Source organism: Phyllostomus discolor, chromosome X, assembly GCF_004126475.2.
Source record: "Phyllostomus discolor isolate MPI-MPIP mPhyDis1 chromosome X, mPhyDis1.pri.v3, whole genome shotgun sequence".
Taxonomy (NCBI): Eukaryota; Metazoa; Chordata; class Mammalia; order Chiroptera; family Phyllostomidae; genus Phyllostomus; species Phyllostomus discolor.
In genome coordinates this window covers 98,399,760-98,543,938 of record NC_050198.1, presented here as the reverse complement: position 1 = coordinate 98,543,938, position 144,179 = coordinate 98,399,760, and the positions used below count along the sequence as shown (strand labels likewise).

General features: G+C 38.3%; 1 protein-coding gene, 1 long non-coding RNA gene, 1 other non-coding gene and 1 pseudogene across 3 annotated transcripts; 2 read left to right on the top strand and 2 right to left on the bottom strand.

Annotated features, from left to right (window-relative positions):
- Nucleotides 1-51,864: 51,864 nt before the first annotated feature.
- Nucleotides 51,865-53,411, bottom strand: LOC114504522 (annotated as a pseudogene).
- Nucleotides 53,412-59,109: 5,698 nt separating this feature from the next.
- Nucleotides 59,110-59,216, top strand: LOC114505795. Its single transcript, XR_003685266.1, has one exon. It is a non-coding gene; the product is annotated as a U6 spliceosomal RNA (small nuclear RNA).
- A 17,427-nt stretch (nt 59,217-76,643) lies between these two features.
- Nucleotides 76,644-141,795, bottom strand: EDA2R (ectodysplasin A2 receptor). Its single transcript, XM_028523206.2, has 7 exons — nt 141,713-141,795; nt 135,528-135,574; nt 120,534-120,630; nt 84,438-84,616; nt 83,796-83,881; nt 81,469-81,630; nt 76,644-78,743 (listed from the first exon to the last, which is right to left on the bottom strand). The coding sequence occupies exons 3-7, from the start codon at nt 120,618-120,620 to the stop codon at nt 78,361-78,363; spliced, it is 897 nt and encodes a 298-aa protein (XP_028379007.1). The 5' UTR covers nt 120,621-120,630; nt 135,528-135,574; nt 141,713-141,795; the 3' UTR covers nt 76,644-78,360.
- LOC118498474 lies at nt 103,103-127,675 on the top strand. Its single transcript, XR_004900960.1, has 4 exons — nt 103,103-103,112; nt 108,710-108,714; nt 110,511-110,515; nt 127,393-127,675. It is a non-coding gene; the product is annotated as an uncharacterized LOC118498474 (long non-coding RNA).
- Nucleotides 141,796-144,179: the final 2,384 nt, after the last annotated feature.

Here is a 144,179-nt window from a genome sequence, read left to right as displayed (position 1 = left end):
TCACAATGATGGGGGAACTCAAGAATCAGAAAATTTTAGTTTAAGTTAATAATAAGCCTAGTAGCTAATGAATGTGAAAAGCTATTGTTTCAGGAACTGCAGGTATCGACCACCCTGACTGTAGGAGAGACCACAAATGACTGACCTTCTTGCTCCAGAAGAGACCATAAGCAATCAGGGTGGTATTTGAGCCATTGTGTTCCAGGGCTCACAGTCCACCACCCAGACACAGATAGAGAAAACCACCCAGGACACAGGACAAAGGACTTAGAAAATCACTGGTCAACTGATGAAAGGATGTTAGGGAAATTGCTGGACTGCAGCTTTTATCTGATTAACCTCTTTCCTGAGTTCCAAATCCCTTACCTACACTTTTTCCCCTTGAATTCCAAATCCCTTACCTACACTTTTGCCCCCTTGTACAAAAAAGCTGGCTTGAAAGGAAATGAAAGATCATCTGTTAGGGTGTGAACCTGCTGTCTTGGATCGCTAGCCATCTGAATAAAGCACCCATAAAGATTCAATCCCTGTCTCTGCTTACTGGGTCTGGTAGGTGACAGGCAACACGAACACCAGCTTTTCTGGTTTCAACAATAACTCTATGAGGTAGATTCAGTTATTATCTCTACAGGTAAGGGGATAATATCACAGAGAGTTTAGGTGAATTGTGTAAAATCACACAGCTATGAAATACTAGGGCCAAAATTAAAACATGGCCTACTTTATGAGCCTACACTCTAAGTTAAAAACAACAACAAAAAACACTATATATAACTGTGTCACCATCCAAACCTTGCCCATGAATGCAGCACAATGACTGATGACAAAATAAAACCTTGTACCTCTCAGGTGTGAGGAGAGAGTAGTTTAGGTAGGTGAACTTCCTAGCAGGCTTAGGTAATCAAGAAACCTAATTCCATACCTCTAAATCTCATGTAGCCCCTGGGGATTCTATCCCCTTGATTCCTGCCTCTTGTAGAACTGAATACCCACCTCGGTGGAAGAAAGTATTTAGCCTCCAATGCTCTGTCTTAAATATAGACAAAAAACACGTCACTTATTTTTTTTTTTCAAACGTGGTGGAGCTAGACTGGCATTTTCAATTTTTTTTTTTTACCAGATTCTAAAGGTAAACAGAACAAAAATAAACAAAACTATTGCAGGAAACTTTCAAATTTCATTCTCTCAATCTCATGACATAGGTAAGTATCCCCATTTCATAGATAAAGATAATAGAACCAGAGAGGCACAAGTTGTTCAGGGTCACACCACTAATAAGCAGAATAGCTGAGTTTTGACTTTACAGCATGAGGACGTGGTTTCTGACTACAACAATATATGCTCTCCATTTCTTACTTTTAAATCTGTTTTAGTCTTTTGCTTACTATCTTTTACTCTTGGAGTGGTACAGCCATTGAAACTAATAACAGATATTTTAGTGGCTTATGTTGAGTTTAACTGTTTCTGACTCACCTATCAATTTTCTACAACTACCAAACTTTCATTCATCCCTACAGGTCAAAGTCAAATCCCATGCCTTCTGCATGAAGTTTTATCAATCAAGGCCACCAATTCATTGGTTCATTAAACAATTGTTTCCCTTTCCTTTTCAAAAATTTTATTATTTTTATTCTGACAACATACAGATAACATAAAATATACCTTTAATCACATTTAGGACATTCAAAATGTTATGTGAGCATTACCACTCTCTACTTTCAGAACAATTTCATTACCCCTAAAGAAAACCTCATATCCATTAAATAATCACTCCTATGACTCATTTTCCACAACCACTAATCTACTTTTTGTCTCTATAGATTTACTTATTCTAGATATTTCTTATAAATAAAATTGTATAACATGCAGGCTTTTGCATTTGGCTCCAAGGTCCATGACGTATCACTATTTCATTCTTTTTTTATGATCGTATAACATTTCATTGTTATAGATACCATACAGCCTTTTCCAGTTTATCACCTGATGAACATTAGGACTGTTTCCACATCTTGGCTATTGTGAATGGTGCTGCTATAAACATAAATGTGTATTCATTATTTTTACATCTGTTTTCAATTATTTTGTGTTTATGCCTAATAGTGGAATAGCTAGGTCATATGGTAATTTTGTTTCATGTATTGAGAAAACATAAATTGTTTTTTGCACAGTGACTATGCCACTTTACAACCCCACCAGCAATGTAAGGGGGCTCCAGTTTCTCTGCAGTCTCACCAATATCTGTTATTTTCCTTCAAAGAAAACTTATGATCATAATAGTAGGTGTGCTATAATATCTCCTGATTTTCATTTGAATTTCCCTAAAGACTAAGTGTACTGAACATCTCTTTAAGTGCTTGTTGGTCATTTCTACATTATTTCTTGAGAAATCTATTCAACTCCTTTGATCATTTTCGATTAGGTCATGTGTCTTTTTGCTGTTGTTTAGTGGTATGAGTTATTTATATATTCTAGATACTAGATCCTTATGAGATCTATGATTTGCAAATATATGCTTTATTTTGTGGATGGTCTTTTCTACTTATTTTTTAAAGATTTTATTTATTTATTTTTAGAGAGAGGGGCAGGATGGGAAAGAGAAACATCAATGTGAGTGAGATACACAAATCGGTTGCCTCTCCCATTCCCCCAGCTGGGGACTTGGCCTGCAACCCAGGCCTGTGCCTTGATTAGGAATTAAACTGGCAACCCTTTGTTTGCAGGCCGGCACTCAATCCACTGAGCAACACTAGCCAGAACACCCTTGTATTTTTCTTAATTTAGGCATAAAACCTTCAGTCTTTGTCACTGAGTGTGACATTAGTTGTGGGTGTTTCATAATTATTAAAATCAGGAAAAATGTGAGGACATTACTAAGTTTCACAGAAGTAAAAAGGATTACATTATGTATAATTGTACACCAAAAAATTGTAAATCCTACTTGCAATGAACAAAGTCCAAAAAACCCACAAAATGTGTAATACCTAACTGAAGAAGAAATAGAAAATCTGAATAGACTTCTAATAGTACAGTGATTGAATCCATAATCAAAAACCTCCCCAAAAAGCAAAGACCAGAATCAAAAGTCTTCAGTGGTGTATTCTACCAAAGATTTAAAAAAAATAACAGCAATTATTCTCAAATTCTGTCAAAATATTGCTGAGGTAGGAACATTACCCAGCTCCTTCTATGATGCCAGTATTACAATTACACTGATAACAAAACCAAATGAAGACACACACAAAAAATAAAACTACAGAGCAATATTTTTATGTATTTTGATACAGAAATTTTCAAAAAAAGATACAGAAAACCAAATTCAGCAGCATATTAAAAGGATTATGCACTGCAACCATCTGAGACATTTGTGGAATGCAGCATCATTCAACACATGAAAATCAATCAATGTAATATACCATATTAACAGAATTAAAAATAAAAAATATCATTTCAGTTGAAACAAATAAAACATCTGAATATATTTCACACCATTTCATGATGAAAATGCTCAATAAACTAGGAAGAGAAGAAATTTTCTGAACACAATAAAGGTAATATACAAAGACCCCACAACTACCATCATACTCAATGGTCATAATCTAAAAGCTTTTCCCATAAGATCAGGGAAAGGACAAGTATGCACACTTTTACCATTTCTATTCAGCACAGTATTGAAAGTTATAGCCAGAGCAATTAAGCAAGAGAAAAAAAAAAAGATATCCAAATTCTAAAGGAAAAAGTAAAATACCTTTTTTCATAGCTGATGTGATCATATATGTAGAAAACCATAAGTAGGCCACACATACAACACACACAGACAAATCTATTAGAACTAATAAGTGACTTCAGCAAAATTGTAAGATACAAAAATCAACACACCAAAATCATGTGTGGTTTTATATTCTAACAATGGGCAATCAGAAAATAAATTATAAAAAGCAATTCCATTCACAATAGTATTAAAATTAATAAATTATTTTGGAATAAGTTTCACCAAGGAAGCAGAAGAATTGTACACTAAAAGCAACAAATCATTACTGAGGAAAAATTAAAGGCAAAATATATAAATAAAAAAATCCATGTGTGTAGACTGAAAGTCTTAAGGTTAAGATGACTTATCACTCAAAACAATCTACAGATACAATATAATTCCTGTCAAAATTCTAATGGCATTTTTTCAGAAATGGAAAAGCCCATCCTAAATTTTCCATGGAATCTTGAGAGCATGAATGGCCAAAACTATTTTTAGGGGAAAAGAAGGACAGTTGGAGGATTCACACTTCCTGATTCTAAACTTTACAACAAAACTACAGTAATCAAGGTGTGAAGTACTGGCATGAGAGTATACATATAGATCACTGAAATAGAAAGCCCAGGAATAAATTCTTGTATATATGATCAATTAATTTTCAATGAGGGCACCAACACAACTCAATAAGGAAAGGATACTTTTCAACAAATGATACTGGGAAAACTTGTTATCTAGAAGCAAAAGAATAAAATTAGACCCTTATATTACACTTTATACAAAAATTTAGTTAAAACAGATGAAAACGTCAATGAAAAGATTGAAATTATAAAATGTTTAGAAGAAACAGAGGAAATTATTCATGATATTGAATTTGCCAATAATTTCTTGAATGTGACACCAAAAGTAATGGCAAAACAATAGATAAATTAGACTTCATAAAAATAAAAAATTTTGCCCTGGCTGGTGTGGTTCAGTGGATTGAGTGCCAGCCTGCAAACCAAAGGGTCACTGATTCGATTCCCAATCAGGGTGCATGCCTGGGTTATGGGAAAGGTCCCCAGAAGGGGGCGCATGAGAGGCAACCACACACAGAAGTTTCTCTCCCTCTCTTTCTCCTTCCATTCCCCTCTGTCCAAAATAATAAATAAATAAAATCTTTAAAAAGCATTATTTTTTTGTGCACCAAAAGATACAATAAAGGGAATGAAAAGACAACCCACAGATTGAGATACAATATTTACAAATCATATATCTGAAAAAAAAAACCTAATATTGATATTATATTGAACAATTCCTATAATTAAAAACAAAACTATTAAAATTATCAAAGAACCTGAATAGACATTTCTATTAAGAGAATGTTCAAATGGCCAGTAAACACATAAAAAGATGCTTAACATTACGAACCAATAAGAAAATGAAAACCACAATGAAGTATTACTTTATATTCATTAGGGCATAGAAATCACAAACCAGACCAAGACTGAATCTTGCCTCTATCATTTCCTTTTGGAATGGTGAAAATTTTCTGGAAATGGTTACTGGCAGTGGTTGCACAACATCATGAATGTTTTAATGCTACTAAATTGTACACATATTCAGGAAAACTGAAATGTTATATATTATACCATAATAAAAAGAATCTTAAAATATATAATGATAGCTTGCTTGAGAAAAGGCACCAACTACAGAAGAAATCATTTTATTAATTTGCTCATATAACTTTGGACCTGGATTGGGAGTCATATATAAGATTAGAGTTGAACTAAGGAAAATATATCTTCTTCAATACACAATAAATAGTCAGAAATAAAAAACCTTGCCCTGACTGGTATGGTTCAATTGAGTGTGGTCTCACAGACCAAAAGACTGATGGTTTGATTCTTACTCAGGGCACATGCCTGGGTTTCAGGCAAGGTCCCTAGTTGGGGCCATGTGGGAGGAGACAGATCCATGTTTCTCTCCCTCTCCCTCCCTTTTCCTCTCTCTAAAAATTAATAAATAAAATCATTTTTTAAAAAGAAATAAACAGCCATCATGCCAAATGAGGGAAAATTCAGAAGATGAGGCAGGAGTCCCCTTAGTGAAGCATGAGGTAAGAGCTATTAGAACATGATCACTGGCAAATAATTGCACAGGACGACAGGGTCTGTGATTTTTTTAAGCCACATTTGTAGTCTCTTTTTACCTGAGTCCAGTTCCACAATGAAAAAAAAAAAGCTTTGGCAGCCTTAGATCCCAGCTACAATACCCTCGTGATGCCAGATAGCATGGCAGACAAAAGGCTGTAAGAATAGCAGCAAACACTGCTTTTATTTTTTCCTTTATCTTTTTATGTTAATTTAAATTCTACCATGTCTGAAAAAATGTTTACACAGAATTAAGTCAGTCTGCCCCAGCACATCACATTTCTATTTAATCAGAATGCTAATGCAAGAGCTCAGTAAAAATTACCTCATTATTTTCAAAACTGCTCTTGAAAAAGACTGGTGAAGCAAGAGAACAATGGAAAAGCACTACTGCTAAGAAACCTGTGAGATCTATGACTTTACTTTTCTGTGTGTGTGTGTGTGGGGGGGAGAGAGAGAGAGAGAGAGAATCTGGGCACCTTTGCAATAAATAAATGTCTAGTGATAAATAATATAACAGCTATTAAGAATTTACTGTCAGTTTCATCATCTTTACAGTCATGCATGCATTTTACATTCATTATTTATTATTTAAACAAATATTTATTGAACACGTACTATGAATCAGGCACTGTTCTAGACATCGCAAATATAGCAGTGAACAAAACATAAAATTTTATGACCTCATGAATACTCTTCCTCGTCGTCTTCTCAATGCTGCCTCTTTTTCTTATCTAGTAAACTGGGTGACCTGGGTTCTAGACCTAACTCAGCCACTAATTATATAATATTGACTAATATTTCTGCACTGAGATAACCTTGTACCGATCTTAAAGATAAATAACAGACTCATCTGGCAGCTATGGAGAACCGCCACATCAATTTAATGAAGCTTTAATTATCCAGGAACTCACAGACCAGTAGGAAAGCCAGGCATGAACCCAGAAACCTGTAATACAAGTTTTAAGGCAAGAGAGAAAAGAAACAAAAATGTAATAATGAGGGACACAGTTATTTCCAGTTTGTGAAGGTGTACAAGGATGCTACTAAATCCTTATGTGTTGGGCAAGATTGGGGTAGGGTTAATGGACAGCTTTCATAGCAGAATGTACAAAGCACTAGGGTGGTGGTCAGGGCTCTGTAGGAGAAATAAGAGTACGTCATTTTGTTGGATAACATTGGAAAAAACAAACACTAAAGTTATATGAAGTTTTATGATAAAAGTCACTGAGATATTTTAAGTATATTTTATTGATTATGTTATTACTGTTGTCCCATTTCCCCCTTTGCACCCCCCTGCTTAATACCTCCTTCCCTCCAGCAACCCCCACAACTTAGTTCATGTCCATGGGTCATGCAACTAAGTCCTTAGGCTTCTCCATTTCTTACTACTCTTAACACCCCCCTGTCTATTTTCTACCTGCCAATCATGTTTCTTCTACCCTGTACCTCTTCTCCCATTCTCCCCCTTCCACCTTCCTGCTGATAACCCTCCAAATGATTTCCCTATCTATGATTGTGTTCCTGTTCTGGTTGTTTGCTTAGTTAGTTTGTTTGTTTTTTAGATGCATTTGTTGATAATTGTGAACTATCCTTTATGTAGTTGCCTTTTTAATGTTCATAGTTTTGACCTTCTTTTTTCTTAAGTAAGTCCCTTTAACATTTCATATAAGGGCTTGGTGATGAAGAACTCCTTTAGCTTTACCTTGTCTAGGAAGTGCTTTATCTGTCCTTCCATTCTAAATGATAGTTTTGCTGGGTAGAGTAATCTAGATTGTAGGTCCTTGCTTTTCATCACTGAATACTTATTGCCAGTCCCTTTTTTGCCTGTAAAGTTTCTTATGAGAACTCAGCTGATAGTCTTATGTGTACTCCTTTGTAGGTAACTCTGCTTTTCTCTTGCTGCTTTTAAGATTCTCTCTTTATCTTTAACTTTCAACATCTTAATTATGGTGTCTGGGTGTGGTTCTTTGGGTCCAACTTATTTAGGACTCTCTGTGCTTCCTGGACTTCTATGTCTATTTCTTTCATCAAATTAGGGAAGTTTTCTTCCATTACTTTTTCAAATAAGTTTTCAATTTCTTGCTCTTCCTCTTTTCCTTCTGGCATCCCTATGATTCAGATGTTGGCATGTTTGGAGATGTCCAAGAGTCTTCTTATACTCTCCTCATTTTTTTTAATTCTTGTTTCTTCTTTCAGTTCTGGTTGAATGCTTATTTCTCCCTTATGTTCCAAATCATTAATTTGAATCCTGGCTTCCTTCCCTTCACTGTTGGTTCCCTGCAGATTTTTCTTTATTTCACTGAGTGTAACCTTCATTTGTTCCTTTATGTTGCTGTCATACTCAATGAATTCTTTGAGCATCCTGATTGCCAGTGTTTTGAACTCTGCAGCTGATAGGTTGGCTATCCTTGTTTTGTTTAGTTCTTTTTCTAGGGTCTTGTTCTGTTCTTTCATTTGGACCATATTTCTTTCTCTCCTCAATTTGGCAGCCTCCCTGTGTTTGTTTTGTATATTAGGCAGAGCTGCTTTGACTCCCTGTTAAAGACATACATCTGGATGGATGAATATGGCTTCTTTATATCCTTGGTTGTTGGACTTGCATACAGTTCAATTTTCTGACAGTCCTAGGTGTTACTTGTTTTGAGATTTAGTTGTAATCCTTTTTGTGGTTGCACAAGGAGGCAAAGCATGTCTGTCTACACATCCATCTTGACCAGAAGTCCAGCCACCTAGATATTTTTTGCTTGCAGATACAGTTTAGGTAATATCACAGGTATATCTGCAGGAGTCCCTTCTTTTCCATCAGAAATATTTAGATCAAAAATTTTGATAAACTAAGTCTTGCTATAACTCCCTTAAATTAGTGGTGGTGGTCAGCTTTCCCATTCAATTTTCCTCAGAGGTTAAGTCAAATTGTTTTTCTTTCTTCAGATACAAAAATCAGTTGTCTTCCTCCTCATTCTCAACACATACTGGCATCTTGTCATGTAATAGCTGAGAGCACAAGCTCTGTTGTCAGTCTGTGAGTTCAGATCTAGAACAGCCCCCTTCCTAGCTGTGTGACCATGTACAAATTCCTTAACTTCTTGTTAAGGAATTCCTTAACTCCTTCCATTTTCTTGTCTGTAAATAATTGTTTCTACCTCATGGTGTTTTAACTCTAAGTTGGATAAAACAGATGAAACATAAACTCTTCCTGATACAGAACATAGTAAATACTCCAAAAATAGCTACTTTATATATGTGTGTGTGTATTCCATTAATCCTCATATACAATGGAATATTATTCAGTCATGGGATAAAAGGAAATTTTTTCATTTGCAACAACATGAATGGACCTTGAAGACACTGTACTATGTGAAATACCAGGCATGGAAAAATAAATATTGCATGATCTCACTAATATATAGAAGGTAAAAAAAACAAACTTATAGAAAAATGTAGAACTTATAGAGATGGTAGAATGGTGGATACCAGAAACTGGGGGGTTGGGAAAATGAGATGTTGGTCAAGAGCATAAACTTCCAGTTATAAAATAAATAAATTCTGGGGCTCTAATGTACAACCTGATGACTAGAGTTAAATTGTATTATGTACTTGAAAGTTGCTAAGACAATACATCTTAAATATTCTTGCTACAAAAAATGCTGTTATGTGAGGTTATGGAGGTGTTAACCCTACTGCTGTAATTATATATATCAAGTAAAAAAATAAGGAAGTACTAATTATTTGCCTACTCCCTGACCTAGTTACCAACCATGAAAACAACTATAGTTTCCCTTACTCATTGTCCCTCCTCCAGGACGCTCCAAAGCTCCAGATAAATGAGACTTGTGCTCCTATTAAAAATGCAGTTGAGATAAACACTCCCAGTGTGGGAGATTAATTGGAGAGTGTGGGATGTCCTTTGCAAGGACAGCAGAAAAAAAAAAAAAAAGGCAGCACAGCCCTGACACCCTTAATCCCTTAATCCATCAATCCATCCCATTTCCAAATTACCTCCACCTTAATCAACATGATACCCTACATAAGGTGGGCAGGGGGTAAGGAACTTTTTACTCTGTTTTAAAAATGAGGAGAGGAAGATTCAGAGAACTAGGAGTGATGTTCAGAATCACATAGCCAAAAAATGCAGGCAGATAAATGTATGGAGGGAGTTTTTCTTATTTTAAATGAGTTGTTACTCTTTTCTCTGTACTTAACAGGGAAGCCACATTGGTCCCATTAGCCTGCCTAGAGACTGTAGTTTATTCTGCTGTGTTTAGAAGGCATTTTCAGGGGCTGTACCTTTATTATTACTCATTAATGCATTGGTGGGCATCAGCTGACAGTCATTTTATTGCTCAAACTGAAACCTTCAGAAAAGGGAATTTGTATAAAGTAGTAAGAGGCATGAGGTGGAGAAATTGTGATTGACAGTGGGGAGGGGTAGAAATGGAGTATATGAGGTCAGGGTACAGCTCCAGCAGGGGGAGCAAAGAGTTGTTGATTCCAAAGCCATTTCCCTGCTTCTAGCCTTAAGGCTGTGACATTATTAAACACTTAATATGGTGTCAAGTCCCTCAAAGTCTCTCCCTGGCCTGGCTGAGCAGGGTGGCAGTTTCATGACAGGCTAAAATTGCATTTATCAATAAAAGACAAGCCATAAAGACTGCCTAGACTCTGAGCACTTCTCACTCTAACCTACCCCAGCCATCATTACACACAACAAAATACTCAGATGCACATTCATTTGGAGAGAGATTTAATATTCCTGGCAACCCCGTCCCCCCTGGAACTTCCTGAAAAACTGAAATCTGGAGTGCAGATGGATATATGAGCTAAGTCAGACCACATGAGTAATTCAGAGAGGCCATCCGAGATCTTGCCTGTGGGGGTGGGCAACCTGGTCCTTGGTTGCTTAGTCCATTCTTAAAGCCTTTGGCTCTTGAGGCAAGATGAAAAGAGAAGAGTTGTAGGATGAAAGTGGGGAAAGATAATTTATGGAGAGCTGGGTAGAACAGAAAGAAGTAGAGCTGCACACAAAGGAGAGTGGGTGAAGGAAAGAGACACAGTAGCTGAAGACACTAGGAGAGGAATAAGGGAAAGTGGAAAAGAGAGGAAAGAAGGGATAGAGGTGAATAAGCCAGGCTTGAGGTGAGAACATGTTCAAATCCAAGGAAATCTTAAGAAGAATGGCTTAGACTGAATTAAGAGTTGCTTTAGAAACACAAGTCTAACAGGGATATATAGGATGAATTGAGGAGAAATGTAATCCCAAATGCAGAGATACCATCTATTTTGTTCACCACAGTATAACCAGCAGTTATCACAGTGCCTGACATGCAGTAAATACCCAATATTTGCCGACTGATTGACTGAAGGAATGAATGTGCTTCTAATACAGTATGGTTCTGCTTGGGATCAATACAAAACACTATGACTATGGTTCCAGCCAAGATGGAGGAGTAGGTAGATATGCTTTGCTTCCTTGTACAACCAAAAGAAGGATAACAACCAATTTTAAGGCAAAAGGGAACCAAAACTGCCAGAAAATCAAACTATATGGAAATCTGACAACCAAGGAGTTAAAGAAGAAACATTCATTTGGACTGGTAGGAGGGACGGAGACAGTCAGCTCGGGGAGAGAGGGCTCGAGACAAGGCAGTGGCTGGCAGTCTGGAGTGGGCAAGGCAGTGCATGGTAAGCTAAAATATCCTACATCCGAATGCGGATAAGCCGGGAGGAACAACTAGGGAGTGAGAGAGACTGGGCAACCCAGGGTTCCAGTGTGGAAAACTAAAGTTTCAAAACCTCTGGCTGTAAAAACTGTGGGGGTTTCAGCAGTGGGAGAAACTCCCACTTTCACAGGAGAGTCCACTAGAGAGGCTCATGGGATTCTAGAATGCACACAAGCCCACCCACCCAGGAATCAGCACCTGAAAGAGCACAATCCACTTGTGGGAAGTAAGGGAAGTGATGGAAAGTGGGGCAAGAACTGAGTAAGCTAACATGTGGCATTGTTCCCTCTCTGAGCCCTTCCCCACATACAGCCCCACTACCCCACACTGGCAAATGCCTAAGGCTCTGCTTTTATAGCACAACAGATATGCTAAGACAAAGAAATATGTACCAAATGAAAGAACAGATGAAAACTCCAGAAAAAAAAAAAACTAAGCAATGACGAGATAGAAAACCTGTTAGATGCAGAGCTCAAAACATTGGTGATCAGGATGCTCAGAGAAATGATTGAGTATGGTTTCAAAATAAAGGAAGAAATGAAGGTTATACAAAGTGAAATAAAGGAAAATATACTAGGAACCAACAGTTAAGGAACGAAACTTGGACTCAAATCAGTGATTTGAAACAAAAGGAACAAATAAACATCCAGCCGGAAGAGACTGAAGAAACAAGAATTCAAAAAAAAAAAAAATAGTAAGAGGAGAGGCTGAGGAACCTCTGAGACACTTTAAACATTCCAACATCCAAATCATATGTGTGCCAGAAGGACAAGAGGAAGAATAAGAAATTGAAAACTTATTTGAACAAATAATGAAGGAAATCTTCCCCAACCTGGAGAAGGACCTAGACATGCAAGTCCAGGATGTTTAGAGAGTCTCAAAGAAGCTGGATCTAAGAAAAAACACACTAACACACATAATAATTAAATTACCCAAGATTAAAGATAAGAAGAGAATCTTAAAAGCAGCTAGAGAGAAGGAGAGTTACCTACAAAGAGAGTTCCCATAAGGTTGTCAGCTGATTTCTTAAAAGAGAACTTACAGGCAAGAAGAGGCTAGAAAGAAGTATTCAAAGTCATGAAAGGCAAAAACCTACATCTAAGATTACTCTATCCAGCAAAGCTATCATTTAGAATGGAAGGGCAGATAAAGTGCTCCCCAGACAAGGTCAAGTTAAAGGAGTTCATCATCACCAAACCCTTATTTTATGAAATGATAAGGGGACTCATCTAAGAAAAAGAACATCAAAAACTATGCACAGTAAAATAACAACACAGATCAACAACTGAACTTAAAACAAAAACAATAAAAACAAACTTAGTAAACACTAGAACAGGAACAGAATCATAGAAATGGAGATCACATGGAGGGTTATCAGTGGGGAGGGGGAGGGAGAGAATAGGGGAAAGGTACAGGGAATAAGAAGCACAATTGGTAGGCACAAAATAAACAGGAGGAGGTTAGAAATAGTATAGAAAATATAGAAGTCAAAGAACTTTATGTGCAACCCATGGACATGAACTAAGGTGGGAGGGGGGAATTCTGGAGGGAGGGGGCTGCAGGGCTGAGGGAAATAAAGGGGATGACTGCATAGCATACTCAATAAAATATACTTAAAAATAACTCTTAAGACTTAAAACCAGTGGCATGATGTATAAAGGAAGAATTAATAAATTGTACTTTAAAATTTAAAAAAGGCTGAATACAAAAAAGAAGCCACTATGACTACTACTACCAGCTAACACTGAACACCTTTTCTAGTGACAGGCACTTTTGTAAGTGCTTTAAAAGTAATAATTCATGTAATTGTCACAACCCTATGAATTTGGTTACTATTATTATTACCATTTATGAAAAGCAGAATCAAATGGTGGTTAACAGCATAGCTTCTGACATATCCTGTCTCTGTCACTTACTACTTATATGACTTTGGGCAAGTCCTCTAAGCTTTTTGCTGAAGTTTCTCCATCTGTAAAAGGGGGGATATAATAATAATACCTCATTTGGTTGTTGTGAGAATTAAATAATTAAATCCATCAATACCAGTAAAGTGCTTGATGGCACATTACTTTATGGCACATGACAAATGTTAGCTGTTTTTTATTTTACAGATGAGAAAACTGAAGCACAGGCAAGTTAAGTTATGAATATTAAATTTCATACTTCATTAGGGGGCAAAGGGAAGATTTTAATTCAGGTAGCCTGGCAATCACGGTCATAGTCTTTATTACTCACTATCCTAAAGTGCCTTCAATACATATGTTAGGAAATACATACAGTTGTTGATTCATAGTCTTTAGGAAGTAAGAATGGATTTTATCCATATTTCCTCTGTTTCCCCATAAGTCAGCAGGAAGATCCCATCCTAAGTGGGTGAGACATTTTTTAAAAAATACTGACTTATCCAAGTTCTTCTTTTAAAAATGCAGGTCCTGCAATCATGTGACAATTTTGGTTACTCCTTGAGTTTCCAATAATAAGATTCCAGTGAGAATGGAAAACCAAGACACTCCTATTCTGAAATAACCCCTGGAGCTCACTCTGTACCACTGGCAAATAGAAAATAGCTAATAGAATATAGCTAAGACCCACAGTGTTTTTTATGGGCTACTTAGTGTATAATTAGCAAAGAATAAATGATTCAAATGTAATTGAGAGGATTTCTGTGGCCCTCAAAGTAGAAACCTGGCTGGGGGGCTATTTCACTTTCCTTGACTAAGTCCAGCTCTCGTTATGGCAGAGGAAGTAGGTATGGATCTTGGAAGATATTTGAAAAGTTTCCTGTTTCCAAAGTCCTAAGCTCAGAAAGTTATTACTTTAGTCTGGAAGGTAGCATTGTCTCTAAATGACACCCACAAAATTGCACATATATTAGGTGGGAGAGGAGCTGAAAGACACACATGGCTCTATTTAGTGCTGAAGAAGAGCAAGATGTCACTTTGAAAAGGAAGAAGCAGATATGGCAAGAAAACAATATATATCATAGGACTTGACAGGAAAGCTCCAGATTGACGAGTAGTATAGAAAGTATAATGTAGCTACAATGCATGATAGTGTACATAATAATTTTCTGTATTATTTCATTTGCTTCTCTCAATAATCCTCTGAGGAAAATGTTAGTCCCATTTTCTAGATGAGGAAATGGAGGCTCTGTGAGGTTAAGTAATTTCCCAAGGTCAAACTTTGAGTGGAGGAGATGGAACTTGAACCCTGCTGGGTCTAATCCTATATAGCCTATGCTCCCTGTGATGGACACGTAGGAACAAGAGGGGAGCGGAAGAGAGGTGAAGATACAGTAAGAAGGAATGTGGCTACGGGCCTCTTCCTTGTATTGTAACTTGGAGAACTCAGTATATGTGTGTAATATACAAAGCAGTTTTAGCACACTCATCTACCCACACAAATCATTTAGTTCATCGATTATTGATAGTGAAGTTTTACTCTTGCCCTGACTCCTCTCCAACATATATCTTACCTCCAGGTATGTGATCAGGGTTAGAAAAATCAGCCAGACTTTGGCAGGTACATTTTCTCTTTTAAGTCATAGAATATAATCTCAAGCCAAAGAAAATGATTTAGCCCTGACTGTTGTGGTTAAGCATTGTCCCACAAACCAAAGAGTGATTGGTTTGATTCCCTATCAGGGCATGTGCCTGGTTGCAGGCCAGGTCCCAGGTTGGGGGCATTAGACAGGCAACAAATGGATGTTTCTCTCCTTCTCTTTCTCCCTCCCTCCCCTCTCTCTAAAAATAAATAAAATCTTACAGAAAGATTTGTTGTTATTCTAGGTCATTCTTCTCCTCTACTTGCACAATGTCCAGTTGACTGCTCTCTGCAGGGTAAAAGTCATTAATTCATATCTCACTCATCCAGACTGAATGATATTTCACATGGAAATCAGCTGATATTTTTCTCCCCATTTTGTGTTAAAGTGTTTGCTGAGAAAAGTAATCATTAAGTCAGATTGCAGGAACCTAATTAAAAGACTAAAGAGAACAGTTTTCAAGCATTTTGGAAGAATTCGGTTATAAACAAATGGTGCACTAATTACAACCCATCCTTATCCAGTCAATTTGGCAGGTTCCCTAAGTGGCATGATTCATAGTGATTTTTGGACAGTGGGTACTTGACAAGCAAAAAAAAAAAAAACCCAGAATTTTTTTTCAGTACTCTATAATTCATATTTTACCAAGTTAGACTTATGTGCAAAGCACAATACTTTATCGAAAATTATTTATTGAACACCTACTGAATAAATTTGAATGAGTTAAAATGCATGAGATCTATGACGAATGCTTGGTTTCTCTTACAAGGGGGACCTTCAGCTTGAGGGTTCCTCATCAGGGTCCTTGGTAGACCATACAATCAATCATCAAAAATCCGCAATATTTCTCTAGTGTCTGTAAACAACCCATGCTTTCCAACTCCCTTTACAAATGAGTCATAGTCTCCTCAGGCTCTCAGGCTGTATACATGGAGAGGATGCATTATTCTAACTTTTCTGTCTTAAGTCTAACTTCTCTGTCTTAAAGTCCATTGCCCTTTAGCTTGGCTGACCTAACTTTAGTTAGCTCCAGATGTCTTCAATTTTTCCCTCAGGGTCCTGCAATTACCCCTGAATGAGGAGGGAAAGTCTCTAACTTTTGTTTTATGCATTTTTTATAATTTTGTCTTTGCTTTTACAATGAAGCCTGAGTTCATTAGAATATAAATTTTTGTAGCTGCAAAACAATTTGATCCCTCTTAACTGACAGAGGCAGCGAGACATTTGGTAGGCAGTTTGATGGCCTTGATTACATTCACATAGGCAGCAGGCAACGTCAACCTGATTACAAGAAAGATATCCTACCCAAAGTCTCTGGTAATCAAAAGTGATTCTGGCACGCTTCAGCATGTTAGTTTAAATAAATCTGTGGAGACTAGACTTACCTTCTTTTTTTTTTTTTAGAACAAATCTTTTGGCTTTCTTGTCAAGACTGTGTTAAAACCTAACCCAACATATTTACTGAAGCTGTGAAGTATGCAAAGAAGTGTGCAATAGAAGAGATTTTGGAGGAGGGGGTGCAAGGAGGTTGGATTAGGATATTTTTTGTAGTCCCTATGAGGCCCCAAAATTTTAGAGTTATGATTCAGACAGAACAATATAGATTCTAACCATGTAGAGTTTAGCAAGCTTCTCATTCAATTGTGCATGTCATTATTCTAAGTGCTATGAAAAAACACAGATAAAGAAACCAAGATCCAACCCTTGAACTACACTTCTCTATTGAAAATATTGATGCTTCTATATTTATGTTTCTGAACTCCCACTCAGTACACCTTCCTTCTAAGTTAAAGCTTCTAGAACCTGATAAAGCAGGAAGAAATTATCACACCCATTTTGCTGATAAGAAAATGGACTTTCAGTCCTCACTGGTGTGACTCAGTGGATTGAGTGCAGGCCTGCAAACCAAAGGGTTGCCAGTTACATTCCCAGGCAGGGAACATGCCTGGGTTATGGGCCAGGTCCCCAGTAGGGGGTGCATGAAAGACAACCAAACAGTGATGTTTCTCTCCCTTTCTTTCTCCCTCCCTTCCTCTCTCTCTAAAAATAAATAAATAAAATCTTTAAAAAAAATACATTCAGATTGGAAATGAAAAAGTAAAACTATTTGCAATGACATGACCTTGTATATAGAACATTTGAATGAATCCAATAAAAATATTAAAACTAGTAATAATTTCAGCATGGATATAAGATTAAAAAAGGGGTGTGCAAAAATCAATTGTATTGATATGTACTTTCTATGAGGAATCTGAAAATAATGTTAAAAATATAATTCCATTTACAAAAGCATAAAAATAATGAAACACCTAGGCATAAACTTAACAAAATAATTGTAAAATTTGTACTCTAAAAACTATAAATTATTGTTGAAAAATTAAAGAAGATCCCAATAACTGTGAAGACAGCTTATGCATGTCATGTTTATGGATTATAAGACAATATTGTTAAGATAGTACTACTCCCCAAATGTATTTACTCATACAACACAAGCCCTATAAAAACCCAATCTGACTTTACTTGAAAAACAAAATGGCAACCTAATTCTAAATTTCACATGAAAATGCAAGTACTCTAGAATATCTAAAATGTTCTTCAAAAGAGAAGAAAAAAATTGAAGGACTCACAGGTGTCGATTATATTGATTTCAAAACTCACTACAAGCTATGGTAATCAAGATAGTGCAGTAATGACATAAAAATAGACATGTAGGTTAATAAAATATAATAGAGGGTTTAGAAATAAATCTTCAGCCCTGGCTGGTGTGTCTCAGTAGATTCAGGGCTTGCCTGTGAATCACTCAGTCACTGGTTTGATTCTCAGTCAGGGCACATGTTTGGGTTGTAGGCCAGGTCCCCAGTTTGGGACATGCAAGAAGCAACCACACATTGATGTTTCTCTCCTCTCTTTCTCCCTCCCTTATCCTCTCTTTAAAAGTAAATAAGCAAAATATTTTAAAAAAATAAATTTAATATGTATGGTAAATTCATTTTCAGCAAGTGTATCAAAACCATTCAATAAACAAAGAATAATCATTTCAATGAATGGTGTTGGGACACTTGGATATTCATATTGAAAAAAGTTAAATTGGACCCATACCTCACACCACATACAAAATTAACCAAAAAGCAACAAAGATCTAATTGTCAGTGTGAAAAACTATAAAATTCTTAGATAAGTTTGGAGTAAATTTCATGACTTTGGATTAAGCAATAGTTTCTTGGACATAATACCAAAAGCATAAACAACAACAAAATAAATTGGACATTGTCAAAATTAGAAATGTTTGTTCTTCAAAGAACATCATCAAAAGTGAACATACATTCAAAACAATAGGATAAAATATTTGTGAATCATGTATTTGATAAAGGAACTTATAGTATTCAGGGTGTATTAAGAACACAAAAAACTCAATAATAAAAAGTCAAAGAAATCAATTAAAATGGACAAATATTTAAATAGATACTTCTGCAAAAAGATATGCAAATGATCAATAAGCACATAAAAAGATGTTCAACATCATCAGTTAGTAGGGAATTTCAAATCAAAATCACAATGAGATACTAGTACACAATCAGTAGGACCTCCAAAGATGCATAACAAATGTTGATGAGGATGTGGAAAAATGTAAATGGTGTAGCTTCTTTGGAAAACACTTTGGCAGTTCCTCAAAAAAGTTAATCATAGCATTACATTGGACCCAGTAATTTTACTCAATATATACTTAAGATAAATTAAAAAATATGTTTATACAAAAACTTACACATGAATTTTCATGGCATCATTATTTATGCGAGCCAAAAGGTAAAACAATCCACATGATCATAAACTGATGAACAAATAAACAAAATGGGGTGTATCTGTACAAATATGTGTACTATTATTTGGCAATAAGAAAGAATAAAAATTCATACACAGTACAACATGGATCAGCCTTGAAAACATCATACTAAATTAATGAAGTCAATCACAAAACACTGTATATTGTATGTTTCCATTTATATGAAATGACCAGAGTAGACAAACCCATAGATACAGAGAGTTATTAGTGGCTTCCTAGGGCTGGGGCAGGTGTTGTGAGGCAATTGAATATTTGAAGAGAAATGGGAGAGATTGCAAATGGGTTTGATACAGGATGGTAAGAAGCTAGGAAAATTCCTTGGCAATTGAATAGGGAAACTGAGACAGATAGCTGAACAAACTGGCTGAGCAATTTATAGCCAGACACAAAAGGTCATGATGTCCCTTGAGGTAAATCTAGGCTTTACTTGTATTTTAGCTCCAGGCCCAGAAAAGCAGCAGAATCGGGGTAATGTTAGGACCAGCTACAGTGACTAAGGCCAATCAGAGGAGATCACAACTCTGAAAGGGCACACCTGGAAAACTGATATTCTGCTGCATCCCTCCCCTGAGATGTCCCCTCATATTCCTGCCTATAAGAGATAAAAGCCTGAAGACAGAGGACCCAGGGCCCACACTCTCTCTCTGGGGAGCGGCCTGTGCCATTCCCTTTACCCCCTTCTTACCTCTCTTCCTCCCCAACAGGCATGTGTCTCGGAAACTCTAAGGGACCATGAGACTTGCAACCAGGAGAGCAATGGGCAGCAGCAGCTAGTCCTAGGCTAATCCCTTGAATCTGTCCCCAGCTCCCTACTTTCTGACTTCCCTGTGGGCTAAAGCAACCCAGCCAGGACTCTCCAGTTTTTTTTTTTTTCCTCTATGCCAAACCCTTTGTTGTTTCACTGTCCCCAGCTTTAAGAAACATACCCTCATAGTCACATGGACTCATGTAGAGAAATCTTTCCTATATGAAGCCAAGAACCCACACACTACACCTGGCCCTAGGAAGACCCCACTCAAGACCAGGTCCCTGTCCAGTAACAGGTAGAGTTTCTTTTTCAGTTTTACTGAGATATAATTACATGTAACATTATGTAAGGCCAAAGTATACAAAATGTTGATTTGATACACATATATTGTGAAATGATTACCACCATTAATTTGCTAACACCTCCATCATGCCACATAATTACAAATTTTTTTTTGGTGTGGGGAGAACATTTACCATGTACTCTTTTAGCAATTTTCAGCTACATAATGTAGCATGATTAACTAAGATTCCCAGAACTTAATTTGTCTTACTATTGTAAGTTTGTAATGCAAAATTTATTTTCGTGATGATGAAAATATTCTAAAATTGATTGCAGTGATGGTTGTGAAGCACAACAATTATTGTACAACCACTGAATTGGAGACCTTAATATGTGAATTTTGTGATGAATGAATTATAAGCTCAACAAAGCTGTTAAGAAAAGAAGTCAAAGAACACTTTAATGGAAAGTGGAATTAGAACAGAAAATGGAAAATAGGTAGAATTTGGTTAGAAGATGATAAACCTGGTTGGGGAGAAGTGGGGCAAATTTCAGAGGAGTTTCTATAGACAGAGGAGTTTGTGATCTAGGCAATCATGTCAGCTTCTTATGCAGTGATCATGACATGGTACAAATGTAATTTAGATTAATCTGCCCTCTGTGAGCCAGAGTCATGGACATCTCGGGACACAGGGAGGGGAGTCAGGGAGGAGTTAGGATGCTCCTGTTTGAGAAGGTGTTTGTATAAACATAGAGGAAAAGATATTTGTGGAAGAAAGAAGTGACAGGATTGGGTGACCAATTAAGCAGCAAGACTCGAGCTATTGAACAATGAAAGAGATCGTGAGAGATGTTGATTTGCTATATCATTTCCTTGGTGACCAAAACACATATTACAAAATTGCCTTGAGAACAACACACCCAGAATTACAAATGCACAATTCTGCATGATTAGTATAACAGAACATTTAATACCACAGTCTCACTTCAGAGAAATTATGTCGGGGAACCATGGAAATACCTGAGCCGGAAGATGTGAAGACGTGACTCCGCCACTAATATTTCCATCTCAAACAAGGGACTGCTCTCTTTGTTTGTTTTCCCACCTGTAAGATAATGACTGATTATCTGAAAACTCAAATTTGTGCTGGATCCATAGGGCTCAGAGGACTCGCAAAGATAACATAAGGGAGGGAGGGAGAGAAGAAGGGAAGGAAGGGATGAAGAAAAGGAGGGAAGACCAAATAAAATAAAGGAAAGAAAGCAATCTAATGTAGATGAACTTCCTTCACCATGAAAAACCAAGTTTATACATACACACATACTTATTACCTTGCATTTTTTTATCACAGCCACTCATTGAATTTTCCTGTAGGTCCCAGTCGCCGCCATGAAATTAGGTGTTAGAGGTATCCTTCTCAGTGATAAAGACCACCGCTTTACATCTCTCCTTTGGTATGCTGGGGCTGTGTGAAATGCTTGCTCTTTCTGAGGACCTTCAGGCTGGCTAATAGCTCCTGCTATACATATGCTAATTAACCACAGGAAATCTGCTTGAGGCTTGAGCAGCCCCTTTGTCAGTGAAGGGGTGGGGAAATATGCACAAAGTACTCACTGCACAACCAGACTCAGATCAGTGGGGGTCGACCAGGAACAAAGGGATTAGAAATATCATCCTTTTCCTAGGATCCCTTTTCAGTGGCTGTCTGCAGTCCCCACCCACCGCATGCTCCCTTACCTTGACAATAAAAGATGCATGAATCCCATACTCTCATAAAATAGATTTGTGAAATGCTGTAAGACACCCCCATCTTCTTGAGCTAGGCTCTCTCAATCAATAAACGTTTCCTTGCTTCAAATTCTGATCTATTGAATACTGGCCTTTCTTTTAAAGCATGGGGACTGGAATCTTGAACCTGTAACAGCTATGTCTCATAGAGCTGGTGGGGGGTGGAAAGACACAGAAACTTTGATGTGGTTATAAGCTGAACTTTGTGGTTATGATAGGGAATCCAAGAGTTGGAAAATTTTAGTTTAAGGTAAATAGTTATAAGCTTAGTAAGTAATGCATATGTTAAAGCCATTGATTCAGAAACTACAGATATGACCCATCCTGGCTCCTAGGAGAGACAGCCGACCTCCTGGGGCACTGCTAAAGACAACTGCCTGGGGATAAGTGGAGGCATCTGGGCTATTGTGCTCTAGGGAGAAACAGATGACCATCCGACCACCCGGCCCTGGGAATAGCTAACTGCCCAGGGTGAGAATACTGTATTTTTTTTAAATTGAATTTTCCTTGACTTTCAAAACCCCTCACCACACTTTGTTCTCTGTTATAAAAAGGCTGGCTTGGAAAGAAAACGTAAGACAGTCCATTAGGATATGAACTCGAAGTCTTAGATTTCTGGCCATCTGAATAAAGCTCCCATAAAGACTCAATCCCTGTCTCTGCTTAATGGGCTTGGTATGCGACAAGCAGTATGAATGCTGGTCTTTTACAGTTTCAGTTATAAACCAAACTTTGAAAAAGACTGGCTTGTGTGGGTCAGTGGACTGAGCACCAGCCTGTGAACCAAAGGGTTGCTGGTTCAATTCCCAGTCAGGGCACGTGCCTGAGTTTCATATCAGATCCCTGGCAGGGGGCATGAGAGAGCAAATCAGTTGATGAATCTTTCACACACTGATGTTTCTTTTCCTCTCTTCCTTTAAAACAAGAATTGTAAAACTGATCAAAATTTCTCCTTGGGCAGCAAGGGAGGAGGGATACAAGGCCCAGAAGCCCTCCACCTCTTCTCCCTGTGAAATTCTATAAATTGGTTACCAGGCGGTTGATCAGTCAGGCCAAGGCAGCAAGTAAGTGAGTCCCTGGCCTCTGGCCTCAGCCGTGATTGGATATCTCGGAGTAACTCTGTGGGAACCCATGTGCAACCGCTGTGGCTCTGGGGCAAAAAGTCTACTGTGAAAGAATTCTGAGGGGTACACAAAGCCAAGCCTCAGAGGCAGAAGGAGGACTGCAAGTTCCACTAGGTGCACCAAGCCTCTGTAAAGGTGGGGAGGAGGAGGAAAAGGCTTACTGGTGGTGCACTGGCTAGACTGAGATGTTTGTCCTAGGGGCACTCAGGGTGGGCTGCCTGAAGGCCCTTTCTTCAAGGCTTTTGTGCTATAAAGTTACCCAGTTCACTGAGTCCAGTGCACTGTGCTTGTCCAAAAATCTGCATTCTCTAGTATGGAACTGGAATTTTTCTTGTCCCAAGACACTCCTAATATAAATGATTTCGTTATGCAGATGTGTGCAGCTACTGGGGCCCAGCAATGTGGGTTTTTTTGATTGTTTGTTTTGGCAGATTGGAGCTCTTGCATTGTCAACTGGGGGGGATGCTGTATGTTCATGACAATATGACAATGGCTCTCAGGGCTGGGCCGAAGAGGTGATGTTGGGATCTAATGAAATGGAGAGACAATTGAAAAATGTCTTCAGAGGTCTTGGCTACCCTTTGGTGTCCACCCTTTGGACAGATCATTTTGTCTCATTTAAAGAGGAGATTTGGGGTTGCAGAATGTGGAGGGGAGTTAAGAGACACTCCAGCATTGCCTGCAGGCAAGTTTTTTCTGTAAGAGAGATGCAGGATGTTCTCTGGATGTCTAGGGAAATTTTGGTGTCCGTGGGAGACACATCATCCCCTGGTCCTGTCTGTTAAATTTAATATGCGTGGCAGACAGCAATATTTCTGCATTCACCACTGGGGGAAACTGGGTACTGGAAAAAGATATGTGTGTTCTAACCCCGATGGGGTAAATGCAAGGTGATACTGCCAAATTTCATATTCAATAGATATTTTAAAATATTTCTGAATGGTCCAGGCAAAAGTTGGGGTAAAGGAAAGTTATGTTATTCCTTTGTGGAAGAAAAGGGGCCACATATTAGCCTGGCATGTTCAGGGGAGGCCTGCAAGGCAGCCTTACAAACTCAGTGACTGAAAGTAACCTCAAAGGTTGATTGTCTAAACATTATTGCTAAGGATGGACCTTAGTAAGGTCTAAAATTAAACCTTACTAACTAAAAGTGATAGGGGACTTAAGAGTTGGAAAATTTTAGTTTAATAGCTAATAAGCTTAGTAATCTTGCATGTAAAAGCTTTTGTTGCAGGAACTGAAGGTTTGAGCTGCCCTGACTCCAGGAGAGCATAAGCAGTTCCACCTTTTTCCTCAAAAGGACTGAAAGCAACTCAAGATGCTATCTGAGCCATTGTACTCCAGGGTGAGATGACTACTGCCCAGGACACAGCTAAAGACCACTGCCTGGGGCACAGATTAAGACCCCAGTCCAGAACAAGAATGCTGAAGCTCTTTTTTTTATCTAATTAGCATTTCCCTGAATTTCAAAACCCCTCACCAAACCTTGTTTATCCCCTGCTATGAATACCTTGGTCTGGAAAAAAAAAAGACAAGATGGTCTGTTAGGGTATGAACCCTCCATCTTCTCAGATCGGTGGCCATCTGAATAAAGTGCTGTAAAGATTCAATCCCTGTCTCTGCTTATTGGGTTTGGTAGTGACAGGCAGCCTGAACCCTGGTGTCTTTTTCTGGTTTCAAAAGCAGTTCATGGTGGGTAGTCATGCCCTAGGATAGTGTTTTTCCTTAACAAAAGGTTGATCTTTACCTTAACTAAGCCTTATTGTCTTTTTGCATCTACAATAGCCTACATTTGAAATGTCCAGGGAAGTTCTCTTTTTTTCTTTTTCCCAAAACTCTTGAGCACAATCAAAGGACACAAATCCCCTCTGTTACTGCTACCATGTTCATTGTTGTTAACTATCCTTTACCTACCAATGTAAAAGAAGTATGTGTCTATCATTTTACCTTTTATCTAATCCCAGAGTTTCCCCCATTTTTCTTTCTCCTTCCTCCCTAATCTATTTATTACCAATGGACTTCACATAACCACCTTATAGCTCCTCTTTTGATTTTAATGTATACAATTAGGTGCTAAACTGCCATTCTCTGGAACATTTCTCAATCCATTGAGATGTTGCTTCCTGGCAATTGTCATCATTTTGGCTCAAATAAACTCACCAAATTCTCTATAGGTTTGAATGTTTCTTATGTTGATACTCTCTCCAAACAGAGGTAATTTTGAGGTACACAGGAGATAAGGTGGGGACTATCACAGAACCTCACACAATTTGGTGTGTAGGATTCTCTTATACTCTCCAAAGGAAATGTAGAGTGTATGGGAACCATACTGGGTATTTTTCACCACTGTAAGGTGTTCCCACACTCTCCAGTGACAAATACAGGATACAAGGGGAAAACCAGGTTCTTTTCTTTTTAATGTGTTTTTTAAAGATTTTATTTATTTTTAGAGAGGGAAGGGAGGGAGAAAGAGAGAGAGAGAAACATCAATGTGCGGTTGCTGGGGCCTGTGGCCTGCAACCCAGGCATGTGCCCTGACTGAAAACCAGGCTCTTGCACTGTCCTAGATAAAATGAAGCTTGATGAAAAATACCCACAGTGCTGTCAGGTATTATTGGTGTGGATGAAAAAGGGGTCACATACTACACCTGACTAGCTTAGAGGAGGCCTGCAAACTCAAGAGACCGAAAGTAACCACCTAGGATGCTCTTATCATAAAAAATTTCTAACTAAAAGTGCGTCCTGGTGGGTAGTCACATCTACGCTCTCTTCCTTAACAAATGTCACTCTTGACCTTAACTGAGCCAGTCTGTTGTCATTTTTTACAACTACCATACTGTACCTATCTGATAACATATCTTTAGAATATCAATAATTTACTTCCTCCCCACTGTTACAGAACACACAAGGGGGGCCTGGGATGATATACTATTATTGAAAGAAGGCCCTGGGTCCGTTATGTCCGCCGCCAGGGGAAAGACGTCTCTCAATGCCAGAGATTCGTGAAAAGGAAAGGAAACGTTTATTTAATGTTATACTAACTTAAAGTAGTGACCTAATGTCTTTACCAAAATCCCAAAGTCCCTTAAAACACCCACAAACAGACACAGTCCTTCCTTCCTTCCCCCTTTGCCCAGTCCAGAGTACCGTATCTCAGGAAAGGAAATAGAAGTCCATGGCTTAGGCAGTCCTCTGGTTCTTCCCAGTTAGAACTCCATCTCGACTGGGGTTCCCGGCACCCTCAGCTGAGTCACCGGGATCTCTGCTAAAACCAGGTGGTGGTTCCCCCTTCTAAAGCTGTAGGGGTCCCCACTCTGCCAGGCTTGTGGTCCTCTCTCTCTCAGGGCTGCAGGAACGGAGAGTCCCCACTCTGCCAAAACTGCATGGTTCTCTCCTCCAAGGCTGCCGCCGTGGTTCTCCCTTTCACAGGGCTGCAGGAGTCTCCACTCCGTCAAGGCCGCGTGGTTTCTCTTCTCAGGGCTGCACATGGCTCTCCTTCCTAAAGCAGCACGGTTCTCATTCTCTCAGGGCTGTGCATAGCTCTCCTCCTCTGGGCTGCACATGGCTCTTCTTCTTAAAGCAGCCTGGTTCTCCTCCTCAATGGCTGTACATGGCTCTCTACTCCATCGAGTCTGCGTGGTTCTTCCCTCAATGGCCGACAAATCTGGGTTTTAAATCCCCGCGGCCAATCTTCCTCTGCAGCCCCATTTCCGACTCCTCCCACACTCGGCTTCACATGCCAGAACTCTTGTTCTTCTAGCTTTACTGGGCTGCCGTCATGAGTCTGGGCAGGCGTGGCCCCATGTCCTGGAGCCAATCTTCTCTGAGCTCCCACGCAGGCGCTATAACTCAGGGGACCTGCCCTCCCCAGTCTGGGTGGGGAAGTTACTTCTGTTCCCCTGGCTTAGAGCTGATCACGGCTACTTAACATATCCATGCAACCAGCCAAAGGCCATAGATATGCTAAATGACCAACCCAGAGGTTAGCTGCAAGGCTGTTGCTATGCAAAACAGCTCTCAATGGCCCTGCTCCATTTGTCCCTTCCCCCAACCCACACCCTGGGGTGGGGGATGGAGACATCTTAAAATCTCCTGGACACCTTAAGTTCTGGACCCCATTTCAAATGCCTATTTGGGGCCACCCTCTTGGCTGCACCCTGTAACACCACCCCACCCCTCAAAGCACAACTACCAAGCCACAGCAGAGACCACAAATCCTCTAACAATTGTTATTGTTATCATGTTGATTGTTAACTATTAACTATCCTGTACCCGCCTATGTAAAAGAAGTATGTGTCTTTAGGGAAAATGGAGGCAGTCTGGCTTCCTCACCCAGGTTTCTGGGTAGCTAAGGGAAGCAGTGTTCCCATAACCTTGAATGGGCCTGATAAACAGTGTTCTCATAACCTTGAGACTGGGTCCAATAAACTGTTCCCATAGCCTTGAGCAGGCTTGCATGAGTAGTATGAAGCTCTATTGCATACAATCTGCTGGCGTCCTGCTGGCTTTGTCTGTGTTCTAGTACTTAAGCATATAGGGTCTCCCTGCTGGGCGCTACGACATGTGCCACATGAGGGGACAGGTGGCATGCAGTGTGACATGCAGAGACGTGTAGGGAGATGAGCAGCTTGCAGTGTGCGTGGCTCACCCACTGGTAAATAATGGCAGGTCAAGCATCCCCAGAGCTCTGTGAATATTCTCTCTGCTTGAATCCAGAGTGGACCTACCAGACCTTGACTAGCTGCAACACAGAGTCTATTCCTTTTACTTTCCAGTTCCAGAGATTTCCCCCTCCTTTGCTTTCTCCCACCTCCCTAATCTATCACCAATGAATTTCATGTACCTTTCTTACATTTTTTCCTTTGATTCTGATGTAGAAAATAGTGGTAAAACTGCCATTTTCAATAGCCTTTTTTTTTAATCCATTGAGATTTTGCTTACCAGCAATTGTCAGCTTGGCTCAAATAAGCTCATAAAAATTCTTTACAAGTTTGAACAGTTCTTACATTGACATTGGGGAAAATGAGATGTGCCGATGAAGATTGAGGTGCCTCCAATCTATTCAGGGGGAAGTTTGTGCATCAGTGAACATAAGAGTTTTTGGTGTGTTTACACATCCCTTTGAAGATTAAAGATGCAGAAGAAATGAGGAATCCATTTGAGAAAATAAAAGATAACTTGAGAGATTATTTTCTCCATAATGACTCTCAAGTAAGAAAATTTAAAACAATTGTTAGACTGTACTGGGGCATGGACCTAAGCTCCTGCCTATGCTAGAACAAGGAAGGTATATGTCACTGACTATATACCTGACCTCCAGGTTCCCTATATCAGAAGCAACTCAGGCAAAGCTGCTGGCATCCTGCTGGAGACCCGTTGAATCCTTACTGCCCCTTTGCCTCTCCCTCAAGCTTTCTACAGAATCAGCCCTCCCTGATCAGATACCAGGGACACCTGGAGCAGATTAGCAGGGTGACTCACCCTCCCCTGGGGGTCTGCTACACACTTAAAAGCCCTTCTACTCTTTCCTTTGGGGCTGCCATCCATTGGGACTCAGCCTGCCTGATTGCAGTGTCCCGCCTTGAATAAAAGCCCTGAATTAGACTTTTCTGGCTCCAGTTCCTTTCTTAGCTGTTGGGAACTGCTCTGCCTGGTTTCAGGAGCTGTAACCCCACCATGGCTAAGGCTGAGTGAGCGACCTTCAGACCATAAGCCACTAAGGAGACAAAGCTTATGTCCCTGGCAGGAGCACTGCTTCTGCTCCTTTTTCCATAAGTGGCCCCCAATACTTGATCAGTTGGCCAATGATGGGTAAGATTCCCCAAGGGAAGAATGATCTAAGACAGGCATGATCATGTGGAGGCCCCAGGGAAGGACTTGGGGGACTACAGCAAAAGAGGGTGATTGTCCCTCGCCCCTCGACTTTGACAAAGCCTGAGTCCTTATTCTGCTTGTGAGAAGTCTCCTAATCTCTCGGCTGCTTTGCATCCTCTGCTTGATTTAAGCTTGAAACAGTGACAAAGGGCGATGCAGCCCTGAGCTAGAAATGGCAGGCTCCCCTGTGTGATCAGGCCTGAGAAAGGATATGTAAAATCCTGTGAAACCTGCTTTCCTGAGAATGCTCTTAAAAGCCCAGGCAGGAAATGAGTTTAGTCTAAGTTTTGTAGCCTGTTAGGTGATAGACCCTTACTCAGAATGAGCCCTAATAGTTCTTTGTATGCTACCTATCGTTTGATCCTTACTGCCTGACAATGATTAATGAGCTTTACCTCTATTCCTGTGCAAATTGATCTCAATAAAAGACTGCCAAGGGAAGGATTGGGGCACTCTCCTCCTGAGAGAGTAGCCAGGCCGCTCCAAGGCACTCTCCCTTGAGAGGGTAGCTGTGCTGTCCCTTTTCCTCCATAGGACTTGGTAGTCCATGTGAATTTATCTCATGTTTTATCCATAATGCCGCAGACACTGTGGGCCGGTGTCTGCATCACTTAGCCACCTCAGCTATGTAACAACAATAATAACCAAATCTCAGGAGTTCCAAGAAATAAGACTCTGTGGTATAATTTAAAGTAGGAAATTTCCTGCTTTTCTGATTTTTTTCTCCCCTTGCTTCCTTCTTCCTTATGTTTCCCCAATCACCTTCTACTTTCTTTCTTTTTTTTTTTTTTTTAGGAGAAAATACGAACCACAGTAAATACTGACCATACCATTTCTGCAAAAGTCAACGCATAGTCTCCTGATTCCACATATTAAGTTTTGAATCACTGGAATCTTAGTCGTATGCAGCTGTCAACATAAGAAATGTCCAAACCTGTAGAGAATTTTTATGAGTTTATTTGAGCCAAAACTGATGGCATCTGCTAGAAAGCAAAATCCCATATGTTTTGACAAATAACAGTTCTGCAACTTCTTTTATGTATTTGATGTTAAATACATAAAAGGGAACATAAGGAAGATTACTTGAAGGTGGCAGAAAACAAGGCAGGGATTGCATTACAACATAGTTCAGATTATGTGCTTGCTCTCTTGAGGATGGTGATGCTTTAGAAGAGTCTGAAAGGGGACATTTCAAAGGTGTGTTAACCTAGATGCACAGAAAAATTGGACAGGGCTTGCATAGAGCAAATATAAACCTCTTACTAATAAGGTTTTATGCCTGGGGCATAACTGTTATGGGAGAAGGTCCCAGAAACTCAGTTCTCCTCGCCAATGCAATGAAGAATTAGAGATTGGTGGGTATGTTAGCATGCAAACAGTTTGTTGGTGATCCATTCTCATAGAAGAGAATGGGCCTAACTAAGGTATAGTTGGGGGGGCAACTTAAAGGCACAGGTTTAGCATGAAGTATGGTAAGGGCGGCCAAAGGCTGGGGTGGCCTTTGAAGTATGTGCAGGGCTGGGGTGACCAGCATGCACATGGCCAGAGGCCAGGAGGTATGAGGCCAGGTGGCCTGAGGCCAAGCAGCCAGAAAGCCAAGAGCACCAACTCCCCCCCCCCCACAAGCCTTTGTTCTGAGGACTTATATAGTTGGCAGAAGAAGAGGTGAGAGGGAAGAAGTTATATATTGATTGACAAGCAAACGTGGTGCTAGCTTTCCAGGACAGGGTGTGAATACCCAAAGGTATTAATGGGCTTCTTCCTTTAGGCACTATGGCCCTTTCTCCTTTCAGACCTTGGGATGAAAGTGCAGTTTCAAAGGCTTTCTTCCCCAGATAATGAAAAAGATACAGAATTTCTCTTTTAAAAATATTTTATTATTTATTTTCAGAGAGAGGAGAAGGGAGGGAGAGAAACATCAATGTGTGGTTGCCTCTTGCACCCCGCCCCCTACTAAGGACCTGGCCTGCAACTCAGGCATATACCCTGACTGGGAATCAAACCAGCTACCCTTTGGTTCACAGGTTGGCACTAAATCCACTGAGCTACACCGGTCAGGACTGCCAAGTCACTGGGTGGGACATGTATTCCTTCTTCTCCCTGCCTTTGTTTGCTATCTATCCTACCTACCTAACATAACTATCCACCATGACAAGCCTAGGTAGGAAGTTTTAATCAGATCACCCTGTGAGGTTATATTTCATAGAATCCCTTTTTCAATCACATACGTTTTCAAAAAGTTCCTAAAATTCCCTTTTTCTAAACTGCCTCTTTCCCCCTCCACAAGCTGCACTCAATCTTGATTCCAAGCTCCAGCCACCCAGAGGGCTCGAAAGAACCAGCTGGAGGAACCCTTGAGCTGGTGGTCTAAGAAAACAGATCTGAAGGCAGAGACAGAGATACCTTGGGTGGGGGGGACAGGACAGGAGATAAGGATAAAAGAGGCGGAGCTATAGGAGCTATATGTTAATTGTCTCTTAATTTTTAACCTGAATTGGGCACACTTAGATGACAGGTCATAAAGTAATGAATAGGCCCTTCTGGCAATAAACCCTCTGCCCAGTCAAATGCTCCATCTACTCTGGCCCCCCAAATCATGCTTTGATATGAGCAAATAGAGTACCTGTTGGCATCTGGAATATCGGCTTGCCTTCCAACCCCTGTGAGCCATCTATGCCCCGCTGTGTGAGTTATGTAGAGGTAAAAAAGTCCAAGCCTGTAGAGAATTTCTATAATAATTTATTTAAGTCAAACAGAGGATGTGCATGGAATCAGACTGAGATAAATGTTTCTGAGAAATGACAGTTTGTAACATCTTTTATGTAATTTGAAATTAAGGAGTGAAGGTAAGAAAGATTACATGGAGGTGGGAGAAAACAAGAGGGTGCTGGATTACAAGATAGTTAATATTATTTTTTGAGGATGCTTTTTTGAGGATGGTCATGTTTTAAAAAGAGTGGTCTGAAAGGGGGCACTTCAAATGTGTGTTAACCTAGATGCAGAGAAACAATGGACAGGACTTGCTTAAGGCAAAGATAAACCTTTTACTAAAGAAGAAATACAAGGTTTATCCATAAGATGTCCAGCCATGTAATATGAAAAATAGAGCTAGTTATAGAAGAAGATATAGGAAGCATTGTACATAGGACAATCACACCTCAGTCTCCTTCAAAGTAGGTACTTTGGGACCTCACACAGTTCTCCTAATTGCCATCAACTGTCCCATTGTATTTTCCTGAATCTCACTGATGGTCTGAAATCTCTTCCCTTTCAAAGGTGATTTTGGTTTTGGGAAAAGCCAGAAGTTACAGGGCATCAAATCTGGGCTGTAGTGGGGCTGAGTCACCTGGGTGATTTGATGTTTCTCCAGAAAAACTCTGTATGAGATGGAACGCAAGAGGGGGTGCATAGGGTGATGAAGATGCCAATCACTAGTTGTCTATAGCTGTGGACTTCTAAATCATCTGAATAGTTTGTGTGGAGGAATGTTTAAGCTTAACACAAAATATGATGCAGATTTGTTGCTCTACTTGCTCAGTCACTTTGAATGCAATGGTCACACAGTACACATGCTCACTCAATGGCATAATGCTTTCCAGGACCATCCATGCTATTCCGAAGGGTAGGAGCTCCTTTATTACTGCTGCATAGTATTTCATTGTGTAAATGTACCACAGTTTTTTGATCCATTCATTTACTGACTGGCACTTATGCTGTTTCCTGCAGTTGACTATTGTAAATTGTGCTGTTATGAACATTGTAGTGCATAGGTTTTTTTGAATTGGTGTTTCAGTATTCTTAGGATATAATCCCAGCAGTGGAATGGCTGGGTCACAAGGCAGTTCCATTTTTAGTTTTTTGAGGGAATTCCATACTGGTTTCTACAGTGACTGCACCAGTCTGCATTCCCACCAACAATGTACTAGGGTTCCCTTTTCTCCACAACCTTGCCAGCACTTGTTTGTTGTTTTCTTTATGATGCCCATTCTGACCGGTGTGAAGTGGTGTCTCATTGTGGTTTTAATCTGCATCTCTCTGATAGCTAGTGATGCTGAGCATCCTTTTATATGCCTCTGGGCCCTCTGTATGTCCTCCTTGGAGAAGTGTCTGTTCAGGTCCTTTCCCCATTTTCTAACAGGATTGTCTTCCTGGGGTGGAGCCATGTGAGTTCTTTATATATTTTGGAGATAAAACCTGTGTCTGAGATATCATTGGTAAATATATTTTCCCACACAGTTGGTTCCCTTTTTATTTTGCTGATGTTTTCTTTAGCCACACAGAAGCTTTTTATTATTTTAAAAGATTTGATTTATTTATTTTTGGAGAGAGAGGAAAGGAAGGAAAAAGAGAGGGAGAAAAACATCAATGTATGGTTGCCTCTTGCATGCCCCCTACTGGGGACCTGGCTCTCAACCCAAGCATGTGCCCTAACAGGGAATCGAACCCACAACCCTTTGGACTGTGGAGTCCCACACTCAATCCACTGAGCTACACCAGCCAGGGCAGACATTTATATTTTGATAAAGTACCATTTGTTTATTCTTTCCTTTATGTCTGTTGCTTTAAAGGACATATTGGTGAAAATATTGCTGTGTGAAATATCTGAGACTTTCCTGTCTATGTCCTCTTCTAGGACTTCTATGGTGTCATGACTTATATTTAAGTCTTTTAACAATCTGGAGTTTATTTATGTATGGTGTAAGTTGGTGGTGAAGTTTCATGTTTTTTGCATGTAGCTGTCCAGATCTCCCAACACCATTTGTTGAAGATGCTATTTTTACTCCATTTTATGCTTCTTCCCCTTTGTTGAATATTAATTGACTATAGAGACATGGGTTTATTTCTGGGCGTTCTATTCTGTTCCATTGATCTATGTGTATGTTCTTATGCCAGTACCAGACTGTTTTGATTACTGTGCCCTTGTAATATAGTTTCATGTCATGTATGCTGATCCCTCCTTCTTCTTTCTCAAAATTTCTGCAGCTATTATGGGTCATTTACGGTTCCATATAAATTTTTGAAATGTTTATTCTATATCTGTGAAATATGTTCTTGGTATTTTCATAGGGATTGCATGGAATCTATAAATTGCTTTGGGTAAAATGGACATTTTCATTATGTTAATTCTTCCAATCCATGAACACGGTATATGCTTCCATTTATTTGTGTCTTCCTTAATTACTTTCTTCAGCATTGTGTAGTTTTCTGAATACAGGTCTTTTACGTTTTTGGTCAGGTTCATTCCTAGGTACTCGTTCCTATAGAAAATGGGAATTTTATCCTGATTTTTGTATTTGGCATTTCATTGTTGGTGTACAAAAATGCCTTCAATTTCTTAATATTGACTTTATATCCCGCTGTTTTTCTAAATTCATTTCTTAGATCAATTAGTTTTTTGGTGGAGTCTATATGGTTTTCTAGGTACACAATCATGTCATCTGCTAACAATGACAATTTTACTTTCTCCTTTCCAAATTGGATGACTTTTATTTGTTTTTCTTGTCTGATCGCTGTGGCCAGGACTTCCAATACTATGTTCAAAAAATGTGGTAAAAGTGGACACCTTTGTCTTGCTCCTCATGATAGTGGGAAAGCTTTCAGTTTTTGCCTGTTGAGTATGATCTTGGCTGTAGATTTTTTCATATATGGCCTTTATTATGTTGAGGTACGCTCCCTCTACTGCCACTTTGCTGAGTGTTTTTTGTTTTTTTTTTTAGATTTTATTTATTTACTTTTAGAGAGAGGGGAAGGGAAGGAGAAAGGAAGAGAAATACCAATGTGTGGTTGCCTCTCACATGCCCCTTACTGGGGACCTGGCCTGCCACCCAGGCATGTGCTTTGACTGGGAATCAAACCAGTGACCCTTTGGTTCACAGGCCAGCACTCAATCCACTGAGCCACACCAGTCTGGGCTTTGCTGAGTATTTTTATCATAAATGGGTGCTGTATTGTATCAAATGCTTTTTCCACATTTATTGATATGATCATGTGGTTTTTGTCTTTCCTTTTGTTTATGTGCTATATTACATTTATTGATTTTCAAATATTGTACCATCTTTGCATCCCTGGGATGAATCCCTCTTGATTATGGTGTATGATCTTTTTGATATATTGCTGGATGCGGTTTGCCAATATTTTGTTAAGGATTTTAGCATCTATGTTCATCAACAATATTGGCGTGTAGTTTTCTTTACTTGTGTCTTTGTCTGGTTGTAGGATTAGGATAATGCTGACCCATAAAAAGAATTTGGTTGTCTTCCCTCTTCTTGGATTTTTTTGGTATAGTCTGAGAAGGATAGAGGTTAGCTTTACCTTAAATGTTTTGGAAAGTTCTGTGAAACCATATGATCCATGGCTTTTGTGTGCTGGGAGTTTTTTGATTACTGCTTCAATTTCACCACGTGTTATTAGTATGTTCAGGCTTTCTGCTACTTCTTGAGTCAGTTTTGGGATATTATATTTTTCTAGAAATTTATCCATTTCACCCAGATTTTTAAATTTCTTGGCATATAGTTGTTCATAGTAATTTCTTGCAATCCTTTGTATGTTTGTAGTATCAGTTGTAATTTATCCTCTTTCATTTTTGATTTTATTTATTTGGGTCCTCTCTCTTTTTTTCTTGATGAATCTGGTTAAAGGCTTATGGATTTTGTTTATCTTTGCAAAGAACCAGCTCCTGGATTTATTGATCATTTGAATTGTTTTTTTACTCTCTAAGTGGTTTAATTCTGCTCTGATCTTGGTTATTTCCTTCCTTCTACTTGCTCTAGGCTTTTTGTTGTTGTTGTTGTTCCTCCAGTTCTTATAGATGTAGGGTTGTTTATTTGAAGTGTTTCTATCTTTTTAAGGTAGGCCTGTATTGCTATGACCTTCCCTCTCAGGACTGCCTTTGCTGTGTCCCATAAGTTTTGGATTGTTGTGTGTTCATTTCATTTGTTTCCAGAAACTTTTTGATTTCTTCCCTGATCTCATTCTTAACCCATTCATTATTTAATGGAATGCTATTCAGTATCCTTGAGTTTGAATATTTTTTTATTTTTTCCTTGCGATTGGTTCCTAGTTTTGAGCCTTTGTGGTAAAAGAAAATGCTTGATATGATTTCAATGTTCTTGAATTTGTTGAGGCTTGTTTTCTGTCCTATCATGTGGTCTATCTTTGAAAGTGTTCCATGTGCATTTGAAAAGTCTGGGTATTTTGCTGTTTTTGGGTGAAAGGTTCTGTATTTATCAGTTAAGTCCATTTGATACAGGGTGTAGTTCAGTGCTATGATGTTTTTGTTGATTGTTTGGAAGATCTGTTTATTGTTGACAGTGGATTGTTAAAATCCCCTACTATAAGTGTATTGCTATCTATATCTTTCTTGAAGTCCTCCAAGATTTTCCTTATATATTTGGGTGCTCCTATGTTGGCTGCATATATGTTTATAATATTTATGTCTTCTTGATGAATTCTTCCCTTGAGTATTAAAGAAGTGTCCTTCTGTGTCTCTTTTTATGTCCTTTGTTTTAAGTCTATTTTGTTGGATGTAAGTATTGGTGCCCTGGCTTTTTTTCCTGTCTGTTTGCTTGGAATATTTTCTTCCAACCCTTCACTTTCAGTCTCTGAAGGTCTTTTGTTCTGAGATGGGTCTCTTGTAGGCAGCATATGTGAGGGTCATGTGTTCTTATGCATTCACCTACCCCATGTCGTTTGTTTGGAGCATTCAGTCCATTTATACAGAAGGTTATTATTGATAAGTACTTATTCATTGCCATTTTACCCTCTTTGTACCTGTGTTCCTCTGCCTCTTACTCTGTTTCTTCCTCTTGTTTAAACAGTTCCTTTAGCATATCTTGCAGTGCTGGTTTGGTGGAGGTGTATTCTGTTAGCCTTCTTTTGTCTGGGAAACTCCTTATTTGACTTTTCATTTTAATTGAGTGCCTTGCCAGGTAGAGTAGTCTTGGTTGCAGACCTTTGCTTCTTATTATTTGGAATATTTCTTGCCATTCCCTTCTGCCTTGTAGTGTTTCTGTTGAGAAATCAGCTGCTAGCCTTATTGGGCCTCCCTTGTATGTTACTCCCTGTGTCTCCCTTGTTGCCTTTAAGATTCTCTCTTTGTCTTTAACATTTGCCATTTAATCATGATGTGTCTTGGAGTGGACCTCTTTGGGTTCATGTTGTTTGGGACCCTCTTCCTGAACTTGTGTGGCTTTTCTCCTCCCCAGGCTAGGGAAGTTTTCCATCATTATTTTTGAAACATGGTTTCTATTCCTTGCTCCTTTTCTTTTCCTTCTGCTAGTCCTATTATTTGAATGTTGTTGTGTTTCATGTTGTTCTGAAGTTGAGTTGCTTAAGCTATCTTGATATTTTTTGAGTCTTTTTCATGCTGTTCCTCCACCCAGCTATTTCTTTCTACCTTGCCTTGTAGGTCACTAATTCAGCCAAGTGCTTTATCCAGCCTGTTCGTAATTCCTTCTAGTGTATTTTTTATTTCAGATATTGTATTCTTCATTTTTCCTGGTTCTTGCTGATAGTTTCTATTCCCTTTTTCATATTGTTGTAATTCCAACTCAGTTTCTCACAGTTGTCACTGAGTTCCTTGAGCATCCTTATAACCATTCTTCCCCCTCTCTGTTTATGTTTTTGTCACTAATCATCCTTTTTATGCTGTATATTTACAAATGGCAGAAGTTGGCCTTTTAAAATGTTTTCCCCTTTACCCTTTATGTTATAATTAAGTATTTAATACCTTATTCTGAAAAAAGTTGAAAATTTCTGCTTCAGTCTGTCTACTTTTTATCTTACTCAAAGTTTTGTATGTGTTTGTTTTAGCCACAAGTGTTTCTTTCAACATTTCTTGTAATGCAGGTCTTGTGGTGGTAAATTCCCTAAGTTATTATTTGTCTCCAATAGTCTTTATTTCAATTTCATAGTTAAAGGATAACTTTGCTGGATATATTTTTCTTGAGTGGTGGTTTCACTATTTCAATATTTTGAATTTTCATTCCACTATCTCCTGGCATGTAAAGTTTCCCCTGAAAAACCTGATGATAATCTAATAGGGTTTCCTTTGTAAGATGCAGTTTTTTCCCCTGGGCACCTTCAGCATTCTTTCTTTGTCTTGACTTTTGAGAGTTTTACTATAATGTGTTTTGGAGATGGTCTTCTCTCATTGAAATAATCAGGTGTTCTGTTAGCTCTTAAATTAGAATGTCCAGTTCTTGCCATAGGTTTGTGAAGTTCTTGTTAATTATTGGGTTGGCCAAAAAATCCATTTAGTTTTTCTGTAAAATAAAAAGACACATTTTTCATTTTCACTATTAGCTTCACTGATTTGGACATTTTGAGTATGTTGGCTATCTCTCCCATGGTATGATGTTATTGTTTGCAATTAATTTCTCAATTTGATCACAATCAACTTCATCTGGTCTACCTGACTATGGAGCATCATCCTGCAAGAAAGCTCCAGCATGAAAATTCACAAACCACTTTTGACATGTTCAATCAGTCACAACACCTTCTCTGTACACTGCACAAATCTTTCTTTGAGTTTCAGCTGTTTTTTTGCCTTTCTTGAAATAATAAACCATTATTATTGATGCCAAAAATGTTGCTTATTTTCTTCCATCTTCGATATTAAATTGGTTACAGAAACATTCACCAATTTTGATAAGTTTTTTATTTTTATTTTTTGTAAAGATATTATTTATTTATTTATAGAGAGAGGGGAAGGGAGGGAGAAAGAGAAGGAGAGAAACATCAATGTGTGGCTGTCTCTTGTGCACATACTACTGGGGACCTGGCCTGCAAGCCAGGCAGGTGCCCTGACTGGGAATTGAACTGTTGACCCTTTGGTTTGCAGTCTGATGCTCAATCCACTGAGGCACACCAGCCAGGGCTGTAGGATCTTTTTGATGCATTGCTGTATTCAGTTTTCTAATATTTTGTTGAGGCTTTTAGCATCTATGTTCATCAGGGATATTGACCTATAATTTTCTTTCTTTGTAGTGTCTTTATCTGGTTTTGGAATTAGGATAATGCTGGCCTCATAAAATGGGTTTGGGAGCCTTCCTTCTTCCTTCTTCTTGAATTTTATGAAATAGTTTGAGAAGGAGGAGTGTTAGTTCTTCTCAGAATGTTTGGTAAAATTTCCCTGTGAAGCCATCTGGTCCAGGACTTTTGTTTGTTGGGAGTTTTTTGATTACTGCTTCAATTTCATTGAGTGCAACCTGTCTATTCAGATTCTCTGATACTTCTTGATTTATTTTTGGAAGATTGTATGTTTCTAGGAATTTATCCATTTCCTCCAGGGTGTCAGTTTGTTAGCATATAATATATGCATACAATCCTCTGTATTTTTTGGTATCAGTTGTTATTTCTCCTCTTTCATTTCTGATTTTATTTATTTGTGTACTTTCTCTTTTTTTCTTGATGAGTCTTGTTAAAAGTTTGTCAATCTTGTTTGTCTTTTCAACGAAGCAGCTCTTGGATTCATTGATCCATTGTATAATTTTTTAAAATTCTTTTTCATTTATTTCTGCTCAAATCTTTATTATTTCCATTCTTCTACTCACTTTGGGATTTGTTTGTTGTTCTTTTTCAAGTTCCTTTATGTGTGAGGTTAGATTGTTTATTTGAGCTTTTTCTTGTTTTGTGATATATGCCTGTAATGCTATGAATTTCCCTCTTAGGATTGTTTTCCTCTGTCCCACAGATTTTGAATTGTTGTGTCCTCATTTTAGTTTGTTTTCAGATATCTTTTGGTTTCTCCCTTGATCTCATTGTTGACCCATTCATTGTTTAATAACATGTCATTTAGCTTCCATGTTTTTGTGTTTTTCAGTGTTCTTCCTGTGTTTGCTTTTTAGTTTCATAGCATTGTGGTCAGAGAAGATGCTTGATGTGATTTCAATCTTCTTAAATTTATTGAGACTTGTTTTGTGTCCCAACATGTGGTCTATCATGGAAAACATTCCATGTGCACTTGAAAAGTATATATATTTTACTTTGTTGGGGTGAAATGCTCTGAAGTTACCAAGTAAATCCATTTGATATAGTGGGTCATTTAAGGCTGTTGTCTCCTTATTGACTTTCTGCCTGGAAGATATATCCATTGAAGTCAATGGGGTGTTAAATTCCCCCACTGTCACTGCATTTCTGTTACTCTCTCCTTTTATGTCCATCAAGATTTGCTTTACGTATTTGTGTGCTCCTATGTTGGGTGCATAAATGTTCACAAAGGTTATATCCTCTTGTTGGATTGTTCCCTTTATCATTAAGTGGTGTCCTTCTTTGTCTCTTACTACAGGTTGGTTTTAAAGTTTATTCTGTCAGATATAAGTGCTGCTACCCCAGGTTTTTTTCCCTTCCATTTGCATGAAATATCTTTTTCCATCCTTTTACTTTTAGGCTGTGTGCATCTTTTGATCTGAGATTGGTCTCTTGGAGGCAGCATATTTATGGGTCTTATTTTCTTATCCATTCAGCAACACCTATGACTTTTGGTTGGACCATTTAAGCCATTTACAGTTAAGGTGATTATCGATAGATACATATTTAATGCTATTTTATTGTTTGGCTATTTTCTTCTGTTGTTTTTTCTTCTCTCTTTTCTTCTTCTTCTTCTTAAAGCAAGCTCTTTAATATTTGTTGCAGTACTGGTTTTATGTTAACAAACTCCGTTTGCTTTTTCTTGTCTGGAAAACTCCTTATTTCTCCTTTGATTTTAAATGATCGCCTTGCTGGGTAAAGTAGCCTTGGTTGTTGGTCCTTGCTTTTCATCACCTTGAATATTTCATGCCACTCCCTTCTGGCCTGAAATGTTTCTGGTGAGTAATCAGATGACAATCTAATTGGTGCTCCCTTGTAGGTAACTACCTGCTTTTCTCTTGTGGCTGCTAGGATTCTCTCCTTGTATTTAGGCCTTGTCATTTTAATTATGCTGTGTCTCTATATAGGCCTCTTTGGGTCCAACTTGTTTGGGACTCTCTGAGCTTCCTGGACTTGTGTGACTTTTTCCTTCACCAGATTAGGGAAGTTTTCTGACATTATTTCTTCAAATAGGTTCTCGATCCCTTGCTCTTTATCTTTTCCTTTGGTATTCTCACGATGCGGATGTTGTTACATTTCACGTTGTCCAAAATATTACTTAAGCTCTTCTCATTTTTTAAAATTCTTTTTTTTTCCTGCTTCTCTGCCTGGGTGTTTTTTTTTTCCTACCTTGTCTTCCCAAACACCAGTTCTATCCTCTGCCTCATCTATCCTACTGTCTATACTTCCAGTTTATTATTTATCTCAGATATTGCATTCTTTATTTCTCGCTGTTCCGTTTTATCATTTCTATGTCTTCTTAAATGCTGTTGAGTATCCTTATAATCATTACTCTAGACTTTATCTGATAAATCACTTGCCTCCATTTCATCTAGTTCTTCTGGAAAATTCTCTTGTTCTTTCATTTGGGGTCTATTTCTTTGTCTTCCCATTTTGGCTGTTTCTTTGTATTTTCTTCCTAAATTGCTAAACTAATCCATCATTAAGCTGACTAGTTGTTATCTATTCAAATTGTGATCAGCAGCCTGGCCTAAGCACCACCAGGTGGAGCAGAGTAATTCCTGTAGGCAGGAATTGCTTCCCTTCAGGCTGATGCCTTTGGAGAGGAGTGCTCTGCCTGAGAGATGGCTTCTGCAGTATGTTGAATGACTCAGCACAGGGATTCTGGTAGCTGTTCCTTCAGTTCTCTCTCCAGAGCCACCAGCCCCAGGCTCTCCTCAAGCGTCTCTAGTCCACTCTGCCCTCCCTTGCCGGAGCTCAGGGTAAGTGTCTGCAAATAAAATTTTGTGCATTGGCTGTTTAAGAGGCTCTCTGCATCTCCAACCATCTCCCCTGGCAGACCAAAACCTTGCTGCTTTTCATACATGGATGTTATCTGGGCTCCCTCCTGGTTATGGTGCTATGTGCTGGGGAGCCCAGCTTGGGGTTTAGACCCCACACTTCTCAGGGGAACCTCCAGCTGCTGAAATATCCATGCAGAACTTCAGCCCCTGCCCTTGGGAGCCCAGCCAGCCCTCTTGCACCTCTGCTGCACTGCCTAGCAGTCACATTGTGCTGAAATGGTTTCTTCTCTGTCCTTGGTTATAAGGCTTCTCTCCAGCTAGTATTCATTTGGTTATTCAAGATGCTTTCTCCACGATTTAGTTGTTGTAATTCCAGATTGGTCCTGGGAGGAGGTTAGTGTAGCTACCTCTTACTCCTCCACCATCTTGAATCTTGGTAAGTTTTTAAAATGCATGCTGATATGACAGCAGTTACATTACAATCTAACAAAATTGTTTCAAATTAAGTTAAAGACAACTAAGCACTACTAGAGCCATTTTACGGGAAAAATCAAACGAACTTTTTGGTCAACCCAATATTTGCTTGAATATGCTCTCTGTTCCCTTCTCCCTCTCTTCTCCTTCTGGCATCCCCATTATTCTTATGTAGCTCTGGCTAATGTAGCCAGATAGTTCTCATCGAGTTTTTTCATTCTTTAACTCTCGGTTATCTCTTCTTAATGAGTCATTTCTAGATTTCTAGTTTTGAGCTCATTAGATTTCTCTTCCATCTGTTCTGCTCTAGTTCCAATGCTCTCTAATGCATACTTCATCTCATTCACTGTGTTCTTTAGCTTCAGAATTTCTGTTTGGTTCTTTTAAATAGCTTTAATATTTTCAGTACAGTGCTCCTTTTGTATATTAATTTTATTCCTGAGCTCATTAAACTTCTTTTCTGAGGCATTTTGTATCTTCTTGAGCTTTTTCATAAATGCAGTCTTGAATGCTCTGTTATTTAAATTACAGTCTCCCATGACTTTGAGTTTTATTTTTAGACTCTTCATTTTTTTCTAAGCTATGTTTTTACCTTGGTTATTTATGGTACTTGACACATTGTTTCTGTGCCTGTGAATTTGAAGTAATAAACTCCTTTAAAAATAGTGTTGTTGATTAGGTTCCACTTATAGGCAAGATTGTACAGTATTTATCTTTCACCACTTGATGGCGGGAAAATGGAGACAACTGTATTTGAACAACAATAAATTTTTTTTAATTGCTTTTGCTCTTAATTCATTAGGTTCATAAGTAGATGTCTTTCTTTTCTTTTCCAGTAGATGGTGGTATAACACAGGTTTTTGTTTTCTCACCTGCAGTACTGGCAATTCCAGGATCTTGGGGTGGGGTGGCCTTTGTTTTGGAAAATACCCCATAAGTCTCGAGGTAGTGGTGTCCCCTCTGTGTTCAGGTTGTCTTGGTTTCAGGGCACCATGCCCATGGTAAATTGTGGCAGGCAACAGGGTTCTAGGCCTGTGAGTTCTCAGTGCTGCCTTCTTTTAACCAGAGGCTGCCAACCACACTGTGCTATGCAAGGCATCTCTGCTGCCTCTACTGGGTTTAGCCTATACTGGGTTCCACCACATGGGTAAATGAGGAGGAAGAGGAGAGTATGCAGTCTTGCCTTCTTACTAGTGATGTTAACTTCTAGTCTGCAGCTACCACTCTGCTCTGGCTATATCTCTACCCTTGTCACTGGGTTTAGTCACAACGCATACTGTTACTCAAGCCAGAATGTTGCCTCTGCCCTCCCTAGCCTCTGGAGTGCTCTGTGATAGTTGCAGCCTGAGTCCTCTCATGCTACTTTATCAGCTGAGGAGGCTGCAGATGCTAGGCACTACAGCCCCTGTCTGTGTCTTTTCTGTATATTGCCTCCTCTACTTGTTCTGATATGGAATCTCCAGATGTTTCAATGTGTGAATCTCTCTGTTGTGTTTTGTCATTAACAGGGGATCATTTTTGCATATAGTTGTCTGACTTGTTATAAATTTGAGAGGATAAATAAAGAGGTCTTATTACTCCCCATGATGTTAAAAAATCTTCACTAAAGGATGTTTATTGATTTGAGAGGGGGAGGGGGGAGAGAGAGAGAGAGGGAGAGAGAGAGACTTGTGAGAGAGAAACATCAATCAGATACTGCCTGCATGTGCCCCAACTGGGGATCAAACCTTCAACCTAGGTATGTGCCCTGACCAGGGATCAAACCCACTATACTTGGCATATGGGTTGATGCTCCAACCAACTGAGCAACCCAGTCAGGGCAACTCTGCAGTATTTTTCATTGCAGTAAAATATAAATAACCTAAAATTTACAATTTTAATCATTTTAAGTGCATAATTAAGTGGCATTAAGTACATCTTGCAATCACCACTACCCTCAAACTTTTAAATTTTCAAACTGAAACTCTATACCCACTAAACAATAAATTCCAGTTGCCTTCTCACCATCCCCTCCGACCCATGCTAACCCCTATTTGGCTTTCTGTTTTTATATATTTGACTCTTCTAGGTACCTAAGTAACTCATATAAATGGAATCGTACAATATTTGCCATTTCGTGTCTGTCTTATTTCACTTAGCATCACATCTTTAAGGTTCATTGATGTAGCATGTGCCAAAACTTTAATGAATAACATTCCATTGTATTTAGATACCACATTTTGTTTAAATCTTTTTTGCTATTGTGAATAATGCTTCTAAGGCAAAGGGTGTACACATATGTCATCAAGTCCCTCATACCTACTCTGCTGCCATCTTGGATGTTTCTTCAAAGAAGATATGCAAATAACTGGTACACACATGAAATGATGTTTATCATTATAAGTCATCAGAGGCATACAAATCAACACCACAAGTAAATATCTCTGAAAATATATTAGGATAGCTATTATCAAAAAAAGAAAAGACAAGTGTTGGTGGGTATATAGATAAATTGAAACCCTTGTTCATTGCTGGCGGGAATATAAGAGAGTACAGTCATTGTTAAAAAACAGCATGACACTTCTTCAAAAAGTAAAAGATACAATTACCATATAACCCAGCTATTCACTCTGGGCAATAGCATGAAAGAATTGAAATAAGATACTTGAACAAACATGTGTAAGCCCACATTAATAGCAACATTATTCACAACAGTTAAATGGTGGAAACAGCCTAAATATCCATCACTTTATAATTGGGTAACCAAAATGTGGTATACACATTCAATGAAATATTTTTTCATTACAATTCTAACACATGCTACAACATGAATGAACATTGAAGACCTTTTGCTAATTGAGATAAGACAGACAAAAAGGACACATATTATGTAATTACATTTATATGAAATACATATAATAGTCAAATTCATACCATCAGAAAATAGACTAGAGATTACTAGGTACTGATGGGAGGGGGGGTCTGGAGATTGTTTAATCCTACAGAGTTTCTGCTTGAAAATATGAAATAGTTTGGAGATGGCTAGTAATGACAGTTGTACAATAATGTGTTTGACTTAATGCCACTGAACTTTATAATTAAAATTTGTTAAAATGAAAAATTTTATGTATATTTACTACAACAAAAAATATTGAAAGAGAGAGCAGAAAAGTTCAGGGTGATGAGGTGTAAGGACTCCACCCATTTCTGCTAGCTTTGAAGATGGAAGAGGAAACCACAAGCCATGGAATGGAAGTAGCCTCCAAAGGCTGCAAAAGACAAGGAAACTGATTCTTCTCTAGAGCTTCAAGAAAGGAATATAATTTGTCAACACCTTAATTTTAGCTGAGTGGGACCTGTGTTAGACTTTTGACCTACAGAACTGAAAGATAATAAATTTGCATTTTTAAAACTGTTGTGTAAGCAGCTATTGTGCAATCTTTTCAGGACTGCCCAGTCAGAGTCTTGGGCCTGGAACATTCACTTATATGGAAACCAGGTGTTAACTTGTCTCTTGGCCCCTTATTCCTTATTAGAAAAGAAAAAACTTTATTCTGGATATACAATGAATTTACTGGTATTACTAGTTTGTGTGCATCATATGGCACCTGGCCAACTTCACCACTATTTATGTCCTTTGCAAAAAGAGAATAGAGTCTTCACTTGTGGCACAAAATATGTGTATGCAGTCCATTGCCAGCTATCAGGAGGGACTCACTGGCAATGGGAAGCCAGGGCACCTTAAAGTGAGTGATCTTGCTGGGTTTCTTCTCCTTTCTGTGAAGAAAGTGTCGTTACAACCAATGCCTTTGTATTATGAGTCATATTTGATATCTCTGAATCTGTAGAAGATGCAGTGAACCAAGGTCTCTGAGCTCCTATTTCTGGTGGTTGTCAGTGTTATGATTTTTGCCATCCTCCATGCTGTGGGAATACTCACTTGGCAAGATTGGTAGTTGGATTTTCTTTCTTGACATAAAACATTATGTTTCTGGGACATTTTTATAGAAGCAATAAGAAAAGAATACTATGGTAATAATAATAATGGTAGTAATTAAAATATATTGAATGTTTCCTATGTACCAAAAAGTATTTTTAGGTTTAAATGAGAAATATTAATGATGACAGTAATAAATTTATAATAATTACATTTTATTGTATCCTTGATATATGCCAAGAATTATTCTAAGATTTCATATGATATATTCCACTTAAGCTTTACTATAAGCCAATAAATTGTTGTTGTTATTACTATTGCCATTCTACAGTAAGGAAAGTAAATCAGAAATAAATTAACTTGCTCAAGATTACAAACTAGTAAGAGACAGAGATGAGATTAAAACTCAGACAGACTTTCTGTAGAACTTATATTTTTAACCTAAGGATTTAAATTTTGAATAGGCTGGGCTCCTCATCTATGATACAGTGTTTCCATGAGGAAGCCTTAAGCTAGGCCTCTGATTTCCTTGATGTGTCCCCCCATCAACCTACGTGCACAGCCCCTGAAGAGTCATCATTTAGAAATCTGTAGTTGTTGTTGTTGTTGTTGTTGTTGTTGTTGTTGTTGTTTTCTCTCACACAGAAAATGTCAAGGAGAAATGAGCATAAGGTAGAAAGAAGCAAAGATGAATCCAGGGCAATCAGTTAAAAGCTCAGTCCCAGGAGAACCTGAGTTGGAAGGGTGAGCCCAAGGAGGTGGGAAAGGGAGATAGAGTAAGGGACCTCAGTAAGATAGGAGCTAAAATGGAAGCAAAAATTCCAGGTAACCAAGCTAGTCCAAGTGGGAAGCCTGGAGAAAAGTCAAATAGGTTGAGTGGGTTGGGAGCCAAGTCAGTGTCTCTGATCCTGGAGGTATGGCAAGCTTGAAGTCACAAACACAGGCTGACCTGGTTTCATTTTAGCTCCCTTCCTATCAGAAGCTGTCAGACAGGAACTATATTCCTCTACCCCTGATATGAGTTGTCCCAAGTGGAGAAAGGCTAGAGAAGGTGAGAGTACAAAAACAGGAAGCAGGAAGTATGTGGTATGTATATTGAACAGTAACTCATGTACTCTCTTCTGTTTTTATCCCAACCCCTAGTGTGACATCAGATACATAATGGATGCTCCATCAGAAAAAAATTATTATTAATATTACAAACATTAAAATATATATGATATGACAGTTACTTTACTAATTGTTTGACATGTATCATCTCATATTATCTCATGTTATTATCCTTGTTGTACTAATGAAGGATGCAGGCACAAAGAGGTAATGTAATTTGCAGCAGTTCATATCTTAGAAGCAGAGCTGAGATTCAAACCCAGCCCATTGGTCTATCAAGGCTGTGCTTTCAGTTGCTCTACTCAGAACCTTCTTATTGTTGGATGGTTACTCTACTGCTTGATGTGGGGGGTGGTGTTGAGTATGGTGAAATTGGAGTGGAAGTGCATACAAAGAGCCTTCTAATGGTGGATTGGAAACCAGTTGTGGTCCTTCTGTCTTGGCCACTGGCATGCTGTATGACCCAAAAACAGTTGTTTAACTATTCTGCTTTAGGGATAGTCAGTTCTATAATGCAGAAAGTTTGTTCTATACTTCTTGTGCTAGGCTTAGAGGGGGGACGAGGGAGATGGTTTAGGAGGATGAAATGATGTTTAAAAGAAAGACACTAGATGAATAAATCAAGGAAAAACTAGCTTTGTGGTGTTTTGATTTTTTCATGTAATTTACTCATACCCATAATGGTGCTCACCAAACATGTTTTTATTAAGAAAGAAGTTTTCTTTTTTAAAGTAGTTCCATTTCAGCGGGAGACACTTTCATGTCTTCAATAATGCAAAATAGTCATTTCTCTTATCTGTAAGGAACCTGGTGAACAAATGTAGGGCCTATTTGTATTATTTCCACTTTCAGTTGCCAGAATTTTGTTGTTGACTAACCAAGATGTGTTTTGTGTATTTCTGTGAACAAAAATGCAAAGCTCATAACATCTCAACAAGTTCATTTCAATTGTGGAAATCAGTCTTGGTGCCCAAGCGAAGATGTCTCTCAAAACCACTATGCAGTAGTGATCCTCTGTGGCAAATGCTTAAGTATGTTTTAGGGGATAGGAATTCTATGTTGGGTCTCTTAAAGACTGACTGAGTATCCTGAGGCAAACTTTATCTTTTTTGTTTCCTCTATAACTTATATACTCAGTGGGTGTAATGAAAACTTCTCTTGAGTGCTATATGAATTTCTCTAAGGTAAACATGGCCATCATCAGCAAATATGTTGCTGACTTGGTCACTCAACATATTTAGCCAACAAATATTTATCGAAGAATTACTTTTTGTTACATACTATTCTGGGTTCGGGGATTACAGCAATGAATAAATCAGATAAAACCTATGCCCTAATGAGGCTTATCATTTATTGATAGTGGAAGAAGACAGAAAATCAATAGACATACAACACAATGTCAGGTAGTAATAAGCACTGACGAAAATAATAAAGAAAAGGATAAAGTGTGACAAAACAAAAGTTGCTCTTTTAGATAAGATGGTGGAGAATGACCTTTCTAAGCTGGTCATATTTAAGCAGAGACCTAAAAGAAGTGAGGAGGTAAGTAAATTGAGTCATAATGATGTCTGGGGAAAAATCATACCACACAGAGGGAAAGGTAACTGCAAAGGCCTTGAAGTGGTGACATACCTAAAATATTCAATAAACAACCAAGGGAAGCCAGGGTGGTTGGCACAGAGTGAGTCAAGGGCAGGATAGAGATAGGAGGTAAGCCAAGAGGTGATGTTAAGGACCAGATCATGCAGAGATTTATAAACCACAGTAACAGATTCAGATTTAATTTAATTCTAAGGGAAATGGGAGCCACCTGAAGTTTCTGGACAAAGGAGTGATGTGACCTGATTTATATCTTTAAAACACCACTATAGGAACCATTTAGTGAGGATTTAGGGTAGTAAAAAAAGAAATGATTTATCATACTATGGTTGTAGTCCAGGTGAGAAAAATGATGATTTAATATACACTGATAGCAGTTGAAGTGAAACAAAGTGTCCTGATCCAGGATACATTTTGAAGAAATAGTTAACAGGATTTGCTAGTGAACTGGATATAGTGTATAAGAGAGATGTTAAACTTTTTCAACATAGGAAATGTCCAAACCTCTAAGAATTTTTATGAGTTCATTTGAACCAAACCAATGACAATTGTTAGGATGAAAAATCTCAATGAATTGAGAAAATGCCCTGGAAAATTGCAGTTTTGTACCTTATTTTATATATTACTATCAAAGGTAAATGTGTAAAATGTTACATGAAATCTCCTGGTGATAAATTAGGGAAGCAGGAGAAAGCAAAGCAGGGAAACCTCTGGGGTTGGATAAAAAATAAAAATGGTAGAGACATACTTCTTTTACATAGGTGAGTAAAGGATAGTTAACAGTTAACAATTAACATGATAACAATAACAATGATAGGATTTGTGGTCTCTACTCTGGTGCAGTGGATGTGCTACTTACTGTACATTTTCCAAGCATATGTCCCAATCAGAGACACCATGTTTCACTGTTGAGCTCCACTCTGGGCCAGCCTTTTAGTCTGCCTACTTCCTGAGCTTAGTTGTATTAGGTAGTTTTCCAAAAGGCACCTAGAAAAGACCTTTCCTTGCATTATAGACACTTTCTGGAACTGTTGTGCACCTTTATCTTCATTGCAGCATTATTTACACTAGCTCGTGTATGAAAGCAACTTAGGTGCCCATCAATAGATGAATGGATAAAGATGTGGTGAAGGAGTCCAAGATGGCTGGAAGCTACACTGACCTGCTCCAGGTGCCAAACCAGATTTACACCTAAATTACAGAGCAATCAATCTGAATTACCAACTGATGGCTAGATGAACTGAAATGCTATAACCAAGGATTTACAGAAAAAGCCACATAAAAACTGGTAAAAAAAAAAAGGGCAGAGACACAGAATGGGCTGCCCTCTGTACCCACATGTGGTAGCTGAGAAGCTGGATGGATATCTCAGCTGCAAAAGACTCCTCTGAGGACCATGGAGTCTCAACCCCATGTTGGAATCCCCAACCCAAAGCAACACAGATGAGAAGAGGAGCCCACATAACAACTGGTGGTGAAAATCAGTGGAGTTTCAGTCTATCAGTGAGAGAAGAGCGTCTGCTAGACACCCAGATGCCACCTTCCCAGGGACCAATACTCCAATTGTTATACAGCACCAGCCTAGGGAGTGCACTGCATTGGTTTCCCAACTATTGGTGACAGCACTCTGCTGTGCTGGGGTTCTGCAGAGGGTTCTTCTAGCTGCATTCAGCAGGGACCTTAGGGGTCCCTTTTTTCTAGAGAAGATCTTGGCAGAGACTCAGATGGTGATTGAACTGTGTAGCTTTGGAAAGGGGACCATTCTTTCCCACTTCAAATGCACAGCTGGTGCCACTCTCCCACATGCTGAATTACTGGGCCTGCCCTGACACTCTGTGGCCTTGCCCTGATAAGTTCAGTCACACAGGAGGATCAGAATACTGCACAGAGATGGAACTTTCGGAGTGTCTCCTGGGGAGGCTTTTGTCTGGGAATCATGTGAGTGGGTGCTGGGTTGTATGGCTATATCGTGGTGGGGGGAACCCCTATGACTCCTATGAGCTCAGCCAATGCTATCTAGAAAGAAGTCCCTATCCCCTCCTACAGGATTACTGGCACCACCCACAAGAGGAGACTGTATCAGCCCTCCCAAGTCCCTGTGGCCCCAACCAGGTGAGCTCAGTGTCATGGAGAAAAGGGTGTACTGGTTAGAGCTTGGACATTCAGAGTGTGTATTCCTGGATGCTATTGTCTGGGACCAAGACAAAGCACTTGGCCTCCTTCTGAAAGCTTTGCCATCCCCACCCTTAATGGGAGATTCTTGATCTGTCCTCCTGAGTCCTAGTGGCTCCTTCCTGCTGAGCTTGCTCTTCCAGATGGGAAAGCTGGCTACACCCAATCTGAACCTGTGTCATGAGCCTTCTGGGTGAACTGGAGTTGGAGACCCTGGGAGATACTGAGAGGTCTGGCTCTGAAATAGGAGCCACTTTCCTCTCATTGAATGACTGACCATGTGACCTCCAAGTAGGGGACCCACTAGTCCCATTCTTCTGACTCCAGTCAGCAGACCCTATCAAGTTCATGACTGGTGGAAGGATCTGTGCACCATATCACAGCCAGCCTGAGGCTACTCTACAGTCTTTGTTCACAAGACTCTGAAGGAAGACCAGGCAACCTTTGAGGGAGGCAGAATAACTTGACAGGTGGAGGCAAACCTCAGAGAACCTCTTACTTTTTATAAATCTGCCTCCAACTCTAAGCTGGAGGAAGCCGACCCTTGTACATAGATTGGCCCCTCATACCCGCACCCAGGTCAAGTAGATGCAGCCACAAACAGTGAATAGCACAGTAGCTCCACACAGGTAGCCCAAGGCCAGTTATACACATGTGACTTCAACTGGTACCTGAACCCTTCCCAAGTGGAACCAGAAGCAACATGATCAGTATTGGGCTTCAGACCACACCAGATTTTGACTCAACTAGCCACACAAGCAACACACCCAAAGAGGGATTCCAGCAAACACTAAACCCTACTGGGAACAACTACACCTTGGGGGGTAGCCCTTGCACAATGACACATACATGGTGATCAAGGTTTATCCTTATATTCAGCCAACCTAAAGGGTTAGCTAAACCCACAAAAGGGAAAACAACATTCAAGACACAACTAAAACAGGAGGCTGCACATAATCTACAATAAACATTCTTTTTTTAGTCTATAAATTTATAGAGTAAAAACAAAATCAATGGCAGACATTAAATTTGGTTTGGTGCAAATTTGGCTACTGCCCATTTGCAGCAGAGATGAATTGAGGTTAAGAGAAGACACAGTGATGCTGGCAAGGGGACACTGAACAAAACAATCTTCCATTTATTATGAAAACAGGCATCACATAGCAGTGCAAGTCAGTTGGCAAAGACAGGGGAATGCCACATTTAATGAGTAGAGAAAAAAAACAAAGTAAGCAAGAACTTCCAAGAGAGGAGAGGGCCAGGGCATTGAGAGAACAACTTGAGGGGCTACTTGGAGAATAGTGTTTGATGCAGATCTTCTGGTTCACTTGGGGAACACAGTGACCATGTTGTAACCTTCAGGTGGAGTGACCCATTGTCAGGCGTGTTTCTCATGGTAGATTGTATCTTCCACAAAGAAATTGGCCTTTCTGTTTCAGGTTTGTGCCACAGTCAGTGCACACTTAACACTCAGGGTGTCCGTGATGGTCCTGCAGCTGCACAAACACACCGACAAGGGTAGTGACACATGGGTAATTTCTTGGCTTTACCAATTGATGCAGCCATTATGATAAACAGAGCCTTAATAATTCTGAATCTTGAGGGCTTCTTGGGATACCCTTTCTCCTCAGATTCCAGGATTTACTGCAGAAACAGGAATGAAGTAGACTATTTGGGGGACTCATTGAAACTCTGTTTCTCCTGAAGTATCTTGTAAACTTCAGATTCTTTGTCAATGATGGGTCCACTTGGAGACTGAGAAATGCTCTAAGGCTCTCCATTCATCTCTGGTCTAATGGCTGATGTCTTTGATTCCAAAGCATTTTTGCAGCTGGAGATGTTTTTAGAAGATTAAAGGTCAGAGGGGTTGTGGTACAGGTTTGTGATGACTCTGGGGACAGAGCTGGGGGCAGAGTTTGAGGCAGATGAGGCAGTAGAGGTCATGGCACACTGGTTGTGAGCACTTCCTATGTGCAAGACCTCTTGCAGCTTAGAGGCTAAATTCATCTTTTATTATGACATTTTCCTTCCTCTGTCACTAGAGGAGGCCAGACTTTATGTTGAAATCAGGATACTGTGAGAGCCATGCAGTCTATGCAGCCCTTGATTTTATTCTGAGCTTCCAAGTGCATCATATTGCTGGTATTTTCCCCACTGATAGCTGTGATTACATCTCCAAAACATAAATCAGCTATAGCAGCCTTGCTTCCAGGAGTGACCCAGAAAATGGTAAAACACTGCTTGAAGTCCTTGCCCCAAATGGGATGGAAACCCCATAGCCCCTGGCCCTGGAGGACTCTTTGGTGGGTCATCATGGTGTGGCTATTTGCCGATCCACAGCAAATAGTGATCCACCGTGTGAGTGGTGAACCACAGGGACAGACATGACAGGATACAGTGCATCATGCTGGCCTTCACTGGCAGCTATCAGATAAAGTCCACAGAAAACATTTTTGGATCACTGAGCTCAGGTGATCTGCAAGATTGTGCCACTGAGCTCAATAAGATATCTATATCATAAATCCATCTATATCATAAATCCAACAAGCTCTGGAGTCATAGCAGATCAGCATAATGCACAGAAACAAAGTGGAGACAAAGAAATATGTCCTGAATGAAAAAAGAAAGAGAAAAAAAAAACAAAAAATGAGAGAAATCTCCAGAAGAGCAATTGAATGAAATGGAAACAACCAGGATACCAGATTTGGGGTTTAAAACAATGATTATAAGGATGCTCAAAGACCTTATGGGAAGAATGGGCAACCCCATTGAGAACTTAAACAAAGATATAGTAAGCATTAGAAAGGACATAGAAACTATTAAAAGGAACAAGTCAGAAATAAAAAAAAATACAGTATCAGGAATGAAGAATACACTAGAAAAAATCAACACCAGGCTACATAAAGCAGAGGATCAAATCACAAAATTACAGAACAAGTTAGCAGTAAGATCCAAGAAGAAGAACACCAACAAAAAAGGGAATTAAAAAAATTAAGAAAGTCTAGGGGACATATGGGACAATATCAAGTATAATAACATCTGCATCATAGGGTTACCACAAGGAGAAGAGAGTGAGCAAGAGATACAAAACTTGCTTGAAGAAATAATGGCTGAAAATTTCGCTAACATAGAGAAAGAAGTCACACAAGTTCAGGAAACACAGAGATCCCAATCAAGATGAACCCAAAGAGAGCTTCACCAAGACACATCATACTTAAAATAGCAAAGGTTAAAGACAGAGAGAATCTTAAAAGCAGCAAGCAAAGGACAGTTAGTTATCTACAAGAAAGTACCCATAAAGATGTCAGCTGATTTCTCCACAGAAACACTCAAGCCAGAATGGATTGACACAAAATATTTAAAGTGATGAAAAGCAAGAACCTACAACTAAGATTACTCTATCCAGCAAGGCTATCATTTAAAATTGTAAGGGAAATAAAGTGCTTGCCAGGCCCCCAAAAAAGTGATGCTAAAGAAGTTCATTACAACCAGACCAGTACTGCCAAAAATTCTGAAGACCTTGATTTAAGAAGAAGAAGAAATAGAGATAAGAACATAATGTAAAGAATATTGGCAATAAATAAGTACCTATAAATAGTAACATTAATTGTAAGCAGATTAAATGCTCCAATCAAAATGCAAAAGGAAGCTGAATATATGAGAAAACATGACCTGGGGGTTCTGACCAAGATGGAGGTGTAGGTAAATACACTTCACCTCCTCACACAACTAAAAGAAGGAAATAACCAATTTAAAAACAAAAAACAACCAGAACTGCCAGAAAATCAAAGTGTATGGAAGTTGCGGTGGCAGGAGAAACTGCCAGTCTCTTGAAAGTGGGAAAAGAGCTGAGCATCCAGTATTATTCTCTCTTTGACCTCTCCTCCACATACAGTGCCACAACTCAGCAATGTGTGCTGCCCCACCCTGGCAAATACCTAAGGCTCCACCCCTTAGAACATAACAGGGGTTCCAGGACAAAGAAATATGGCCCAAATGAAAGAATAGATCAAAACTCCAGAAAAAGAAGTAAGTGATAAGGAGATAGCTAACTTATCATTTGCAGAATTCAAAACACTGGTAATCAGGATGCTCACAGAAATGATTCAGTAAGGATGAAAAATAAAGGAAGAAGCGAAGGCTATACAAAGTGAAATAAAGAAAAACATACAGGGAAACAACAGTGAAGGGAAGGAAATCAGGATTCAAATTAATGTTTTGGACCAGAAGGAGGAATTAAACATTCAACCAGAACAGAATGAAGAAATAACAATTCAAAAAAATGAGGAGAGGCTTAGGAACCTCTGGGGCAACTTTAAACATTCCAACACTAGAATCATAGGGGTGCCAGAAGGAGAAGAGGAAGAGCAAAACACTGAAAACTTATTTGAAAAAATAATGAAAAAAAAAAACATCCCCAATCTGGCAAAGGAAATAGGCTTCCAGAAAGTCCATGAAGCTTAAACAGTCTCAAACAAGTTGTACCCAAAAAAGAACACACCAACGTACATCATAATTAAATTACCCAAGATGAAAGGTAAGGAGAGAATCTAAAAAGCAGCAAGACAAGAGAATTACTTACAAAGTAGTCCCTATAAGACTATCAGCTATTTCTCAAAAGAAATCTTACAGGCAAGAAGGGGCTGGAAAGAAATATTTGAAGGCATGAAAGGCAAGGACCTACATCCAAGATGACTCTATCCAGCAATGCTATCATTTAGAATGGAAGGGCAGATGAAGTGCTTCCCAGATAAGGTCAAGTTAAAGGAGTTTATCATCACCAAGCCCTTATTAGATGAAATGTTAAAGGAACTTATGTATAAAAATAAGATCAAAACTATGAACAGTAAAATGACAACAAACTCACAACTATCAACAACCAAACCTATAAATCAAAAACAAAAACAAACTAAGGAAACAACTAGACCAGGAACAGAATCACAGAAATGGAGATCACATGGAGGGCTATCACTGGGGAGGGGGAGCGGAAGAATGGGAGAAGACATACAGGAAGTATAATTGGTAGGTACATAATAGATGGGGGGGGGTTAAGAATAGTATAGGAAACAGAGAAGCCAAAGAAGTTATATATACAATCCATAGATATGAACTAAGGGAGGATGCTGGAGGAAATGGGGTTACTGGGCAGAGGAGGCTAAAGGAGAGAAAAAATAGGACAACAGTAATAGCATAATCAATACAATATACTTTTAAAAATAAGAAAATATGACTCATATATATGCTCTCTGCAAGAGACCCACTTCAGAACAAAAGATACACACAGAATGAAAGTGAAAGGCTGGAAAAAAATTATCCACACAAATGGAAATAAACAATACCTGGGGTAACAATATTTATACCTGACTAAATAGACTTCAAAACAAAGGCCATAACAAGAGACAAAGAAGGTCATTACATAATATTAAAAGAATCCAACTAAAGGATATAACCCTGGTAAACATATATGCACCCAATGTTGGAGCACCTGAACAAAAATCTTTGTGGACATTAAGGGAGAGATTGACAGAAACAGAACAATAGTAGGGATTTTAACACCCACCAACAACAATGAATAGATCTTCCTGACAAAAAATCAACACGGCCACAGTGACCTTAAACAACACACTGGATCAGATGGATTTAATTGATATTTACAGAACATTTTATCCCAAAGAAGCAGACTGCACATTCTTCTCAAGTGCACATGGAAATTCTCAAAGATAAACCACATGTTAGGACACAAAATAAGTCTTAATAAATTCAAGAAGATTGAAATAATATCAAGCATCTACTCAGATCAAAATGGTATGAAACTAGAAATCAAATAATTAAAAAAATGAAAAACGTTGAAACACATGGAGGCTAAATAACATTTTTGAAAAATGAATGGGATAACAGTGAGATCAAGGAAGAAATCAAAAGTTACTTGGAAACAAATGAAAATGGAAACACCATAACCTCAAATTTATGAAACACAACAAGAACAGTACTGAGAGGGAGGTTCATAGCACTAAAGGACTATCTCAAAAGACAAGAAACATCTCAGATAAACAATTTTAAGGGATTTTGTGGTCAAGATGGCAGTATAGGCTGATAATTGGTCACCTCTGCACACAAGTTCTCAAAATTACAATTAAAATATAGAACAACTGTCACTGAAAACCATTAGAAATCAAGTTGAATGGACTTCTGACAACTATAGAATTAAATAAACCACATCCATCCAGACTGTAAACCCCAGTGCAAGCACATTTAGTGAACAGCTATAGACCGTGGTGAGCACCACCACCATGCTGCTGCACAGCTGATCCTCCATGGAGGGTGGAGTTTGGTGGTCAGTGGTCACAGCCAATTCTTGCAGCTGACTGGCCTGGGTAAAGCTCTCCCATTAATCTGCAAACAGCAACCAATGCTCAAATACAGATGAGGGTGTGTGTACTCAGCCCATGCAAAGGGTGCACATCGAGTACCCAGTTTGGGTGATAGGGAGGCTGTGCCACTGGATCCTACAGGACACCTACTACACTAGCCCAAACTACCAAGATACAGAGTCAAAGCAGCTCTACCTAATACATAGGAACAAACACAAGGAGGCTGCCAAAATAAGGAGACAAATTTACATGGCCCAAATGAAAAAAATGGATCAAAACTCCAGAAAAAGAGCTAAATGAAATGGAGATAAGCAATTTATCAGGTGCAAAGTTAAAACACTAGTTATAAGAATGCTCAAGGAATTTAGTGAGGACCTCAAGAGCATAAAAAAAATCCAGTTAAAAACAAGTGGAATGCTACTTGAAATAAATAACAAATTAGAAGGAAACAACGATAGAGTGGATGAAGCCAAAAATCAAATTAATGATTTGGAACATAAGGAAGCAAAACACATCCAATCAGAACAGCAAGAAGAAAAAAGAATCCCCCCCCCAAAAAAAATGAGGATAGTGTAAGCAGCCTCTGGGACAACTTCAAGAGGTACAGCATTCACATCATAGGGGTGCAAGAAGGAGAAGAGAAAGAGCAAGAAAATGGAAAGTTATTTGAAAAATAGTGAAAGAAAACTTCCCTAGTTGATGAAGGAAATAGATGTGCAAGCTCAGGAAGCACAGAGAGTCCCAAACAAGATGGATAAAAAGAGGCCCACTCCAAGACACACCATAATTAAAATGCCAAAAGTTAAAGATAAATAGTGCTATGTCTAATATGGCTTAGTATATTGATCACTGTCCTGAAAACCAAAGGGCCACTGGTTCAATTCCTAGTCAGGGCACAGGCCTGGGGGTTTCAGACCAAGTCCCCAACAAGGGGTGCATTAGAGGCAACCTCACATTGATGTTTCTTTCACTCCATCCCTTCTCCTCTCTAAAATAAATAAATAAATAATTTTTTTTAAAAGGTAAAGAGAGAATCTTAAAAGCAGCAAGAGAGAAGAAGTTAATTACCTACAGGGGAGTTCCCATAAGACTGTCAGCTGATTTCTCAAAAGAAACTTTGCAGACTAGAAGGAATTGGCAAGAAATATTCAAGGTCATGAAAATCAGGGACCTACAGCCAAGATTGCTCTACCCAGCAAAGCTACCATTTAGAATCAAAGAGTAGATAAAGGGAAAGGCAAGAAAAAACTAAAGTAGTTCATTATCACCAAGCCCTTATTGTATGAAATGTCAAAGGGACTTAAGAAAAAGAAGAGGATCAAAAACATGAACAATAAAATGGCAATAAATACATATCTATCAACAACTGAATCTAAAAGACCAACTAAGCATACAAGAAGAACAGAGACAGAATCATGGATATGGAGAGCATTTTGATGGTTTCCAGGTGGGAGGGCATATGGAGGAATGAGAGAAGAGGTGAGGGCATTAAGAAGTACAAATATGTAGGTAAAAAATAGGCAGGTGGATTTTAAGAATAGTATACAAAATGGAGTAGCCAAATAACATGTATGCATGACCCATGGGCATGAACTAAAGGAGGGGATTGCTGGAGGGATTGGGGGTACCAGGTGGAGGGGAACAAAAGGGAGAAATTGGGACAATGTAATAGCATAATCAATAAAATATAATTTAAAAAAAAACAATTTAACATGATGCTCAAGAGAACTAGAAAAAGACCAAAAGGGAAAGCCCAGAATAAGTAGGTGTAAGGAAATAATAAAGATCAGAGTGGAAATATATGACACAGAACTTAAAAAAAGAATACAAAAGGATAATACAACCAAGAGCTGGTGTTTGCTTCAGCAGCACATATACTAAAATTGGAATGATACGGAGAAGATTAGCATAGCCCCTGCACAAAGATGACACACAAATTCATGACGTGTTCCATATTTTTAAAATTAAAAAAAAAAACAAACAAACAAGAGCTGGTTCTCTGAAAAGATAAACAAGTTTGACAACCTTTTAAACAGACTCATCAATAAACAAAGTGAGAGGACCCAAATAAATAAAAGAGAAGTACCAACTGACAGCAAAGAAATATAACACATGGTAAGAAAATACTATGAACAACTACATGCCAAAAAATTGGACAATTTGGAAGAAAAAATCAATTTTTAAAAATATACACTCTTCCAAATTGAATCAGGAAGAAACAGAAAATCGTTTTAAAAAATTTTTTTATTGTTGTTCAATTTGATTTGTCCCTACTTCACCCTCAATACTCTCTGCTGTCCTGCCCAAAACCCTTCTTCCACATTTAAGCCTCCCCTGTTGTCCTTGTTCATGGGTCCTTTATACATGTTCCTTGACCCTTCTCCTTCTTTCCCCTGTTATCCCTCTCCCCCTCCCCTCTGGTCACTGCCAGTTTGTTCTTTTTTTAACATTTTATTTACTTATTTTTAGAGAAAGGGGACAGGAGGGAGAAAGAGAGTGAGGGAAACATCAATGTGTGGTTGTCTCCCATGCACCCCAAACTGGGGACCCAGCCCACAACCCAGGCATGTGTTCTGACTGGGAACCAAACAACCAAGCTTTTGGTTCACAAGCTGGCACTCAGTTCACTGAGCCACACCAGCCAGGGCAGTTTGTTCTTTATTTCCATGTCTCTAGTTATGTTTTTCTCTCTTGTTTGTTTTGTGGATTGGGTTCCCCCTATAGGTGAGATCATATGGTATTTGTCACTGCCTGGCTTATTTCACTTAGCGTAATGCTCTCCAGTTCCATGCATGCTGTCACTAAGGATAGGAGTTCCTGCTTTCTCTCAGCTGCATAGTATCCCATTATGTAAATGTACCACAGTTTTTTTGATCCACCATTTACTGATGGCCTCTTAGGTTGCTTCCAACACTTACCTATTGTAAATTTTGCTGCTATGAACATTGGGGTGCATAGTTCTTTTGAATTGATGTTTCAGGATTCTTAGGGTATGAGGCCAGCAGTGGAATTGCTGGGTCAAAAGGCAGTTCCATTTTTAACTTTTTGAGGAAATTTCATAGTTTTCCACAGTGACTGCACCAGTCTGCATTCCTACTACTACTAGGGTTCCCTTTTCTCCCCAACCTCATCAGCACTTGTTTATTGTTTTGTTTATGATGGCCATTCTGACTGGTGCGAAGTGGTATTTTATTGTGGTTTTAACTTGCATCTCTCTGATGGCTAGTGATGCTGAGCATCCTTTCATATGTCTCTGGGCCCTCTGTATGTCCTCCTTGGGGAAATGTCTGTTCAGGTCCTTTGCCCATATTTTAATTGGGTTGTTTGTCTTTTTGGAGTGGAGTCATGTGATTTTAAAGAGAGAGTCTTAAAGGCAGCAAGAGAGAAACAGTTACCTATGAGGGAGTTCCTATAAGGCTGTCAGCTGATTTATCAACAGGAAACTTCAGGCCAGAAGGGATTGGCATAAAGTATTGAAAATAATGAAAACCACATGGACAAAGCCAAAGGGGGGTAGGATTGAGGGTGGGAAGTGAGAATGGCTGGGGTGGGGGAGTGGTGGGGGGAAAATGGAGACAACTTTACTTGAACAACAATTAAAAGACAAACAAACGAAATAATAAAAACCAAGGACCTGAAACCAAGACTATCCAGTAAGGCTATTATTTAAAATTGTAGGTGAAATAAAGCACTTTCTAGACCAAAAAATGTCTAAAGGAGTTCATTAGCACCAAACCACCATTGCAAGGACTGTTAAAGGGACTGCTTTAAGAAGAAGAAATAGAGAGAGGAACATGGGTACAATAAAATGTCAATAAATAAGTTCCTGTCAGTAATAAACTTAAATGTAAATGGATTAAATGCTCCAATCCACAGACACAGATTAGCTGAATAGATTAAAAGAAACATGACCAACATGTGTGCTATATACAAGAAACCCAACTCAGGACCAAAGATACACAAATGAAAGTGAAATGATAGAAAAGAGATTCCATGCAAATGAAAATGGAAAAAAGCTGGGGTAGCAATACTTATATCTGACTAAATAGACTTCAAAACAAAGGCCATCATAAGAGACAAAGAAAGTCACTATGGAATATTAAAGGTTGATCCAACAAGAGAATATAACCCTGGTAAACATATATGCATCCAATATAGGAGCTTCTGAATATTTCTAAAAAACTCTTTGTGAACTTTAAAGGAGAGATCAACAGCAATAAAGTCACAGTTGGTTATTTTAACACCCTATTGTCATCACTGGAAAGATCTTCCAGACAAAAAATCAACAAGGCAATAGTGACCTTAAATGATATGCTAGATCAGATGGATTTAATTGATATTTACAGAATAATTCATCTCAAAGCAGCAGAATATACATTGCTAACTGCACATAGAACATTCTCAAAGATAGACCACATGTTAGGACACTAAATAAATCTTAATAAATTCAAGAAGATTGAAGTCATATCAAGTATCTTTTTTGATCACAATGATGTGAAACTAAAAATCAAGTACAATTAAGTGAATCTCAAAAATATTCAAACACATTGAGGCTAAATAACATACTATTAAACAATGAATAGGTTACCAATGAGATCAAGGAAGAAATAAACATTTTCTGGAAACAATCAGAAATGAACACACAAAAACCCAAAATCTATGGGACAGACCTAACTCAAGAAGCAAGGACAATCTCATATAAATAATCTAACCCTACATATGAAAAGAAAAAGAAAAAAACAACAACAAGAATAAAGGCCCAGAGTAAGTAGAAGGGAAGAAAGAATAAAAATCAGAGTGGTACTAAATGACAAAAAATTAAATAAATAAATCCCCAAACCCCACAGTACTAAGGATCAATAAATTCAAGAGCTTGTTCTTTGAAAAGATAAACGAGATTATGAACCTTTAGCCAGGCTCACCAAGAAACAAAGAGAGAAAGGCCTAAATAAATAAAATCACAAATGAAAGAAGAGAAGTAACAACTGACATTATAGAAATACAAAGTAGTATAAGAAAATATGATGAAAAATTATATACCAAAAAATTGGACAACATGGCTGAAATGGACAAATTTCTAGAAACATAAAAACTACCAAAACTGAATCAGGAAGAAGCAGAAAATGGGAATAGACTGATAACATGTAATGAAATTGAAGCAGTAATTTAAAAACTCCCAGAAAACTAAAAAGTCTTGGATCAGATGGTTTCACAGGCAAATTTTATCAAACATTCAAAGAAGAAGTAATACCTATCCTCCTTAACCTATTCCATAAAATTGAAGAAGAGGGAAGACTTCCAAGCTCCTTCTACAAGGCCAGACTTATTTTAATTACAAAACCAGATAAAGGCATTACAATGAAAGAAAATTACAGGCCAGTACCCCTGAAAAACATAAATACTAAAATCCTGAACAAAATAGTAGAAAACCAAATCCAACAACACATTAAAAAGATCACATAACATGATCAAGTGGAGGTCATTCCATGGATGCAAGTCTGATGCACTACCTGCAAATCAATAAACATGATACATCACATAAACAAAATGAAAATTTAAAATCACATGATCGTATCAATAGATGCAGAAAAAGCATTTGATAAAACCCAGTTCTCATTTATGATAAAATCTCTTAGCAGAGTAGAAATAGAGGGATCATACCTGAACATAATAAAGGCCATATATCAAAAGCCTACAGCCAACATTATATTTAAGGTGCAAAAACTAAAAGCATTTCCCTTAAGATCATGAACAAGACAAGGATATCTGCTTTTATCACTCTTATTCAACTCTAAGTTGATAGTACTCTAAGTCTTAGCCATGGTGATCAGACAAGAAGAAGAAATAAAAGGCATTCAAATTGGAAAGAAGCAAGTAAAACTATCACTATTTCCCACTTACTTGGTATTATACACAGAAAACACTTAGGGCCTAAGGGCTCCACCAAAAACCTATTAGATTTAATAAATGTATTGAGCAAACTAGTAGAATACAAAATTACTATCCAGAAATCAATGACATTTTTATATACCCATAATGAATTCTGAGAAAAAGACACTAGAAAAAAAATCCTATATGCTATTGAAACAACAACAAAAAATAAAGTACATAGGAATAAACTTAACCAAGGAGGTCAAAGACCTATACTCAGAAAACTATAAAACATTAAAGAAAGAAATTGAGAAAGATACAAACAAGTGGAAGCATATACCATGTTCATGGATTGGGAAAATTAACATGATCAAAGTGTCTATACTACACTGCCTAAAGCAATCTATAGATTCAATGCAATTCCTATTAAAATATCAATGGCATATTTGACAGATCTAGAACAAATATTCCAAAAATTGATATGGAACAAAATAAGACCCTGCATAGTCTCAGGAATCTTGAAAATAGGAACAAAATTGGAGGGATCACAATACCAGATATTAAATTATACTATAAGGCCATTGTAATCAAAACAGCATGGTACTGACACAATAACAGGCATAGAGCTCAATGGAGCAGAACAGAGAGTACAGAGGTAAAACCATGGCTTATGGGCAATTAGAATTTGACAAAGGAGAAAAGAGCATACAGTGGAGTAAAAATGATCCATTCAATAAATGGTGCTGGAAAAATTGGACAGGTGCATTCATGCCAAAAATGCAATTAGACCACCAACTTACACCATATACAAGAATTAACTCAAAATGGATAAAAGACTTAAATGTAAGTTGCAAAACCATAATAATGCTAGGAGAAAACATATGAATGCAATCTCATACATCTCTTGGAGCAATATTTTTGTTGATATGTATCCTTGGGCAAGGGAAACATGGGAAAGATAAACAAATGAGAGTACATCAAACTAAAAAGCTTCAGCATAGCAAAAGAAACTATCGAATAAAAAGGAAACCCTCTGTCTGGGGGAACATATTTATCTATGGTACATCTGATGGGGGTCAATTCTCAAAATATATAGAGAACTTATACTAGTCAACACCAAGGAGACAATCAACCCAATTATAAAATAGGCAAAGGACCTCAACAGACCATTTTTCAAAGACGACATAAAGATAGGTTATACATATATCGAAAAATGTTCAATATCACTAATTATCAGAGAGGTGCAAATCAAAACCACAATAAAGTATGACCTCACATCTGTCAGATGACTATCAATAAATCAACAAAAAAGTGCTGGCAAGGATGTGGAGAAAAGGGGAACCCTCATGCACTGTTGGTGGGAGTGCAGAATGGTGCAGCCACTATGCAAACAGTATAGAGTTTCCTCAAAAAATTAAAAATAGAACTGCCTTTTTCCCCAGCAATTCCACTTCTGGAAGTACATCTGAAGAAGCCTGAAAGAGTAATTTGAAAGAATATATGCACCCCTATATTCTCTGCAGCATTATTTACAATAGCCAAGATCTGGAAATAGCCCAAGTGCCCATCAGTAGATGAGTGGATAAAAAAGCTATGGTGCATTCACACAATGGAATGCTATGTGGCTGTGAAAAAGAAGGAAACCATACCTTTGCGACAGCATGGAGGGACCTGGAGATTATTATGCTAAGTGAAATAATCCACTCAGAGAAAGACAAATACCGTATGATCTCAATTACGTAGGGAATGTAATGAACAAAATAAAGTGACAAACAAAATAGAAACAGAAGCATGGATATGTGAAATGGACTGACAATTATTTGGGGGTGGTGGCCGGGAAGGAGCCTGGATGAAAGAAGGTGAATAGATTAAGAAACATATGGAGCATAAGAAATGCAAGGGCAAGCACGGTTCCCATCTTAAGGGGCTTTGATTTCATGAAGAAAACCAGTAATGTTCTACGTGACAGCTACATGCCCTCTCTGGGCATTATGTAGAGGTAGATAAGAGGGAGGAATTTGGGAGTGGGAAGAGACTTTGCCTGGGGTGGTGGGTGCACAATACTGTGTGCAGATATTTTGTTGAGTCGTACACTTGAAATCTGTCTGATTTTTTAAAATATTTTATTTTTAGTGAGAGAAGAAGGGAGAAAGAGTGGGAGAGAAACAATAATGTGAAAGAGAAACATCAATTGGTTGTCTCCTGTACATGCCCCAACCAGGGACCAAACCTACCAACCAGGCATGTGCCCTCACTGGGGATCAACTGGTGATATTTTGCTGTGCAGGATACTGCCCAACCTACAGAGCCACACTGGTCTGGGGAAAACCAGTCTGATTTTGTGAATTGATGTCACCCTAATAAATTCAATAAAAAGATAAAATTAAAAAAGAACATACTGCTCTGGCTAGTGTGGCTCAGTGGATTGAGTACTGGCCTGCAAACCAAAAGGTCACAGTTTCAATTCCCAGTCAGGGCACATACAATGGTTATAGGCCAGGTCTCCAGGTGGGGGGGTGTGAGAAGCAAGTGATCGATTTATCTCTCATATATTGATGTTGCTCTTTCTCTCTCCCTCCTTTCCCCTCTCTCTAAAAAAGTAAATAAATAAAATATTAAAAAATAAAATAAAATGACTGATTTTCTTTTTTAAAATTTATATAATTTTATTGTTTTTCAAGTACAGTTGTCTGCATTTTCCCGCCACCACTCCCCCCACCCCATCCATCCCTGCCTCCCTCCCATAATTCCACCCCTTCTTTGGTTATGTCCATGTGTCCTTTATTTATGTTCCTGAAATCCCTTCCCCCCTTTCCCCCTATCATCTCCTCCCACCTCCCCTCTGGTTACTGTCAAATTGCTCTTATTTTCAACGTCTCTGGTTATATTTTGCTTGCCTGTTTGTTTTGTTGGTTAAGTTCCACTTAAAGGTGAGATCATATGGTATTTGTCTTTCACTGCCTGGCTTATTTCACTTAGCATAATGTTCTCCAGTTCCATCCGTGCTGTTGCAAAGGGTAGGAGCTCCTTCCTTCCCGCTTCCTTCCTTCCTCCCTTCCTTCCTTCCTTCCTTCCTTCTTTCTTTCTCTTTTCTTCTTTCTTTCTTTCTTTCTTTCTTTCTTTCTTTCTTTCTTTCTTTCTTTCTTTCTTTCTTTCTTTCTTTCTTTCTTTCTTCCTTTCTCTCTCCCTCCCTCCCTCCCTCCCTCTCTCTCTCTCTCTCTCTCTCTCTCTTTCTTTCTTTCTTCTGCATAGTATTCCATTATGTAAATGTACCATATTTGTTTTGTTTTGTTTTGTTTTGATACATTCATTTACTGATGGGCACTTAGGTTGCTTCCGTCACTTGGCTATTGTAAATTTTGCTGCTATTGGGGTGCATAGGTTCTTATGGATTGGTGTTTCAGGATTTTTAGGATATAATCCCAGCAGTGGAATTGCTGGGTCAAAAGGCAGTTCCATTTTTAACTTTTTGAGGAAATTTCGTACTGTTTTCCACAGTGACTGCACCAGTCTGCATTCCCACCAATAGTGCACTAGAGTTCCCTTTTCTCCACATCCTCTCCAATACTTATTGTTTGTTGATTTGTTTATGATGGCCATTCTGACCAGTGTGAAGTAGTATCTCATTGTGGTTTTAATTTGCATCTCTCTGATGACTAGTGATGCTGAGCATCTTTTCATATGTCTCTGAGTCCTCTGTATGTCCTCCTTGGAGAAGTGTCTGTTCAGGTCTTTTGCCCATTTTTTAATTGGGTCATTTGTTTTCCTGGTGTGGACTTATGCAAGTTTTTTATATATTTTGGATATCAAACCCTTGTCTGAGGTACCATTGGATAATATGTTTTCCAATATTGTTGGTTGTCCTTTCATTTTAATACTGTTTTATTTAGCTGTGTATAAGCCTTTTATTTTGATGAGATCTCATTTCTTTATTCTTTCCTTTATGTCCCTTGCTCTAGGGGACATTTTGGTGAAAATATTGCTGCATGGAATGTCTGAGATTTTCCGGCCTATGTTCTTCTCTAGGACTTTAATGGTGTCACAACCTATATTTAAGTCTTTTATCCGTCTAGAATTAATTTTTGTGTATGGTGTAATTTGGTGGTCGAATTTCATCTTGTTTTTTTGCATGTAGCTGTTCAGATCTCCCAATACCATTTGTTGAAAAGCTATTTTTAATCCATTTTATGTTTCTTCCCCCTTTGTCAAATATTAATTGACCATAGAGACTTGGGTTTATTTCTGGGCTCTCTGTTCTGTTCCATTGTTCTATGTGTCTGTTCTTATGCCAATGCCAGGCTGTTTTGATTACAGTGGCCTTGTAATACACTTTGATATCAGGTATTGTGATCCCTCCTATTTTGTTCTTCTTTCTCAAAATTGCTGCAGCTGTTTGGGGTCATTTGTGGTTCCATATAAATTTTTGAAATGTTTGTTCTATATCTGTGAAGTATGTCATTGGTACTTTAATAGGGATTGCATCCAATCTATAAATTGCTTTGGGTCATATGGACATTTTGATGATGTTAATTCTTCCAGTCCATGAACATGGCCCATGCTTCCATTTGTTTGTGTCTTCTTTAATAAAATGACTGATTTTTTTTAAAAAAGAAGATACTAGCAACTACAAAAAAATGATGTGTTGTATATAAACACTGGAATATTATTCTGCAATACAAAGAATGAATATTGCCTTTTCTGACAACATAGATGGATGCAGAGTGTGTTATGCTAAGTAAAATAATTCCAGTCCTCCTTCCCTAGGCCTCTATTCATAGGGGAATGCTTATTTCCACAAAGCATTGATTAAAGTCCCCAGTCTCCATTTGATGCTCTCTGATACCATCCTGGCCTAATTAGAGCAGGCTATGAAGGCAGAAATCTTTGCTTCTCCACACTGCCTTTACTGACAAGAATGGGTATGGGACCACAGTTATTTCCATGATGTAGAACAGTTATTATCTAGAAAGTTTCTGTCTTGCTAGGTTGCCTCTTTCCTTTTCTTTGGGCTGGATGGAGTAGGATCTGAGTGGGGATGTTTATTGGTCTGTGCTTATTGATGTTTCTGCGTTTCTGGCTTTTCTGTCACCGAGTCTGAGATATATGCAACAAGAAGAAAACTCAAAGCACTCACTGCTGTATTGTTCATTAGTTTATGTAACCCTTAGATGGTCTGAATTCTTCTCTCCACAACTCAGGGACTTCTATGTATATACACATAAAATGTCCAGGGACATTGGCTGTACTTAATGGGAGGGATAGAGAAATGCATCTATTCCTCCTTGATGTAGAACTTTAATCTTTTATTTTTTCTAAGAATGTGGGTTGATTTCACAGTCTGGACACTCTCCTAGGAAGCATATTTGAGTATAAATACCTAAATCTGTAATTGGAATAATTAGTAGGGGATTATTTAATACAGACTAGGAAGAACACCAGTCTCAACCTCAAAAGAAAAAGAGTTAAGTTTAAGAAAAGGAAAACTGACAGTCCTGTGGAGGCTCGTCTCTTGGCTTCTGCCTACACATGGAGAAGGAGAAAACAGGCAGTTGGGAAGTTTTTAAAGGGCATTTTAACAGAGTAAATAGATTACATGTGACTATGATAAGGAAAGCCATTAGTAGAAGAATTTTTCTAAATGGAAGAAATTCTCAATCCTGACTACTCATTTGTATCACTTGGGGAGATTTTTAAAATCCAATGTCTAGGCTGGACTCTAGAACAATTAACTCAAAATCTCTGAGGGCAAAGTCTAGGTATCAGTGTTTTTATAACTCTCTAGGTGATTCAAGTATAAAGCCAAGGTTAAAAATCACTGCTATATCCTTGACTGGTGTGGCTTAGTGGACTAAGTGCTGGCCTGTAAACCAGGAGGGTCACTTGTTTGGTTCCCAGTCAGGACACGTGCCTGGGTGTGGACCAGGTCCCTGGTTTGGGTTGCATGAGAGGTAACCACACACTGATGTTTGTCTCCCTCCCTCTCTTCCTCCTCCCACTCCAAAAATAAATAAATAAAACCTTTAAAAATAATCACTGCTATAGAAGTTTTTCACTAGAGAAGGAATGTTCAATTAATGTGAATAAAAAACATATATTATATAAGACAGTATGGAGGTATAATTAAAAAGAGACTGATCAGTGATTGTTAACAATTATGGCTTTATGGAAAAAGAGTTCCTAATCAAGCTCCAGTCTTTTAACCTTTGTCTATATGTGTTGTTCAGTATAGTATAATATTGTTTAATATTGTTACTAATTTACTACTTTAACCAAGAGATCTAATGAGCAGAAAAGTACACTGTGACCTATGTCTCTGTGTTTTTACTTAGCAGCTTACTTTCTTGGGTGTAGCTAAAGAATATGAAAATAATTACTGGAGGCACATTTAGTCAAAATTTAGTTAAACTGGTGAGGTATTAAAAAGAACTGATTCCAAAAGTGGGGGAAAACATCGATAAAGTCCATAGATAAAAAAAAAAAAAAACAAGTCATTGTTATTTACTCATTTATGTTCTACTCACCATTTCTAGTTATGTTCTCTGTTCTTTCTATTCTTTGAGCTCTCTTGTACCAAGAGTGAGTTTACAATAAAGTTAGGTCTTGTGTGTTTATTGCACATCAGTGTTGGAAGGCTCTTACAGTTCATTGAGTTCAATCTCCCTTGTGCACCAAAGGGGAGACTGGGGTCAAGAAAAGGGGAAAGGTCTTATGCCAGCTAATGAATGATGGAAGTAAGATATTGAATAAGAATGGCCCATGAATTCCACTGCTGGGATTACATCCTAAGAACCCTGAAACACCAATCCGAAAGAACCTATGCACCCCAATGTTCATAGCAGCACAATTTACAATAGTCAAGTGCTGGAAGCAACCTAGATGCCCATCAGTAAATGAATGGATCAAAAAACTATGGTACATTTACACAATGGAATTGTATGCAGCAGAAAGAAAGAAGAAGCTCCTACCCTAGGCAACAGCATGGATGGAACTGGAAAGCATTATGCTAAGAGAAATAAGCCAGGCAGTGAAAGACAAATACCACATGATATCACCTGTAACAGGAACCTAAACAACAAAACAAGCAAACAAGCAAAATATAGCCAAAGACACTGAAATAGAGAACAGGCTGACAGTGACCAGAAGGGAGAGTGGAGGAAATTTCAGGAGAATTTCAGGGGAGAATGGGAAAGGTTTACAGGAACAAATATAAAGGACACATGGACAAAAACTAGGGGGGGTGGAAATGGGAGGGAGGTAGGAAGGGATGGGTGGGTGGGCTGGGATGGGAGTAAAGGACAGAAAACTGTACTTGAACAATGATTAAAATAAAATAATAAAAAAAAGAATGCCGATCTTCACCATGCTCCTTCAAAGATATCATTGTGGATAAGGAGATGATATAATCAATGTGGTTATTCTGGTTATATGGGAATGATTATTATATCATGAACTGTTAATAATTTTATACTACTATGTGATACTTAGAAACTTCTAGGAAGACTCTCTGAAGTAGCCCTCCAGGGTAGAATATGATTATATTTTAAAGAATACTATGATGCCAATGAAAACATACATGGACAAATTTCTAGAGATTCTACAGACCTCAGACATGTGTACAGTCTTCTTAGGGTCATGGAACTCTATTTAAGAGGTAGTAGTTTAGCCCTGGCTGGTGTGGCTCAATGGGTTGAGTGCTGGCCTGTGAAGCAAAGGGTTGCTGCTTGGGTTTCCAGTCAGGGCATGCCTGGGTTGTGGGCCAGGTCCCCAGTAGAGGACATGTGAGAGGAAACCACACATGATATTTCTTTCCCTCTTTCTCCCTCCCCTCCTCTCTCTCTAAAAATAAATAAAATATTTAATAAAAAGAGGTACGAGTTTAGTCCTGACCAGTGTAGCTCAGTGGGTTGGGCATCCTCCCATAAAGCAAAAGGTCCCTGGTTCATTTCCTGGTCAGGGCACATGTCTGGGTTGTGGGTTGAGTACCTGGATGGGGGCATGCAACAGGCAACTGATCGATGCTTCTCTGGCCTGTCAATGTTTCTCTCTTTCTCTTTCTCCCTCACTTCCCTTATTTCTGAAAAAAAAAATTAAAAAGAGGTAGTAGTTCAGAACACAAAAATTTCTAGTATATCAGTATCCCAGATGAGAAGATAAATGTCATAGACAATTAAAAAATATGGAAGGAGAGCTTGGGTATAGCCCAGATCTCTTGGATGACAAGTCTGTGAATCCCACTTCTTGTGCTGACAAGAAAAACATTTCCTTGCTATACTCACTGAGCAAAGACACAATAGTCAAATGAGGGGTTTGATTCTTTAAAGTAGAGGATTAAACACAGTATTTGGATGTATTTCTGTTTATTGGCTAATATAAAATATTTCCAGAGCATCAGAAATGAAACACAACTCTGTCAGTAGCTACACATGCATATCGTTCAAGATTCAACAATATCTCTGTAAATATCCAATTTGCAAGGGAAAAATAATTAAGATTTATCTACATTCAATGCAAAATGCCAAAGACCTTGTTAGTGAGGTGGGCTGGGATTTGGGGGTATAAGAGATTATATTCTCAGTATAGTAGGGTGGTATGTTGAAGAGAGAATGCTCCAGTATTGACATTGTTACCTAGCCTGGTTTGAGAACTTTAGAGGAGCAAGATGCTGTCCCAGACTTATCCCTATCAAAATTCAAATGAAGGTGTACAGAGGGGAAAATAGTGAACTGAAAAACAAAAACAAAAACAAATCAACCCCTCCACCAAAAAAACCCTCATCCCCAGAAAACTCTTCCACTTCCTTACAAACAAAAACAACTTTCTTTTGCTAGTTCAAACATAGACAACTGAAGTATTACTTAGGCTCAGGGGTATGTTCAAAACATTTCTATGAAGTGTCTTTTGTGTTTCCACTGACTAATAACTCCCGAGCAGAAAAGGCACATAAAAGCAAAGTGCTCAAACAAACATGCACAAACTAAAAGCAATGGAAAGAAATCTTTAAAAGCACTCTCCAGGAGTAAACACTTGAGTGTAGTATTTGCCATGGCCAAAGAACAAGTTTAAAGAAGAAATACATGCTTTACCTTACCACTACCCAATATATCTTAAAAAGCAAATAAAACTTTATTTCTCTATTCTAATTGCCCACTCCAACTTTTGAACTTCAGAAAGAAAGTTAGAACCAATATAATTCTGAATGGCTTGGAATGGCCACACAATACTCATTATTAAGGATATCATTCCTGGCTGGCACAACTGTGGACTGAGGTAGCCCCAGAAACCTGGGGCTGATATCTTCATTGCTATAACAAAAGTCAGTGCTAAGAAACTAGTTAAGTCTGGGTATTACATCCAGGAACTTTGCTGTCTTGGGTGGGATTCATATTGAATTTTGTAGTGATTGTGCTTATGGACACTCTGTTGGGGGATTTTGCTACATAGCTGCTGGCTTTTCTGCAGTGATGCTCCCATTGCCACTATGATAACTGTACCATCCTAAATTAGTTGTTAAGGGGAAGCCTTGGTAGTGAGTAAAGTCCTGAACTATAAATCAGGAGACCTAAGCCAGACTGACCTCTAGCCTGACAAGCCATGTATCTAATATGAGCTGGTTTCCTCTTCTTTAAAGGGATATAATAACCCCCAATTCAGGGATTTGTGAAGATGAAACGAGACTATGGGTGTCAAAGAATTTTTAAATTATAAAGTCTACAGCAGGCCGTGAAGAGGGAAGGCTGAATGTGTCAGTTTATCATTATATTATTGTCATTATTACTGTGTTACAATCACCATTCTTCCCATAGAGCAGCAGTGTTAGATTTGGACTTAAACCACTGCCAGGAACATTGTGACCTAACAACCGAGGCCTGTTCAAGCTGAATCATCTGTTTGGATACTAGCTCTTACCCTACCAGAAGGTGTAGAAATGACTAATTAAAGCTAGTAATATAAGAATAAAGTGTCCCAGAAAGAAAGGAACAGAGAAGTCAAAGGCCAAGGCCTGAACCTTTGGCTGACACATATTTGCTAATACATGTGTGAGGCCGGGCTGCTTGATGCAGACCTGTTATTCAATTGCTTCTAATCCTCAGTCAAGTACAGTGCAGCCTTTCAACTTTCTCTCAGGGTGCTTTTAGCACCCTGATCAATGGGTTTCCCCAAGGGCCTTTAATCAGCATTTATAGAGAGACTGCTCCCAAAGACGTATTTAATGTGATTCTGAAAGCAGAGGTCTTGCTGTAGAGAGTGTTCCTTTTCCAGGGCTATAACTTTGTGATGGCTCATGTACTTAATTAACCAACAGGTATGTGTGGAGCAGGAACTAGCTGTACAGTCTTCAGAAAAATAATCAAATAATAAAGAAGAATATCCTCCATGGAGCTTGTTCCTCCCTGGTATTGGGATGTATAGGTAAGAGCTGAAGCCAAAACCCTTCAGAAAGAATGAAATGGAAGAGGATGGTGGGAGAGCTGGGCTCCAATTAACATGTCCATAGAAAGAAGAAGTATGGTTCCTTTCTTCATTCCGCTCAGCTGCCCCTAAATGGATTAGGGGGTATCTTTGGGGGACTTCGGAAAGGTAGTGTGTGGAAATCAAGCCCCAATGGGAAGGTCATCTTGGCTCAGAAATGTTCTGTAAGGTTTCAAGAAAGTAAACCCCAGTCCTGCTCTCTACTGGAGGTAGAGAGATATAGCACCTCAAATAAAGGGTTGAGGCCCATGAGATCCACAAGGAAATTGCTTGCCCTGCTCTATGCTGCAGTGCAGGACCTCTTCAAACATGTGTAAGACCTTCCAGCTGACTCAGGGAGTGTAGTGAGTTTAGAGGGACTTGGAAAAAGGCAGAAGAAACCTTAAAGATCATAGAAGGTAAGAGTTACAAGGAGAGAAAACCAAAAATCAAACAAACAAAGCAAAAACAAATAAAGTATTTTCCATTTCAGATGCAGATGACATCATGTGCTATCTTTCAATGGAAGACTTCATCAATACTTGATTGTGGAACTGGCTGCTTTTCCTGGTATTGGGATGAACTGTCTTAATCAATCTCCTAAGTCTCTTTCCTGTTCTTTTCTATGTTCCTTAGTTATCTTTTAAGGGTTATGTAGGCAGTGGAGAAAAATGACCAGTGCCCTCTAATATCCCTCCCTGTCCCTCTGCCATATCAAGAACAGTTTCTGCTCTACTTTTCCTTTCCTGGCCCCTACTATCAGCTATGGGATCCACACTTGATTCTGGAGGTGGGTATGTGAGGTAGGCTGCCTTTCACAAATATGAACTGCTTTGGGTAAGTTAGTACTCCTGTCTGGACCTCAGTTTCCTCATCTTTACACTTGATCTTAGCCAAAAGGCTGAGAAGGGATCCTCATCTTTAAAATAGGCAAAATGTACGAATAAACTTTTCTAGACTATAAAGCATTGAAAGTTATAATTGATGTATTTGCTCAAATATTGCCTGGAGAAGGCTTTTAAAGATGAAATAATTGCTCCCTGCCTACCTGTAAATAAAGTTAGTCTCAAGTCTTCCCCAAATTAGTATCAGAGACTTTTAAATTGAACTGAGAAATATACGGAGGTAAAGGTCAAGTAGGATGAATGCTCCTAATGACTCCAGCCTTTATCTTTACTCTTCATACCACAAGGGCAAAAGGAGAGAGACAGACAACTAGAAAGAGTCATGCCTAACCTTACAGCCCTTCTATTTGACCTCTTGAAAGTCAGTGTTGAAAGGAAAGTCTATTAGCTTTCCATGGGGATCAGACATTGTAGAGAATGTACATTCAGGCTGGCTGCAAGGTGAGGTGGGGAGGGGAAAGGGTAAGCTTGGTGTGATTGGAAAGGACATTGCCTTATTTGTATCCAGACATAATGACCTTATTAGTCTCTACCATTCTTCCTTCCAAGAGAGTTGTTTCTGGAACAGATATGCCAGAAAACCAAAATACTCCTACTTCAGAACACTGTCTTCCAGAAAATGAAGATTTCAAGATTGGGGACCCCCTAGCCTTGCTATTTACCCCTATATCACTAAGTAACTTAAAGCCAGTTATTTTCCATCTCTCACACATAAACTGGGGATCCACTTTAGGGTCTGTGTAAAGATTCAATGAAGTGATGGCTATGAAGGCATATTGCAAACTATAAAGTGCAGCATCCATACTTGTAGTAAATTGCAGCCTTCCCATCCCAGGATAACAGTCTTCTATCTCCAGTGATTTTTTTACAAATTAAGTCATGATCAGCATTCTGGAGTATATAGACTGCTCCCAAACTAAAAAGATGGTTGCTCCATTCAACTGAACACTTTTTCCTTCAAAATCTGACCCTCTGTGAGGGAGTGGGCATTAGCCCAATATTCCATTATGGACACAAAGTAGACTTAAAAACAATCTATGATGCCTAAATCTGAGCCCTGAGGTTCTCTCTGAAATCAGTCATGGGAATAAAAATGTTCCATTATTTCATTCTGAGAAGCATGTAAAACTGATGATGGGGATTAGAAACTGATTGTTTTTTTGTTTTTTTTTTTTAAAGATTTAATTTATTTATTTTTAGAGAGGGAAGGGAGGGAGATAGAGAGAGAGAGAAATATCAATGTGCGGTTGCTGGGGGTCATGGCCAGCAACCCAGGCATGTACCCTGACTGGGAATTGAACCTGTGACACTTTGGTTCGCAGCCCGTGCTCAATCCACTGAGCTACGCCAACCAGGGCTTTTTTTTTCTAAACTAAGAAAGCACCTATAGTCTTTGAGCTGCCCTGGAGTAAGGCTTCATTGAGGATTGTAGGTTTTTGATGCCCCTTAGATCTCAGGAGTTTCACTGTATCTCCAAAGACCAAAGTTCTGACCCCTGAGTTTGGCCCTGGGGATCTAGAAACTCAACTTTAGGTTTGAGAAGACTAGTCACCAAGAAGAGACAAAAGAGGCAAGAGTTGAAGAGAAATAAAAATAAAAGAAACTACCATTTTAAAGATAAAAAAGACACTGAGTTGAGTTAACTTCCCACTGAAGAAGGGTAGAGACCTATATGTGGGAAGAAAGACCCTGGGAAATGGGCTCGCTCCAGAGCTGTCACAGTCAAAGAAGTTTAAGGGATGAATGGGGTATCAAGATGTCAGGCTTCTCCTAAGATGTGTGTAGGCATGTGTGCATGTCTGTGTGTGTGTGTGCGCATGTGTTTGTGTGTGTGTGTGTGTGTGTGTTAGGGAGAGGATCAGTACAGAGGACTTAAAGGGGGAAGGGTTTGATTTTGTGCTCAAAGTGCTAGATAGATGTATCAATAAAGTACTGAGAGATCATTCTTTCAGGCCCACTTGATCAAAGATGCACAGAGTAAAACTGTTTCCCATTAATTGTCATCTCCTCCCCTCTTCTATATAATCAAGCTAAGCTAGGAACATGTTTGGTAGTCCCATGGCTGGGGAATCCAGCTTTCTAGGCTAGCTAGAATGGTTAAGCAAGAAATGCTGCAGATCAGTCTTGGGAAAGTGATGAAGAATTAATTCTCTGGTGGATGGGCTAGTTTGTGCCCCATTGTAGAGTAGTGGCTGTTGAGGGCACCACATCCTAGGCCTCTGCTGCTGTTGTGGTATAGAAACAAGGCAGGAGAGTCCAGGGAGAATGACTGAGCAAGGCTGCCAGGAGCCCAAGAGACCTAGGGAGGGAGCAGAGCAAGTTAGAAAACTGTCAGCACAATCTTGCTAGCTTCCTCTTCTCCCCATCCCTCAAAAATAAAAACTAACTAATATGGTTTAGACCAATGGTTTAAGATGCAATAGCAGAAATATATAACCTAGCTAAAGAGATGATAGTTCTACCGTATTCTACACTGATGAGACCATTTCTCATGAAACTGAGTCCAGTTCTAGGCTCCAAATACTTTAGAGGAACCAAAAGCACTTTTTAGAGAGGGAAGGTTATCTTCAGACTTCGTCAGGACTATCACAAGGCTCAGAAATCAGATGAGGACTACGCAGGCCAAGGAACAGAGCCAGGACCCAATGGTGGTTACTAAAGGGAGACAGAAAGCTTTTCTTTATGTTGAGTTCAAGTCCACTTATCATAGTGGCAATATATGTTGAGCAGCGGTGAGCTTACTGACACTGCAAATATGTGAGCAAAAATGACACAGAAACTTTGTGGGATGTTATAAAGGGAACTCAAGCATGGATTGGAGGACTTGGAGTTTACGTTAGACTTGACTGTTTTGATAGTAGTCTTGACATTCATCCACAAATATGTTTTCACATTTTCTCAGGTATGATGTAGGGAAGAGCATGTCATTGAAGGACATGGACAATATCTTAGTTGGAAAGATATGGAAATGGGTGGTGAAAGGTAGCTGGTTATTTGAAAAGTAAGAATCCACCCAGCTGCCTGCCTTATACTGCCTCACACTACTTAACACTTTGAGAAAGCAACATTGTCTATGGAATAGTTGTGTTGATAGAGTTGGAAAACCTCTGAATTGGAGCCCCCAAACCTGGGCTTGAGCTTAGTTCTGCCACTGATTTGCTCTGTGACTGACTTTGAGTAAATCACTTTTGCTCTCTGTGTCTCAGTTCCTGTTAACAAACCTTGACCTGCTTACCATAAAGGGATGCTATAATATGAGTATAGTGGATATGAAGGAATGTCTAAATTGTGACTGGGGGTGGAGGAAGGAAAGAAAAACTAACACAGTCTAAGCATCTCTAATGTGTCAGATACTGTAAAAGGCACTTGTACATGCATTTCTCATTCAACCCTCATAAGAACTTATGAGGTGAATTGTGCTCTCTACATTGTACAGATAAAGAGCCTGGGGCTCAGAGAGATAAAGGGATTTACACAAGGTTCACATAGCTATTGATGAATGGAGGTAGATTTGAAATATAAGGTTCCCAGATGTCAAGACCTATGTATTTCTCTGCTGTCATGGTGCTTGTATACATGAGAGGAGATCGCTGAATAACTAAGTATTAGATAGTGGGACCCTGAGAGACCTTGCAAAAGGCCAAGTTAGAGATACTGGTGTCACATAAACCTAGCCAGTTCCTTAAAGGCCCAGAAATGTGATATCTGACTCGCTCGAAAGATTAGCATCACTACTGTTGTTCTAGCATCCACCAGTGATCCTAGCTTACTGTTCCTTTACTGCTAACACTACTGAACAACAGTACTCTAGAGAAGGATTTCTTTGGGGTGGTCCCCAATTTCTGGTCTTCCCCACCTTTCCAGCTCACCTCAGTAAAGTTAAGGGCTGGGGACTTCAAAGGGCACATTGAGTTCCAGGCTCTCTCCAGAGCTTTCAGCTGTGTTCCCCCTCAAGGTCTCAGCTCCAGTATAGGACGCAGAGCTGGAAAACTTTTGCAGGTCCAGCTCTGTGCATTCGATGGGAGTGTGGACCCAGTGGGAGTGGCTCTCTGAGGCGCAGGAGGCCATAGTAAAAGACTCCTGGGTAGGGAAGCCACGAGTCGAGCTGCAGTCGTCATCCAGGATGGGGTTAAGTGGCTGGGTCTCAAAGATGCTTTCACTCAGTGGAGACTCAGGACTGGTCTCCTGGCCGGGCGGCATGGGGAAGAGAGATTCCTCTTCCACTGCCTCGTCAGCCTCAAACTGTAGCGAACCTCCTGCAACTCGAAGCAGAAAGCCACTGGGTCACCCAAAGGCAGATGCTCCTTTCATCAGGGCACCTGGTCTTGAGTACAAGATAGGAAAGGGTCTGGAGCTAGCACTCCCCATTTTCATCCTGGGAACCAGAGCACCTAGCACCAGGCTGAGGTGTCACAGTTGAGAAACACACTTAAAGTGGGGTTTTATATTGAGGCTACCTGGAGATAAAGCAAGGCAAAGAGTCAATTTCTTCAGAGAAAGAATAACCCTCTGTGGGAAGCAAGATTTTGACACCCAACCCCATGATCTTCAACACTCTGGTGCTATGCCTGCATGTATGTTATACAGCAAAAGCACTTTGCAGATAGTATTAAGATCATGGGACTTAAAATAGGGAGATTACCCTGGGTTACCGAAGTAGGCCCAATGTAATCACATGTGTCCTTAAAAGTAGAAGGAGGCAGAAGAATTGGAGAGAGTATCAGAAAGATGAGTCATCAAAAAGGCTCAATTCATTATCGCTCATTTTGAAAAAGAAATGGGGTCATAAGCTAGAGAATGTAGGTGGCCTCTAGTAACTGGGAATGACCCTCAGCTGACAGTCAACAGATAAATGAGACCTCAGCCCCAAAATTCAAGGAACTGAATTCTTCCATCTTCCTGAATGATCAAGGAAATGCATTCTTCTCTGGAGCCTCCAGAAAGGAACACAACCCTCCTTGATTTCAGCCTTGTGAAACTCTGAACAGAGATTCAGCTGAACCTACAAAACTTTTGGTCTATGAAAATAGTGACATTGTCAATGGGTATCATTTGAAGCCATCAAATTTGTGGTACTTTATGCTTAAGTCTGATTTGACATCAGGTGACAAACTGAGAAGCTATATATGTTTTCTTGATCTGCACATTGCAGTTGTGTTTTTATTGTTTATTAGAACTCATCAGAGCTTAAAACTATTTCAAAAAAAAGTTCATATTTTTGGCTTCTCTTGAAAAATCCAGGAGATCTTGAAACATGGAATATTCCTGCATGGTAACAAACGACTAGAGCTGAATAGTAAATTTCCCTTAGACAGGAGATGAATTCTTTAGTTTGGCACAGTCCCTACTAATCTCTATTGTACTTAATATTGGATCTAATTCACACACTAATCTTGCCTATACAACCACAGTATGTATGCAAATCAGGGACTCCTAATAAACACCTTCCCCTATGAAAAACATGTCTAACCATTTTTCTCCTATGAGACCTTGAGGGAGTTGTCTGTCCTCATATTCCCACAGAAGGGTACTACATTATGATGTTGAGGACAGAAAAAGCATATAAAGGTTACCATTTCTTTTCTCTGAGTCAGGAAAAGGTAGACAGGCAGTTCTCAGATAGTGCTTCAACTTTCTGGGCCCTGTGGCCCAAATGCTTCATTATCCATGTTTCATACCAATGCCTAAGGAGTGGACAACAGCTCCTATCTGAGAAACTAACCTCCAAAGTCAAATACAGAATGGTCTACCTTGACCCACAGTTTTTAAAGAGTAGAGGAAACAAAAATAGAGTTTGATAAGGGTTATAATGTACAACAGGGTTCCCCTTATGTCCCAGAAGCCCAAAAAATGCTATATTAATCTCCAGTTAAGCTAGGGGTGTGACCAAACATATCTGTTACATTTTTTGAAGATCATCTAGCAGGCCCTAGAGCCAAACTGACCAAGGTAGGTCCATATAAAAGGATCTTCTCATACAAATAGAGACAGATAAAAGTTGTATTGCTTTGGATCCTGTATCCAGTGGGCTAAGGAGGAGTCTTAAGCACCCCAATATCCTATAAACTTTATCCTCACTCTTCCTTATTAAGTCAACACCACTGATTAGCCTGTGTTTCTGCTTTGGTATCTCTACATAGCTTTCTATTCCCTCGATGAAACTTAAGCTGCACTGAGCTTCAGTACCCTTGGCTGGCTCTGCCTGGTCCTGGCCAGCCACCATCCCACCTCTATCTTTGCCCTCAGTGACCTGGATTTTGTCCCCTATTTTTGTTGATGGCTGGAGTTGTGCTAAAAACAGATCACAGTGTTACTCCTGATTCAAATATAACCTTTCATCTGGAATTTCACATGGCTATTTCCTACTGGCTGGCAGACTTTTCTGGATGTATTTATTATTTGGGGAAAAAAGTCTATGTTTGCCAGCTCATCTGGACACTGACTGTCAGTTATCCACATTTGGGTTAATATTATACCAATAAGTTACCAAAGACTTCACCCACTTTTATTATAGTCATATCACAAATCCAGCCTGCCTTCATTTTTGACATGTTACCAAATCTATAGCTATTAGTAGAAATGAAAAATTATAAAAGAATAAAACCAACTAATCTAATTCCACTTGTCATTTTAAATATTAGGGAGAAAGAGACCCAAAGAAGTTAGATGATTTTTCTAAAGTTACAAAGTGATTTAGAAGTACATTTAAAACCTAAGTCTCCAAATTTTATTTCCAAGGGCTTTCCTATGATGTTGTGTTCTGTAAATAACCTCTATATTTTAATGAAACAGGCCCCATGAATGGACGAGATTCTCGGCCTCAAGAATCTCTGAAGTCCCATACTGCCACCCCCAAGTAGTGCACCTCTGGGGTTTTCCAGCACTCTATGGAAGGCCTATTAACTCTCACCACCCCCCAAATTCCTCTTTTATGCTAATTATAGCCTTGTTCTTGATTTATGCAATATGTGAAGCAGCTATACTTACCATGTTGGCAATATCTGTTGAAAAACTGCCTGCAGTAAAGGAAGAAGAGCCCCAGGAAGGCCAGGGTAAACATCACAAGCAGACTGCTCACCAGTACAAGTGTGGCCTCCTGAGGCGGCACTGTGGGTACATCTGCCTTCACTAAACTCAACTGGAAGGCACCTGTGAGACAAGAAATTAGAGGAAGTTAGTCATTGTGGGCAGTCAGCAGTCACCCTGCCACTGGTCCTGAACTTCCTCAGATCATCAGTCTCTCCTTAGGGCCTTTTCCAATTGGGGTTGCTAAGCTGGTTTTACTTCTCTGTAGATAAGGCAAAAGTATAAAGAACAAAGCAGAGAAACTGGCATAAACTGCTAATATGGTATCAATTACTACAATTATTTGAAGATTCACATATTTTATGGTCTTTCCATGTCATTACTAGTTATACAACCTAGAAAAATAGAAACAAACTAAAGTGCTTATCTATAGGACACAGGATAAATAAATCATGATTAGTCCTATGATATAATATTGTATAGCATTTAAAATAATTTAGAGGGGGAAAACAAATTGGAAAAAGAGAGTATATAGCTTGATATCATTTATATAAAACATTATAAAATATAAATAACAATGTATATTGCCTATAAATATATACATATATCACAAAAGAATACAAGTATTAAAACATGGGTAGAGAGGTGGCAGAGTCACAATGCTCACCAATTATTCACATGCTTCCCTGCATTTCCCATACAGTTTTATAGTAGGGCCATCAGAGTACTTCTGGCCAACGGACTGTAAGTAGAAGTAATGTGTATCACTTGTAGACTGAAGTAGTTAAAAGCCAGTATGGCTGCTCTATCTCTTTCCATACCCAGTTAATCTGGAAGCCACATGATCTAGATGGTATAGATATAAGATGGAGGAAGGCCTTTGCATAGTGAAAAACAAACTTTTATTGTATTAAGTCACTGAGATTTTGAGGTTTGTTACTGTAGTACAGCCTATCAACAAGATACATACAATTTCATGATAGTGGTTGCCTTTGAGGAAGTAGAAAGAGAATGTAACTTAGGATGAAAAAGGGAATTCCATTAAATCTGTAGAATCTTCATTTGTTTATTTATTTGACTTTTCTAGTTTTGCTTTTCTAATTATTTTACTTTTTAATTGTGTTTTTCCCATTACCATTTAGCCCCCTTAAACATTTTCCCCTCCCCCCATGGCAATCACCACACTGTTATCCATGTCCATGAGTCCTTTTCCTTTTTGCTCAATCCCTCCACCCCTTAAACACCACCCCTTAGCTGTCATCCTGCTCTGTATCTATCAGTCTGTCCCTATTTTTCTTGTTAGTTCAGTTTGTTTATTAGTTTCCACATATGAGTGAAATCATTTTGTATTTTTCTTTCTCTGACTGTGCTAAGTGAAATAAGCCTATTTCACTTAGCATAATGCTCTCCAGAATCTTTGTTCTTTAAAGGAATCTTAAGCAAATACGCAAAATGTTAAGATTTATTAGTTATGGATGTTAGTTGCTCAGTATTTTTATTTTATATTTTCTGCATTTAAATATTTCTGCATATTTGAAATATTTTATGATTTAAAAAGATAGGAGAGGGGATAGGATTTCAGGGGAAAAGGGAAAGGGTTTACAGGAACAAGTATAAAGGACACATGGACAAAAACTAGGGGGGTTGGAAATGGGAGAAAGGTGGGGAAAACTGGGGGGTGGGCTGGGATGGGAGTAAAAGACAGAAAACTGTACTTGAACAACAATTAAAATTTTAAAAATTTAAAAAATTCAGAACAACAAAAAGGATATCAATAATTTAAAAACAACACATGATTAGATATATAGATGGTAGATAGATAAAAACAATAAATGGACAGATAAGTCAATAGTGATATAGGCATAGACTAGATCTTAGTACTTCATTCAACCTTTACTAGTCTTAAGCGCTAGGGACTCCTATATACTTCATATCATCATCATCATCATCATTATCATCATCCACAAGTATACACATATTATAATTTATAAGCTTCTTCTAAATCTATTATTTCATTAGACCTAGAGAGCCATCCAATAAGGTATGAAAAATCATGATAGTCATGACTCATATTTTTTTTTTCAGGTGAGGAAAATGAGGGTCAATAAATTTCAATGATTTGCAAAGGATTACACAGATTATACATTGTGAAACCAAGATTCAAAATCTGATTCACTTGCCAATCTACCCTACAGGAAAGAGTGTGGGCAGGTAGTAGAAGTCTTTACTACCCTGTCTTATTATCACACAATGGGCTGGAGAATTAAAAAAGAGAACTGGATACAAACATTGAACCTCAGAAGTGGGGGTCTGTTTCGTGCATGGGATGCACTCTTGGTCCTGCAGGCCTCCAATGCGTGTCTTTTGGTAGAACCTGTGGTCAGAGCAATAAGCAATTGCAAGGTGATCAAACAATCAATACCCCTGGATTGATCCTTCCTGGGATCATAGGCAGATTTTAGAAGTCTTGCCCCCCTGGAAGCCAGTACCCACCACCATCCCTCATGAGTTCTGTGTCTCTATGTCTGATTCTGACTCAGAGACCCAGATACTAAACCTATTCCCCCATTCAACACACCCTGTAATCAAAAGGAGAGCTAGTATCACAAGAGAGGGGAGTTCTGCTTTGATACCAACCTTTCTAATCTCTTTTACGTCTGCAGTGAGCTATATTTTACTTGAATCTTTGGCCCACACTAAGCATGCTAGCATTATAATAAAGTTGTTAAATACTCATCTGTGGCTGACCATGCAGTAGGCACTTTATAGGGAGGTCTTGGTAGTACACTCCTTCTCCCTAGTGGGAGCTTGAAGTCATCATGATATAGACAGTTAGAACATTTCAACTAAGCTCTAAGAGATAATGTTAAGAGAGAGTTCTAAGGGCTAGAGAAAGCCCAGAATGGCTTGGTTTCATACAGCAGGCTCACCTGGGTAGACAGTCCCCACAGACTGCATTAGAGGTAGCTGTGCAGTTGGCCTTCTGGACACGATTAATGACAGCACAGGTGATGCAAATCTGACATCTATGATGGCCCCAGCTGCTTTTGTATCTACGTGGAGGGCAGGCTGTGCAGTATGCATCTCCCCCCTCTCCGTAACCACAATCCTGCAGAGAAATGGGAGTCACTACCATTGCTGTATAGGAACTTGGAAAGATCAGCCTTTTACTGCATTGCAACTAGCACTGAAAATTGAAGTAAGACAAAATGAAATAAGGATATCAAATACCAGAGTGAATAGCATGTATTTTTTAAAAGGTTTTATTTATTTACTTTTAGAGAGAGGGGAAGGGGGGGGAGAAAGAGACAAAGAGAAACATCAGTGTGTGGTTGCCTCTCATGTGCCCCCTACTGGGGACCTGGCCTGCAACCCAGGCGTGTGCCCTGACTGGTTGAACTGTCAACCCTCTGGTTTGCAGGCCAGCACTCAATTCACTGAGCCACTAGCCAGGGCCAGCCCATGTTCTTAGTGTGAGATCTTTATCCCTTGTTTCTCAGTGAGTTTGGCAAAATTTATTCACAAACTATTGTGTATGTGTGGTCTAACCTGTCTGGGGGCTGCCCGAAGGAGTGATACATGGTGTTTACTTCTGTTTCACTCAATTCAGAATGCAGACTGAAAAAGGGGTGGGCACTTGTTTAAAAACTGTTACAAAGCAAACTAACAAAGCACAGATGCCTGGGGCAACAAATAATGGGTGAAGACACACAAAGAGTGCCTAATCCTGGGAGCTAGAAATGGAGGAAATCTTTTAGAGAATTAAGACATTTAAAAGTGCCCATATATATGGGATGATTTAGAAAGGCACATGCATGCCTAAGGCAAGACATATGCTTAGAAAATACCAGACAAGACTCAAAACTTACACACTGGGCTGATCCATCAATTAAATGCAAGTTTAGCTAAGTGTTGAAGGAATACTTCAGCACGGAACTAATCTGAAAAGACTGGGAAAGGTGTGTGTGTTCTTTTTTTTACTTGTCATTGTTTGATTTTTTAACTCTTGGAACTCAAGGAAATCTCTGTCAAAATATTAGCTGAACACAATCTAAAGGAACATAGACTTAAATGACCACATATGGCAGTCTTTGCAACTATAGTTTGGGAAAGCACCTCAAGAAATGGACAACTATAGCACTTAACAAATAAAGTTGTTTTAAAAACAGCTAAATGTGAGGAAGAAGGAGAATATGATTTTGAGGGTTACCATATTATAATAAAATATGACTACTTATCAGCAACAACAAAATCAAGGCATAAAAAGAAGCAGGGATATATGGCTCATTTGAAGAAACCAGTAAAATTGATAGAAACTGTTCTTAAGGAACTCAAGATATTGAAATTAGTAGACAATGACTGAAAGTGCTGCCTTAAATACGATAAAAGAAAAATGCAGACAAGGAACTGAAGAAAATCAAGAAATAAATGTATAAACATAATGGAAATATAAATGAGGAAAATATAGAAAGAAACCAAACAGAAATACAGGAGCTGAAAAGTAAAATAACTGAAATTAAAAATTCACAGCACTGCCCTGACCAATGTGGCTCACTTGGTTGGGTGTCATCCCACAAAGTGAAAGGTTGCCAGTTTGATCCCTAGTCAGAGTACATGTCTGGGTTGCAGGTTTGGTCCCCAGTTGGAGCATGGTCCCTGGTTGTGGTATGCACAAGAGGCAGCTGATCGATGGTTTTCTCTCACATTGATGTTTCTCTTCTTGTCTTTCTCCCTTCCTTCCTCTATCTCTAAAAATAAATAAATAAAATCTTAAAAATTTCACTGGATTTATTCAATAGCATATCTGAGGGCAGAACAAAAAATGAGCAAACTCAGAGGCAGGGAAGTTGTCAAGAGGATCAAGACAATAATGAATAAAGTAAACAACCTGTAAGAGACATTGTTAGGTATATTAACATACACACTTCAGGAGTCCCAGAGGAAAAAGAGACACAAGAGAAGAAATAATATTTGAAAAAATAATGCTTGAAATTTTCCCAAATTTGATGAAATACATAAACACATCCACAATGCTCAATGGATTTTAAGTAGGAAAGTCATAGAGACCCATACTGAGACATAAACAAAACATGGTTAACTTAAAGACAAAGACAGTATCTTGAAGCAGCAAGAGAGAAACAACTTGTCAAGTATGAAGGATCCTCAATAAGATAAAAAGTCAAATTTTCTTCAGAAATTGTGGAGGCTAGAAGGCAATAAGGTGGCATATTTAAGTAAAAAATATAAATTGTTAACCAAGAGTTTTATATACAGCAAAAATATCCTTTAAAAATGAAGAAATTAAAACATTCTTAGATAAACAGAAGCTGAGGGATTTTGATACCACTACACCTTTCCTATAAGAAATGCTAAAGGCAGTTTCCTGGTTATTAATACATAGTAACTCAAAGCTATAGAAAGATATAAATATCTCCAGTAATGATAAATATATGGACAAATGTAGCATTATTCTCTATTGGCTTTTAAATCCATCTTCTATTTCCTATATGATTTAAAAGAAAAATAAATAATAATAGATATAAATTCATTATGGGGCACATAAGGATTAAGATAACAGAAAAAGTGATGACAATAACATAAAGGGAGGTGAGACAAAACTGAGTAAGAGTTAGTTTTTGCATGTTATTGGAGCTGGTATTAGGTCAAAGTACACTGTTAAAATTTAGGATGCTAAATGGAATCCACATGTAACCACAATGAAAATATCTAAAATATATACAGCAGAAATGATAGGGAAATTAATACTTCTCACTGCCAAAAAAAAAATCACCTAGCACAAAAAAATGCAATGATGTAAAAAATAAGTGATACAAAATGGTATAAGACAAATAGTAAAATGTCAGAAGTATTTTCTTATGGTATTATTTTTAATGCCAATAGATTAAGCTCTTCAAAGGCAAATTGGCAGACTGAAATTAAAATAAATATGATTCACTTATATCCTGTCTATAAAAGAGACACTTTAGATCCAAAGACTCAAATAGGTTAAAAGTAAAAGGGTGAAAACATATTCCATGCAAACAGTATCAAAAAGAGAGCTGGAGTGTCTATACTAATGTAACACAAAATAGACTTTAAGTAAAAACTTCTACAAGAGACAAGGGCAGACATTATATATTAATAAAGGGTCAATCCCTCAAAAATATAAAAATATATCAACACGTAAAAATACAAAATATAAAAAGGGCCACTACATTTAAAAATATAAAATTTATATAAAAACATGTACACCAATAACAGAGCCCTCAAACCTATGAAGCAAGCCTTGACAGAACTTAAGTCAGCAACAATTCTACAACACTAGTTGTAGACTTCAATATCCTACTTTCAAAATGGATTGAATATCTATATAGCTCAACAATGATGATATAGAGTGTTTTAAAAACACCATAAACCAACTAAACATAACTGACATATATAGAACACTATACCCAACATAAGAAGAATATACATCCTTCTCAATTAATTGCACATACTAATCTAGGGTAGGCTATATTGGGATACAAGTCTCAATTAATTTTACTTATTTTTCCAAGTGCAAGCATTTTTTTTTATTTCCCTCTCTTTACTTTCTTTTTAATTGAATTTATTGGGGTGACATTCATTCATAAAATTATATAGGTTTCAGGTGTATGAATCTATAATACATCATCTGTATATTGCATTGTGTATTCATGACCCCAAGTCAAGTCTCCTTCCATCACCATTTATCCCTTCTTTACCCTCTTCTAACTCCCCCAAAGCCCTTCCCCTCAGGTAGTCACCATGCTGTTTTGTGTTGATAAGGTTTTATTTGCTTAGTCTCTTTACGCTTTTAACCCAACCACACAACCCCACTCTGCTCTGAAAACTGTCAGTCTGTTCTATGTATCTATGAGTCTGTCTCTATTTTATTTGTTATTTTGAGTCTTTTTTAACATTTAAGTCTTTAATTCATTTTGAGCTTAATTTTGTGCATGGTATAACAAGGTTATCTAGTTTCATTTTTTTTTGCACTTATCTGCCCAATTTTCCCAACACCATTTATCGAATAGACTATCTTTACCCCACCATGGTATGTTACTTCCTTTGTCAAGTATTAATTGACCATAAAGGCATTGGTTTCTTTCTGGGCTCTCTATTCTGTTCCATTGATCTATGTGTCTATTCTTATGCCAGTACCAGACTGTTTTGATTACCATGGTCTTAGATTGTAGTTTGATATCAGATAGTGTGATTCCTCTCACTTTGTTCTTTTTTTCTTAAAATTACTGTGGCTATTCAGGGTCTTTTATGGTTCCATGTAAATTTTTAGGATACTTGTTCTAGTTCTGTGAAATGTGTCATTGGTAACTCGATAGGAATAGCAATGAATCATTGCTTTGGGTAACATGGACATTTTAATAATATTAATTCTCCCTATCCATGGACATGGTATATGCTTCCACTTATTTGTATCTTATTTAATATCTTCAGTGTTTTATAATTTCTAAGTAAAGATCTTTTGCATCCTTGGTTACTTTATACCTAGATATTTTATTTTTTGATATAATTGTAAATAGGACTGTTTTCTTAGTTTCTCTTTATGGTATTTTATTACTGGTGTATAAAATGCAACTGATTTCTGGATATTTATTTTGGATCTTTCTACTTTACAAATTTCATTGATCAGTTCTAGTAGTTTTTGGTGGAATCTTTTTGGTTTTCTATATACACTATCATTGCCATCTGCAAACAATGACAGTTTTCCATCTTTCCTGTATGTGTGTCTTTTATTTCTTCTTCTTGTCTGACTGCTGTGGCTAGGATTTCCAGTACTATGTTGAATAAGAGCAGTGAAAGAGGACATCCTTTTTTTTTTGCTCCTGTTCTTAAGGGAAACACTTGTAGTTTTTGTCCATTGAGTATGATGTTGGCTGTGGGTTTATCATATATGACATTTACTATGTTGAGAAATGTTTCCTCTATTCCCACTTTGCTGAGAGTTTTTGTCAAAAATGAGTGCTGGAGTTTATCAAATGCTTTTCTATTGTTAGGATGATGTGACTTTTATTCTTCATTTTGTTTGTGTGGTATATCATGTTTATTGATTTGAGGGTATTGTACCAAACTTGCATTCCCAGAACAAATCCCACTTGATCATAGTGTATGATCTTTTTAATGTATTGCTGGATCTGGTTTGGTAACATTTTGTTGAGGATTTTAGCATCTATATTCATCAGGAATATTGGCTACAGTTTTCTTCCTTTGTAGTGTTTTTTATCAAGTTTTGGAATTAGAAAAATGCTGGTCTCATAAAAACAGATTTGCAGCCTTCCTTCTTCTTGATTTTTTTGGGAATATTTTGAAGAGGATAGATGTTATTCCTCTTTGAATGTTTGGTAAAATTTGCCTGTGAAGCCATGGAGTCCGGGACTTAAGCACTTAATTTTGAGTACTTCTACAGTTTCATTAGTTTAGTTATTAGTCTATTCAGGTTTTCTTATTACTCTTGATTCAGATTTGGAAGATTGTATGTTTTTAGGAATTAATCCATTTTGCCCAGTTTTCCAAGTTTTTTGGCATATAGTGAGTGGTTCATAGCATTTTCTTACAATCCTTTGAATTTCTGTCATGTCAGTTGTTACTTCTCTTTCATTTCATTTGAATTTTATTCATTTGGGTTCTCTCTCTCTCTCTCTCTCTCTCTGTCTTTTGATGAGTCTGGTTAAAGGTTCATAATTTTGTTATGATTTAAATAAAAAAACAGCTCTTGGTTTCATTGATATTTTATATTTTTTAAGTTTCTATATCATTTCTTTCTACTTACCCTGGGCTTCATTTGTTGTTCTTTTTCTAATTATTTGAGGTTCCATGTTAAATAGTTTATTTGTGAATTTTATTTTGCTTCTTCAGGTATGCCTGCAATGCTATAAACTTCTTTCTCAAACTGCTTTCACTGTGTCCCATAGATTTTGGGTTGTGGTGTGTTCATTTTAACATGTTTCCAGGTTAGTTTTGATTTGTTTCTTGAGCTCATTGTTAACCCATTAATTGTTTCATAAAATGTTATTTAGCCTCTATGTGTTTGAATTTTTTTTAGTTTTTTTAATTTTATTGATTTCTAGTTGCATACTGTTGTGGTTAGAGAAGATGCTCAATATGATTTCGATATTTTTGAATTTGTTAAGATATATTTTGTATCATAACACATGATCTTTCTTTGAGAATGTTCCACGTGCACTTCAGAAGAATGTATATTCTGCTGCTTTGGGATAAAATGTTATGTAAATATTAATTAAATCCATCTAATCCAGCATATCATTTGAGGTCACCGTTGCCTTGTTTTTTTGTTTTTTGTTTTTTTTTGGCTGAAAGATCTATCCATTCATGTTAATATGATATTAAAATCCCCTACTAAGACTGTATTGCAGTCAATTTCTCCCTTATGTCTACAAACATTTTCTTTAAGGGGGGGGGACCCAAGAAACCCAGAATTTATTTATAAAACATTGTGTATTTATTTATTCTTACATGTTTAAACTTTAGTCACCTTCAAAGTACTCTCCATTTAATGCAATACATCTATCAAGACATTTTTTCCACTGTTCAAAACAGTTTTTGAACTTGTAAATTTTGATGTCTTTTAACGCTTCTGCTGTTTTTTGTTTCATCTCTTCTACATATGCAAAATGTTTCCCTTTGAGGATTTTTTTCATCGGAGGAAAAAAATAACAAAAAAAAAGTTGCTTGGGGTGAGATCAACTTAATAGGGAGGGTGGGGCATGAGGGTCAAAACCTGATGAACAATCAGGATGATGTGGGCAAATATGCTCATAAATCACCCATCATGAAATGGGCAAACACACTGAAAGAGTCTTCAGGTCCTAAGATGGCAGCTTTGTTGGAGGGAGCATGATCCCCTTCTTCTGTGCAGGGGAGAGAAACTCGAGGATCGGCAGAGGAACACAGCAAGGGGCCTAGGTTATCTCAACATTTATGAAAACAGGACATCAAAAATTATAGCAGACATCGAAAAACCAGACGGTAAGGAGACTGCTTCAGGACAACAGGGACCCACGGATCAGTGACGGGGGGGGGGGGGGGGGCTGCAGCCCCTAGGCCCGGTGCTCCCAGGTCTGCCTTGGGGAGCCCGGGAGAGCGGAGTTGCTGCTCCCTCCCTGGAGAAAGGGGTTGAGCAGCACCAGGGGAAGCCTTGTTGCTTGAAGGCACAGAGAGGGGAGTTGGACTGGGAGACTGTCACCCAGGGGCTGCAGGCACCCATGCATAGCCCTGGGAGGGGTGAGTGCCCCCAGCCTGTGCGAACAGGGGCGGCCTGGACATGTGCCCATGCCCCCAGCCCGGTGGGAGTGTGGATCTGTGGAAGACCCAGACCTCACAGCCCTGAACAAGGAAAGGGCATGGGTGTTTGCGGGTTTCTGGAGCCTGCGGTGGTGAACTTGGGGGAGCACATGCTCCTCCAAGATTTCTGACTCTTTCCCTGTGAACCTGGAAGGGATGTGGCACTTCGGGGGTTCCTGGAGACCACAGTGGGGGAAATTGGTGGAAGTGCACGCCCCTTCACAATCCCGGGAGCTTGCATCGTGAACCTGGAAAAGATGCAGGAGCTCTGCGGGGCCTCGGAGCTGGGGAGACTGTGGCAGTGAGCTCCAGAGAGCGTGCTTGGGAGCGCCCATACCAACATCCAGGGTCCTGTAGGGGGATGTCAGATTGGCTCTAGGGAGAGTGCACTGATGGCCCTGGGGACAGTGCCCGACAGACTGACTGAGTTCTGACTGGGAAGAGTGAAAAGCATTCCAAACGCCTCTCAGCCTGCTGAAGCCAGCAAGACCAGAAAAACTGGTTTGGCCAATTAGAAACAAAGGTTTTTTTTTTTTTTTTTTTAAGATTTTATTTATTTATATTTTAGAGAGGGAAGGGAGGGAGAAAGAGAGAGAGAGAGAGAAACATCAATGTGCGGTTGCTGGGGGCCATGGCCTGTAACCCAAGCATGTGCCCTGACTGGGAATGAAACCTGCAACACTTTGGTTCCCAGCCCACGCTCAGTCCACTGAGCTATGCTAGCCAGGATTATTTTTAATTATTCTTATTTTTATATCGCTCAATTCCTTATGTTTCTCTTCCTTTCATCCTAGTATTATTCCTTACACTCCAAATTTATCTCTCCTGCATTCCATCTTCTGCTTCCCCCCTTTTTTTGAGCCTGCAAGTTAATGCCAATTTGTATTATCTTTTTCTCACTTTTCTGATATTTTTTATTTTAATAGTATTTTGGTATTCTTTTTATTTCTGTATAATCTTCTTTGCTTGGCTGGTTATACTGTCATTTGATAGGTTTCCCCTGTTATTTCAGTCACAGTGTGTTGATAATTTACTGTCCTTCATTTGTGTTCCATTAATACACTTCTCAAGGTTCTATACTCCTTATTCTTGTTATCTAGACTCATAGATTCCTGCACATGATTGTTGCTTTAATATTACTGTAAATAAGACCTAGTTCATACAATTGTAAATACTACTCAACACCCCTCCATGATCTCAGCCCACTTCGCAATTTCCTGAACTATATCATTGTGCGGGTTGCCTTTATTCTTTTACACACTACTCCTATTTACTAATCTTTATTACCACCCTACCTCAGAATCTGACCTCCCACAGTCTCACAGCTGTCTAGATCCAATTAACAATCCTTTCATTCCCAATAAGAGTCTTATCTTCTTTCCATCCTTTCTAAAATGTGGCTAGTGGGTTAGAAGACCATAGTTAACATTATACATAGCCAAAGAATATCCCATCTCTTCTCTGCTAGCAGCTAATGTAAATATCATAGAATACTGTCATGCTGTCTTAAACCATTTTGCGTTACTCCTCCAACTGATCACAAAAAAGAGTAGGGGGAAGCTGTGAACACCAGGATACACTAATGAGACTGCACCACTGAATCTCACAGGCATTCTACCACAGAAGTTCACACCATAAACCCAGGGAGCCAGAACCAATCAATTTAAGAAGCAGAGGATAACAAGAAGAGTCTCATGATCAATGGGAAGACAAAGAAATAATCTGAAAATGAAGGGAAAGGAGGAAGCCTCAGAAAGAATGATAAATGAAATAGAGGCAACTCAACTATCAGATATTGAGTTCAAAACAATGATTATCAGGAAGTTCAATGAACTCACAATGAGCTACCAGAAACTACAGGGAAATTACAATGATCTCACTGCAAACTATATCAACAGGAAAAAGGAAATAGAAACTATCAATGAGGGCCAAGACCAAATGCAGAATGCAATTTCTGAACTGAAGAACACAGTAGAAGGAATCAAAAGCAGGATGAATGAAGGAGAAGACTGGACTAGTGAATTGAAGGACAAAGTAGAAAAGGACACCCAGAAAGAGCAAGAAAAGGAAAAGAGGCTCAGAAAGAATGAAGAGGGATTAAGACAAATGCAAGACAATATGAAATGTAATAATATCTGTATAATAGGGATACCAGAAGGAGAAGAAGAGCAAGGGATACAAAACCTATTTGAAAAAGTAATGATGGAAAACTTCCCTAATTTGATGAGAGAAAAAGTCACACAAATCCAGGAAACACAGAGACTCCCAATCAAGAGGAACCCAAAAAGGCCCACCTCAAGACACATCATAATTAAAATGGCAAACTTTCAAGACAAAAAGAGAATATTAACGGCAGCAAGGGAAAAACAGGAAGTAACATACAAGGGAGCCCCAATAAGGCTAACAGCTGACTTCTCAATGGAAACACTCCAAGCCAAAAGAGAATGGCAAGAAATATTCCAAGTAATGAGAACCAGAGGTCTGCAACCAAGGCTACTTTACCCAGCAAGGCTCTCAATCAAGATAGAAGGCCAAATAAGAAGCTTCCCTGACAAAAGAAGGCTAAACGAATACACCTCCACCAAACCAGCTCTGCAAGAGATGCTAAAGGGGCTGCTTTAAGGAAGGGAATGAAAAGAGAGAGAGAGAGGAACACACGTACATAAAACACAATGAATAAATACCTATCAATAATAACCTTAAATGTAAATGGATTAAATGCTCCAATCAAAAGACATAGAATAGCTGAATGGATAAGAAAACATGACCCACATATCTGCTGTCTACAAGAGACCCACCTCAAGATAAAAGACCTGGACAGGCTGAGAGTGAATGGCTGGAAACAAATCTTCCAAGCAAATGAACAGGAAAAAAAAAAAAGCTGGGGTAGCAATACTCATATCAGACAAAATACACTTCCAAAAAAGGGCCATAAAGAGAGACCCAGAAGGTCACTTGATAATACTCAAGGGAAGAATCCACCAAGAAGACATAAATATTGTAAATATATATGCACCCAACATAGGAGCACCCAAATACATAAAGAAAATCTTAGAGGGCTTCAAGAAAGATATGGACAGCAACACAATTATAGTGGTGGATTTTAACACCCCGCTATCAAAAATGGACAGATCTTCCAAACAAAATAGTAACAAAGATATTGTGGCATTAAACAATACCCTTGATGAAATGGACTTTACTGATATATACAGAGCCCTCCATCCCAAAGAAGCTAAATACACATTCTTTTAAAATGTACATGGAACATTTTCAAAGAAAGACCACATGATAGGACACAAAACAAGCCTCAACAATTTCAAAAAAAACTGAAATCATACCAAGCATTTTCTGCGATCACAAGAGACTGAAGCTAGAAACCAACCCCAAGGGGAAAAAAAAAAACAAAACAAAACGAAAACCCTCAAAATCATGGAGATTAAATAGCATGCTATTAAACAATGAATGGATCAAGAATGAAATTAGGGATAAAATCAAAAGGCTTCTGGAAACAAATGAAAATGAACTCACAACAACCCAAAACTTATGGGACACAGCAAAGGCAGTCCTCAGAGGGAAGTTCATAGCGATACAGGCATACCTAAAAAAGACAGAAATTTTTCAAACAAACAACCTAACCCTTCATCTACAAGAACTCAAGGAATAACAACAAAGACAGCCCAGAGCAAGCAGAAGGAAGGAAATAATCAAGATTAGAGTAGAATTAAATGACATAGAGACTAACAGTACAATTCTAAGGATCAATGAATCCAATAGCTGGTTGTTTGAAAAGATAAACAAAATCAACAAGCCTTTAAGCAGACTCATCAAGAAAAAAAAGAGAGAAGACCCGAATAAACACAATCAGAAATGAAAGAGGAGAGATTACAACAGATATGACAGAAATACAAAGGATTGTAAGAAATTACTACAAAGAACTGTATGCCAAATAATTTGAAAACCTAGGTGAAATGGACAGATTTCTAGAAAAATATAGTCTTCCAAAACTCAATGAGAAAGAAGCAGAAAGCCTGAACAAACCAATAACAGCAAAACAAATTGAAGCAGTAATCAAAAAACTCCTGACACACAAAAGCCCTGGGCCAGATGGTTTCACAGGAGAATTCTACAAAGCATTTAAGGAAGAGCTAACCCCTATCATTCACAGACTATTTCAAAAAATCCAAAAAGATGGAAGACTCCCAAACTCTTTTTATGAGGCCAACATCATCCTAATTCCAAAACCAGATAAAGACACAACAAAGAAAGAAAACTTCAGGCCAATATCGCTGATGAACATTGATGCTAAAATCCTCAAAAAAATACTGGCAAACCACATCCAACAATACATTAAAAAGATCATACAGCATGACCAAGTGGGATTCATTCCAAGGATGCAAGGATGGTACAGTATTCACAAATCAGTAAATGTAATACAACACATAATCAAAAGTAAAGACAAAAACCACATGATCATATCAATAGATGTAGAAAAAGCACTTGATAAGGTACAGCACCCATTTATGATAAAAACACTCAGCAAAGTGGGAATAGAGGGAGCATTCCTCAACATAATAAAGGCCATATATGAGAGACCTACAGCCAACATCATACTCAATGGGAAAAAATTAAAATCTTTTCCACTAAGATCAGGAACAAGACAAAGCTGTCCACTTTCACCACTTCTATTCAATCTAGTACTGGAAGTTTTAGCTACAGCGATCAGACAAGAAAAAGAAATAAAAGGCATCCAAATCAGAAAGGAGGAAACAAAACTGTCACTGTTTGCAGATGACATGATAGTGTACATAGAAAATCCTATAGACTCCACCAAAAAACTGCTTGACCTAATAAATGAATTTGGCAAAACAGCAGGATACAAAGTCAATATCCAGAAATCAAAGGCATTTCTGTACACCAACAATGAAACAGCAGAAGCAGAGATCAAGGAAAAAATCCCATTCAAAATAGCAAAGAGAAAAATAAAATACCTAGGAATAAACCTAACCAAAGATGTAAAAGACCTGTATTTAGAAAACTACACAACACTGAGGAAAGAAATCAAGGAAGACAGAAACAAATGGAAACATATGCCGTGTTCATCGATTGGAAGAATTAATATAATCAAAATGTCCATACTACTCAAAGCAATTTACACATTCAATGCAATAGCTATTAAAATACCAATGGCTTATTTCACAGACATAGAACAAACACTTCAAAAATTTATATGGAATCATAAATGACCCTGAATAGCTGCTGCAATTTTGAGACAGAAGGATAAAGTAGGAGGGATCACAATACCTGACACTAAACTATACTACAAGGCCACTGTAATCAAAACAGCCTGGTACTGGCATAAAAACAGGCACATGGCCCAATGGAACAGAACAGAGAGCCCAGAAATAAACCCAGGTCTCTACGGTTAATTAATATTTGGCAAAGGTGGCAACAACATAAAATGGAGTAAAAAAAGCCTCTTCAACAAATGGTGTTGGGAGAACTGGACAGCTATGTGCAAAAAAATGAAACTTGAGCACCAACTTACTCCTTATACAAAAACAAATTCAAGGTGGATAAAAGACTTAAATATAAACCGTGACACCATTTAAGCCCTAGAGGAGAACATAGGTAGGAAAGTCTCAGATATTTCATGCAGAAACTTTTTTACTGACATGTCTCCTAGAGCAAGGGACATAAAGGAAAGAATAAACAAATGGGACCTAATCAAAATGAAAAGCTTTTGCACAGCTAAAGAAAACAGTATCAAAATAAAAAGAGAACCAACTGTATGGGAGACATATTTGCCAATGATACCTCAGACAAGGGTTTAATCTCCAAAATATATAAAGAACTTACACGACTCCACTCTAGGAAGACAAGCAACCCAATTAAAAAATGGGCAAAGGACTTGAACAGACACTTCTCCAAGGAGGACATACAGAAGATCCAAAGACACATGAAACGATGTTCAATATCGCAAGGTATCAGAGAGATGCAAATTAAAACCACAATGAGATACCCCTTCACACCAGTCATAATGGCCATCATAAACAAAGCAAAAAACAAGTGTTGGAGAGGTCGTGGAGAAACGGGGTCCCTAGTGCACTGTTGGTGGGACTGCAGACCGGTACAACCACTATGGAAAGCAGTATGGAACTTCCTCAGAAAACTAAAAATGGATCTGCGTTTTGACCCAGCAATTCCAATGCTGGGGTTATATCCTAAGAACACTAAAACACCAATTCAAAAGAACCTTTGCACCCCGATGTTCATAGCAGCACAATTTACAATAGCTAGATGCTGGAAGCAACCTAGATGTCCATCAGTAAATGAATGGATCAAAAAACTATGGTATATTTACACAATGGAATTCTATGCAGCAGAAAGAAAGGAGCTCCTACCCTTTGCAACAGCTTGGATGGAGCTGGAAAGCATTATGCTAAGTGAAGTAAGCCAGGTGGTGAAAGACAAATACCATATGATCTCAACTTTGACAGGACCCTAAACAACAAAACAAAGAAACAAGGAAAATATAACCAGAGACACTGAAATAGGGGACAGGCTGACAGTGACCAGAGGGGAGAGAAGAGGGAATTTCAGGGGAGAATGGGTAGGGTTTACAGGAACAAATTTAAAGGACACATGGACAAAAACTAGGGAGAGGGTGGTAATGGGAGGGAGTGGGGAGGGTTGGGTGGGTGGGCTGGAATGGGAGTAAAAGGGAGAAAACTGTACTTGAACAATGATTAAAGTAAAAAAAAATAGGAAAAAAAATGATACCAAAAGCACAAGCAACAAAAGAAAAAAAAATAGATATATCAGAATTCATAAAAAACCCTTTTGTTCATCAAGACATTATTGAGAACAAAAAGATCCACAGAATGGGAGAAAATATTTGTAAATCATCTATCTTAGAAGTGCTTAATCCAAAATGTATAAAGATCTCCAAAAACTCAAAACAAAAAGACAAACAACCTGACTTAAAATGGACAAGAAATGGAACAGGGCTTTCTGTGAAGAAGATATGCAAATGGCCAATAAGCACCAGAAAGGATGCTCAATATCATTAGTCATTAGGGAAATGCAAATCAAATCCAATGGAAATCCAAAATAATTATGCTGCCTTTTTGTGTTATTGGTGTTTTTTTTTTTTTACTGTGCAGAAACTTTTCAGTTGATATAGTCCCATTCATTTATTTATATTTTTATTTCCCATACCTTTGGGGTACAACTCATAAACTTCTAAGACCAAGGTTTACTACCTGTGTTTTCTCCTATGTAATTTATTGTTTCAGGCCTTATATGTAGGTTTTTGTCCATTTTGAGTTCATTTTTATATATGAGGGATAAAGTAGACTAATTTTATTCTCTTGCATGTGGCTTTCCAATTTTTTCAGCATCATATATTGAGGATTTCTTTTCTCTGTTGTATGTTTTTGGCTCCTTTTTAAAAAATAACTTCCCCATATACATGTGAGTTTTTCTCTGGGCATTCAATTCTCTTCTATTGGACTATGTGTCTGTTTTTCTGCCAATACCATGCTGTTTTTTTAAATATAATATTTACTATATTTTTCCATTACCATTTAGTCTCCTTACACCCTCTCCCCCCAGCAATCACCACATTTTTGTCCATGTTTTTTTGAATAGATAATTTGATACTGTATTTTTTCCATTACCATTTATCCTCCTATAGGCTTTTCTACCTCCACTCACCCCACCCCTCCACAAGCACCACACTGTTGTATGTGTCCAGGAGTTAATTTTCTTTTTTGTTCTATCCCCCAACCATGCGAATGTTCCTCCAGAGCTGTCAGCCTGCTTTCTATGAGTCTGTTTCTATTTTGTTAATTAGTTCATTTTGCTCATTAAATTTCACATATGAGTGAAATAATATGGTACTTATCTTTCTCTAACTGGATTATTTCACTTAGAATAATGATCTCCAGGCCTACCCATGATGTGCCAAAATAAATTTTTCTTCTTTTTTATGGCTGAGTAGTTCCATTCTGTAAATGTACCCTTGCTGTTTTGTACACTTGTCTACTGATGGACACTTGGGCTGATTATGGATCTTGGTTATGGTAAATAAAGCTGCAATGAACATAGAGATTTATATATTCTTTCAAGTTAATGTTTTCAGTTTCTACAAATAAATTCCCAGAAGAGGCATCACTGGGTCATTAGGCAGTTCCAGTTTTTAATTTTTTGAGGTAACTCCATTATGTTTTCCACAGTGGTTTCATCAATCTGCATTTCCACCAACAGTACATGAGTGTTCCCTTTTCTCCACATCCTCATCAGCACTTGGCATTTGTTAATTTATTGATGATAGCCATTCTGACAGATGTGAGGTGTTATTTCATTGTGGCATTTATTTACATTTCTTTGACAATTTGTGACATTGAGCATCTTTTCATATATTTATTGGCCATCTGTATGTCATCTTGAAGTATCCATTCAGGTCTTTTGCCCATTTTTAAATTGGGTTACTTGTTTTTTAAAAGTCCTTTATAAATTTTGGATATTAACCCCTTATCAGAAGTATTGTAGAATATGTTCTCCCATTCAGTGGGCTGTCTTGTCATTTTGTTGATGGTTTCCTTTTCTGTGAAAAAAAATTTAGCTCGATGTAGTCCCATTTGTTTATTTTTTCTTTTGTTTCCCTTTCTTGAGGAGACATATCAGAAAAAATATTGTTATGAGAAATGTCTGACATTTTACTGCCTATATTTTCTCCTAGGATTTTTATGGTTTTGAGTCTAATATTTAAGTATTTAATCCATTTCATGTTTATTCCTTTTTAAAAATATTTTATTTATTTTTACAGAGATGGGAAGAGAGGGAGAAAGAGAGGGAGAGAAACATTGATGTGTGAGATACATCAATTGGTTGCCTCTCACCCCCAACTGGGCTTACAACCCAGGCCTGTGCCCTGACTGGGAATCAAATTGGCGACCCTTTGGTTTGCAGGCCAGTGCTCAATCTATTGAGCCACACCAGCCAGAGTTCATTTTGAGTTTATTCTTGTGTGTGGTCTAGTTTCATTTTTTGCACATATTTGTCCTGTATTCCCAATACCATTTATTGATAAATTATCTTTAGACCATTGTATGTTTTTGCCCCCTCTGTGAAATATAAGCTGACTGTATGTTCAGGTTTATTTCTGGACTCTCTATTCTTTCCCATTGACCTATATGTCTGTTTTAATGCCAGAACCATGTTGTTTTCATTACTGTGGCCTTATAGTATAGTTTCATATTAGGTAGCGTGATTCCTCCAACTTTGTTCTTTCTCAGGATCACTGTTGCTATGGGGGGCCTTTTGTGGTTCCATATAAATTTTTGCAATATTTGTCTTAGTTCTTTAAAATATGTCATTGGTATCTTGATAGTAATTGTGTTGAATCTATAAATTGCTTTAGGTAGGGTGAACATTAATGATATTAATTCTTACTATCCACGAACATGGTATATGCTTCTGCTTATTTGTATCTTCTTTAATGTCTTTCTTCAGTGTCTTATAATTGAAATACAGCTCTTTCATATTCTTGGTTAAATTTAGTCCTAGGTATTTTATACCTTTTGAAGCAGTTGTAAATGGAATTGTTTTCTTAAATTCCCTTTCTGATAGTTCATTATTGGCATATAAAATCCAATTCATTTCTGGATATTAATTTTGTCTCCTGCTACCTTACTGAATTCATTAAGTTCTAGTAGTTTCTTGGTGGAATCTTTAAGATTTTCTATGTATAATATCATGCCACCAGCAAACAATGAGTTTTAATTCTTCCTTTCCAACGTAGGTGCCTTTTATTTCTTCTTCTTGCCTGATTTCTGTGGCTAGAACTTCCAGTACTATGTTGAGTAAGAGTGGTGAAAACAGGTATCTCTTCCTTGTTCCCAATCTTAAGGGGAATGTTTTTAGTTTTTGCCCATTGAATATAATGTTGGCAGTGGGTTTGTCATATGTGGCCTTTATTACATTGAGGTATGTTCTCTCTATTCCTACTTTGCTGTGACCTTTTATAATAAAAGGGTGTTGGATTTTATTGAATGCTTTTTTGTATATATTGATATGACCATGTTGTGTTTTTTTTTTCATTTTGTTTATTTGGTGTATGACATTTATTGATTTACAGATATTGTATCAATCTTGCATCCCTGGAATAAATCCCACTTGATCTTGGTTTATGGTCTTTTTGATGTATTGCTATATTCAGTTTGCTAATACTTTATTGAGGATTTTAGTATCTATATTCATCAGGGGTATTGGCCTGTAATTTTCTTTCTCTGCAGCGTGTTTATCTGGTTTTGGAATTAAGATAATGTTGGCCTTCTAAAATGAACATGGGAGTCTGACTTCCTCTTGAATTTTTTGAAACAGTATGAGAAAGAGCAGTTTTAGTTCTTCTCAGGATGTCTGGTAAAATTGACCTGTGAAGCCATCCTGTCCAGTGCCTTTGTTTGTTTGGAGATTTTTGATTACTGCTTTAACTTCACTAGTTGTATTCTGTGTATTGGGATTTTCTGATTCTTCCTGATTTAATTTTGGAAGATTGTTTCTAGAAATTTATCCATTTTTGACATATACTTAGTGTTTTGTAATATTTTCTTACCATCCTTTGTATTTCTTTGGTGTCAGTTTTTACTTGTTTTTGTTTTCTGATTTTATTTATTTGAGTCCTCTCTTTTTTTTATGAGTCTGGTTAAAAGTTCATCAATCTTGTTTATGTTTTCAAAGAACCATCTCTTGGTTTCATTATCTTTTGTAGTTTTTTAGACTCCATTTAATTTTGATGTTTATTATTTCCTTTATTCTATTCACTTTGGACTTTGTTTTTCCTTTTCAAGTTCCTTTAAGTGTAAAGTTAGATTGTTTATTCAATACTTTTCTTGTTTCTTGAGATAGGCCTGTAATGCTAAGAATTTCAGTCTTTGGACACTTTCCTGGTGTCCCACAGATTTGGGGTTGTTGTGTTCTCATTTTCATTTGTTTCAAGGTATTTTTTATTTCTTTCTGGATCTTATTGTTAACCCTTTCATTGTTTAATAACATGTAATTTAGCTTCTATGTATTTGTGTATTTTTCAGTTTTCTTCTTGTGATTGATTTCTACTTTCATAGCATTATGGTCAGAGAAGGTGTTTGATATGATTTTAATATTCTTAAATTTGTTGAGACTTGATTTGTGTCCTAACATGTGGCCTACCCTAGAAATGTTTCATGTGCACTTGAAAAGTATATACATTTTGCTGCTTTGGGGTGCAATGCTCTGAAGATATCAATTAAATCCATTTGATGTAGTATGTCATTTAAGGCCATTTTCTCCTTGTTTATTTTCTGTCTTGAAGATATAGCCATTGATGTCAATGGGGTGTTAGAATATCCTATGACTGTATTTCTTTCAGCCTCTCCTTTTATGGCCAACAAGATTTGCTTTACATATTTGGGTGTTCCTCTGTTGTGTGCATAAATTTTTAAATATTTTATTAATTATGGTATTACAGTTGTCTTGATTCTTCTCCTTTCCCCCACTCCACCCTGTACTACCTACTCTGTCAGGCAGTCCCCCACCATTGTTCATGCCCATGGGTCATGTGTGTAAGTTCATTGGCTACTACATTTCCTATACTGTCCTTTTCAACCCATAGCTATTCTGTAACTACCTATTTGTACTTCTTAATCCCTTTACCTCTACACCCATTCTCCTCCACTCCCCACCCATCTGGAAACCATCTGGTAACTGACTTCTTTTCTCTTGCTGCTCTTAAGGTTCTTTCTTTATCTTTAACTTTTGACCTTTTAATTATGATGTGTCTTGGAGTGGGCCTCTTTGCATACATCTAGTTTGGGACTCTCTGTGCTTCCTGAACTTTCAAGTCTATTTCCTTCACCAAATTAAGGAAGTTTTCTTTCATTACTTCTTTTTCAGGTAGACTTCCAATTTCTTGCTCGTTCTCTTCTCCTTCTGGCACCCTTATGATGTGAATGTTGGACTTCTTGAAGTTGTTCCAGAGGCTGCTTATACTATCTTAATTTTTTTCTTCTTTTTTCTTCTTATTCTGTGTGGTTGTTTTTTGCTTCCTTATGTTCCAAATCATTGATTTGATTCTTGGCTTCATCCACTCTACTGTTGTTTCCCTGTAAATTGTTCATTATTTCAATTAGTGTATCCTTTGTTTCTGACTGGATCTTTTTTTATGCTGCTGAGGTCCTTGCTAAGTTCCTTGAGCAACCTCAGAGCCAGTGTTTTGAACTCTGCACCTGAAAGATTGCTTTTCTCCATTTCATGCAGCTCTTCTTGTAGAGAATTCTCTTGTTCTTGATTTGGGGATTGTTCCATTGTTTTCACATTTTGACTACCTCTTTGTGTTTATATTTATGTATTAGGTAGATCTGCAAAGACCCTGGTGCAGGATTATGTCAGATGCTTCCTTGCTAGCCCTGGGTAACCTCTTTGGAGCTATTAGCCATCCAGAGCTTGTGGCTCCCTCTGCTGGGCTTGGGTGTGTGTGAAAAGAACCAAACTACACACCAGGGCTGACTTTTTCCAGCACCTGGCCTGGGGGAGGGGCAGCTAAAGTATCAAAACACCTAGAGATCTGATTCCATCTGCAGAAGCCTGTTAGACCTAGTCACTGAAAGAGCCTCCAGCCACACTCCTCAGGAGGACTTAAGCTCCACAGGGTGGGGCAAGAGGGATTCCTGTGGGTGGGACTATTGCTTCCCCTCAGACTGATGCCATGTGGAGGTGTGTGTTCTGCCAGAGAAATATGCCTTCTGCAATATGCGGTGCAACTGAACACAGTGATTCTGGAGATTGAACCTTCAGCTCTGCCTCCAGAGCTACCAACCCCAGAATCTCCACACCTGGCTCTGCTCTGGAAGGTCAGTCTTCTCTGTCCTTCCTCCATCAGATTACAGGGTAAATGGCTACAAATGAAATTTGTCCCTTGGTCCTTTAAGAGAATGGCTGCATCTCTAGCTGTCTCTCACTGATAGACCAAAACCTACATTACGAAACTGGTTATTTTTCATAGCCAGATGTTATGTGGGCACCTTTTCACCTTCTGGTACTCTAGGATGAAGAGCCAAACTTGGGGCTTAGACCTCACACTTCTTGGGGAACTCTCCAGCCACTGAAATATCCCTGTGGAACTTAAGCTGCCTTTTGTGAGAGTCCAGCTGGCCCTCTTGCACCTCCTTACATCCTATCAGTCTTGATGTGGTGATGTTGTTTCTTCTGTAAGCCCTTGGTTATAAGACTTCTCTCCAGCTAGTCTCCAGTTGGTGATTCAGGATGAGTTTTCTATAATTTAGTTGTAATTCCAGTTTGGTCTGGGGAGGAAGTTAGTGTAGCTTCTACCTACTCCTCTGCCATCTTGGATCCCCAATACCATGCTTTTTTGATTATTGTTGCTTTGTAGTATAATTTAAAGTCAGGGCGTTTTATACCTCTGGCTTCATTTGTGATATGTCAAAAAATTAATAATAGAGTTACCATATGACCAGCAACCCCTCTTCTGGTTATCTTTAAAAAAAAATGGAAACCATTATTTGCAAAGATATATGCATCCCTACATTCATTGCAGCATTATTTACAGTGGCCAAGACATGAAAACAACTGGTGTCCCTCAATAGATGATTGGATAAAGAAGATGTGGTACATCTATACAAAGGCTACTACTCAGCCACAGGAAAAGATGAAATACTGTCACTTTGGACAACATGGATGGACCTTCAGAATATCATGCTAAGTAAAGTAAGTCAGACAGAAAAAGTTAAGAACCATGTGCTTTCACTTATATGTGAAATATAAAACTGAAAGCAAAAAATGAACTTACAAAGAACACAAACAAAAAACAGTCATAGAAAGACAAATACCATATGATTTCACCTATATGTGGAATCTAATGGACAAAATAAGGAAACAAACAAAATAGAAACAGACTCATAGATACAGAGAACAGTCTGACAGCTCTCAGGGGGAGGATGGTGGGAGACTGGGTGAAGTAGGTGAAGGGATTAGGAAAAAAAACTCTAGGCACAGACAACAGTATGGTGATTACCAGAGGGAAAGTGGGTGGGATTAAGCAGAAGAAGTTATAGGGGTACAACTGGTGTTGGAAGGAGACTTGTCTTGGGGTGGTAAAATAAAATATAAAGATGATGTATTATAGAAATGTACACTTGAAACCCAGGTAATTTTTGTTAACTACTTTCACCCCAATAAATTCAATAAAAATGAAAAATATTAATAAAAATAAAATAAATGATAAAAATAGAAATAGAAATATTAATTACCACTTTAAAGAAGAATAAAAACATTACAAATAAATCAAGATGGAACCTTAGAAAATGTTCATGTACACTGCAGGAAGTCAAGAAAAGACAAACAGACTAACAAAAAACATAAAATAATAAAGTAGCAGAAATAATCTGTAATATATCTACATTTACCTTTAAATATAAAAGGTCTATATGTACAATTAAAAGCAGAGATTTGCATATTTGATAAACAGCAACAAGTTGTCCTCAATAATAATACATGAATAAATGGATGAATCATTTCTTTAAAAAATTAAAAAGGAACAAATTATCATGAAAATATTATATTAAGAATCATCTTTCCCAATCAGGAGGCAATGGAAATTCTCCCAGATAATCAAAGCCCTCAACATTCTTTTTTAAAAGTATTTGTTTATTTAGTTTTAGAGAGGAAAAAGGAGGGAGAAGTAGAGGGAGAGAAACATCAATGTGTGGTTGTCCCTCGTGTGTACCCTACTGGGGACCTGGCCCACAGTCCAGGCAAGGACTCTGACTGGAAATCGAACCAGTGACCCTTTAGTTTGCAGGCTGGCACTCAATCCACTGAGGCACACCAGCCAGGGAAAATTCTTTTGCTAGTAACCAGTTTCTAACCAGAAAAATACTGATCTCCTTAGCTAATTTTACCAAGTTAGCACAATTGTGGTACAAATTTTGATGTTTATAGTGCTATAAGAGTATTTATTTATAATAAAAATATTAATTTATAAAACATAAAAGGGTATTTTAACTCAAACTACAATAAAAATGTTTTATCCTGGGAATGTAAGATATTTTAATTTTTGGAATGTAGTAATATATGTCATTTAATTAATATGTCAAGTGGAAAATTTATTAAATAGTCAAAAATGACAAAATGAAATAAAATTCAAAAGTATTTCTGATTTTTAAAATTCTTATACATTATATAAATTATTTAAAATATACTCTATTCTGTTTCATGTTTGTCTACCCAGGTGCCTTAAATGAGTCACAAATAAACAATAAAATCTGAGAAAAGCAAGCAATCAGAAACAGTTCACAAAGTTGAAAACACAAGTAGACAAATACAAAAATGTTGGGATTTTTCTCCATCAAAAAGTTAAAAAAATTCATAAAGTCTTCATAAATTAGTAATTTAATTTATGAGACATAAAATTAACAGGTGACAAAAACATACATTATTCATGTGTGGTTAGGTTTCTGGGATTTAAGAGTCCTATGCACTGTTGAAAATAAATGTAATTACAATGGAAATTAGTAAAAAATCAGAAGTGTTATCTGCTAATATATTTTAAGAATCTTAAAACTATATACATTATTTAGCTTGGTAATTATGCTTCTACAAATATGTCTTAAGGAAATATTGTTGATTTTTCTGTAAAGAATTATTTACATTGATATTTATAATTCATATGAGTGTACTTTATTGTTTGGTACTTATTTGCATTTAAAAAAATTTTAAATTGTTGTTCAAGTACAGTTTTCTGCCTTTCCCCTCCACCCCTCCCTACCACCCCAGCCCTCCCCACCTCATTCCCCCATTCCCACTCCACCCTGTTACTGTCCATATGTCTTTTATAATTGTTCCTGTAAACCCTTCACCCTTTTCCCCCATTATCCCCTCTCTCTTCCCCTCTGATCACTGTCAGCCCGTTCTCAACTTCAATGTCTTTGGCTATATTTTGCTTGCTTGTTCGTTGTATTATTTAGGTTCCTGTTAATGGTGAGATCATATGGTATTTGTCTTTCACTGCCTGGCTTATTTCACTTAGCATAATGCTCTCCAGTTCCATCCATGCTGTTGCAAAGGTTAGTAGCTCCTTTCTTTCTGCTGTGTAGAATTCCATTGTGTAAATATACCGCAGATTTTTGATCTATTCATTTACTGATGGGCACTTGGGTTGCTTCCAGCACTTGGCTATTGTAAATTGTGCTTCTATGAACATTGGGGTACATAGGTTCTTTTGGATTGGCATTTCAGGGTTCCTAGGATATAATCCTAGCAGTGGAACTGTTGGGTCAAAAGGCAGTTCCATTTTTAGTTTTCTGAGGAAATTCTATACTGTTAATCGCTATGGTGCAACCATATGAGTGTATGTTAAAACCAAGTAAAAGTGACTATAAAAAACAAGGCTGTGTCAGATGCTGTTAGCTGTTATTCAAAAGTCATTGCCCATTTTTTTCTTACTAACAGAACATTGATTTCATTCTGGGTGACAAGATGAACAACTTCAAGAACTGATTCCTGATTGTTTTTAGTCAATCATGGAAATTCCATTTCTGTTTGGCAGGTATTCATATACTAGTTTCCCTTGCAGTATAAAGATACTAACAGCACTCAGTTCTGGCCAACAAGATATAAATGGAAATCTTCTGGAAGCTCATAGAAAAACCCTAATTACATAATATAAGTCAAGTTACTTTCTTCCTGTGTGTTCCTCCTGGCTTTGACTGTGATATGAAGATGTAATGCTTGGAGTTGTAGCAACCAAGAGGCCACAAGCATGAGGACAAAACAGCAAAGTGCTCAAGATTAAGGATAAAAAGAGCCTGGGTCCCTCACAAAGTTGTTGATCTGTCCAACTAACCACAAAGCTCCCTGTCTTTAAACTTAATTATATAAATGTGCTTTGGTTCAAGCTGTTAAGTTTTATGTTGCTTTTAACTTCATATATCCTAATTGAGTCAGTGATTAACTAATTTTCCCCCAGCAAACTTGGGACTCAAATCCATGTGTATCTGGCTTGTGTTTATTTTTTATATCTCATATTTATTAGGAGCAAGTTACTTATCCTCTTTGAGTCTTATTCTCCTCATCTAAAACCTGTGAGACTAATAATACCTCCTTGATAGGAGTAAGAGCTAAAAAAAAATGGCTCAAATGGAAGAACAAATCAAACCTCCAGAGTCAAGACTTTTAAACAACTAAGAGATAGCCAACCTATCAGATGCACAGTTCAAAACACCGGTGATTAGGATGCTCACAGAATTGGTTGATTTTGGTCACAAATTAGATGAAAAAATGAAGGCTACACTAAGTGAAATGAAGAAAAATGCACAGGGAACCAATAGTGATGGAAAGAAAACTGGGTCTCACATCAGTGGAGTGGACCAGAAAGAAGAAAAAAACATACAATTAGAAAAGAACAAAGAAACAAGAATCCAAAAAAAAAAAATGGGGAGAGGGTTAAGAACCTCCAGGACATCTTGAAATGTTCCAACATCCAAATTATAGGGGTACCAGAAGTAGAAGAGGAAGAGCAACAAGTGGAAAAGTTATTTGAACCAATAATAAAGGAGAACTTCCCCAATCTGGCAAAGGAAATAGACTTCCAGGAAGCTCAGAGAGTCCCAAAGAAGTTGGACCCAAGGAGGAACATACCAAGACTCATCGTAGTTATATTACCCAAGATCAAAATGAAGGAGAGAATCCTAGAAGCAGCAAGAGATAAGGGGACAGTTACCTACAAAGGTATTCCCATCAGACTGTCAGCTGATTTCTCAAAAGAGACCTTGCAGGCAAGAAGGGGCTGGAAAGAAGTATTCCAAGTCATGAAAGGCAAGGACCTATATCCAAGATTGCTCTATCCAGCAAAGCTTTCATTTAGAATGGAAGGGCAGATAAAGTGCTTCTCAGATAAGGTCAAGTTAAAGGAGTCCATCATCATCAAGCCTTTATTATATGAAGTGTTAAAGGGACTTATCTAAGGAAAAGAAGATAAAAAAACATGTACAGTAAAAAGACAGCAAACTCACAGTTATTAACAACCACATCTAAAACAAAAGCAAAGTAAGCAAACAACTAGAACAGGAACAGATCCACAGAAATGGAGATCACATGGAGGGATAGCAACAGGGGAGTGGGAGGAGGAGAGAGGGGGAAAAGGTACAGAGAATAAGTAGCATAGATGGTAGGGAGAAAATAGACAGGGGGAGGACAAGAATAGTATGGGAAATGTAGAAGCTAAAGAACTTATGACACATGGACATGAACTAAATGGGGGGATGTGGGTGGGAGAGTGTGTGCAGGGGGGAGGGAAGTGAAGGGGAGAATGGGACAACTATAATAGCATAATCAATAAAATGTGTTAAAATAATAAATGAGAATGCACATTAAAGCTTGTTAGAAGGTATAGAATGTATGTAAGTATAACCTGTTTAGATATAAAGATTTTGCAGGGGCATAATATTGCAATTCATTCATTTTCTCTGAGCTTTCTAGTGGTGCAGAGAAAAATGGCAACCAGAGATCTGCATAAAGAAGTGTACATTTCATCATGGGCCACTTTTTGAGAGCTTGATAACAGCAGTTTGACAAATAAAAGACTTATTTTTCTCCCTTGGAGAAAGTTCAGGTAGCTTTACGGTTAATGACCATGTACATGACAGTAACATTTGTAAGAGATTGTTCTTGTGGAATTTAGATAATTTTTATCACAAAGATCAATGTAATATTGAAAATAGATTTTGTCAGAGATCCAAGATGGCTAAGGAATAGATGGAAGTTACATTCACCTTCTCTCAGAACCAAACTGTAATTATAATAGAAAAATCAACTTAAATAATCAAGTGAAGACTAGCTGGACAGAAGTCTTATAACCAAGAATTTACAGAAGAAGCCATATTAAGATAAAAATCTATGGGGACACAGTGAAAGAATTCCTAAGAGAAAAATTCATAGCATTAGAGGCCTATGTCAAGAAACAAAATTTAAAAAAAATCTCTAACAATTTAACTTTACACCTCAAGGAACTAGAAAAAGAACAACAAAGCCAAAAGTGAGTAAAAGAAAGGAAATAATGAAGATCAGAGCAGAAATAAACAAAATAGTGTTGAACAAAGCAATACAATACATCCATGAAACCAAGAGCTTGTCCTTTAAAAAGATAAACAAGGTTGATAAAACTATAACCCGATTCATCAAGAAAAAAGGACAGAGGTATAAACCAGAAATGAAAAAGGAGAGGTGAAACCTGAAACCACAGAAATATAAAAGATTATGAGAAAATATTCTAAACAATTATATGTCAACAAAATGGTGATCTGGAAGAAATGGATCCATTCCTATAAGCTTACATTCTTCCAAAACTGAATCAGGAAAAAATGCTAAATTTGAACGGGCTGATTACAACTAATGAAATCAAAGAAGTAATTAAAAAAATCCTGCCCTGGCTGGCGTAGCTCAGTGGATTGAGCACAGGCTGTGAACCAAAGTGTCGCAGGTTCAATTCCCAGTCAGGGTACATGCCTGGGTTGCAGGCCATGACCCCCAGCAACCGCACATTGATGTTTCTCTCTCTCTCTCTCTCTCTCTCTCTCTCTCTCTCTCTCTCTCTCTCTCTCTCTATCTCTATCTCCCTCCCTTCCCTCTCTAAAAATAAATAAATAAAATCTTTAAAAAATCCCAACCAACAAAAGTCCAGGACAAGATGGCTTCACAGATGAATTTTAAGAAATATTCAAAGAACTAACACCTATCATACTGAAATGACTACAAAAGAGCAAAGAGGAAAGAAGACTGCCAAACTCATTTTATGAAGCCAGCACTACCTTAATTTCATAACAAGATAAAAATACTACAAAGAAAGGTAATCGTAGAGCAATATTCCAGATGAACTTAGATGCTAAAATTCTCAACAAAATATTAACAAACCAAATCCAGCAATACATTAAAAAGATCATATGCTGTGCTAAGCAGGATTTATTCCTGGTATGGAAGGTTGGTAAAATGTCTGGAAATCAAAAAAAATGTGAAATACCACATAAAAATGAAGGATAAAAATCAAATCATATCAATAGATGAAGAAAAAGCATTTAACAAAATCCAGTACCCATTTATGATAAAAACTCTCAGCAAAGTGGAGATAGAGGGAACATACCTCAGTATAATAAAGGCCATATATGACAAACCCACAACTAACATAATAATCAATGGGCAAAAACTACAAGCATTCCCCTTAAGATCAAGAACAAAACAAGAATGTCTGCTTTCACCACTTTTACTCAACATAGTACTGAAAGCCTAACTACAGAAATCATACAAGAAGAAAAATAGAAGGCATTCAAATTTGAAAGGAAGAAGTAAAACTATCATTATTTGCAAATGACATGATACCGTATATAGAGAAACCTAAAAATTCCAAAAAAAAAAAAAAAAAAAACCAACAACCTACTAGAGCTGATAAATTCAGTAAAGTAGCAGGGTACAAAATAAATATCCAGAATTTGGCTGCATTTTTATTTTTATTGTTTATGCTGTTACAGTTCCCACTTTTTTCCCTTTTCCTACCTACACCCAGTCCCACCTTCTTCCTACTCCAAGCCAATCCCCATATTATTCTCTGTGTCCATGGGTTGTGCATACATTTTCCTTGGTTAATCACTTCACCATCTTTCATCCCTACACCCCAAGCTCTCTGGCAGCTATCAGTCTGTCTTATGTACTTAAGCTTCTGTTACTACTTTGTTTCATCATTTGTTGTATTCATTAGTTTCCACATATAAGTGAGATCATGTGGTATTTTTCTTTCACTGACTAGCTTAATCATTTAGCGCAATTTTCTCCAATCCATCCATGCTGTTGCAAAATGTAAGAGTTTCTTACTTTTTAATGCTGCATAATACTCCACTGTGTAAAAGTACCACAGCTTTTTTATCCACTCATCCTTTGATGGGCACTTACGCTGTTTGCAAATCTCGACTATTGTAAATAGTGTTGTGATAAACATAGGGATGCATGTTTCTCTATTGGTGTTTCAGGATCCTTGGGGTATATTCCCAGAAGTAATTGCTGGGTTAAAATGGAGTTCCATTTTTATTTTTTTAAGGATATTCCATATTGTTTTCCACAGTGGCTGCACTAGACTGTATTCCCACCAACAGTGTGTTAGGGTTCACTTTTCTCCACAACCTTGCCAACACCTGTTGTTTGTTGATTTATTGATGGTAGTCATTCTGAGAAGTGTGAGGTGATATCTCAGTGTGTTTTTAATTTGCATTTCTCTGATGATTAATGATGTTGAGCATCTTTTCATATGTCTATGAGCTGTCTGTATGTCCTCTTTGGAGAAGTGCCTATTTAGGTCTTTTGCCCATTTCTTAATTAGGTTGGTTGTCTTCACAACACTGAATTGTATTATTTCTTTGTATACTTTGGAGATTAAACCCTTGTCAGATATATCATTTGTAAAATGTCCTCCCATACAGTGGGTTCCCTATTTATCTTGCTGATCTTTTCTTTAGCTGTGCAGATGCTTTTTAAAAGATTTTATTAATTTATTTTTAGAGAGAAGGGAAGGGAGGAAGAAAGAAAGGGACAGAAACATGGATGTGCAAGAGAAACATCAATAGGTTGCCTCTTGCACACCCCTAACCAGGGACCTGGCTCATAACCCAGGCATGTGCCCTGACAAGGAATCAAAATGGTGACCCTTTGGTTTGCAGGAAAACCCACTGAGTCACACCAGTCAGGGCAGAGAAATTTAATTTGATGTAATCCTATTATAGTTTTGGAAGTCCTAGACACGGGGATCAGAGAAGAAGAAATAAAAGCTATCTAAATTGGAAAGGAGGAGGTAAAGCTGTTATTATTCAAAGATGACATGATATTGTACATAGCATGCCTTAAAAACTCCACCAAAAAATTAGCAGTCCTAATAAATGAGTTTGGCAAAGTAGCAGGATACATATTTAATACCCAGAAATTGATGGCATTTTTATACACCAATAATGAACTATCAGAAAGAGAAACTAAGAAAACAATTTCATTTATTATTGCAACAAAAAATAAAGTACCTAGGAATTAATTTAACCGAGGAGGTAAAAGACCTGTACTCTGAAAACCATGGGCCACTGAAGAAAGAAATTGAGTAAGATACAAATAAGTGGAAGCATATACTATGTTAATGGATTGGAAGAATGAAAAACTGGGGGTGTGGAAATGGGAGGGAGGTGGGGAGGACTTGGGGGGTGTGCAGGGATGAGAGTAAAAGGCAGAAAACTGTACTGGAACAACAATTAAAATAAAAAAAAGAAAATCCTTAAAATGGCTATTCCACTCAAAGCAATCTATACACACAGTACAATTCCTATTAAAATACCAAAGGCATACTTCTAGAACAAATATTCCAAAAATGTATGCGGAACCAAAAAAGACCTCAAATAGCCTCAGCGATCTTATGAAAGAAGAACAAAGCTAGAGGTATCACAACTCCTGATATCAAACTATACTACCAGGTATTTCCAGAAAATGTCCAGCCATTATTAATATATAAGAATGGTTTGTGTGATATCAATGTAACCTGTCAGCCAAGGAGAGTAGATGGAATACACATGCATGAACACTGACAACTTCACTGTACTAGTCAGTGAGGGCAGTAGATGCCACTGAGTGAGCATGTGAACTCTGTGGCTGTCTCATACAAAATGACTGAGCAAGTACAGCAATGAATCTGCATCAACTTTTGCCTTAACCTTGATCATTCCCCTGTGGAGACCATTTAGCTGATTCAGAAGGCTGCAGCTATGGGCAACTGGTTATTGGCAGTTTCATCATGACAATGTACCCACTCATGCATCACATCTCTGCCCCCTGCAGCCCAGTTTTAGCACCCTGAAACTTCTGGTTTTCCCAAGATTAAAATCACTTTTGAAAGGAAGAGATTTCAGACCATTGATGAGATTCAGGAAAATACAACGGGACAGCTGATGGTGATTGGGAGAGAACTGTGTGAGGTCCCAAGGTACCTATTTTGAAGGAGACTGAGGCATCACTGTCCTATGTACAATGCTTCCTCTATCTTGTATCTTTTTTTAATAAATGTCTCAATTGTTCATATCGCATGCCTGGAAACCTTCTGGACAGACCTTGTATAAGGCCACTGTAATAAAAAGAACCTGGTACTGGCACAAGAACAGACATACAGATCAACTGGTATAGAACAGAGAGACCAGAAATAAACCCATGTCTATATGAGCAATTGGTATTTGACAAAGGTGGCGAGACCATTCAATGAAGCAAAGATTGTCTCTTCAATAAATGGTGTTGGGAAACTGGACTGGTACATGCAAATAAATGAAACTAGACCACCAACTTACACCATACACAAGAATAAACTCATACTGAATAAAAGACTTAAATGTAAGTCACAAAACCATAAAAACCCTAGAAGAAAAGGATTTTACTTCTAGGATTTTCCTAGAAGAATAGGAGTAACATCTCAGATATTGAATGTACAAGTATTTTTGCCAATATATCTCCTAAGACACTGGAAACAAAGTAGAAAATAAACAAATAGTTGCATTTTTATACTAAAAAAATGAACTATCAGAAAGGCAAAATAAGAAAACCATCCCATTTACAATTGCATCAAAGAAAGTAAAATTAAAGCCCTGGATGGTGTGGCTCAGCTGGTTGTACCATTGTCTCATAGCCAAAAGGTTGTGAGTTCTGTTCCCAGTCAGGTCACATACCTGGATTGTGGGTTTGGTCCCAGCCCAGGCATGTAAGATCCCCAGTCCGGGTGTGTATGGGAAGACAACCAATTAATGTTTCTCTCTTGCATCAAGTTCTCTCTCTCTCCCTTCCTCTCTCTCTAAGAAAAAAAAAAACAATTAAAAATGTCCTTTGGTGAAGATAAATAAAATTAAATAAAATGCCTAGGAATAAATTTAACTGAATTAAAAAAAAACAAAAAAACAAAACAAACAAACAAACAAAAAACTGCCCTGGCTGGTGTAGCTCAGTGGATTGCACACGGGTTGTGAACCCAAGTGTCGCAGGTTCGATTCCCAGTCAGGGCACATGCCTGGGTTGCAGGCCACAGCCCCCAGCAACCGCACATTGATGTTTCTCTCTCTCTCTTTCTCCCTCCCTTCCCTCTCTAAAAATAAATAAATAAAACCTTAAAAAAAAGAGATTAAAAAAAAACTGTACTTGAGCCCTGGCTGGTTTGGCTCAGTGCATTGAGCACTGATTTGCAAAGCAAAAGGCTGCTGGTTTAATTCCCTTTGGGACACATGCCTGGGTTGCAGGCCAGTTCCCCAGTTGGGGGTGTGCAATAGGCAACTGATCAGTGTTTATCTTTGCACATCAATGTTTCTCTCCCTCTTTTTCCCTCCTTTCCCCCTCTCTGAAAATAAATAAATAAAATCTTTTTTAAAAGACCTGTACTTGAGAAGTTGTAAGACACTGAAGAAACTGAAAATGATACAAATAAATTGAAATATATAACATGCTCATGGGTAGACAAATTAACATCATTAAAATATCCAAAGTACCAGTGTCGCAGGTTCAATTCCCAGTCAGGGCACATGACTGGGTTGCAGGCCAAGGCCCCCAGCAACTGCACATTGATGTTTCTCTCTCTCTTTCTTTCTCCCTCCCTTCCCTCTCTAAAAATAAATAAATAAAATCTTTTAAAAAATATCCAAAGTACCCAAGGCAAGCTATAGATTTAAGGTACTTCTTGTCAAAATACAAATCATATATATTGAAGAACTAGAACAAATAATCCAAAAATTTATATGGAACCACAAAAGACCTCTAACAGACACAGCAATTTTGAGAAATAACTATGTTGGATATATCACACATCAATTTTCCTCTCTCCCTTCCTCTCTCTCTATGTCAAACTATACTACAAGGCTATAGTAACCAAAACAATGTGGCATTGGTATACAAACTGAGACATAATTAAATGGAACAAGATATATACAGCTCTGAAAGAATCCCTTGCCTATATGGTCAATTGGCCTTTGATAAAGGAGGCAAGAGCACACAATGGGGTAATGACAGTGTATTTAATAATTAGTGATTGAAAAATAGAACAGATACATGCAAAAATAAGAATCCAAATCACTTTTACATATCATATAAAAGAATAAACTCAAAATGAATTAAAGACTTAAATGTAAGACTCAAAACCATAAAACTCCCAGAATAAAACATAGGCAGTAAAATATTGAACATTTCTCATAGCAATATTATTCTGATATATCTCCTTGGCAAAGAAAAAAAAAAAACTAAACACATGGGATTCCATCAAACTAAAAAGGTTTTGCATGGTAAAAGAAACCATCAACAACATGAAAAGACAACCCACTGTATGGGAGAACATATTTGCCAGTGATATATCTGATAAAAGTTTAATATCCAAAATTTATAAAGAATTTATACAACTCAACAACAGCAACAACAACAAAACCCAATTAAAAATGGGCAAAATACCTGACTACACATTTCTCCAAAGAGAACATACAAATGGCCAATAGACACATGAAAAGATGCTCAACATCACTAATCACCAGAGAAATATAAATTAAAGCCACAAGAAAGTATCACCTTACATCTGTCTGACTAGCTATTATCAATAAGTCAACAAACTACAAGTGGGGAGGATGTGGAGAAAAGAGAATCCTTGTACATTGTTGATGGGAATGCAGGTTTTTGCAGCCACTATGGAAAACTGTGTGGAAGTTCCTCAAAAAATTCAAAAGGGAGCTGCCTTATGACCCAGTGATTACACTTCCAGGTATATAACTAAAGAAACCCAAAATGCTAATTTGAAAGAATATGTGCAACCCCATATTCATTGCAGCTTTATTTCCAATAGCCAAGATATGGAAGCAACCCAAGTGCCCATCCATAGACAAGTAGATAAAAAAGTGGTGGTACATATATACAGTTGTATATTAGCCTCAATAAATAATGAATTTTTACCATTTGTAATAGCATGAATGAAAATAAAAAGTAGTATGCTACATGAAATAAGTCAGTAAGAGAAAAAACAAATACCATATGATTTCACTTATGTATTTAAAGAAGTATATAAACAAACCAAAAACAGAATAAGACTCATAGATGCAGACAGCAAGAATAATGGTTGCCAGAGGAGGGGGAGTTGGGGAAATAGGTGAAAAAGGTGAAGGGATTGAAAAGTACAGATTGGTGTTACAGAATAGTCATGGGAATGTAAAATACAGTATAGGGATTATAGTCAATAATATTGTAATAACACCCTGGCTGGTGTGGCTCAATGGAGTGAGTGTGGGTCACCAGTTCGATTCCCAGGCAGAGCACATCCCTGGGTTGTGGGCCAGGTCCCCAGTAGGGGGCACAAAAGAAGCAACCACATATTAATGTTTCTCTCCCTCTCTTTCTCCCCCTTTCCACCTCTCTCTAAAAATAAATAAATAAGTCTTTAAAAACATAATATTATAATAACTATGTATGTTACCAGGTGGGTACTGAAAATATCAGTGGGAATACTTTGTAAAATATATGATTGTCTGGCTACTATGCTGTATATCTGAAAGTAATACATGATAATATTGAATGTAAACTATAATTGAAAAACATAGATTGAGTAATTTTTCGTTGGAGATTTTAAGGTTTTCTATGTACACTATCATGGCATCTGCAAAAAATGAGTTTTACTCCCTCATTTACAATTTGGATGCATTTTATTTCTTTTTCTTTTCTTATCACTGTGGCTAGAACTTCCAGTACTATGTTGAATAAGAGTAATGAAAGCAGACACCCTTGTCTTGTTCCTGATCTTAAGTGGAAGCTTTAAATACATTTTAAAATTATAAAGTTAAAGCAAAAAAAAAAAGATTTCATCAGGTCCATCCTAATGTCCAGCATGACCTGACCTCTGATGATGTTTCCTTGGTCCTGGGATCCCTTTTAAATCATGTATGCACCCCACTGTGGTACAGAATGTTATATGTAAAGGGGTAAAATTAGAGTTAGGGCTTGTATCTGTTGACATCCCTAAGCTTCAGTCTCTTCATAGGTGAAATGGATAGGTAGAAAGAGGTGGGATAAATAATAGTTATATTTTCCTTCAACCAGAGGATTATGTCACTCTCCTACCCCAAACCTTTCAAGGCATTCCTTGCACACTTAGAAAAAAATGTAAAATTCTAGTAATAGATTTTAACACTATACATGGTTTGGCCCACACCTCTCTCTGTAATCTCATTGTGTACCACTCCCTCTCCCACTCACCTCTCACTCATCAGCTGCACTAATCTTCTTCTTCTTCCTTCAACATGCCTAGTTAGTTCTCACCTTGGGCATCTGCATTAGCTGTATCTTTTCCCTAGAAGGCACCTCCTTAGAGAGGCCTTTCCCTGCTACTATATCTAAAGTAGCCATCAAATCACTCTGTATCAGATCATCCTAATTTAATTCTCATCATACCTCCATACCTAAATAATTTGCTTATATATGTGTCTCATTCATTGTTTGTTTCACTAAGTAAAGGGTAAGGTCCATCAGGGCAAATGTTTGAATCTGTTTTACCATACATACTATGCCTACAACAATGCGTGCCCCTTTGAAGGTGTTCAATAAGTGATGGCTGAATTTTGAATGACTGCAGAAAATAAGATGTGAGTGTGAAAGACATCAGTACAGTGATTACCAGAGATAAAGGGGGTGGAGGCAGGTGGCAGAGGGTAAAGGGGGAATAAATGGTGACAAAAAGAGACTAGACTTTGTGTGGTGAACACACAATACAATATACAGGATGGGACAAAAGTAGGTCTATGGTTGTATATAACATACAATATTTATTTATATGTTAGTATTTATTAATTATTGAATCATTTTCCATACGAACAACTGTAAACCTACTTGTCCCTGCCCTGTACTGATGATCTCTCATATAATTGTATACTTGATGACTGTATAATTTCATTAACCAATATAACACTGATAAATTCAATAAAAATGTATAAAAAGATGTGCGTGAAGAAAACATCTGTTAGCCATCTACTTCTACACTTTTTGGCCCAACTGCAGCCTAAATTTAACATCACCCCTAGGTTCTGGGACCAACAGAGACCCGAGGCCAAAAAAATAAAAAAAGCAGCTGTACTTTTGCAAGCTAGGGCTCAGCAAAAGGTGCCTGACTTGCTGGTCATTTTGTTCTGACCCTTTCTACCAATTGAGATTCTAGACCATCCCTAGTTCCCTATCCCTTAATCCTCCTTTGAACAACTTCCTCAGTCTTCTTAGTTCTCTCCTATTCCCAAGACCTGATATCTGGCTTCTGAACCTCAAGTGGATGGGCCCTGTTTTAGTTGACAGATTTTCCTAATGCCAAATAGTCTTCCTAGGCCTCTGTATTTCACATATCCTCTTGAGGTACTCCATTATCTCATGGAACACTCCTCTGACCCTTATCTTGCCAGGGCGACTTCTTGTTGGAGCTGTGACTGCTATTGTCATAATCCTTGGAATACATATTTTGCCCTTTGAACTGTATGAGCCACAGGTGGTGCTATCCTAATCTTGGAAACTCTCAATTGCCAGATGATTTCTAAGACATAACAGAAAAAAATATTCTGGCCAGGGGGACTTACCTTGGAAAGCTCTTGTCCAGGCCCACACAGTTGGCAAGCGACACATCGTCCCCATTGGTCCCAGTACTCATTTTCTTGGCAATCCATGATGGCAGGACTGTGGGTACAGAACACAAAAAAAACTAGGCAACTAGTGGAAAGAGATTGCAAGATAAGTAGTAGCTTCCACGTCACTTGATTTATGTGTCCTCTTAATCTTGTCTCTGTCTCTGAGGTAGAAATATTGGGGAAGACAACTGAAGACAGCTAATGCTTATATAGTCCTGACCATGTGCCAGCAACCCTTTTAAATGTTTTATGTGTATTAATTAATTAAATCACTAAAACAACCATAGGAGGGATGATTATTATCCTTAGTTTGAACATGAAGAAACTAAAGCAGAGGCCAAGTAGTTGGCCAAAGTTCACATAGTTGGTGACTATATCTCTTGCTTGACTGGAAAGAGAATGATAAAACAAGAAGCTGGCTTCTATCCAGGGTGGGGGGCAGAGAATAACCACAATCTCTCACATGTCACTAGCTATTAAGAGTTTAGAAAGCACTTTTGCATCCAATATTATTTGTTCCATGAAACACCCATGTGAAGTAAGCAATATAGGCAGTATCATCTTTCATTTGTGGCTGAGAAAGCTGAAGCATGATTCTTTCATGAAAATTGTGTGAAGTGCCCTTGAGGGCACTGAACTGCTATTGCTTCTGTCCTAGGCAGAATAGAAGGGGGAAAAGACCCAACATGAATAAATATCCTGGTGCACTAAGGTGTAGAGAAGGGGAAACACTACTCAGATATCAGTTCTTGGAATACAGATGGCATAGGGCTGTAGCACTAGCATTGGTCTGAGAGTTGGGAGATATGGGTGCTATTCCTGAACAAACCTGGGTGTGACCAATCACCCAGGTTTGTTCAGGAATAAAAGGCTACCCCAGGACATGGAAATTTTAGTGCTAAAAGTGGGACAGTATTTGGCAACCTGGAATGTTTGGTCAACTTATGTAGCTCTTCTTTCAAGCTATAACCTTGCATGAGTTACTCTCAATCTTTTCTGGTTTCAATTAATGTGAAAAAAGGAGACAATATATTTCTCACCTAACTTATATAGCTCTTGGGAGACTTAAATGACCTAAGCTCCATCAAAGCATTCTGAAAGCTGTGAAAAACTATGCAAAATAACACTGAGTTAAGTATGCAGAGAGATAGCTCTCTATACAAAGATGAATTTTAATGAGGGAGATTCCAGTAATTGATACAAAGGATATGTGCTTCTCAAAGAGAAAGTTGGGGTGAGATTCTTTTTGCTCACTCCTTAACCTCATACCAAGGTGAACCTCAGGGGGCTTCTCAAAGTACGAATGTCCTCAGTGTGTACTTCCAGTCAGGAGACAGGATAGGGTGCATGTAGACCTTGAGAGGCCATCACTCCTCCCCTCAAAACTCCCCAATGGCAATGGAGTGAGTCATCCTGTCTGGCAAGCTTGCATCTTTTCCCACCATTGACAGGGCCTTTCTTTCCCATTCTTTATTCAGAAGAAAATGGGCTACACACCCCGTTTTTCACAAGCTGAAGATGCTTCCTCCTGTGTTGTTCTGATTATTGGCCTACAGTGTTAGCCTCAGTAGGAATGTTCCCCTCTCTAACCACACTTCTTATTAAGGAACAAAACCATCAGTGGTCTCCTAGCCCTCGTGACAAGGGAATTAAGTGTCATGGGCGCACAGGTCCAGCATACTGACCTGAACAACTCCCCTGTATTCTTTTCTTGCCCACAAAAACAAACAAACAAACAAACAAACAAAAAACCCAAAAACCAAAAAACAAACCCAGAAAAACATTGACAGAAGCCAAAGTGCAGCCCTGCCCTTTGAGATAAGCTCCTGACATAGGCATCTGAAGTCTCCATAGCAGCTGCTTCTGGCCTTTGGGTGTCTGAGATACCCTATTTTGTTTGGTTTCCAGAGCCCCATCCATCTAATAAACATCATGTGGCATGAATCTTAACACATTCCCTTTAACCCTGACTTTGAGACCTATATGTAAACAAGGTAGGCTTATTGCCAAATCCCTGTATTATGACCCAGAAAATGAACAGAGGGCTTTTCTTCCCCCCCCCCTTTTTTTGGTCAAAAAGTTGATATAAAGCAAACAAATTAAATTGTATGTCATTATAAGTTAATAATTACCTTTATTAAAGAGAACAAAATCACATAGACTCTGGTCATTCTCAAGAAATCTGGGTATATGGGTAGAATTGTCTAATAATGGTTAAATGCCATTATTCAGGGACAGTCTTGGAACTTATGCCAAATTCTCCCCTGTGGTCAGCAGTGTGCTTTGGCAGATTACTGCCTTTTATTTTAAGATAATAATTAAGTTAAGAAAATCAAGGTTACTCTGAGATATCTCATAACTGCAGTTAGGTAATCATCTATAGTGTCACAGAGATGTGGCCAAATCCTCCAGACCGCTAGATAAGTCAGTAATATAGACAGACTTACAAAAATTTTATGTGTTTACACTCATATAAACACTATCCAGATAAAGATATGAAAACCTTGCCATTACCTCAGCAATATCTCTCATGCCCCTTCCCAATCAATGCCATCACATTCTCCTAAGTAATTTCTATTCTGGCTTCTATCACCATTATTAGTTTTACCTGTCCTTAAACTTCATGTAAATTGGATTTATATAAGAGCACATTTTTGTTTCTGACTTTCTTTGTTAAATGTCACATCTGTGAGATTTATCCATTGTGTGTGTAGCAACATTTGTCATTTACCATTGTTAAGTTGCCTATTGCATGGATATTCCAAAATATATTTATACATTTTTTGGTTGGTGAACATTGGGCTATTTCCATCTTATGACTATTATAAATAAAATTGCTATGCTATGCTCAATTGATTTTCAAAAAGTGTGCTAAGATAATACAATGGAAGAAGAATAGGCATTTCAAAAAAAAGATATTGTGACAACTTGGTGATCCACTTTAAAAAAAAGAATCAAATTGGACCTTATGTCACACCATATACAAAATTAACTTCAAATGGAACAAAGCTCTAAATGTTAAACTTCCTATGAATTTTCTTATAAGAAAATAAAAATCTTCATACATTTTAGATTTTTCCTTATAAGAAAATGTAGGTGTAAATCTTTATGACTTTGGATTAAACAGTGCTTTTTAAAAAGATACAAAAAAAGTACAACCAATAAAAGGAAAAACAGATAAATTATACTTAATCAAAATTTAAAACTTTTGAATTTCAAAAGATACTATAAAAATGGGAAGGGTTTACAGGAACATATATAAAGTACACATGGACAAAAACTAGGGGGGGTAGAAATGGTAAGGAGGTGGGGAGGGATGGGTAGGTGGGCTGGAATGGGAGTAAAGGACAGAAAACTGTACTTGAACAATGATTAAAATAAAATTAAAAAAAATAATAAAATAAAAAATAAAAAGACAACTAACACAATGGGAGAAAAAACTGTATGTCATAGACATCTGATAACAGACATATATAGAATAGGTAGAAAAATCTATAGAATAGATAGAAAAAGAAGGGATGATTAAGTGTTAACAAGCATGTGGAGAAATTGGGACCCTTATATACTGTTGGTGAGAATGTAAAGTGGTTTACACTTTGGAAAATGGCTTTGCAATTCCTGAAAATGTTACCATGTCATCCAGCAATTCCACATTTAGGTGTACACCCAAAAGAATTGAAAATAAATATCCACACAAAAAATTGTACATGAATATTCCTTGCAGCATTACTTACAATAGCCAAAAAAGTAGAAACAACTCAAATATCCATCAACTAATAAATGGGCAAACAAAATGTAGTCTTTCCATAGAGTGAAATACTATTCAACCAGAAAAAGGAATGAAGTTTTGATACATGCTACAACATGGATGCTAGTAAGTGCTATTTGGGTATTCTCATTGGGTTTAACCAAAGAGGCTGACAAATGGCAAAATTACTAATGCCTGCTCATTTCATTTATCTCTGTCATGTGGCAGCTCTCCCTGCCCACCCACCTGTTCTGATTGGCCAAAAATAAATAAATAAATAAATAAATAAATAAATAAATAACCTAGAAGAATAAGAATGCAAGTAGACTGGGAAGAAGAAAAGCAATGAGGCTGACCTTAATAATAATCCCCACATTAGCTCACTCTGCCCTGAATAATCAATGCTGGCCAAGTTTCTGCTGGATGTAAGGTACTTAGGCTGCTGGTTGTGCAGCTGCCTCTGGCTGTAGCTTACGGCTGCTGCTCTTCTCAATTTGCACATGCCAGTGGGGTGAAACATGCTCTCTCTATCTAGGTTGGGTGGACAGGACAGGATAACCGGGCTAAATTAAGAATTTAGGCTGTTGGGAAGATATTTGCTTTGCCTGGGCAGTGCAGGAGGTGTGGGATTAAACAGGGTGAGGAAGACAGTGGCTGGCACATGCCCTGCCCATTCCTCTCCTGTGAGCCTACTCAATTTCCCACATGTACAGGACTGGCACAAATCAAAGCAGTTGCTCAGCCTGTCATTGAAAATGCTACTTTATTTCAGAACCAAGCTTCTAATCTATACAGTGCCCTCATCATTTATAGGTGTTTGGCCTATAGTCCAAATGTTGCCAAAACATTTGGTGCTTGTTCTCATCTTTCCCTTTCCTGGCCTAGCTCAGGCAGATTCTTGTCCTAGATTTCTCTTGCCCATAACCTACTTACAAACTATTAAACAACTTACCTTCTCCATGTCCCAGTATTTCTAAATTTTTCATTCCTCAGTATGGTGAGTGGCCCCAGGCCCAATTCTGCTATTAGAAGCATGTACCTCCACAGTGGTGGACTCAAGGTTCCCATTTGTGCCATGAGGGTTTGGCAAATTTCTCTGACTAGTAATTCTCAGTATAGCTGCACATTGAGAACTTCAAAAATACTGATTCTCGGGACCTATTACCAATATTCTGATGTAATTAGAGGTGTAACCTGAAACTTTGGAATCTTAAAATTCAGGTTATTCTCATGTTTAGCCAACTTTGAAAATCACTGTATTGGTGGCTATTTTTGGCGCTTGTTTATTTTGTCTGGATATAAGGTACAATCAGGAAAAGGTTTTTCCATTTCCCCACAATCAGAAGGGACTTGGTAAAGAAGTAACCTGGGGCCCCTCCATTTCCTTTCTAGAAAGAATGGGTGATAAAGGTACTAAGGGTGGAGTGGTTCTTTGAAAACATGTTACATCATGTAATTTCCAACCTCAAAATCCATCGACGGCTCTCCACCTCACTCAATAAAACTAAAGATCTTATTCTGACCAATGAGACCTTATATGATCTGCTTACCTCCTCTTAACCCATTACCATTTGACCCCATGCTATGCTACTCTTCTATTCTCTTTAACTCCAACTATGTCGACCTTTTTGCTATTCTTCAAACTTAATGAGAAATGCTCCCACTTTAAGCCTTCACATCTACTGTTTCCTCAGTCAGGTATGTTTTTCCTCCAGATATCTATATGGCTACCTCCCTCATCTTCTTCAGTATTTGTTATTATACCATTGTTTTAGTGAGGCTTCTCTAACCAGTCTTTTAAAACTACGACTACAGCTGAAGTGCCCATCAGTAGATGAGTGGATTCAAAAGCTGTGGTACATTTACATAATGAAATACTACTCAGCAGGAAGAAGGAAGGGATTCCTTCCTTTTGTGACAGCATGGGTGGAACTGAAGAGTATTATGCTAAGTGAAATAAGCCAGTTGGCAAAAGACAAATACCATATAATCTCACTTAAAAGTGGAATCTAATGAACAAAATAAACTAATGAGAAAAATAGTGCCAGAGATATGGAAACATGGAACAGACTGAGAGCTGCAGGAGGGGAGGAGGGATGGGAGAATGGTGGAAGAACGAGGAAGGGACTAGTCAAAGAACATGTGTGAATGACTCATGAACATGGACACCAGAGAAGGGATTGACTGTGGGAGCAGGGGGTGAGCTAGGTGGAGGGGGCAAAACGGCAAAAAATTGGGACAATTAGAATACACCATAAAAATAAAGTAGAAAAAAATGCAACTTTCCTCCATGTTCCCTATCTCACATTCCTATTTTATTCTTCTCAATAGTACTTATGACAGTGTGACATAATATATTATATTTATTTCTTTATTGCTGGTTCCTCTCCCAACTATTATGTAGTGTTCACTACTTTATCTTCCCTACTTAGAAGAGTGCCTGCCACATAATAGACACTAAATGAATATTTGTTGGTTGAGTAGATGGTAAAAATATACAAAATAGTGGTAACAATCTTCTGCTTGAGTGAAAGGTTTCACATTTTTAAGGGGTTTCACATCAGTTAGTCCAATGGATACTTATAATAACCCTAAAAGTAAGTCAGAGATTATTAGCATCACTTAATAGATATTGAAAAAAAAAACAAATTTGAAAAGATTCCCCTAAATTTATTTAACTAGTAATAAACAAAACCAGAACTCACAGGTAATTTAAGATCCATGAGTTTAGACTTGGCCTGTGTGGCTCAGTGGATTGAGGGCCAGCCTGTGAACCAAAAGGTCACAGATTTGATTCCCAGTCAGGGCACATGCCTGGGTTGCAGGCCAGGATCCCCAGTTCAGGGTGTGCAAGAGACAATCAATCTATGTATCTCTCACATACTAATGTTTCTCTCCTTCTCTGTGTCCCTCCCTCCCCCTCTCTCTAAGAAGTAAATAAATAGAAACTCTAAAAAAAGATCCATGAGTTTAATGTAATTTCTCAGGTAGTAGTGAACCCTAAAATAGGGAATGGAGGTCCTATTAGCCTGTCATTGATATTTAATTTTTCATCCTGACCAGTGTGTGTAGGGAACCAATCTGCCCGGCAATGGCAATTGTAGCTCAGCCCCATTGAAAAGCCCAATAGGTGCATTGTGGCACGCAGGAGCCAAATTCACAGATTGATTCTCCCATAGGAAACCAGGCCTGCATTATACCTGGGCTGCTTTGTGACTTGCTCTTGCTAAAACTCCCTCACCCTGTTGAGGCAGAAAATGCTTACTGCATACCTTTAAAGTAACTTCCTGAAGTCTGTGCTAACTCTCCCAAGGACTAAAGTGTAACCAGACCAATTACTCTTATCATTCCCTTGCATTTGCAGCATTTTTTCATTGTTAATCTGTAAGAAGTAATCAGTATCATACTTTCCATTGCTATCTGTAAAAAGTAATTACCTAAAGCAAACCTAAGTATAATGAATGAAAACCTTCTTTGATGTATACTATTAGAAAGCCAATAAAAGCTTGTCAAGACAAGGGTCAGTGTGCTCTCATCTTGAAAGAGTGGCTGAAACGCTCTGAGGCACTCTTCCCTTCAGAGAGCATATGTGCCATCCCTTTTCCTCCATAGGACTTGGTAGTCTGTGTGAATTTGTCTTGTATCTCATCCACAATGCCATGGACATTGCGGGCTGGTGTCCACATCAAGTGTGGCTGAGTTGGATGGGTGTCATCCCACAAAATGAAAGGCTGCTGGTTCAATTCTCAGTCAGGGCATGTGCCTGGGTTGCCAGTTCTGTCCCTGGTTGGCACGCTTATGAGGGGCAGCTGATTGATGTTTCTCTCACATTGATGTTTCTCTCCCTCTCTTCCCCCCTTTCTTTCTCTCTCTAAAAATAAATAAATAAAATCTTAAATTTTTAAATTTTTCATCAGTAACATTTTAAGTTGGGGGAGGGGTGGGAGGGAAAGGCAGAAAACTGTACTTGAATAACAAAATGTTAAAAAATAGAAGTGGGAATAGAGGGAGCATTCCTCAACATAATAAAGGCCATATATGAGAAACCTACAGCCAACATTATACTCAATGGGCAAAAATTAAAATCTTTTCCACTAAGAACAGGAACAAGACAAGGATGTCCACTTTCACCACTTCTATTCAATATAGTACTGGAGGTTCTAGCCACAGCAATCAGACAAGAAAAAGAAATAAAAGGAATCCAAATTGGAAAGGAAGAAACAAAACTGTCACTGTTTGCAGATGACATGATAGTGTACATAGAAAATCCTATGGACTCCACCAAAAAACTGCTTGACCTAATAAATGAATTTGGTAAAACAGCGGGATACAAAGTCAATATCCAGAAATCAAAGGCATTTCTGTACACCAACAATGAAACAGCAGAAGCAGAAATCAAGAAAAAAATCCCATTTGAAATAGCAAAAAGGAAAATAAAATACCTAGGAATAAACCTAACCAAAGAGGTAAAAGACCTGTATTCAGAAAACTACATAACACTGAGGAGAGAAATCAAGGAGGACACAAACAAATGGAAACATATACCGTGTTCATGGATTGGAAGAATTAATATCATTAAAATGTCCATACTACCAAAAGCAATCTACACATTCAATGCAATACCTATTAAAGTACCAATGGCATATTTCACAGACATAGAACAAACACTTCAACAATTTATATGGAACCATAAACGACCCCGAATAGCTGCTGCAATTTTGAGAAAGAAGAGTAAAGTAGGAGGAATCACAATACCTGACATTAAACTATACTACAAGGCCACTGTAATCAAAACAGCCTGGTACTGGCATAAAAACAGGCACATGGACCAATGGAACAGAACAGAGAGCCCAGAAATAAACCCAAGCCTCTACGGTCAATTAATATTTGACAAAGGAAGCAGCAACATAAAATGGAATAAAAATAGCCTCTTCAACAAATGGTGTTGGGAGAACTGGACAGCTACGTGCAGAAAAATGAAACTCGAGCACCAACTTACACCTTATACAAAAATAGATTCAAGGTGGATAAAAGACTTAAATATAAAGCGTGACACCATTAAAGTCCTAGAAGAGAACGTAGGTAGGAAAATCTCAGATATTTCACGCAGAAACTTTTTTACTGACTTGTCTCCTAGAGCAAGGGACATAAAGGAAAAAATAAACAAATGGGACCTCATCAAAATTAAAAGCTTTTGCACAGCTAAGGAAAACAGTATCAAAATAAAAAGAGAACCAACTGTATGGGAAAACATATTTGCTAATGATACCTCAGACAAGGGTTTAATCTCCAAAATATATAAAGAGCTTACGCGACTCCACTCTAAGAAGACAAGTAACCCAATTAAAAAATGGGCAAAGGACTTGAACAGACAATTCTCCAAGGAGGACATACAGAAAATCCAAAGACACATGAAGCGATGTTCAATATCGCTAGCCATCAGAGAGATGCAGATTAAAACCACAATGAGATACCACTTCACACCAGTCAGAATGGCCATCATAAACAAAGCAACAAACAACAAGTGTTAGAGAGGATGTGGAGAAACGGGGTCCCTAGTGCACTGTTGGTGGGACTGCAGACTGGTACAACCATTATGGAAAGCAGTTTGGAACTTCCTCAGAAAACTAAAAATGGATCTGCCTTTTGACCCAGCAATTCCATTACTGGGACTCTATCCTAAGAACACTAAAACACCAATACAAAAGAACCTTTGCACCCCGATGTTCATAGCAGCACAATTTACAATAGCTAGGTGCTGGAAGCAACCTAGATGCCCATCAGTAAATGAATGGATCAAAAAACTATGGTACATTTACACAATGGAATTCTATACAGCAGAAAGAAAGAAGGAGCTCATACCCTTTGCAACAGCATGGATGGAGCTGGAAAGCATTATGCTAAGTGAAACAAGCCAGGCAGTGAAAGACAAATACCACATGATATCACCTTTAACAGGAATCTAAACAACAAAACAAAACAAAACAAAAAACTAGCAAAATATAACCAAAGACACTGAAATAGGGGATAGTCTGACAGTGGCCAGAGGGGAGAGAAGAGGGAATTTCAGGGGGGAATGGGTAGAGATTACAGGAACAAATTTGGAGGACACATGGACAAAAACTAAGGGTGGGGGGTAATGGGGGGAAGGGGGGAGGGTTGGGTGGAGGGGCTGGAACGGGAGTAGGGGGGAGAAAACTGTACTTGAACAATGATTGAAATTAAAAAAAAAAAGAAAAAAAATAGGGAGGGAGGTGGACTTGGCTGGGGTGGGGGGAGTGGTGGGGAGAAAATGCAGGCAACTGTAATTGAACAACAATAAAGTAATTAAAATGTTAATAAATAAATAAAAAACTAAAAAAGAAAAAAAGGTATTTTCTGAACATTAATCTGAGTATGCTTTAAGTAATGCCTATGCAGAGTAACTGCCCAAGCTTTAAGAGATAAAGGCCAAGACAAAGGTGGTAGCAATAGGAATAAAAAGGAATGGATGATGAGAGATACAGACCTTACAAAGAAAGTCAATAGGACCTTGCAATTCTACAGATATGAGAGCCAAGGAAGACATGAGTCAGAGAAGATTCTGAGAGTTTTTTGCTTGGAAAGCCAGGAGAACCTCAGGGCTATGGAGAGTATAAAAAAGAAGTTGCTTGTTAAAAGAAAAGATAACATGCTCAGTTTTTGAAATTATTTTGAGTATGTAGAATTGCAGCCTGTCAGTGCTGGTGTCCAGCAGGCAACTAAAATACATAGAACATAGACTAGGGCTAAAGACAAATCAAATGCATAAAAAGTCTATGTCATAGGTGTGCATCAGAATTATCTGGGGAGCTTTAAAATAATACCTATATCTTAAGACCAGTTAAACTAAAACTTCTGGGAAATTGAGAACCACTGGCCTAGAGCAGCAATTTTCAACATGTTCATCTCATGATACACATAAACTAATTATTAAAATTCTGTGGCATACCAAAAAATATATTTTTTGCCAATTCTACAAAAGTAAAACAGGTATGATTTTGATTCAGTCACACCAGATGGCTACTGTTGTGTTGGCTATACTCACTTATTTATTTGATAATCTAGGGGAATAAAGGTCAGTGCCCCTGACTAAACAGTCAGGTATGGTATGTTTTAAAAAGTTCTGTGGCATACCGCTTCAAAATCGCTGGCCTAGAGCAGAGAAAAATGCCCAAAGCAAACAAAATATTGAGGGACATCCATATTTGAAGTTAGAAGAGAAGGAATAGGCAGCAGTAACCAAGAAGGGTAATCCATGAAATAAAGAACAGAACTTGAATAGGGTAATATAGGACAACGTTTTAAGAATTAAAGGGTGAGGTTCATCTGAATCTCCCAAAGCAAGTGTCCATTTAAACTTGTGTTTCAGTGGGGAGGTCAACATTGGGAGTACATTTCTCCACTGCTTGGCTTGTTGTTGAAGATGGTAGCATAAGAAGACTCTGAACTCAGCTCCTCCCAGGAACACATCAAATTTACACTTACAGACAGAGCAATTCCCCTTGAAGAACTGAGGGCTGACTTAATAGCTTCTGCACAATAAAGACAGACAGAGAGAGACCACACAGAAACAGGTCTCTCTGTAGCCTGTTCCAGCTCTAGCTTCCAGCCATGGGATTTGCCTCCAGGAATTCCCCCAACTCACACTGGCCTAGCTACAGCTTCCACTCAGGTATGACTTGTCTCCAGGACTTCCTGCAGGTAAAACCCAGTGTCAGCTACAGCCCCAGCAGCTTACCTCTAGGAATCCCTATAGCTTGCACCTGCTCTAGCTTTGGTTCCAGGTCCTGGTGTGGCTTACTCCTGGGATTACCTGAAACCTGAGCCCATTCTACCTGCAACTCTAGGCCTTGCTAAGCCTTGGATCCACCCCCTGCCCTGCCACTCCCTGTGGCCCATGCACACTTCAACTGGCCTGCCAAAGACACCTAACACATGTAGTCTACAAAGGAGTAGCTCCTACACAAAGTCACTTCTTCCAGACTGGGAAAGGTTGCTGTTTTGCCTAATTAATAAAAACCAACAGAGACAGCCAAAATGAGTACACAGAAAAATATGTTCCAAATGAAACACCAGAACAAAACCCCAGAAAAAGAACTAAGTTAAACAGAGACAAGGAATCTATCAGATAAATAGTTGAAAACACTGGTTATAAGGATCCTCAATGATCTCAGTGATACTGCAACAAAGAGACAGGAAACATAAAACAGGAGATAAAACACTAAAAAAGAACCAGTCAGAAATGAAGACTAACTGAAATAAAGAAAACATTAGATAGAATCAGCAGTAGATTAGATGAAGCAGAGGATCCAACCAGCGATTTGGAAGACAAGGTAGCATAAAACACCAAATTGAAACAGTAAAAAGAAAAAAAGATTAAAAAATGAGGATAGTTTAAGGGACCTCTGGAATAACATTAAGAGTAACAATGTTCAAATCATAGACAGTTCAGAAGGAGAAGAGGCAAAGAAAGAGATAGAAAACTTATTTAAAGAAATAATGGCTGAAAACTTCCCCAACCTGGTGAAGGAAACAAACATCCAGGTGTAGGAAGTGTAGAGAGTCCCAAACAAGATGAACTCAAAGAGGCCCACACCAAGACACATCATAATTAAAATGCCAGAAGTTAAATCAATAAGGATTTTTTAACTTCAAAGTTGGAAACAAACAGAAACAAAAAAACCTTAACTATATACCAAGTGGATAACAACCATAATAAAAAAAGTGGAAAAGATTCTGAGTACCTTTTAGCTATAGTGTTTTCACTCCTCTCAGTTTGAAGATATAAGGACCAAAAGAACTACAAAGAAAACTTCACTTTGATTTAACAGCCTAGTAGGTTTATTGTTAATAGCAGTGTGAATGTAGTAATTCTGAAACAAAGTTGATGTATATTGTAGAATTGAACAAAGAAGTAAATATATTGATTTTCTTGACAGACAGACTTCTTGGAGTAAGAGAAAGGAGCTACAGATATAAAACGATGAAAGGCAAAGATAATATAAAATGGCCATTTTCCCCAATCTGCCCACTGGAAGGACATGAGTGATAACACTTTAGTGGCAGTGGGCACACCTAGTTTCCAGATCTTGGGTTCTAACAACTCTCCCCACTAAAAAGACCTAGGGGTGCTTAGCAAAGTGGCTGAGTCCAGGACTGGGGCTGGGAGAGTACGCCTGGACCATCTTGTGCCAGAAGTAGAATGTACTCAAAGAATGACAGGCACAGATGGTAGCTTGAAGGACCTCCCACTGGTCAGATGTAGGACAATCTGGGCATCAAAATAAGTAGTGATAGTAGTGGATTATAACCCATTGAATAAAATCAGAATCCATGGATTCATACTGACAGAAGTAAATAAGTATGGGAGAAGAAAGGACCTATACAGTAAAATGTCAATAATAAATGTAGGAGGAATAATAGACTTTATAAATGACTCTTTGGAAATCATTATTTGATTCAGGTATGAGCCATCAATTACTATAAGGAACACAATATTCATATAACTTCAAGTGATCTATCTCCCCACAGGTTAGTTATTTAATACAAAGGGGAAATAGTAACTTTACACTAGAGAAACTTGGAGGACATGTCTAGGATTTGGTGATCAAAGTTAACATCACCAATATGAGGACAAGTCACAGTCTCCTGCCACCTGGTAGGATCAATGAGAACATCACATCACCTCTGGAATATTCCTGCCAACTATGCATAACCCAAATATAATGAAGTATCTGACAAACCCAGATTGAGGTACATTCTACAAAATAACTGGCCCCTCTCTTCAAAATGTCAAAGTTGAGAGGACAAAATAAAGACACTTAGACTGATCAAGATGAAGGAAAGCTAAAGAGATATGACAACTAAAATGTAACAGGTAACCTTGGATTGGATCCTGGACCTGAAATATTCTTACTTCAGAGGACAAGTAAGACAATGGGTGAAATCTGAATGTTTGTGGATTGTAGAAGTGTTTTATCAATGGTAATTACCTGATTTTGACACATTTGCATTGTGGTTATATAAGAGAAGGTCTTTGATTTTTAAAAAAGGGGGTGAGTAACACTGTCAGTTTTTGGTACAGGGAGGTGAATGAGCATCAGGATTAGAGATGCATTATTTTGATTTTACTTTGTAGGCATGTGATAAAAGTAAATTGCCTTTTAATGTTCAAGTATATTATATGTTCATAGAATAGGAATAATTTGGAAACCACAGATATCCCAATTTCCCCCCTTTGCCCTCCCCTGCCTATTCCACCCCCCCCCACTCCCATAGTCAGTTCCCACACTGTTGTCCATGCCTGTGGGTCATTCATACATGTTCTTTGTCTAGTCCTTTCCCTGTCTTTCTACCATTGTCCCTCTTCCCCCTCCCCCCTTATCACTGCCAGTCTAATCCATGTTTCCATGCTTGTGGTTCTATTTTGTTTATTAGTTCATTTTGTTCATTAGATTCTTCTTTATAGGTGAGAACATATGGTATTTGATTTCATAGACTGCCTTATTTTACTCAGCACAGTGCTCTCCAGTTCCAACCATGCTGTTGCAAAAGGTAGGAGTTCCTTCTTTCTTTGTGCTGCATAGTATTCCATTCTGTAAATGTACCAGTTTTTTGATACACTCATTTACTGATGGGCATTTAAGTTGTTTCTAGCACATGGCTATTGTAAATAGAGCCAGTATGAGTATAGGGGTACATAGGTTCTTTTGAATTGGTGATTTGGGATTCTTATGATGTAATCCCAGCAGTGGTATCACTGTGACCAGGGGGGAGGGGGGAGGAGGACAATGGTGGAAATAAGGGGAAGGCAGTAGACAAAGAACATGTATTAATGCCCCACAGACATGGACAACAGTGTGGGAATTGAATGTGGGAGCGGGGGAGGGTGGGATGGGCAGAGGTGGGCAAAGGGAAAGAATTGGGACAACTGTAATGGAAAAACAACAAAAATGATTTAATAAAAAATAAATAAACCTTAAATGTATAAAATTAAAAAAAAGAAACCACAGATGGTTATTACAGTTTACAGAAGGCTTCTCTTTCCATTTCCAAAGTGGCTGAAAAATTTCAAATGACAGTGATAACATCATCTACTCTACTAATATCAAGATTACTATATGAACAGAGGAGAATGAAGGAAGCCATGAAAAATTAAAGAAGTTTCACCTACTTACCTTGCTCTTTATTTGAATGTACAGAACAACAGATAATGATAAAGGTGCTGGGGTAGAAAAAGAAAAAAAATTATTAAAAGCAGTTGTCACTGTACAGATACAATTAATAACCAATTGAACTGAGCCATTTGCATTCAGCCAAAAGCAAATGCTAACCATATGAGTGACATTCTTTCTCCTTCAAAACATGTGTGAGCACAAACATTCACAACAAAAAAAGTACGAACTTAAAGAGACAAACATGACTTAAAAGACTCTAAACTGAGGAGGACAAAGAGCTACCAAGTATATAAATATTTGGTTAGTGCCTGGCAATGGCTTAGGAAGAATTGTGAAAGTGAGGAGAAAAAAGATTGTGTAGCCAAGACTATAGTGATATAATTAATAAAAGCAAACTTTGGGCTGAATATGATGGGAAAATATTCTTTTAGTGATTGCTGAAACAGTCTTCCCAAGTGGGAGCAAAGGCACAGAAACTCCCCTGGATGATGTTCAAGGGAAGAATGAGATAATGTATGTGAGAGTGCTCTGGAAACTCTGGGTTGTACTACACATGTAAGGGGTTGTTGTGATGTTATTATCCCACCCAGAGCTGGAGAGCAAAGGACATTGGAGATAAGCCACAGTCCAGATGAACACTCAGACAATAGCTGAAGCACTTGCTGCTCTGCTGTGGCCCTTGCCAAAGTGATTCACTTATTCATGTATCAAGCATGACAAGATACCATAAAATTATGGTATCATCAAAAATTAGTTACCCCACCAGCAGCACTGGGAGTGGATATTAATTGACTTCCCAAGATGGTTGGTTATGCTTTTGGCTGAGTTGTCCCAGCTGGAAATTGAATTCATGGTATGATTTTTTTCAGGGCTGGAACTGGGTAAAACTCAGTCATGTGCACTAATTTCTGACATCTATTAAACTTTTTTTTGGTCTTGCCCCACACTCTCTCCACCCTAATTTATCAAGCAATCTGGAATAGCTCTATCTCTCTGAAGATGTCAATAAGAACACTGCCTTTCCCTTCCATAGCAATCTAAATTCTATCAGGCACAACATTTCTGCCTCACAGGCCAGAAAATGAAATATTATAACAAAGCAAACGTTCAAATGAATGGACATATGCAAGCATAGTTCAGGACCAATTATTGTTAAATAATTGTAATGTGAGAATCAGTCCATAGAATGAAGCTTGCCTATACATAATGGGATTTTGATACTAAAATAATGCTTGCATTTTTTTGGATGACCAAGAAAAAAAGGTATAATACTTGGAGGATGGTGGGAGAAGGGTGAAACTGATGTAATAAAAAGTGTGTGGTCTCATATATAAGTGCATATTCTTTAAGACAATTCACAGAATCCTACAATCTTGGAGTTAGAAGGGAGGTGAGCCCTGGCTGGTGTAGCTCACTGGATTGAGAGAAGGCCTGTGAACCAAAGGGTTGCAAGTTTGATTCCCAGTCAGGGCACACACCTGGGTTGTAGGCCAGGTCACTAGTAGGGGGTGCTTGAAAGGCAACCACATACTGATGTTTCTTTCCTTCTCTTTCTATTTATTTATTAAATAAATAAATAAAATCTTTTAAAAAATGTAAAAAATGGAGTTGAAAACTCATCTTAGTCCCAGCTTCCTGCTGTTCAATTAAAAAAGTACCACTCAGCTCTACTTGAACTCTTTCAGTAACTGCCACATCAGAACTCACAAGACAACACATTTCATTATCACTTATTTTTCTTCTCTTCAGGAACTGGTTAAAACTTCAAACCATCAGAAAATTGGAAACATATTATCATGAAATCTCAAAAGGATTCTTCAAGATAACCTAATCCTATTCCCTGATGATCCTGATGGGGAAACTGAGGCCCAGAGAAAAGATTTCCTTTCTCTAGGACTAGGATTTTCCTAAAGTAACACAGTTGGTCAGTGACAGAGCCAGGACCAGAATCCAAGTTTCCAAACCCAAGGCCCAGTGGATTGTGTACTTTCTATAATTAAAGAGAGGGTAGGTCCAAGTTCAGGACTGATCACTCAGTGAATATATTGCCATGGCTCTAGTTCCTCTCTCTCTTTTTTTCTGCATTTCCAAAGCCTAATCTTGGCTTATTTTACCCTCAACAGGAACAATTTTAAAGGGTGGGCTGGGTCAGGGAGAGGTGGCCCATGGAAAGAAATCGGTGCTGCCCACTCACTTTGGCTAATGTACATGGTAAGTAACAAACTCCTAAAAGTGAAAACATTCTTACTTTTTGATTCTCCCACATATGTTACTCAACATTTCCTTTATTTTTGAGAATATCATGATGTATTTTGGGGTACTTGAGAGATATCATTATTGTAGTCACACTAGGATAGGAAGAATGGTTATTTGGGCACTAAAAAAAAAACTTGGCAAGAACCTTTTATTCTAGTCATTCTAATGGGACTTGGTGAGAAGAGGAAAAACCAGAGCTGAATAAAGCATCTTCTTTACCTTTAGGAAATTATAGTTTTATAAGAAAACATATACAGTTTATTGTAATCCAAGACAAAATTTTGCCATCCTCACATCTCACATGAGCACATAAGAATATTCCTTCCGTTCTACTGACTGGTGATAAAATTGACTCACGTCCCTCTTGTTAAGACCCCAAGGGGGCAACTGATGAATGGGAGTAGTTTCCAGGAAAAAAAAAAAAAACAGAGAAAAAAGTGCTTATCATTTAATATCAAGCTTCAGCTCTGAGGAGTAGCTACAAAAATGTCTCTCTCTTTGCAGGAGGCATTTAGGTGGGAGCAGCTCAAGAAGACATCTTAAGTAGGGTTTTTTGGCCTGTCTTGTGTTCTTTAGTAGAGAGGTATTGTTTGACTCTGCTTTGGAACTAGGGCCTTTTGTCCCCCTTAAACAGCTTCTCTAAATGAGTTCCTTCAAAGATGGGATAATTAGTGTAAGGTAATTAATGGATCCTTTATCTACTGCCAAAGTTAGCATAATTGCCCAGTCTGCACCTTAAATCCAAGGAGACACAGAAAATGGAAAACCAAACCAAACCAAACCAAAACAAAACAAAAAAAACACTGACCTGGGAGTAAAAAAAAATATGGCTTCCAGTTTTGGCTCAGACACTATCTAAACTAAACAATCTCCAGCAAGTTTCATTTTCTATGGACCTGTTTTGCCACTTATAAAGTTAAGACAAGAACACTTGTACCTTTCTGAGCTGTGGTAAGGAGTCATTGGGTACTAGATTTGAAATAAACTGGCACATAGTAGGACTTAAGAAATAGTATGTGACAAAAAAGAATGGTTCGTTACAAAGAAACTTGTCACATTTACTCATTCTATTCCTTTTGCAATGTTTCCCATCATTTTAAAATCATGACCATTGCCCCAATTCATATAGCTCAAAACCTCAGAGTCTTATTTGAGTTGACACCATGCCCTATGAGAAATGGTAGAAGAGCTAGGCTGCTTGACCTCGGAATAGAGGATGCAGGAAGATGTGGTTTCTCGTCTTCAGATCTCTAAAAAACTATGGTAAGTGACCCCATGAAGAATTACTAGGATCTCTGGGTAAAAGCCACAGGAAGACTCTTTTGCCCTTAACCAAAGGAAGAACTTTTGAAGAGTCAAGGCTTCCCATGAAGGCAATGGATTTCAGAGATCAGTAAGTAACATTCCCACTGGGAGTGTTCAAAGCAGAGATTATCAAAGGTGTTTTTAAGGTGAAGTCAGCTAAGGTGAAAGAATATTCTGATTCATGAAAGCCTACTATGTGTAAGATATTGTGCTAGATACTTTACAGGGATTATTTCACTTAATCCTCCCATCAACACCATGACATGGGTACTACTCTCCCTGTTCCTCAGCACAGAAAACCAAGAATCAGAGAAGTTCAGTATTTTTCACTGGGCTTACTACTGGTATAAATGGGTAGGAAGAACAGCTCTTTGTTGTATCAAATTCATTGGCACTAAATTCAGTAGTATCTCAGTATTTGTGCAAAAATCAATCATACTCTTCACACATATTTCTAAATGCCCAATGGAAGTGCAATGATGGTTGGGAATGAGAGATAATATGTTTAGGATCATGAACAGCAGGTAAGCAACAGACCCAGGACTTACACATAACTGTGTCTAATTTGGAAGGCGGATATCCTTTCTACTGAACTATCCACAGAAGTGGATGGAAGTGTGATTGCAGTGCACAACCTTTCAAAGTCTAAGCCAATCCCAACAGATTCTGATTTTTCATTCCTTCTTTTTCAGTCTCTTATAATTTATCAACTTTTAAGTTCTGTAGATTAAACTTTTGTAGTGCCTTGTTAAATTCACTGCTGTCTTTTTATTCACATAGCCACCACTTCAGTTCCAGGAACTTATTCCCTTTCTGCATTTGGTTTACACATCTCTCATGTTTCCCTATTTTAATCCAGTTTGCTCATATTTACCAGGTTATTCATCCTGAAATACAGATTTTACTTTTTTCTTTAGCTCAGATATCTACAATGCCTTTCCACTATCTGCCAAATCAAACAGAAAGTACAGCATCCAAAATGTTCCGGTTTGCCTCAATCTAACCATGGCAATTTTAACTTCCACTTTTTCCCTAATTGTGCTTTAAAATCCCATTCAACCAGTATTCTTTTCACATGCCCTGAGCTTCCTTGCCTCCAAACAGTTGTTCCTGTTGTTTTTTTTCTACTTAGACTGCTTTCTGTCTTATCTCCACCTGTTGAAATCCTATCTGTGCTTTATGGTCCATATTAAATAATAATAGTTAACATTTATTGAGTGTTTATTTTGGTCCAGGCACTGTGCTAAGTGTGTACAAGTATTTTATATGGATTATCTAATTTAATCCTTACAAACAAAAATGTGATAAAGTAAGCTCTATTATTATCTCCATCTTAGACTAGAGTAAATCAGGGTTTAGAGAAGTAATTTTACTTGTGTAGGGGAAGTAATTTTACTTGTCCAATGTCACACAAGTTTATAAATGGTGGAAATTAGCTATGAATTCAAGTAGTCTAGCTCTGGAGCCCTGAAAGGCACTATGATTCCAGAAAAAAGTCAAACCCTTCTTCTGATTTTCCTTGGCTCAACTTGTTATATTCCTTATTTGATAACCTCAAAGAATTTTGACTGAAACTTTTAAGACTATCTTGTGTTATATTTATTTTTTGTTATACTCATGTTAAGACTGTCAGGTCTCCATGAGCACAAGCTATATCTTAAGCATTTCTCTGCCTCACATACGGATGACACAGTATAGGTGTTCAGTGAGTCTCTTATGTTGAATTAAAAGTATGTTAGGGTGAAGGAGGGAATAGGGGAGGTATGTAGGAGAAGATGTTCCTCACTTTTCTGCCTTAGTCACTCTGCATGACATGCTAACACTTGTTCAAATCAGACCTGGATGTCTTTGCTTTCTCAGCCCAGTTTCTGGCGGGTCTCTTCTTGTCTCCCAGTTCTCACAGCTGCCTCAGCCTTGGCCAGTGTTTGGGGTAAGGCAGGATCAAAATATCACTGCCCTGGGCTTAGATTCCAGGAGTGAGGGATCAAGTGAAACCCAGCCGGCTGGGTGAGGGGGAAGACTGAAAGCCCCCAAATAGAGCCTGTGTGCTCTTTCTACAAGCCCTGACTTGCCCAGGGACCACATGGGTGGGCTGGCAGCTAAACTTCCCTCTGGATGTTTCACATGTCTGATTCAACCCCTCCCTCCCTCTACTAAGCTCTCAGCCTCCCTCTCTTCCTCATCTCCCAACTTTAGATGCTCAGGGTGGTTGGGCATATCCAGGCATGTTCCCAGAGGCCACAGGAGTCCAGTAAAAGCTTACACAGGAAAGAACTTACTGCCAAGGCCGTCAGAACACTATCACAGGTCCCTGGCACCTGAAACAGCACTCTCTGGATACAGATGGATAGATTAACAGATGGCTACAGATGCTTTCCCAGTCATTCTGACTTTGTAGAGTCTAAACAGGGTCATCTTAACTTGATCTTGAACTTCCACCCCTATTTCTCACAGGTCTGAACTTCCTTGCCATGCCAGGGGGTATTTCCATATTTACCCTGTAAATGGATGGATAGATGGATCTTGCTACAACAACAAAATTCCTGGCCAAATGTACCTCAGGACAGGCCAGCCATCCCACCAAGCCCCCACCCCCCAGTCCCCAGCCTGCATACCACACTCACAGTAGATGAAATCCGTTGCAATCAAAGCTCCTGTCTGACTCAGTTCACATCCACGTGTAGCAACAACAGCCCAAACCCATCTCTTTTCCTTTCATGTTACGCCTAGTTCTCCACCTCTGTGGGACTCAGGAGGCAGCTATTGGACTACTCAAGTGTCTAGGCGTGGCTACGCAAAGAAGTGCCGCCCCTGAGAGGAACACAGTGGGGAGGGTGGAAAAGGGGAAGTAGTAAATAGTGACCAAGCCACTCCTATGGCAGGAACTGAAAAATTCCAGGTCAGAAGCAGGGGTGAGAAGGTAGATGGGCAGAGAATCAGGTCCTGCTTAGTCTGTAGAAACAGAGGGAAGATCAGGCGGTTGGAGGCATTTCACAGATTCCATTTCTTGTGACAATTTCACAGTAGGATGCAGCTCAGCTCCTCAAAAATTCTGTACACTGGTGTTAGCAGGACTGGAGTTTGACAGGGAAAATTAGTGTTGAAAAAGTAACAGTTTTCAGACTTGTGGAAAAAGCACCTCTCGGGTCTGGCCTTGACTTACACACACACACACACACACACACACACACACACACACACACACAACAAAAACAAAACAAAAAACCCTCTTCCTTTTAGAAGGGTAAGTAGGATTTATACAGGAGGAGGAGAAGATACATAAAGGAGGGGAAAGACCACTGAAAATAAAGGAGAATTGGATTGAAATCACCTTCTGTGGGCCCCAGAGTCTCTGATCAAAGAAGTAAATGAACTAGATAGCCCCTAAGGGTTCTTCCAGCAGTGACACTCTGGGGATTTATGAGTCCATGATCTCAGGGGCAGCAGTAAAGAAGTCCTGGAATATTAGTAGGTCCTGATGTTAAAGAATTTACAGAGGAATTGGGGAGATAAGACAAACTGCATAGTCAAAGAACAGAATGCAGTAGAGAATAATGGTATAATAATAATTATATAATAATATAGTTTATAGTTAAACTATAGGGTACAGGCTAGAAGGGTCATGATGGGGCAGGAAGAGGAGAGAGAGAGAGAGAAAGAGAAAGAATGTAGACATAGCCAGGCATGATAAGATGCAAGTAAGGCAAATGCTGTTTGATAGATGGAGGTAGGGGGAAGGCAAAAAAAAAAAAAACATGGAAAAGCAAACAGCATTATGGGTAGAGGGGAAGGAAACTTTCAGCTAAGGCATGGGGAGGGGGACCAAGCAATGTGGCGTGATCAGACTCCCTACTTTGTGTGAGCAAAAGCTGTATGCTAGGAGTATAGGGTGGAATCTTAGTACAGGGGCAGCAGTTTTTGGTGGAAAAAAAAAAAGCTGAATAGGCCCTGAGATGACTTTGAATAGGTCTTCAGTGAACTCCATATATGGTCCCTGTTTAGATCTGGGCACAGAATGAAGCCTCTGACACTGTTACTGTGAGTTGAGGCCTAGAAGGAGGGAAAACTGTGTGAGCTGGAATCCTGTGTCTTAGGCTGCTAGCTGTGTGAACTTGGGCAAATTACTCAGCTACTCTGGGATTCACTAATCTCATCTGTAAAATGGGAACAAGAATAATCCCTTCCTTATAAGGTTGTTTTCAGGACTACATGAGTTAATATACAACATAGTGTTAATATGTATAAGAAACTTAAAACAGTGTTTGGGCCCTGGCTGGTGTAGCTAAGTGGATTGAGCTTGGGCCTGTGAACTGAAGGGTTGCTGGTTCAATTCCCAGTTAGGGCACATGCCTGAGTTGCAGGCCAGGTCCCCAGGAGGGGGCACTTGTGAGCCAACCACACATGGATGTTTGTTTCCCTATCTTTCTCCGTCTCTTCACCTCTCTCTAAAAATGAATAAATAAAATCTTTTTTAAAAAAGTGGCTGGGACATACTAACATATAAGTGTTTATTGAATTTAAATAAATGTAAAATAGATAAATAAATAAATAAATTCCAGCAAGCACTTTGTAGCACTTTATGTCATCTGTGACATTAAAATGAAAATAGCTAATCAATGTACCTCTTCATTCAGCCCTGTCCCTGAAGAGATTGTTAAGGTAGATGACCTTGAAACTCCACAGCAATGTTTCTCTTATATTTAATGTGTATACAAATCATCCAGGGATATCATTAAAGACCAGATTCTGATTCAGTAGGTCTGGTGTAGAGCCAAGATTCTGACTTTCTAACAAATACCTAGATGATACTGTTGCTGCTGGACCACAGACTATACTTATAATAGTAAGAGTCTAGAATGACATCTATCAGTATATATGGATTCTAAGCACACAGGAGTCAGAGGGAAGTGGTTGGTTGTATCATTTCCCTGGACTCTTTGTGGAAATTTAGGCAAGTTTTTTAAGTTCTTTGTACATCAATTTCCTCATATTTAAAATAGAGATTACAGTAGTACCTATTTCATAGAGTTGTTTTGAGGATTGAATGAATGAATGCATGTAACAGTGCCTGGCATATGGCAAATGTTATAT

Excerpts from the sequence above, each read along its gene's own strand:
- EDA2R (XM_028523206.2), bottom strand. The coding sequence starts at position 120,620 with ATGGATTGCCAAGAAAATGAGTACTGGGACCAATGGGGACGATGTGTC. Across the intron at positions 84,617-120,533 it reads CTGGACAAGAGCTTTCCAAG|GATTGTGGTTACGGAGAGGG; the intron begins GTAAGTCCCCCT and ends ATTTCTCTGCAG. Across the intron at positions 83,882-84,437 it reads TGTGGGGACTGTCTACCCAG|GTTCTACCAAAAGACACGCA; the intron begins GTGAGCCTGCTG and ends CTCTGACCACAG.